A 144,179-nucleotide genomic window follows, 5' to 3' on the forward strand; every position below is an offset into this window, starting at 1 on the left:
CTGGAGTAGTTTAATAAAGTAAAAACAAAATCCAAAACCAAAGTACATAATAAAATAAACATGGGTACAATAACCCATCGTGCACCAATCCAACAACACATAACAAACCTTCTCTGACAAGGACATGAGGGGAAACAGAGGGTTAAATACACAACATGTAACGAATGGGATTGGAACCAGGTGTGTAGGAAGACAAGACCAATGGAAAATGAAAAATGGATCAATGACGGCTAGAAGACCGGTGACATCGACCGCCGAGCACCGCCCGAACAAGGAGGGGCATCAAAGTCGTGACAGTACCCCACCCCCTGACGCGCGGCTCCAGCAGCGCGTCGTCACCGGCCTCTGGGACGACCCGGAGGACGAGGTACAGGGCGATCCGGATGGAGATGGTGGAACTCTCGCAGCAGGGAAGGATCTAACACGTCCTCCACCGGAACCCAGCATCTCTCCTCCGGACCGTTCCCCTCCCAGTCCACAAGGTACTGTAGGCCCCTCGCCCGACGTCTCGGACAGATCCACCAGCTGATCGAAGGTGAGGGTGGTGTCTCTGCAGGCCAGCTCCCGACGGACATCCTCGCGCAGAGTGCAGCGGTAATGGTCGATCAGCGCCATGTGGTTCAATCGTGCGCCGGCTGCCAGGGCCCTAAAGTCCAGGACAAACTCCTGGACGCTCCTCGTCTCCTGCTTCAGATGGTAGAGGCGCTCACCCACCGCTCTGCTCTCGGGTGGGTGGTCGAAGACTGCCCGAAAACAGCGGGTGAACTCCTCAAAATGGTCCAACTCCGCATCTCCCTCTCCACACACAGCGCTGGCCCGCTCTAGGGCTCTCCCGGTGAGGCATGAGACAAGGGCGAAACCCTTTTCACGGTCCAATGGAGCTGGGTGGACCGTGGCCAGATAAAGGTTTAATTGGAGGAGGAAACCCAGGCAGTTGGCAGCACTTCCGTCGTACCCCTGTGGCATGGAGAGACGGATCCCACTGGGTTCAGGCGGAAAAGGGGCGCTCAGGATAGACCCCGGTTGGGCTGGTGGAGGCACTGGAAGAACTCCCTGTCTCTCCCAGCGGTCCATATTCTGGACAACGCGATCCCTGGCGGCGCACAGATGGTGAAGCTTCTCCGCATGCTCCTGGACGCGCTCCTCCACCTCCATGTCCGGGGTACCTTCTCCTGACTTCAGGTTTTGGTCAGCAACAACAAACAATCTCTGACAAGGACATGAGGGGAAACAGAGGGTTAAATACACAACATGTAATGAATGGGATTGGAACCAGGTGTGTAGGAAAACAAGACAAAACCAATGGAAAATGAAAAATGGATCAATGATGGCTAGAAGACTGGTGACGTTGACCGCTGAGCACCGCCCGAACAAGGAGGGGCATCAACTTCAGGAGAAGTCGTGACACTATGCAAGGGCATAGTACAACATGATGTGACTAGTAGCACCGGTGGCTAATAGCCTGGTGCATTTAATTATTTTATTAATATTTTATGAATATATATATATATATATATATATATATATATATATATAAACTGGGTGGTTCGAGGCCTGAACACTGATTGGCTGACAGCCGTTGTATATCAGACCGTATACCATGTGTATGACAAAACATTTATTTTTACTGCTCTAATTACGTTGGTAACCAGTTTATAATAGCAATAAGGCACCTCGGGGGTTTGTGACATATGGCCAATATACCACGGCTAAGGCCTGTGTCCAGGCATTCCGCGATGCGTCGTGCCTAAGAACAGCCCTTAGCCGTGGTATATTGGCCATATACCACACCTCTTCGGGCCTTATTGCTTAAATATATACACTGCTCAAAAAAATAAAGGGAACACTAAAATAACACATCCTAGATCTGAATGAATGAAATAATCTTATTAAATACTTTTTTCTTTACATAGTTGAATGTGCTGACAATTAAATCACACAAAAATAATCAATGGAAATCCAATTTATCAACCCATGGAGGTCTGGATTTGGAGTCACACTCAAAATTAAAGTGGAAAACCACACTACAGGCTGATCCAACTTTGATGTAATGTCCTTAAAACAAGTCAAAATGAGGCTCAGTAGTGTGTGTGGCCTCCACGTGCCTGTATGACCTCCCTACAACGCCTGGGCATGCTCCTGATGAGGTGGCGGATGGTCTCCTGAGGGATCTCCTCCCAGACCTGGACTAAAGCATCCGCCAACTCCTGGACAGTCTGTGGTGCAACGTGGTGTTGGTGGATAGAGCGAGACATGATGTCCCAGATGTGCTCAATTGGATTCAGGTCTGGGGAACGGGCGGGCCAGTCCATAGCATCAATGCCTTCCTCTTGCAGGAACTGCTGACACACTCCAGCCACATGAGGTCTAGCATTGTCTTGCATTAGGAGGAACCCAGGGCCAACCGCACCAGCATATGGTCTCACAAGGGGTCTGAGGATCTCATCTCGGTACCTAATGGCAGTCAGGCTACCTCTGGCGAGCACATGGAGAAAATGCCCCCAAAGAAATGCCACCCCACACCATGACTGACCCACTGCCAAACCGGTCATGCTGGAGGATGTTGCAGGCAGTAGAACGTTCTCCACGGCGTCTCCAGACTCTGTCACGTCTGTCACATGTGCTCAGTGTGAACCTGCTTTCATCTGTGAAGAGCACAGGGCGCCAGTGGCGAATTTGCCAATCTTGGTGTTCTCTGGCAAATGCCAAACGTCCTGCACGGTGTTGGGCTGTAAGCACAACCCCCACCTGTGGATGTCGGGCCCTCATACCACCCTCATGGAGTCTATTTCTGACCATTTGAGCAGACACATGCACATTTGTGGCCTGCTGGAGGTCATTTTGCAGGGCTCTGGCAGTGCTCCTCCTGCTCCTCCTTGCACAAAGGCGGAGGTAGCGGTCCTGCTGCTGGGTTGTTGCCCTCCTACGGCCTCCTCCACGTCTCCTGATGTACTGGCCTGTCTCCTGGTAGCACATCCATGCTCTGGACACTACACTGACAGACACAGCAAACCTTCTTGCCACAGCTCGCATTGATGTGCCATCCTGGATGAGCTGCACTACCTGAGCCACTTGTGTGGGTTGTAGACTCCGTCTCATGCTACCACTAGAGTGAAAGCACCGCCAGCATTCAAAAGTGACCAAAACATCAGCCAGGAAGCATAGGAACTGAGAAGTGGTCTGTGGTCCCCACCTGCAGAACTACTCCTTTATTGGGGGTGTCTTGCTAATTGCCTATAATTTCCACCTGTTGTCTATTCCATTTGCACAACAGCATGTGACATTTATTGTCAATCAGTGTTGCTTCCTAAGTGGACAGTTTGATTTCACAGAAGTGTGATTGACTTGGAGTTACATTGTGTTGTTTAAGTGTTCCCTTTATTTTTTTGAGCAGTGTATATACATACACTACCGTTCAAAAGTCACTTAGAAATGTCCTTGTTTTCCATGAAAACATACATGAAATGAGTTGCAAAATGAATAGGAAATATAGTCAAGACATTGACAAGGTTATAAATAATGATTTTAAATTGAAATAATAATTGTGTCCTTCAAACTTTGCTTTCGTCAAAGAATCCTCCATTTGCAGCAATTACAACCTTGAAGACCTTTGGCATTCTAGTTGGCTTGATGAGCACTTCTTACGTACCATACTGTCAAGCTGCTCACACAACAGCTCAATAGGGTTGAGATCCGGTGACTGTGCTGGCCACTCCATTATAGACAGAATACCAGCTGACTGCTTCTTCCCAAAATAGTTATTGCATAGTTAGGAGCTGTGCTTTGGGTCATTGTCCTGTTGTAGGAGGAAACTGGCTCCAATTAAGTGCCGTCCACAGGGTATGGCACAGCGTTCCAAAATTGAGTCTTAGCCTTCCTTCTTCAAGATCCCTTTTACCTTGTACAAATCTCCCACTTTACCACCACCAAAGCACCCCCAGACCATCACATTGCCGCCACCTTGCTTGACATATCGAGTCAAGCACTCCTCCAGCATTTTTGAAATTTTTCTGCATCTCACGATTGTTCTTCTTTGTGATCCGAACACCTCAAACTTAGATTAGTCTGTCCATAAGACTTTTTTTCAATCTTCCTCTGTCTAGTGTCTGTGCTTTTGCCCATCTTAATCTTTTATTTTTATTGGCCAGTCTGAGGTATGGCTTTTTCTTTGCAACTCTGCCTAGAAGGCCAGCATCCCGGAGTCGCCTCTTCACTGTTGACATTGAGGCTGGTGTTTTGCGGGTACTATCTAATGAAGCTGCCAGTTGAGGACTTGTGAGGCATCTGTTTCTCAAACTAGACACTCTAATGTACTTGTCCTCTTGCTCAGTTGTGCACCGGGGCCTCCCACTCCGCTTTCTATTCTGGTTAGAGACAGTTTGCGCTGCTTTGTGAAAGGAGTAGTACACAGCGTTGTACGAGATCTTCAGTTTCTTGGCAATTTCTCGCATGGAATAGCCTTAATTTCTCAGAATAAGAATAGACTGACGAGTTTCAGAAGAAAGTCTAAAGAAGGCCAGTTTTATTGCTTCTTTAATCAGAACAAGAGTTTTCAGCTGTGCTAACATACTTTCAAAAGGGTTTTCTAATTATCAATTAGGCTTTTAAAATTATAAACTTGGATAAGCTAACACAATGTGCCATTGGAACACAGGAGTTATGGTTGCTGATAATGGGCATCTGTACACCTATGTAGATATTCCATAAAAAATCTGCAATTTCTAGCTACAATAGTCATTTACAACATTAACAGTGTCTACACTGTATTTCTGGTCAATTTGATGTCATTTTAATGGACAACAAATGTGCTTTTCTTTCAAAAACAAGGACATTTCTAAGTGACCCCAAACTTTTGAACGGTAATGTATATATATATATTTACATGTAATTATTTTAAGAATGTTACCAATAACAACAGATTAAACACATTTTGGCCAAGGGATCTGTGGATTTAGTTCAGAGGGTACAATACATGTAGACCTAATATTATTAAACTACAATTCAGGTTGGTAGCCCTGTCCTGCAGTCAAATGACTAGTGGCCTCATGCGTGGAATGTTATTCATATTTTTCATAAATAAACCTCCTTTTTTTAAACAACTGGTTTTGTTATATTTCAGGCTTCTGTGATGTATATAAAGTGTAATATTGGGTTGCAAACTCAATAGATTTCAACTCTATATCTGACATGGTACAGGTGTCTCCTTTTAAAGCCCATAACCATGTGTGTGAGGTGTATACTTTGGTTTCAAAGTAGATTTGTTTAAGACTACCAAGAAACACTCTGTGACCCTGATTTAGCCCACTGCAGTAAAAGGTTAACCCTGGGCAACATGGGCATGGGAGGCTCACAGGGATATTGGTATCCACAGTACTCCACCAATTATCAATTATTTATTTTTTACATAAATGCACTGCAATATTTTAATACTTTTTTTATTTAACCTTTATTTAAGTTGGCAAGTCAGATAAGAACAAATTCTTATTTACAATGACGGCCTACACCCGGCCAAACCCAGACGACGCTGGGCTAATTGTGCTCCGCACTATGGGACTCCCAATCACGGCCGGTTGTGATACAACCTGGATTTGATCCAGAGTGTCTGTGGTGATGCCTTAAGCACTGAGATGCAGTGCCTTAGACCTCTGCGCTACTTGGGAAAAACTGCACAATGTAATGTGTGTAGAATTGCAGGATATTAGCTTTAAAGTTGGAACAACAAAAAATCTCTCTGCCCCATGATAAAATGCGTAGAACTGCAGGAAATTAGCTAGAAAACTGCTAAATGTTCTCTCCGATGCCAGTAGGTGGGACTTTAAAATGTTCCATCACAAGACCTGAGACTTGGTTCGTCTGGCCATGTACAACACTGGAGTTGTGTTCTGATTATCAGGGGGGTCCCTTACATATTTGCTATCACAAAAGGCTTCCCTGGCCCAAAAAAGTTTGAGAACCCCTGTTATGCCTAGATGCAGGCTGAACAAATATAAACATTATTTTGTCCCCATGTCAATAGATTTTGTAAACAGCAGGGGAAACACAGAGGTTGATTAGTGAGATAGCAATAATTGCCTGTAGGACTTACATCATGTGGAACCTGATTCACAGCCTTGCTGGCACGAACAACATTTTTTTGAGTGGGTGTGGAGGGGGTGTGTGATGGGGTGTTATTCTATGTATGTTGTGTCAATTGATTGCATGTATTTATGTGGAATCAGCAGCACTCTTTAATTGTCCAAGTCAAATTTCCCCTCTGGGACAATGAAGTATATCAAATCAAATGATATGCAAGATGAGAGAGCAACTTAAATCTTAGATGCAAGGGCATAGTACAAAATGATGTGGCTAGTAGCACCAGTGGCTAATAGCATGGCATAAAAGCATCGCATTTCAGTCAACAGTAGCATTGTATAATAGCCCCAGTGGCTAAAAAGACCAACCTAAAGACTATAGTCATTCTGAATGATGTAAAGGCCTACATCATTACAGAAGTTGGTCGATATGAAACTGATACATAAACTTTCAGTTGAACATTGAGAATAGTTAGACATCTACTTTGTCATGCTTTCTCATCATAGTATTTTCAGTTCATTTATTTTATTCTGTTTCCTGTTTGATGGAAAACACCTGTAGCCTATACTATACCCTATTTTATGCTGTGTTATCAATGAAGCAGGTTACTCATGTTACTGTATATTTGAAAGCAAAGTTATGTAAGGATATGGCATCAGGCTTGGTGTCTCCTGCATCCTAATTCATTCATGCAAAAAAAGGGAGTGGTCAAAAGACAAGCAATAGTGTATATTCATTTTATTGACAAAAGCCTATAAAAGTGTTTATTCTTTACAACTTTTTTATGACACAATATTACAGTGCATGATGAACAGTCAATTAGTGCATAATGTAGCCCCTTTTCTTTTACCCTTTATGTGATCTTCAATATACAACAAATAGCCTACATGATATAGGCAATACCATGTATACAGATTAGTACGTTTTTGTAATTTAGCTGATGCACCTATCCAGAGCGATTTAGCGTTTGCTAAATTAGGTAACTTGCTCAAGGGCACAGACAGTTTCCCCCTAGTCAGCTCGGGGATTCAAACCAGCAATCTTTCAGTTACTGCCCCAACGCTCTACCATTTACTGTCCCAACGATCTACCTACTGTCCTACTAAGTATTAGTATAGTATAGTGGATAGAACTACATAGTAATAGCTGTCAATATGACCTAGTACTTTAGTAATAGCCTACTATAAACATCAACTAGGGTGTTCTTCAAATGTGCAAAACAAGTTAAACAACTCATCAAACCCGTAGTGACCTGTATAAATCAAACCCCACTGCGCACAGACGTCAGTTCGACGTCTAGTTCTGAATTGCACAATTCAACCAAAAATGTCACCATGTCATTGGATTCAGGTTAAAAAAGTGACAGTTTCCATACGTTGATGACTTTTTGCAAATCCAATCACTCTTCCACGCTCATTCAACGTCATCACATAGATTTTTCGGGGATTGAAATGACGTGGAAACAGCGCTGATTCAACCAGGTTTTGCCCAGTGGGAGTGGGACACCAACTTGTGAAACTGAAAGCGAACCATGGTGAAAGGCTCAATAATGTTATTGTAAAAATCAGTGTACACATTGTACAGTGCAAGCAGTAATTGACAAACGAAAACATAACATAAGCCTGTCCGTGTTAATTCTACTCCACATGACGTCCTCATCAGGAGCCAATGCGTTTGGTACTCTCTGAACCTCTCGAATGGGTTGAAGATATCCGTATGTCAGTACTGCTGTCCAACTGTAAATATTCTGCCGCATCCGCGCCTTGGACATACATGAGACCACCAAATGAATCCACCATTCCCATCAGCGCGGCGAGGACAGTGAACGCTGTCCCGATAAAAAACATCTTCAAGACGTCTGTCATCATAGCTTCTCCAGTGAAATGGACGTGGTCTTCGGTTGAACAACCGCAGCGTCACCTTCACAAATAGAAATAATATTAATTACATGTGTTTTGTTGTTTGTACTCTTTTCCATGTATTTTCCAAAACGTATAATAAATTACTATTACATAACCGGAAACGCAACCACACATTAACCGCGTGGTGGTAAAGGAACGCTGCCAGAAACGGTTGAGTACTTACAATATGCCTGCCGATTTTCAACTTTAACTTGTGTAGAGTAGTTTAACTCCCGATCCAAGGTTGGCGTGGAAGACAGACTTTCCTTGCTAATGACGACACAGTCACGAGATATTCATCAAGTCTTCTTTAAAACAGTCGAGGTAAATACGTTACTCTCCTCTTGATATCAGACAGCAATGTGATGATGCATCGCAGCGCTCTCTTGCCTCAAAGCTAGTGTGTAATGACATCATCAAATAGATGGGAATTTCCAATTCTTGATACATAGGCGTGCTAATGATTTAATTTTAGTCTCTTTCACAGATAACTCACGCAATATGGCAGAAATGGCTACTGAAGTCTGATAGGACTTGGATGGACTAGTTGCCTGTGTGATAAGGCAAGTGTTCTACATATTTTATATTTAGCCTATTCCCATCCCACCAAGAAATAACATGACAGCAGTTAAGAATGTAACCACTCTAGACTCTTTAGTTGTTTGACAATCCACTCAATAAGTAGCTCTGGGAAGTTAGGAGTTGTTGCACAATGCATTCATTCCCACAGTTCTGAGACCCATTTTGCTTTAGGCTACTTTCTGTGTGCGTCAAAGAGAGTGATTAGACATGAATAGGTTCAGCTTCATACTCTGTGGTTTGCTTTTGCAGTAATATTAACATACACCCACACCCTCCTCTACCCCTTGAGTAACCTTTCGGATTTCATATATATCAGACAGATGTACACTGACATGGGGACTTCCACATTAGGCTGGTGATTTGGGTACTAGTTTCGCCCAGCAAATTTCACAATTTATGCTTCAGCTTTCTGTAGAATCAGTGAATCAAACAACCAATGAGTATTGTTGTAGGCCTATTGTGGCCTGTCTCTTGCTATGTGCGGTCAGTCAGTCATACACTATCATGCTTCTCTAAGGACTTGACATTGACCACAGGGAACAAATGGACAGACATTCACTGAGCTGCTAAAGGCACTCTGGGTAAAAGTTAACCAAGGATGGAACTTACTGGTTAAATAAACAAATAATATTCTGAATAATAGCATATAAATTATATGACTTGCCTTTTTTAAGGTCCCCCTTCAAGTCCATTTTTAAATGGGTCATATTGTTTTGTTTCTGGTCACGCCCACGGGGCAAAAACTGGCTTAATCAATGTTGTTTCCATGTAATTTAAACAACAAAACATTTAAATTGCTGATGTTGAATCAATGTGGAAAACTGATTGGATTTGCAAAAAGTAATCAAAATAATAGACAACCTGTCCAATGACATGGTGACATGTTTTGTTGATTTCACGTTGAATTCACGTTAGTTGACAACTCAACCAAATGTAAATAAAAACTAGACGTTGAAAGGACGTTCCCCTGTCTATCCCTAAAAAAATGAATACAAATTGTGCTGTCTGGTTTGCTTAATATAAGGAATTAGACTTTAGACTTTTAAGAAGTATTTTACTGGGTTACTTTCATTTTTACTTGAGTCATTTCCTATTAAGGTATCTTTACTTTGATCTTTTATTCAAGTATGACAATTGGGTACTTTTTCCACCACTGGGCAAACCCCACCAGACATAATATAGAACCCTACAAACCTCAGTAAACTAGAACTAGTAACTGTATTAGTAGGCCTAACGGTATTTTCTATAGGATAGCTCTCCAAAGATCATTCACACCATATTTAATATTCTTGAAGCTAACAAGGACCTGCCTAAATGACTATTGACCCGTAGCACTCATGTCTGTAGCCATGAAGTGCTTTGAAAGGCCGGTCATGGCTCACATCAACACCATTATCCCAGAAACCCTAGACCCACTCCAATTTGCATACCGCCCTAACAAATCCACTAATTATGCGATCTCTATTGCACTCCACACTGCCCTTTCCCACCTGGACAAAAGGAACACCTATGTGAGATTGCGATTCATTGACTACAGCGCAACGTTCAACACCATAGTGCCCTCAAAGCTCATCAATAAGCTAAGGATCCTGGGACTAAACACCTCCCTCTGCAACTGGATCCTGGACTTCCTGACGGGCCGCCCCCAGGTGGTAAGGGTAGGCAACAACGCATCCGCGACACTGATCCTCAACACAGGGGCCCCTGAGGGGTGTGTGCTCAGTCCCCTCCTGTACTCCCTGTTCACTTATGACTGCCCGGCCAGGCACGACTCCAACACCATAATTTAGTTTGCAGATGACACAACAGTGGTAGGCCTGATCACCGACAACGATGAAACAGCCTATAGAGAGGAGGTCAGAGACATGGCCGTGTGGTGCCATGACAACAACCTCTCCCTCAACATGATCAAGACAAAGGAGATGATTGTGGACTACAGGAAAAGGAGCACCGAGCACGTCCCCATTCTCAACGACGGGGCTGTAGTAGAGCAGGTTGAGAGCTTCAAGTTCCTTGTCGTCCACATCACCAACAAACTAACATGGTCCAAGCACACCAAGACAGTCATGAAGAGGGCACGACAAAACCTATTCCCCCTCAGGAGACTGAAAAGATTTGGCATGGGTCCTCATATCCTCAAAAGGTTCTACAGCTACACCATCGAGAGCATCCTGACTGGTTGCATCACTGCCTGCTATGGCAACTGCTCGGCCTCCGACCGCAAGGCAATACAGAGGGTAGCGCGTATGTAACCGATGTGAAATGGCTAGTTAGTTAGCGGTGGTGCGCGCTAATAGCATTTCAATCAGTGACGTCACTCGCTCTGAGACTTGAAGTAGGGTTTCCCCTTGCGTTGCAAGGGCCGTGGCTCTTGTGGCGCGATGGGTATTGTTGCTTCGGTGGGTGTCAGTTGTTGATGTGTGCAAGGGTCCCTGGTTTGAGCCCGGGTTGGGGCGAAGAGAGGGACGGAACCTACACTGTTACATTGATGCTGTTGACCCGGATCATTGGTTGCTGCGGAAAAGGAGGAGGTCAAAGGGGGGGTGAGTGTAACCGATGTGAAATGGCTAGTTAGTTAGTGGTGGTGCGCGCTAATAGTGTTTCAATCGGTGACGTCACTCGCTCTAAGACTTGAAGTAGGGTTGCAAGGGCCGTGGCTCTTGTGGCGCGATGGGTAACGTTGCTTCGGTGGGTGTCAGTTGTTGATGTGTGCAAGGGTCCCTGGTTCGAGCCCGGGTTGGGGCGAAGAGAGGGACGGAACCTAAACTGTTACATTGATGCTGTTGACCCGGATCATTGGTTGCTGCGGAAAAGGAGGAGGTCAAAGGGGGGGTGAGTGTAACTGATGTGAAATGGCTAGTTAGTTAGCGGTGGTGCGCGCTAATAGCATTTCAATCAGTGACGTCACTCGCTCTGAGACTTGAAGTAGGGTTTCCCCTTGCGTTGCAAGGGCCGTGGCTTTTGTGGCGCGATGGGTAACGTTGCTTCGTGGGGTGTCAGTTGTTGATGTGTGCAAGGGTCCCTGGTTCGAGCCCGGGTTGGGGCGAAGAGAGGGACGGAACCTACACTGTTACACGTACGGCCCAGTACATCACTGAGGCAAAGCTTCCTGCCATCCAGGACCTCTATACCAGGCGATGTCAGAGGAAGGCCCTAAAAATTGTCAAAGATTCCAGCCACCCTAGTCATAGACTGTTCTCTCTGCTACCGCACAGCAAGCGGTAGCGGAGCGCCAAGTCTAGGTCCAAGAGGCTTCTAAGCAGCTTCTACCCCCAAGCCATAAGACTCCTGAACCTCTAATCAAATGGCTACTCGGACTATTTGCATTGCCCCCCCTCTTTACACTGCTGCTACTCTCTGTTGTTATCAGCTATCCATAGTCACTTTAATAACTACCTACATGTACATATTACCTCAACTAACCGGTGCCCCCGCACATTGACTCTGTACCGGTACCCCCCTGTATATAGTCTCGCTATTGTTATTTTACTGCTGCTCTTTCATTGCTTGTTACTTGGTTAGGGGCTCGTAAGTAAGCATTTCACTGTAAGGTCTACCCCGTTGTATTCTGAGCTTGTCCTCAGAAGGAATGAATGGGGGAAATCACGGGGGATATTGCATTAAAAGTCCATGACCACTAGATGGCGATGATTAACAGTAGAACACCAGGGCAGCAACCTGGGCCCGTTTTATAAGCGTCTCAATGTATTAGGGAAAGGGGAATACCTAGTCAGCTGTACAACTGAACACATTCAACCGAAGTGTGTCTTCTGCATTTAACCCAAACCTTCTGAATGAGAGAGGTGCAGGGGCTTCCTTAATTGACATCCATAGGAGTGCTGGTGTAGGATCGGGTTCCCCTATCCATGTAATCTTATTCATTTTGATCTAAAAGTTTAAACTGATCCTAAATCAGAACTCCTCTTCTGAGACGCTTGATACAGGGGGCCCTTATACACCTACCTGTGTCATCTGGTAGAGAGTGTCAAGATGTGAAATGCAGTGTAACATCAGACCAGGGTATATATGCCTCAGAGTAGGAATGATGATCAAGTATCACTTTTGTCTTTCGATCACAATGAATCAGATTATTATGGACAGGGGTATGGGGTACCTGCTCCTAGATCCACACTCCAACTCTGAGGCTCTTGATAAATACTGGCACAGGGGTGTCAAAGTCATTTTACTCAGATGACTATATTTCTGTTCCAGCTAATGCCAGCAGGGAAATAAAGATGCGCATTGAGGGTAACACGATGACAACCTAATGGCTGTGCGGTACAAAATAACCCAATGTAACACAATATACATTAAAGCAGTAACTCAACGAAAAATAAAATCCCCAACAACACATTTTCAATACTGTATTCAACGAGGCCATATTGCCGGGGAGGTTGGTGGGAGGAACGGGCTGGAATGGAATAAATGGAATGAAGTCAAATGTGTGGTTTCCATATATTTGATGTTTTTGACACTGTTCCATTTATTCTATTCCAGCCATTACAATGAGCCCATTCTCCTATATCTCCTCCCACCAGCCTCCTCTGGTTGAGAGCTGATGGCCACAAGATGCCCTACATTAGACAAATCATGGTCAAAGCCGGCAAACATGAGGATCAAGCAGTGAATGTTTGCGTCTAATGGCGATCCAGCGTAGCAGTACTTGCATTTAGTTTAAAATTGCAGGGCTGCACATCTGCGTACTTTTGCAATGCAACGTCATTTTGCTTGTCTACTTGTAGTTCTTGCATTGCATGCATATGTGAATAAGGCTTTGAAAGATTTGAAGGCCAACAGATAGGATTATGTCTAGAATAAAAGAGAAAAAAGTGAATTTGGCAAAGTAGCCTAGTGTAAAGTAGCCTAGTGTAGGCCTAGGGAGTATTCTGTGAAAAGAGAGCACTGTTCTATCAAAGTGGCTAAATGTGACATGAGTTAGGCAGGGGGACTCTATATTCAGGTCACCTGATGGAGGATGTCCTCAGTCTACACACACACACACACACACACACACACAGGGCTCGTTTGTTGGGCTCGGTCATCGCTGGGTTGAGGAGTCTCATGCCTGATGTTTGTCTTAGTTCTGCTCAATGAGTGTCCACACAAAGACTGGTCTCATACATTGAGTATACAAAACATTAAGAACACTCGCTCTTTCCATGACATAGACTACTGACCAGGTGAATCCAAGTGAAAGCTATGATCCCTTATTGATGTCACTATACTACTTCAATCAGTGTAGATGAATGGGAGAAGACAGGTCAAATAAAAAAATGTAAGCCTTGAGACAATTGAGACATGTATTGTGTATGTGTGCCATTCAGAGGGTGAATGGGCAAGACAAAAGATTTCAGTGCCTTTAAACGGGGTATGGTCAGTCTGTTATATGTGGAGTATTTCTCCTGTCTTATCCGGGGGTCCTGTGTGAATTGAAGTATGCTCTCTCTCTAATTCTCTCTTTCGGAGGACCTGAGGCCTAGGACCATGCCTCAGGACTACCTGGCATGATGACTCCTTGCTGTCCCCAGTCCACCTGGCCGTGCTGCTGCTCCAGTTTCAACTGTTCTGCCTGCGGCTATGAAACTCTGACCTGTTCACCGGACATGCTACCTGTCCCAGACCTGCTGTTTTCAACTCTCTAGAGACAGCAGGAGTGGTAGAGATACTCTCAATGATCGGCTATGAAAAGCCAACTGACATTTACTCTTGAGGTGCTGACTTGTTGCACCCTCGACAACTACTGTGATTATTATTATTTTGACCATGCTGGTCATTTATGAACATTTGAACATCTTGGCCATGTTCTGTTATAATCTCCACCTGGCACAGCCAGAAGAGGACTGGCCACCCCTCATAGCCTGGTTCCTCTCTAGGTTTCTTCCTAGATTTTGGCCTTTCTAGGGAGTTTTTCCTAGCCACCGTGCTTCTACACCTGTATTGCTTGCTGTTTGGGGTTTTAGGCTGGGTTTCTGTACAGCACTTTGAGATATCAGCTGATGTAAGAAGGGCTATATAAATACATTTGATTTGATATGGTAGTAGGTGCCAGGTGCACCAGTTTGTATCAAGAACTGCAATGCTGCTGGGTCCATGCGTAGATGAATTGAGGCTGTTCTGAGGGAAAAAGAGGATGGTACAACTCAATATTAGGAAGGTGTTCTTAATGTTTTGTATACTCAGTGTAGAGTGGACGTAAGAGTAAATGTAAATCCGGGGCACTCAAATGAGTATGATATGTTACATTTGGTATGGTTACATCATAACCTTTTACTGCAGTGGGCTAAATCAGGGTCACACACAGTGACACACACTTTGAAACAAAAGTATACACCTCACACACATGGTTATGGGCTTAAGAAAAAGAAGACAACTGTACCATGTCCGATATAGAGTTGACATTTTGAGTTTGCATCCCAATATTACACTTTATATACATCATCGTCCCGTGTATTCCCGCTAATCCCCTCTGGCGTTCGACGTCGCCGGTTTACTAACTACCGGTCCTGGCAACCATCATTACGCGCACCTGCGCTTCATCATGAGGCACACCTGGACTCCATTACCTCATTTATTACCCCCCCTTTATCTGGCACTCCCTTAGGTTCTTTCCCCAGGCAGTATTGCTTCTGTGTTTCATGTCAAGACGCTACTCCTATGTGGTATTGTTCTTTGTTATATTAAACCTACCACCTGCACCTGCTTCTCGACTCCCAGCGTCTGTTTCTACAGCATTAGTGGTTTCCGGTGCCGCGGGAAACTTTACTGACCAGACTGTTGCCTCCTCTCTTAACATCACCTCATACCTGCTCTCCTCTCCTTTCCATGTTCAAGCCCTTGATAATCGGCCATTAGGTCCCGGGACCATCACACACATCACCAAACCACTCACCCTCACTGTGGAGTCCACTCATCAGGAGAACATTCCCTTCATCACCTGTGCACCAGCTCACAAGATCATCCTCGGCCTCCCTTGGCTTCAAAGCCATAACCCCACCATCTCATGGTCGAGGATGAAAATCATGGACTGGGCACCCGAATGCCGAAGGGCCTGCTTTCCCATCCCCTTCGGTTCCACGCCGGTTGAGAGTCCTGTGGTTGCCCTTCAGCCCAACATCCCGAAGGTATACCAGGACCTGGGGAAGGTATTTTCCAAAACCTGCACCACCTGTCTCCCTCCTCATCGCCCCTGGGACTTTGCCATCGACCTGCTTGCAGGCTCTGTGCCCCCACCCAGACACATCTACCCTCTGTCGGTGGCTGAAACCAAGGCCATGGAGGAGAACATCCATGAGGCGCTCCAACAAGGTTTCATCCACACGTCCACTTCTGCAGGCTTCTTCTTCATGGCCAAGAAGGATGGAGGGTTACGCCCGTGTATTGATTACAAGAGGACTCAATGACATCACCAAGTACCGTTACCCTCTCCTTTTGGTGCCATCGAACAGCTCTGCGTGGCCCGGTTCTTTACCAAATTGGACCTGCGGAGTGCATACAATCTCATCCGCATCCGGGAGGGGGATGAATGGAAGACAACTTTTAGCACGATGTCTGGTCACTACGAGTACTTGGTGATGCCATTTGGCTTAGCCAATGCTCCGTCAGTGTTCCAGGCGTTCGTCAATGAGGTGTTCCGGGATATGCTCGGAAGCCAGGTGGTTGTGTATATCGACGACATCCTGGCTACCTTGGAGGATCACATCGCTCACGTCCGAGTAGTCCTGGAACACCTCCTGGCTAACCAACTGTTTGTCAAGGCTGAGAAGTACCAGTTTCATCAGGAGGCTGTCTCCTTCCTATACTACCAAATCAGCCCGCAAGGAGTGAAGATGGACGTCAAGAAGGTAGATGCAGTCAGGTTATGGCCAGTCCCAACCACCATAAACGGGTTACAACGTTTTTTGTGGTTTGCGAAGTTCTAACGCCGTTTCCTCAGGAGCTTTAGCTCCATCGCCGCTCCTCTCTCCTCAAGGGTGGTCCCCAAAGGTTGGTGTGGAGTCCCGGTTTACTAACCACGGGTCCTGGCAACCATCATTACGCTTCATCATGAGGCACACCTGGACTCCATTACCTCATTTATTACCCCCCCTTTATCTGGCACTCCCTTAGGTTCTTTCCCCAGGCAGTATTGCTTGTGTTTCATGTCAAGATGCTACTCCTGTTTAGTATTGTTCCATGTTTGTTATATTAAACTTACCACCTGCACCTGCTTCTCATTAGTACATGAGTGGAAGGGTCACAAAGACAGAGTAGAAATAATGGACTAAAGTGACCCAACTCCCTATGCCATTGTGTGTGTGTTTTTGTGTGCATGCATTTGTATATATGCTTTCGAGGTAAACAACACAGTGGAGCACATCTGAACTTGAATTGACACGCATATCACATAGATAGCAGTGTGTGATTTCCACGAAAGTTTAAAGTAACAAGCGTGCTGATCTCACGTTAGGCTTCGGCTCCAGTGTTAACCTAGCTGTGAAAAGAGGGTTCCATGGAGAGGTTGACTGGGGGCTTGACTGCACAGACAAGGATGGGGCGTTGCTATGCTCTCCACGGGCAGCATAAGAGGATTTTCCGTCCTCGAGTCTGAGCAACTGTCACAAACACTCAGTCACCTGTTCCTGATCCCTTTCAGACACCAGGTCTCGAGTGGGAGAAAGGGGTGATGGGGAGATACCTCTTTCTCAGTGGTACGTATTTCTTTCCCGTTCTCTTTCTCAGCCTCTTTCTCTGACATTGTTTTTAAAAAATGAAGAGAAGAGCCCATTTAAGAGATGTTTTCCCCATTGCAACTTTCTGTCGACATATACAGTGCATTCAGAAAGTATTAAGACCCCTAGAATTTTTCCACATTTTGCTACGTTACAGCCTTATTCTAAATGGATTACATCATTTTTTCCCTCATCAATCTACACACAATACCCATAATGACAAAGCGAAAACAGGTTTTAGACATGTTTGTAAATTTATAAAGAATAAAAAACAGATACCTTATTTACATAAGTATTCAGACCCTTTGAAATAAGACTCGATATTGAGCTCAGGTGCATCCTTTTTCCATTGATAATCCTTGGGATGTTTCTACAACTTGATTGGAGTCCACCTGTGGTAAATGAAATTGATTGGACATGATTTGGAAAGGCACACACCTGTCTATATAAGGTCTCACAGTTGACAGTGCATGTCAGAGCAAATACCAAGCCATGAAATCCAAGGAATTGTCCGCAGAGTTCCGAGACAGGATTGTGTCAAGGCACAGATCTGGGGAAGGATACCAAAAAATGTCTGCAGCGTTGAAGGTCCCCAAGAACATAGTGGCCTCCGTCATTCTTAAATGGAAGAAGTTTGGAAACACCAAGACCCTTCCTAGAGCTGGCCAAACTGACCAATTGGGGAGAAGGGCCTTTGTCAGGGAGGTGACCAAGAACCCGATGGTCACTCTGACAGAGCTCCAGAGTTCCTCTGTGGAGATAGGAGAACCTTCCAGAAAGACAACCATCTCTGCAGCACTCCAACAATCAGGCCTTTATGGTAGAGTGGCCAGACGAAAGCCACTCCTCAGTAAAAAGCACATGGAGTTTGCCAAAAGGCACCTAAAGACTCTCAGACCATGAGAAACAAGATTCTCTGGTCTGATGAAATCAAGATTGAACTCTGTCCTGAAAGCCAAGCTTCACGTCTGGAGGAAACCTGGCACCATCCCTACGGTGAAGGATGGTGGTGGCAGCATCATGCTGTGCAGATGTTTTTTAGCGGGAGGGACTGGGTGACTGGGATTGAGGGAAAGATGAACGGAGCAAAGTACAGAGAGATCCTTGATGAAAACCTGCTCCAGACCGCTCAGGACCTCAGACTGGGGCGAAGGTTCACCTTCCACAGGACAATGACCCTAAGCACATAGTCAAGACAATGCAGAAGTGGCTTCGGGACAAGTCTCTGAATGTCCTTGAGTGGCCCAGCCAGAGCCCGGACTTGAACCCGATGTAACATCTCTGGAGAGACCTGAAAAAAGCGACACTCTCCATCCAACCTGACAGATCTTGACAGGATCTGCAGAGAAGAATGGGAGAAACTCCCTAAATACAGGTGTGCCAAGCTTGTAGCGTCATATCCAAGAAGACTCGAGGGAGTTTGCTTCAACAAAGTACTGAGTAAAGGGTCTGAATACTTATGTAAATGTGATAATTCCATTTTTATTAGCAAACATTTCTAAAATGCTGTTTTTGCTTTGCAATTATGGGGTATTGTGTGTAGATTAATGAGGGGGAAAAAATGTGAATCCATTTCAGAATAAGGCTGTAACGTAACAAAATGTGGAAAAAGTTAAGGGGTCTGAATACTTTCTGAATGCATTGTATAGGCCTACTATACAGTATTCACTGTGTGGGGCCCATGCCGGAATTGAACCCACTACTTTGTTGCTATAGCTAGATCCATGCTCCAGTCAAATGAGCCTTTAACATTCTATTTTGTAAGCTTGTAAAACACTCCCAGGAAGATGTTAAGAGTACAGGCCTCAAACTGTCCTATATAAAGGTACATCCACACACAGTTTTTGGGAGCAGAATGGTTTGTACTGTGGATTTACTGTAGATTGTACTGAACATTTGAGGCGTATTTCAGGGGCTATGTAAGAAGCTGTCACCCGTGTGTTAGCTATACTCTCCCCTGTGGTGCAGTGTGAGCACTGTTTGTACGTCCCTGAACCTGTCTGTGTCCAAGGCAAGCCAGGCATCCTCCTCAAGGCCATACTTTGGTACTATCTCAAGCAGTTTGTGGAATGATTTTATATTACTGTGGGTTTGTCCCACGGCCACACACACACAGAGACACACACGCACATTGGCGACAGTGCTAGTCTGTTTGGAGTGTGTTTAAGTGCCCTCTCTGCCTCCTGCATGTATCTCCTGCCCACTGTATTCTAATTCCCCAATCCTCTTTGTGAAAGCGACGTGTGCCACTGACAGAAAATAGGGTTAAGCTGTACGCAGAGAGAGATTCATAGAGCAGCACTCGACTGGACAAAAACACACTGAGTATCCCATTCTGCTTCTCCTCTATCCCTGCAGGCTTTCTCTTTCTTTCTTTCTTTCTTTCTTTCTTTCTTTCTTTCTTTCTTTCTTTCTTTCTTTCTTTCTTTCTTTCTTTCTTTCTTTCTTTCTTTCTTTCTTTCTTTCTTTCTTTCTTTTTCTTTCTTTCTCTCCCTCTATTAGTCTGGGCCCTTTCTCTCTGCCATCTCACTCCTCCCATTGCCACCACAATCTCCCTTCAGTCAGGTCAGTGGGTGTTAGTTCACTCACAGGGGAAAGGGGAAAGTTGGGACGGCAACGACTCCACGACGACAAGCCTCTCCGGCATCATTTCCACGACGACGCCATCTCGGCAGGAGCATTACCACGGTGACACCCTCTCCTGACACGCCTAGAGGACACTGGGTTGGTTAGCAGGTGCACCCTGCGCAGAGACGGGGGAGGGAGGGGCATAACTATCTTCTTTCTGTCTCTCTCTCTCTCTCTCTCTCTCTCTCTGAGTATTTTTGTATCTGACCTGGGATTCGACAACAAAGTTGACAGTATAGACAACACTGGAGCTATGAGACCAAGATAAGAATGTGTTGAACCAGAGAACGTGTTGTGTCTCTCACAAGTAGCTCTGTTTTTCAAACTCAGGTCCTCAGCTCCTTTGACTCGTCTGGTTGGTTGGCTGAGATCGTTGTAATTCTTTCTGTTCTGTGGGAATTGTTTTGAGCTGGTAGGCCGGTTCAGGGACACCCAGTCCCTACGTGACTTGAGTCCACTTGAGGGACGTCACCGACAGAAGGGTCAGAGGGCGACGGTGAGGTCACCGACCAGAGTGAGAGACTGGAGCAAGAGAGCTTGGCAATTGGACCCAACATGGAGGGGTACGGCTACGAACACTTTGGGGTGGATGGAGAGCGGGACAGCCACCAGATGGACTACCGGAGGATCGTAGGGGACACTGAGCTACCCCAGCCCAGCTCCAACCCCTCACCCCAAGACGCGGAGCACCTCTTCCACCTCAGCCCCCATGGGCATGGGCACGGGCATGAGACGGCCGCCCAGCGATACAGCGCCACCCGCATCCAGGCTGGCTTTGGCCCCGAGAGGTGAGTCAGGCAAAGCAAGATTATGGTTAAAGCTGTACTAGAGTATTACTTAGTGAAATAAACTGGCATCCATTTGAAAAGAACAACATATTAGTGAAGGGCCAGGCAAAGAAGATTTTTAGATACTTGCAGAAATGTAGAATAGTTTACTTGCGTAGCAACTCTGGAGCTGACTCATGTTGAAATCCAACCTGAGTTGGAGTTGCACCACAGGGGGTTGGTGGCACCTAATTGGGGAGGACGGGCTCATGGTATTGGCTTGAGCTAATGGTATCAAATATATCAAACACATGGTTTTAATGTGTTCAATGCCATTCCATTTACTCCCCTCCAGCCATTATTATGAGCTGTCCTGCCCTCAGCAGCCTCCTGTGAGTTGCACCCCGTTTTGCCCTCAGAACAGCCTGAATTCGTCGGGGCATGGACAAGGTGTCGAAAGCGTTCCAAAGGGACGCTGGCCCATGTAGACTCCAATACTTCCCACAGTCAAGTTGGTTGGATGTCCTTTGTGTGGTGGACCATTCTTGATACACACGGGAAACTGTTGAGCATGAAAAACCCAGCAGCCGTTGCACTTCTTGAGACACTCAAACCGGTGGCCTCGCACCTACTAGCATACCCTGTTCAAAGGTACTTAAATATTTTGTCTTGCCCATTCACCCTCTGAATGGCACACACACACAATCAATGTCTCAATGCTTAGAAATCCTTCTTTAACCCGTCTCCTCCCATTCAACTACACTGATTAAAGTGGATGTAATAAGTGACATCAATAAGGGATCATAGCTTTCACCTGGATCCACCTGGTCAGTCTATGTCATGGAAAGAGCAGGTGTTTCTAATTTGTTGTACACTCAGTGTATATTTGACTAGTGAGCATTCAAGCTGTAGCATTAGTTCATCCCACTTCTTTTGACTACTTTTCATTACTCTGCTTTCACCATGGTTACAATATGTAAATACAGCCCATTGAGTAGTATCAGTTTACACCGCCACATAGCCCTGTGTTTAGCCTGGCTTGTAAATAACCTGGAAGTTAAATCTCCTTGTTAGCCCGTAATAAAGCTCTAGGACGCCTGTGTCTTATATGGCAATATGATTTATGGCGAGTCATTCTGAGGGCGGCCCCTAAACACATTGAAAAACTATGATTCAGTGGCGTACTCTGATGCCAAAACAACAGAAACTGCCTCAAGGCTATTTTCGGAGTGGCAGGTCCCCCTTATGCCTTGCAGCTAGGGAGGCAGGTGGAGAGCTTAATGGGATCGGGTTTGAATCAATGCTTGAAATAGCAACCGGGTGTGCATAGAGGAATCTCTGACCCATATTGTGGGTGACCCACATTTAAAGCAATGAACTCAAGCACAGACACAGTACCCGCCAGATCACCTTGGTACTTGTCAAGGCTGGGAAGGCCCTCTGTGCTTTGCTTAGTATTGGAGGAGGGGCTCCTGGAATAGTGCCACACAGGGAGTAGGCCAAGGGACAATATACATCCCCATGATAAGTGTACTAGGGGCGAATTCTGTTTTAATGCAGGATGGATCACTAGTCACCATTAGAAATGCATTTGGTTTTATTTGCTCTGAATATCTGTGTGTTGGTTGAGTGCACACAGTTACAGCAGTCCCACTCCATTTCATGCACAGGATCAAGAGTGCATGGGTTAGAATTCCCCACTCTCCAGGAAACGATGGTGAGAAGGAAGAACAAAGCTCGCTTTATTGTGACATTGCTGGCGTGATGGTAGGTTGCAATTGTCTGTCAGTGACTACCGTCAGCCACTGATGGTTTTGACAGCAGTGTGCTGTCCGTCCTCCTTTTACAAAAGTGTGTGCTTGTGAGGGAGGTCTACTTCATCTGTCTGTGTATGTCTGTGTACGTGTGTGTGTGTGTGCTCCTCTTCCCAACCCTGAACCATCACAGACATGGGAGAGTGTGGAACTGTTCGGTACGCAATGCTTGTGGATTCACAGGTCAACATACAGTACAATAGGCCACGCCTAAATAATTCAGTCTGATTCTCCCAAATCCGTCAGCTTGAATGCCAATGGTCTATTGGCTTTTGTGCTTTTATTATCTGAATGGTCTCGACAGACAATAAAGGATGGGGCCATTCTCTCTTTCTGTTTTAAACAGTCTGTCCTGTATTTGAAAGTGAAAGTCTGAGGCCATGATAAATAAGATAAGAAGGAGAAAATGAGGGTCAATTCCGTCAATGTGTAGCCTCACCTACTGTAAATGTGTAAAATGTGATCTGGGCTATTTAAGGAGGTATGTAGCCTGCCTGGTGTAACCGATGTGAAATGGCTAGCTAGTCAGCGGTGGTGCGCTCTAACAGCGTTTCAATCGGTGACGTCACTCGCTCTGAGACCTTAAAGTAGTTGTTCCCCTTGCTCTGCAAGGGCCGCGGCTTTTGTGGCGCGATGGGTAACGATGCTTTGAGGGTGGCTGTTGTCGATGTGTGCAGAGGGTCCCTGGTTCGAGCCCAGGTAGGGGCGAGGAGAGGGACGGGAGCTAGACTGTTACATTGGTGCCGTGACTCGGATCACTGGTTGCTGCGGAAAAGGAGGAGGTCAAAAGGGGGGTGAGTGTAACCGATGTGAAATGGCTAGCTAGTTAGCGGTGGTGCGCGCTAATAGCGTTTCAATTGGTGACGTCACTCGCTCTGAGACCTTGAAGTAGTTGTTCCCCTTGCTCTGCAAGGGCTGCGGCTTTTGTGGCGCGATGGGTAACGATGCTTCGAGGGTGGCTTTTGTTGATGTGTGCAGAGGGTCCCAGGTTCGAGCCCAGGTAGGGACGGAAGCTAGACTGTTACACTGGCTCTACTGGTTAGTTGAGATCAATCTAGACTAGAAAATGCAACTGTCATACGTATAATTGGTTACTAGTAACTGGTTGCATGTGACTTGTAAATCTGACAGTGGTGCTGTTCAGTTAATACCCCCAAACGTTGCACCTCACTGAACCATCTGTGAATAGTTGATTTGTGGGTTTTGTCAAAATACAAGTCACTTTAGATTGATAAGTAGATAAGCATTATAAAAATTGATTTCTACACATTTGAATGATTTAAGATTCTTGATTGATCCTGATAATAGAAGCCTAAGTCCTAATATTCCAAAAACGGATGGTTGGAGGCCTGCTGTTTATGTGGTTATATGTGGGTTATCAATGATAATATATGGACATTGGCACTGCCAGACTATAGTGCCAATTTCCCTGTAGCCTAAATGCATGATTTTCTCCTCCAAAAGATGTATGGTCTGCACTCTGCAGTGCAGATATTAGGTATATTACATACATTACAAGGACATAATCTCACTAATTTGCAACGTCTGTGATTGAGTTGAGATTTTTACCCTCATGTTTATGAATTCAATGAGAGCCCCACGTGGGAGGAGAGGGGATGTGACGCATCCATTTTCTACGCTTCTGCGAAAATATTCTTCTTCATAACGCCGTTACACTGTAGCAGCGACAGGCAATCAAATTTGGACCAGCCTCGCATCATCACTTGAGTTTGTAGTAGGGGAATTAATTGTGGGTTGGTTCCCTCCACAATAAAGAAAGCACACTTTGCTTCCGCTCATTTTGAACTTGCTAGCTAGCTACAGCTGGAAAGTTCGCATTTCCGAACACCTTCAACGTGGTCAGCTTCAAGAGGTAGAAAACGGTCTGGAATAGATTTTTTGTTTCACATTTTATTAACGTAACAAACATTAGGTAACTGTAAGTAAGACTAAGAACGTGGTGAGGTGGCTAATTGCATAGAATACAGACCATCTTCAGTAATGAGTTGAAACATGTTAGCTAGCTTGCTACCGCTAGCTGACACATGCTCCTGCTGAATAACGCACTCGCTCTGATCATTTTGACCTGCGTGGCAAGAAATTAGATGGCTAATTTATAGTGCCGTTTTGGTGATAAAATACATTGCAAACGATATGTTAAAGACTTGATGGATGAAAATCTATAAATGCTTAGGCTGCGGACAGTTGGCTAGATTCGTCATTAATCGTTAATATAGCTATGTTTTCTCCCCAGATGTATTTTGTGCTCAAGGCATTGTAACCATTGTTAGGTACTCAGCTGTACAGTAGCCAGTTAACGTTAGGAAGTGCTAGCTAACTACTGTAGCTAGCTACGGTATTGACAGACATTGCTCAAGGCATCCTTTCAGCAGCTATGCAGGAGACTGTGTAGGTAGTCTGGATAAATATGTGCCTGAATGAAACGTTTTAGCTAAACAGATCATTGTTTAACATGACTTGTTAGCTCATAGTGTCGCTTGGTGGCTGTTTTGTTTGCATGGACAGCCACCAGAAGCAATAAAGATAACATGTGTGCTCTCTTTTCCTGGTGTTTATCCAGTAAATTGTAAAAAAATATATATATCAAACATGAAAAAATGTAAAGCAACGTGTTTTATTTAAACATATAGCTAACATTAGTGCTGCTGCTATTTTTGGCATGGATATTTACACAACAGTGAAAGGGTTAATTTCGTGAGGCCATATTTTGCCAGCATGCCTCTAATAGAAAGGTTTCTTATAGATGTTAGTGGGTCATCCACGTGTTGAAAACGCATAGTCGTTAGTGCGCAGCGATATGTGCTTGTGAGGTCGGTTAGGTATCAGTTTGACTATAACAACAAAAAAATCATGTTTTTGATTTCGGGTTCGGTAATAACACAATGAAACGGTGAATAAAATGTCCATGGTGGTAGTGACTGTGATTACGGTTTATCACTTAACCATTTATTCACATTATTTTACTTCAATACAATATTTCAGTTCTGTATATTACATTTGTTTTATTTGATGACTATTTTATTTCAAGTCATCTCACCTCTATAGAGCTGCTGTCTGACAAAATCACAATTTTAGTATTTCTTCAATGGAATACTTTTTTGACTGCTGAATACCAACAATCAATTTCAGGTAGAGATACTTTTGTGTATGTGGACACACCTTCAAATTAGTGAATTTGGCTATTTTAGCCACACCCATTGTTGAGAGGTGTATAATATTGAGTACACAGTCATGCAATCTCAATAGACAAACATTGGCAGTAGAATGGCCTGACCGAAGAGCTCAGTGACTTTCAACGTGGCACCCTCATAGGATGCCACCTTTCCAATAAGTCAGTTCAATTTCTGCCTTGCTAGAGCTGCCCCGGTCAACTGAAAGTGCTGTTATTGTGAAGTGGAAATGTCTAGGGGCAAAAACGGATCAGCCACGAAGTGGTAGGCCATACAAGAACACAAAGCAGGAGTACTGAAGCGCATAGTGTGTAAAAATTCTGTCCTCGGTTGCAACACTCACTACCAAGTTCCAAACAGTCTCTGGAAGCAACGTCAGCACAATAACGGTTCGTCGGGAACTTCATGAAATGGGTTTCCATGGCCGGGTAGCCTCACACAAGCCTACGATCACAATGCCAAGCGTCGGCTGGAGTGGTGTAAAGCTCGCTGCCATTGGACTCTGGAATGATGAATCATGCTTCACCATTTGGCAGTCCGATGGACGATTCTGGGTTTGCGGATGCCAGGAGAACGCTACCTGCCTGAATGTATAGTACTAACTGTTAAGTTTGGTGGAGGATGAATAATGGTCTGGGGCTGTTTTTCATGAGTGGAGGATGTTGTAGCAGCAATGTGTCCGTATTAATGCCCATGATTATGGAATGAGATGTTCGACGAGAAGGTGTCCACATACTTTTGGTGTAGTGTACCTCGTGAAGCAACTGCTCTCCTTTCAATCGAGCATTCTTGTCTCTTTAATGTAGCAAGCTAAAAGAAACACAGATGGACAAGTAGGCATGCAATGGATTATGGTCATTATAGGTAAATACCATGTGTTCCATGCTAAGCTATGTAGAATATTGGCCTTTTGGAAACTACAACTCCCTACTACATCGAACAGTTCGGGCTTGATATCAGAAAAAACCTGAACGAAATGCCTTGTTTAAAAAATGAAATAAAACAACAACAACAAAACAGCGTTTTGGGTTAATCACTCAGCACTAATAGTCATTCACAGGCGCAAAGCGTTGTCACCTTTTAACCCTTCATCTGTTGATGGCTAATTATATTTGAAAATGCATCGAATGTTACACTTGAAACGATGGCTACAATCTAATGCCTGCTTGTCATCCTTTTCATTTGACAGCATGGCTGATTACCTGATCAGTGGTGGTACGGGCTATGTGCCAGAAGATGGACTCTCTGCACAACAGCTTTTCTCCGTTGGAGACGGCCTCACCTACAAGTAAGTTCAGTTCAACCACAATACAAATGCCAAATAGAACCGTATTGTGCAAGTACGCTCTCGAACTGTCCAAACCTAAGCGCAAGCGATGATGGACGATATGCGGGCGGCGCTTTGTAATGATGGCCAACACGTTTTGAATCGCAGATCTGCTCAACAACAGTCTGTTGTCGCTGATGGTCAAACGGCAGAAGAGCTATGCTCTAAAGGCGACGGGTTGACTTACAAGTGAGTAAAACGGTTGACTTTTCAACCATTATGACACTATATACACTATACTGTAAAAACCTCTTGTCTCCAAACGATGAGTTCATATAGGGGAAGCAAATGATTGTCCCGTTAAAAATAGATTTGAATCAATAAGGTGCCTTGTTGATGAATTTGGCAAAAGTAAACACCACATTCGCCACCAATTGTATTTTAATTTTTAGCTGGCTGAGGAAACCACTGATCTATATGGATGAATGACTAGGGCAGGGGTGGTGGGGTTGATTCATTAACCTGATCTATATGGATGATTGACTAGGGCAGGGGTGGTGGGGTGGGGTTGATTAATTAACCTGATCTATATGGATGAATGACTAGGGCAGGGGTGGTGGGGTTGATTCATTAACCTGATCTATATGGATGAATGACTAGGGCAGGGGTGGTGGGGTGGGGTTGATTAATTAACCTGATCTATATGGATGAATGACTAGGGCAGGGGTGGTGGGGTTCATTCATTAACCTGATCTATATGGATGAATGACTAGGGCAGGGGTGGTGGGGTTTGATTAATTAACCTGATCTATATGGATGAATGACTAGGGCAGGGGTGGTGGGGTTTGATTCATTAACCTGATCTATATGGATGAATGACTAGGGCAGGGGTGGTGGGGTTGATTAATTAACCTGATCTATATGGATGAATGACTAGGGCAGGGGTGGTGGGGTTGATTCATTAACCTGATCTATATGGATGAATGACTAGGGCAGGGGTTGTGGGGTTGATTCATTAACCTGATCTATATGGATGAATGACTAGGGCAGGGGTGGTGGGGTTGATTTAATTAACCTGATCTATATGGATGAATGAATAGGGCAGGGGTGGTGGGGTTGATTAATTAACCTGATCTGCACCATAGGATGATATTTGCTTCCGGTAATGATATGACTGCATCTTTAACTGCTCTGAAGAATCATAGTGCATGAACTGCTATTTGATTCGTTGACATTCAATCACTATCTAGTAATGAAATCTGACTGCACTCATCTCCTAATGCCCTTTATCTGCTCATTTCATATTCACTTGTTTTTACTTTCACTGAATAACCCTCAATTCACTTTCACTCTGTTTAAAACTAACTTGATTTCAACAAGCGAAGCATTGGGCTGCCCCAATATTGCAGACGGTCATTGCATTGGTATGTTGGCACAGCAAGCAACTTCACTAATTTCACCCCTTTGCCCAAGACTGTTGCCCAAAACTCTGCATCGTTTTGCTTCTTGAACATACCTCTGGCTAGAGGACTTGACAAAAATGACTAACTGCTATAAAATGCTTCCAACACCTACTTGTTAAAATAGAGTAAAATTCACGTCCTTGTGTGGATGTTGTAGCCTATGTCTTCTGACTATATGTGGCTCCGTCCCAAATGGTACTCTGTCCCCTACATAGTGCATTACTTTTGACCATAGGGAATAGGGTGCCATTTAGTACGGAACCTATGTTACAGATTAAATGGATACCCTAGGGCCTCCCAAATGGTGCAGCAGTGCTCTGGCGAGCCAGGCGCCTGCAAGCTGACACGGTCGCCAGTTGTACGGTGTTTCCTCCGACTCATTGGTGCGGCTGGCCTCTGGGTTAAGTGAGCAGTGTGTCAAGAAGCAGTGCGGCTTGGCAGGGTCGTGTTTTGGAGGACGCATGGCTCTTGACCTTCGCCTAAACACAGTCCGTAGGGGAGTTGCAGCAATCGTACCAGACTGTAACTACCATTGGAATATCATGAAATTGGGGAGAAAAAAGGGGGTAAACGTAAAAAAAAAAAATTCAATATATTAAATGGATACCCTGTTCATTCTAAACCGATTATGTGGCGATTGTGAGACAAACAATATTTAGACAACAAGCAGGTACAACTCAACCATGTTGTTTCTTCCAGTTTAACCCTAATTGCTCCTGTTTGTTGCGCTGGATAAGAGCGTCTGCTAATGACTACAAGTTATGGTTCAGACTTAACTTCCACACAATAAGGGTATTCACTATTTACACTACACATTTGAATGGAGAGTTAGTCCCAGTTCACAGGGGTTAATTGACTAGGCAATGTATGTGTGTGTGTGTGTGTGTGTGATACCGGCACGTCCCTCCTCCTTAATGAAGCACGTCCTGCTTAAAGGCAAGGCAGAGCACATGACCAGCCCGAGGTACTGTCATGTGAGCGTCTCGGGGGACGGCATCAGAGGAAGTGAGGATGCCCTCCTTTGCACCACATCTGGGCCCATATTACCTGCATCATACTGCTGTGTCTCCACCATGGCAACCACAGACAACTGCCTCACAAACATGGCAACCCAGGACCGTAGCGACAGTGGCTCAATCTCAATTCGTCTTTCCCTATCGCCTCGCCTCCTTTTTAACCGTATTAAAGGAGAAGGTCTAAAGTCACTCCCCTCGGACTTTCTTCTCCAATGTATTTTGAGAAGGAGGCAGGGAGAGAGGATGCAAGGAATCGGAGGCAAGATGAATTGAGAAAGAGCCAGTGAGAATACATCTGGCTAAGGCCTACTGGCTTTGAGGTGTTTGCTCACCTGTTGCTGCTGTAATCTGGCAGGCTTACTGTCCACACTAAAACACCATACAGCTGAAAACACGCTCCCTTAGGAAAGTGTTCGCCAGGGTGAGCTGAGATGTTCTGTCGGGGTCTCAAGGACATTTCACCAAGCTGGATCAATATTCTTTCAGCAACTCAACATTTTCTTGTACAGCAGACGACTCTGCTGCATGATATTATCATATATTACCCCTGTCATAAGGAATTCATCAATGCAGTAATTTTCTGTCAATGTCTTCATGGGATGATTCCATGATGATGTCTTATGATCACAGCCACCTAATTATCCTCGGCTTCTAATTAGCCCCATTCAACCCCCTCATCTCTCCAACGGAATTCTCCCCCGGGACATTGGTGTAGAAGACAATGTATTCTCAAACCACTTACGTGGCAAAGGGACGAGAAATGAAAAGATTACAATCGTGACATAATTATACATGTGTAGTGCACTGCCTTTGCAGAAGTGTAGCGTAGAACAACGTTATGAAGTAGTGCTCTCCAGGCTCGTGTCAAAAATGGTCTTGCATGAAATGAAGCTGAATCAAGTCGCACCCAGCATTACTAGGCCTGAAACTGTTTTAATAACAGACGTCAGGCAATAGATATTTCTACATTAATAGTATGCAAGACTAGACAGGTAAGTGCACTCTAAAGCACATCTACCCACCCACCTTCTCCACTTAGTGGTTGAAGGGTCATAATAATGTCTAACTCGGGCAGTTTGTGGTTGTCTACAGCACTGGTGTGGCCAAAATGGCATCATGCATTTGTCCACATTCAACATTTGATTGCAAACCATGTTAAAAGGTAGCCAAGGTTGTCTTTGGTATTTAAAACTCTGTGTCACGTGTGCCAAGTCTCACACTAGTTAGTTCTTCTCGAATGCCGTATATAGTTATTTACGCCTGTGGACAAAACATACATTTGAACCTGGACAAAAAAAACAATTTCATTGCTTTTAGGTGGAGTGCCATCTCCACAAGGGAAGGCCTAATAAAATGTCTGCTTATCAACAACTGATCCAGTGACACTTTTTACTATTTGGTTCATGCTGGTTAGGGGTAGGTCTGGCTTGAGAGAGCTGATCCAGAATCAGCGGAGGTTTGTGGTTTCCTTAAATGCTGGCAGATGTTTTCCCCTCTGCCTCCCTGTCCCAGACTGTGTTGATGTTTTGTGAGGTGTCTGGCAGTTGCAGGAGGACCCCTCCCTGTTCTGTTTGGTAGACATATTTTAGGCCCCATCTTTTCACCCACACAGGCGGAGGAGAGAGGGGAATGGTCTGACGGATGATAAAGGACAGGGGGCCATTCTCTCTCTTTCAGTTTTTGTTTCTCTCGCTCACTCCCCCCGTTCTATCAGATTTAGAGCCATTCTCTCCTGCTCTCCATCTTATTCTGTTTTTCACTTTTTCTCTCTCTCTCTCGCTCTCTCTCGCTCTCTTGCTCTCTCTCTCTCTGACAAATACTCACTTATTCTTTTCACACCCATCTGCCAAACCACCATATCCACCCATCTGTGAAAAACACATCCTCCTTTCCCTCTTTGTCTCATTTGCTCTCTCTCTGCCTGCCATTGTGTTCATACAGTCTAAGAAATGAAGTTGAACCCCAGATGCTTTTGTCAAGCACTGGACTAACAGGGTGAGAGTGTTTCTCTTTAGACTGGAGTACAAGGGAAGGGGCAGCTTGATCAGCGATCACTAGAGGGTGAATTTATGAACGTACCATTTTTGGGATCAAGACATTTTCTATTAGTTCTTAATGCAAACTCACTTGTAGTTTAGTTTATTCAAATTTATATCACCGGCAAATTTCGGGTCAGACTCCTCAACCATTGTGAGAACTAGTTTTCCCTATATCGTTACCAGGCTCGGTCGAAGTGGCACTTCTAGGGGCTAATTTGCACATATTCCCCTTTTGGCTTTCAACACTTCCTGCTTTGGACCCAACTCCAACATGGTGGAGGTACTTGTAAACTTTGAAATTGGGTGGAAAAAAGGGTGAGGGGTTTTTATAGGCCACTTCTGACCCACTGTCACCAGTTGGCTGGCAGTTGCATTGCACTATGAATCTTGTAGTCCTCTTGTCTTAAGCCATCTTTCTTTAGCCATGACAACCTGTGAAACTTGACCCCTGACCTTTTGCTCTGTCTGTCTTTCTTTCAGCGACTTCCTGATTCTGCCGGGCTTCATTGATTTTACCTCAGATGAAGTGGTGAGTAGTCCTCTCTTCTCTGATTGTCTGTCAAGACCTTCCAGAAAGCTAAGACAACTCAATAGGGGTTTTGAGCTACAGACTACCCTTCGACCTACCTTCAGCCTACTGTTCTGTTCATGGGCTCAATTCCACTTTGTTCTGAGACCCTCTTCCCTAACCCATTCCTCTTAAGTGTTCACCGATAGAGTAATGGGTAGGTGCAAGCCATACGATGAAGGCTGCTCTTAGCATGTTGAACTGGTTAGTGTCTTCCAGTTTTTTTTTTAACTAGGCACGTCAGTTAAGAACAAATTCTTATTTACAATGACGGCCTACCGGGGAACAGTGGGGTAACTCCCTTGTTCAGGGGCAGAACGACTAAATAAAAAAAACGACACTTTTTTACCTTGTCAGCTCGAATTCGATCCAGCAACCTTTTGGTTACTGGCCCAACGCTCTAACCACTAGGCTACCTGCTGGTTACTGGCCCAACGCTCTAACCACTAGGCTACCTGCTGGTTACTGGCCCAACACTCTAACCACTAGGCTACCTGCTGGTTACTGGCCCAACACTCTAACCACTAGGCTACCTGCTGGTTACTGGCCCAACGCTCTAACCACTAGGCTACCTGCTGGTTACTGGCCCAACGCTCTAACCACTAGGCTACCTGCTGGTTACTGGCCCAACACTCTAACCACTAGGCTACCTGCTGGTTACTGGCCCAACACTCTAACCACTAGGCTACCTTTTGGTTACTGGCCCAACACTCTAACCACTAGGCTACCTGCTGGTTACTGGCCCAACACTCTAACCACTAGGCTACCTGCTGGTTACTGGCCCAACACTCTAACCACTAGGCTACCTGCTGGTTACTGGCCCAACGCTCTAACCACTAGACTACCTGCTGGTTACTGGCCCAACGCTCTAACCACTAGGCTACCTGCTGGTTACTGGCCCAACACTCTAACCACTAGGCTACCTGCTGGTTACTGGCCCAACACTCTAACCACTAGGCTACCTGCTGGTTACTGGCCCAACACTCTAACCACTAGGCTACCTGCTGGTTACTGGCCCAACACTCTAACCACTAGGCTACCTGCTGGTTACTGGCCCAACGCTCTAACCACTAGGCTACCTGCTGGTTACTGGCCCAACACTCTAACCACTAGGCTACCTGCTGGTTACTGGCCCAACGCTCTAACCACTAGGCTACCTGCTGGTTACTGGCCCAACACTCTAACCACTAGGCTACCTGCTGGTTACTGGCCCAACACTCTAACCACTAGGCTACCTGCTGGTTACTGGCCCAACACTCTAACCACTAGGCTACCTGCTGGTTACTGGCCCAACACTCTAACCACTAGGCTACCTGCTGGTTACTGGCCCAACGCTCTAACCACTAGGCTACCTGCTGGTTACTGGCCCAACGCTCTAACCACTAGACTACCTGCTGGTTACTGGCCCAACGCTCTAACCACTAGGCTACCTGCTGGTTACTGGCCCAACACTCTAACCACTAGGCTACCTGCTGGTTACTGGCCCAACGCTCTAACCACTAGGCTACCTGCTGGTTACTGGCCCAACGCTCTAACCACTAGACTACCTGCTGGTTACTGGCCCAACGCTCTAACCACTAGACTACCTGCTGGTTACTGGCCCAACGCTCTAACCACTAGACTACCTGCTGGTTACTGGCCCAACGCTCTAACCACTAGGCTACCTGCTGGTTACTGGCCCAACGCTCTAACCACTAGGCTACCTGCTGGTTACTGGCCCAACGCTCTAACCACTAGGCTACCTGCTGGTTACTGGCCCAACGCTCTAACCACTAGGCTACCTGCTGGTTACTGGTCCAACGCTCTAACCACTAGGCTACCTGCTGGTTACTGGCCCAACACTCTAACCACTAGGCTACCTGCTGGTTACTGGCCCAACGCTCTAACCACTAGACTACCTGCTGGTTACTGGCCCAACGCTCTAACCACTAGGCTACCTGCTGGTTACTGGCCCAACGCTCTAACCACTAGGCTACCTGCTGGTTACTGGCCCAACGCTCTAATCACTAGGCTACCTGCTGGTTACTGGCCCAACACTCTAACCACTAGGCTAACTGCCGCCCCAGACTGGTTCTTCCAGACCTCTGAAAACTACAGGGATAATGACTATGGGTGCACCAAGTGGGAGCAGTATTGCTTCCTACACATTCCTTATTATTTCAGCAGACACTCCTTGCCAGAGCCACTTCTGAAACCAAAGTCTTTTTACAGTACGCTGTGTCCACACAGATGCACAAACAACCCTCTACATTCAAAGCCAAAACCTCATTCTTTAATTGCAGCTTTTCCAAAAATAATTTTTGCTCTCCGCTTCCTTCGTCATCCCTAACCTCCTATTTTTACCAAGATGGCCTCCCACGCCTGGTCTCTCTCTCTCTGTTTACGGTTGTGCCTGGTTGGTTGGTTGCTCACTCTTCTATCAGGGATGATGTGAGTGTTAATCTCAGGCTTTATGTGAAATCCCTGCCCTCCTCTCTCGTCCATCAGGAGTTTTTAATCTAATTGATATCTCTAATCTCCTTTTTTATCCAGACTAGAACACAGCTTTTGTTGCTGTGGAAGGTGCCTGTCTGCGTTGTTGCAGTGGCGTTGTGGGTTGTAACCTGGCCTATTTTCTTGACGGTTAGAAAGTGGAGTCGGTCTCTGATAACTTGGACGAGCCTCTGTTTGTCTGTCTCAACTGTGAATACAGTCAAAGTTCATGCAATAATATTTGTTCAGACTGTAGTCTAAAATAGACCCCCCCACCCTCTTCCACACAGGGATGTTTTATAAGTGTGAGGTGAGCTTCTGTCTGGTGTTTCAATGGGGAAATTATTGCTGGTCACACCATGTGACGGTTAGCCCTTTGTAGAATTTGGCAGGGTAGTGCAGTTGAGCTAACAAAATGGCTGCCAGTGTCCAGTCTTTTTCTTCACCCCTCCATTTCAGAAACACAGTAGTTGGTATGGTAGTTTACATTTGCAAAAGATAAGGGAGGAAAGCTTTTGACGTCATAAAATGGACGCTCTGGTTTTCTCATGGGTGAGGAATGCCATGTTTTCCCTCCCAGCTGAGAAGACTGTGGAAGTGGCCTTTTTGTGTTTTGGGATTCGGAAATTCGTGAATCTGATGTAGCTGGGAGTTTCTGGGACAGTGGGATTTTTTATTTGAGAAAAGGGAACTTTCCCAGTGTGTTGGCAGATAGTTTCTAACAAGGTCACGGCCTGATTGTGCAAAAACGTCTCCAGAAAGACTTGGGTCACATGCATCAGTTTAGTCAAAGCAACATCTGTCTTGTCTCTCTGATGACAGATTTTATAGTATTTTTATTTTATTTAACTAGGCAATTCAGTTAAGAACAAATTCTTATTTACAATGATGGCCTACCCCGGCCGAACGACGCTGGGCCAATTGTGCGCCGCCCTATGGGACTCCCAATCACGGCCGTATGTGATGCAGCCTGGATTCGAACCAGGGACTGCAGTAATGCCTCTTGCACTGAGACGCAGTGCCTTAGACCGCTGCGCCACTCGGGAGCCCAGATAAAATGTAGCACCTGATAATTTACGTTTAGGCCAGATGGCGATGTCTGCTTTCCACTTGCATGTTATTTACTTCCTGTTGCCACTCTCGTCTGAAACTTTGAAACTCATCTTTGAAACTCATCGTCCAGTCAGCCATTGAAAGCATGCTTGAGAGCCGTGACCAAAAGCTGTCATTTTCCTTAGGCCAATCGACATAGGACAAACTTGCTTGTTGGAGCATGTCTGCCCCCTAGTGGACAACTGAGAAAGCAACCGTAACCATTACAAGCAATGATGGTCAAGCTTCTCTTTTCTTCATGAAGTAAATGACTTGTATTCAATATTATTCATTTCTAATACAGTGTATTTCCTCAGTGTGGGTATTTACACTTACTGCAACAGATTGTAATATTATCTAGTGTGCTGAATGACTGATTTCCTGAACATGTTGTGGGTTATTGAGCCAAGATTTTCTCCACCAGGACCTGACCTCTGCCCTGACCAGGAAGATCACCCTGAAGACGCCTCTCATCTCCTCCCCCATGGACACAGTCACAGAGTCGTCGATGGCCATCGCCATGGCGGTAAGACCTTGCCGCCTGACATGCGAGCCAGTAGAAAAAAGATGTATGTGTGTCTGCTAGAAATTACTGTGCGCTTTCCACATCAGTCACATTTGAAGTGTGTTTTGTTGCTGGGGGGGGGGAATACCATAAACAGTATTGCGGCTCCCGAAAGTGATTTTTATTTGTCGGGTGTTTTTTAATGCCTTTAGCTCATGGGAGGCATCGGCCTCATCCATCACAACTGCACCCCTGAATTCCAAGCCAATGAGGTCCGCAAGGTTAAGGTAAGACCCCATAAAACACTTACCCTTTGTAGTTAATGACTTGCATCATTTTACGTTGATTGGTATTAAATGGGTTGCAGTGCATCTAAACACATGATGGTTTATTAACAGATATTTGTCGTTTGTCCAGAGGTTTGAGCAGGGCTTCATCACAGACCCTCTTGTAATGAGCCCGCGTCACACGGTGGGGGACGTGTTCGAGGCCAAGACTCGCCACGGCTTCTCTGGCATTCCCGTCACCGAGACTGGCAAGATGGGCAGCAAGCTGGTGGGCATCATCACCTCCAGAGACATCGACTTCCTCTCCGAGAAGGACCACAGCCGACCACTGGAGGAGGCCATGACTAAGAGGGAGGAGCTAGTGGTGGCCCCAGCCGGTGTCACGCTGAAAGAGGCTAACGACATTCTGCAGCGTAGCAAAAAAGGTGAGCCAGTTGCTACAGTCCTTCTAGGAGTCTATTGTCGCCTGTTTTCTGGTACGTTGTTCTATTGTATAATCCTTATTATTGATTAGATGTTCTTTGGTTTGCTCTACAAGGGCATTTATGAACTGTTTGAGGTTATATGGCAGAATGACTTGGTCACCTTGAACAAAGTCTCTTCTCGCTCTCTCTCCCCCCACCAGGCAAGCTGCCCATCGTGAACGACAGTGATGAGCTGGTGGCCATCATCGCCAGGACAGACCTGAAGAAAAACAGGGACTACCCCCTTGCCTCTAAAGACTCTCGTAAACAGCTGCTGTGCGGAGCCGCCATCGGCACCAGGGACGACGACAAGTACAGACTGGACCTACTGATGCAGGCTGGGGTCGACGTGGTCGTACTGGTGGGTTTGAGGTTGGGGTACGGTGGGGGTTATGGTTAGGATCCAGATGGGGTTTAGGTTGGGGTCCGGTTGGGGTAGGTGGGAGGGTTGGGTTAGGGGTTGATCTGTTCATGTAGTTATGGTGGACATGGTGGTTAGGGGTTGATCTGTTCATGTAGTTATGGTGGACATGGTGGTTAGGGGTTGATCTGTTCATGTAGTTTTGGTGGACATGGTGGTTAGGGGTTGATCTGTTCATGTAGTTTTGGTGGACATGGTGGTTAGGGGTTGATCTGTTCATGTAGTTTTGGTGGACGTGGTGGTTAGGGGTTGATCTGTTCATGTAGTTATGGTGGACATGGTGGTTAGGGGTTGATCTGTTCATGTAGTTATGGTGGACATGGTGGTTAGGGGTTGATCTGTTCATGTAGTTATGGTGGACATGGTGGTTAGGGGTTGATCTGTTCATGTAGTTATGGTGGACATGGTGGTTAGGGGTTGATCTGTTCATGCAGTTTTGGTGGACATGGTGGTTAGGGGTTGATCTGTTCATGTAGTTTTGGTGGACATGGTGGTTAGGGGTTGATCTGTTCATGTAGTTATGGTGATCTGTTCATGTAGTTTTGGTGGACATGGTGGTTAGGGGTAGATGTGTTCATGTAGTTTTGGTGGACATGGTGGTTAGGGGTTGATCTGTTCATGTAGTTATGGTGATCTGTTCATGTAGTTTTGGTGACGTGGTGGTTAGGGGTTGCGGTCGAGTTACGGTTGGGTTTCAGTTCTAAATGGCAGTAGACCGTGGCACTGCAGTGCAGACATGACTTGTTTTCTCTCTGTTTCTGCAGGATTCCTCACAAGGCAACTCTGTGTATCAGGTCAACATGATCAACTACATCAAACAGAAGTACAGCGAGCTGCAGGTGGTGGGAGGGAACGGTGAGAGGGGAGCGCTGGAGAGGATTTATCACTGACACTTCCAGCCATCCAGTTTCAGATCTTTGAGGGGCTTTCAAGATCAGTCTTGGGGGAAAATACATTAGACACTTATACACTAAACCTTTATTTTCCTGCCTTCTGACGATGTTCTGTCTCTTGTAGTGGTGACGGCAGCCCAGGCCAAGAACCTGATTGATGCAGGAGTGGATGCTCTGAGAGTGGGCATGGGCTGTGGCTCCATCTGTATCACCCAGGAAGGTAGTGACCCCACCCCCTGATACTATCAACGTTACAGGATCAATTCACATCTGAATGCAGGAGAGGATTGTTGCTGGTTTGAATTTCAATCCACTTGCGGAATTGACTGAGTTGAAATGGAATTGGCCCAACCCAGAATGCTACACCTTGAGTGCGATGTGCTATTTGGAATTGTAGTATTACGACTAAATGTTCTGATATATGAGTGTAGTGATATTAAATAGGAATGTGATAATACGTGTAGGATTCTCTACCCATAGCAGCTGGCTTTGGATCAGTTCTAATGTAAGGTCAACCTGCTGAAGCTACACAGCAAAACTGGAGAAGGATCAGAGCAGCGAGTAACTAACCAAGATGCTACGCTGGTTGCTAGTCTGTGTCGTCATGGTGATTTATGAAGGCTCTGCTCTCGGTTACCATGGCGACGACTTTCTCCACAGCATTACGTTCAGCAAATGATGGCAAACGTTTTTCAAGCGCAAAACAAACATACTTATTGGAAGATCTTAGACATATTCAATCATTGTATTTTTTAACTGAACACCTCGATTCCGATATTACTTCTGTAAAAAAATCCATCCATCCGGTCCAACCTGAACAACGCCTGACTACACCGGTCATAGGATATGTTACCATGGTAAGGTGACGCATTTCCTGTCTCCGTCTCCCGTAGTGATGGCGTGCGGGCGGCCTCAGGGCACCTCGGTGTATAAGGTGGCAGAGTATGCCAGACGTTTTGGTGTGCCAGTCATCGCTGACGGGGGCATTCAGACCGTGGGCCACGTGGTCAAGGCTCTCTCACTCGGGGCATCCACAGGTACCTTTCATTCACTTATTAAATCATGTGTTCACTCTTTTATAGTCATTCTCTTTCATTGTCATGCGTTCATTATCATTCACTCTTCTGTTCTCACTTATTCACCCATTCATTCATTCATTAGCTTAGTCCTTCATTCACCCTTTTATAGCATGCAGTAGGTCAATGTGGTTCATTTCATAGGCTAGAATAGGTGTATATCAGGGCTGTCCAATGTCAGTCCAGGAGGGCCCAAACACTTCTGGTTTTCATCTTCTCCTTTAATCAGGGACTAATTCAGACCTGGGACACCAGGTGAGTGCAATTAACTACCAGGTAGAACCAGAAACCAGAAGTTTTTCAGCCCTTCAGGAACAGAATTGAACAGCCCAGGTCTATAGTGTTACAGTATCTTGATGTCTTTGCACTAGTTTTCTGTTTACCCCTGTTGATCTCATGGCTATCCCTCTAAAACACTGTTGATCTCATGTCTATTCCTCTAAAACACTGTTGATCTCATGTCTATCCCTCTAAAACACTGTTGATCTCATGTCTATTCCTCTAAAACACTGTTGATCTCATGTCTATCCCTCTAAAACACTGTTGATCTCATGTCTATCCCTCTAAAACACTGTTGATCTCATGGCTATCCCTCTAAAACACTGTTGATCTCATGTCTATTCCTCTAAAACACTGTTGATCTCATGTCTATTCCTCTAAAACACTGTTGATCTCATGTCTATCCCTCTAAAACACTGTTGATCTCGTGTCTATCCCTCTAAAACACTATTGATCTCATGTCTATCCCTCTAAAACACTGATCTCATGTCTATTCCTCTAAAACACTGTTGATCTCATGTCTATTCCTCTAAAACACTGTTGATCTCATGTCTATCCCTCTAAAACACTGATCTCATGTCTATTCCTCTAAAACACTGTTGATGTCATGTCTATTCCTCTAATTAATTCAAAGCTGATTGATGGTAATCAAAGCTAATCTAAGCTAATGTGAAGCTAATCGATGTAACAAAACACTAGCTGTACCGACAATTAGTTGGAGAAATGCTTACCAACCAATGACCTTGAGTTATGACCTCTTCCTCCCCAGTGATGATGGGCTCGTTGCTAGCGGCGACCACGGAGGCTCCGGGGGAGTACTTCTTCTCGGACGGCGTGCGGCTGAAGAAGTACCGCGGCATGGGCTCTCTGGACGCCATGGAGAAGAGCACCAGCAGCCAGAAACGCTACTTCAGGTAGGGAGGACATCACACACTAGAGCTGCAGCCCAAATCACATCCTATTCCCTGGCCTGTTTAGTGCACTACTTCTGACCAGGGGCCATAGGGAATAGGGTGCCGTTTGGGACGTAGACTAACTCTTGATCAGACACTAGAATTCATAGGAGGGTTGGAATGAAGACCAGGTAAACCAAGTTATTGCACATCAAAAGTTGCTGTTAATCGCTGATGAATGAAATTAATATTTTATTTCTGATTATATACATGTATTTATTGGTTTGTCCTTAATTCAGACGGTTCACATTGTGATACAATATATGACAAATGTAAGTGATTTTCTCAAAACAAATGATGCTAACTTTCCTGGGTTTTAGCTGCTCTCATTTGAGAATTTCGCTGTCCGTCAGCAGTGTCTAAACCGTCTCTGTGTTCTGACTGGCTGATTCCACAGCAGTGTCTAAACCGTCTCTGTGTTCTGACTGGCTGATTCCACAGCAGTGTCTAAACCGTCTCTGTGTTCTGACTGGCTGATTCCACAGCAGTGTCTAAACCGTCTCTGTGTTCTGACTGGCTGATTCCACAGCAGTGTCTAAACCGTCTCTGTGTTCTGACTGGCTGATTCCACAGCAGTGTCTAAACCGTCTCTGTGTTCTGACTGGCTGATTCCACAGCAGTGTCTAAACCGTCTCTGTGTTCTGACTGGCTGATTCCACAGCAGTGTCTAAACCGTCTCTGTGTTCTGACTGGCTGATTCCACAGCAGTGTTTAAACCGTCTCTGTGTTCTGACTGGCTGATTCCACAGCAGTGTCTAAACCGTCTCTGTGTTCTGACTGGCTGATTCCACCAGCAGTGTCTAAACCGTCTCTGTGTTCTGACTGGCTGATTCCACAGCAGTGTCTAAACCGTCTCTGTGTTCTGACTGGCTGATTCCACAGCAGTGTCTAAACCGTCTCTGTGTTCTGACTGGCTGATTCCACAGCAGTGTCTAAACCGTCTCTGTGTTCTGACTGGCTGATTCCACAGCAGTGTCTAAACCGTCTCTGTGTTCTGACTGGCTGATTCCACAGCAGTGTCTAAACCGTCTCTGTGTTCTGACTGGCTGATTCCACAGCAGTGTCTAAACCGTCTCTGTGTTCTGACTGGCTGATTCCACAGCAGTGTCTAAACCGTCTCTGTGTTCTGACTGGCTGATTCCACAGCAGTGTCTAAACCGTCTCTGTGTTCTGACTGGCTGATTCCACAGCAGTGTCTAAACCGTCTCTGTGTTCTGACTGGCTGATTCCACAGCAGTGTCTAAACCGTCTCTGTGTTCTGACTGGCTGATTCCACAGCAGTGTCTAAACCGTCTCTGTGTTCTGACTGGCTGATTCCACAGCAGTGTCTAAACCGTCTCTGTGTTCTGACTGGCTGATTCCACAGCAGTGTCTAAACCGTCTCTGTGTTCTGACTGGCTGATTCCACAGCAGTGTCTAAACCGTCTGTGTTCTGACTGGCTGATTCCACAGCAGTGTCTAAACCGTCTCTGTGTTCTGACTGGCTGATTCCACAGTGAAGGGGACAAGGTGAAGGTGGCTCAGGGTGTGTCCGGCTCTGTCCAGGACAAGGGCTCCATCCACAAGTTTATCCCCTACCTGATCGCTGGCATCCAACATGGCTGTCAGGACATCGGCGCCAAGAGTCTCTCTGTTCTACGGTGAGTTGTGTGTGATCTCGGATAGTAGTGTGTGTGTGTGTGTGTGTGTGTCTCTGAGTGGTCTCTGATAGTAGTGTTTGTGTGTCTCTGAGTGGTCTCTGATAGTAGTGTGTGTGTGTCTCTGAGTGGTCTCTGATAGTAGTGTGTGTGTGTGACTGAGTGGTCTCTGATAGTGGTGTGTGTGTGACTGAGTGGTCTCTGATAGTGGTGTGTGTGTGTGACTGAGTGGTCTCTGATAGTGGTGTGTGTGTGTGTGACTGAGTGGTCTCTGATAGTGGTGTGTGTGTGTGACTGAGTGGTCTCTGATAGTGGTGTGTGTGTGTGACTGAGTGGTCTCTGATAGTGGTGTGTGTGTGTGACTGAGTGGTCTCTGATAGTAGTGTGTGTGTGTGACTGAGTGATCTCTGATAGTGGTGTGTGTGTGACTGAGTGATCTCTGATAGTGGTGTGTGTGTGACTGAGTGATCTCTGATAGTAGTGTGTGTGTGTGTGTGACTGAGTGGTCTCTGATAGTAGTGTGTGTGTGACTGAGTGGTCTCTGATAGTTGTGTGTCTGTGTGTGTGTGACTGAGTGATCTCTGATAGTAGTTTGTGTGTGTGACTGAGTGGTCTCTGATAGTGGTGTGTGTGTGTGTGTGTGTGTGTGTGTGTGTGTGTGTGACTGAGTGATCTCTGATAGTAGTGTGTGTGTGTGTGTGTGTGTGTGTGTGTGAGACTGAGTGATCTCTGATATTGTGTGTTTTCCACAGCTCCATGATGTACTCTGGAGAGCTGAAGTTTGAGAAGAGGACCACGTCCGCTCAGGTGGAAGGAGGAGTCCATGGGCTTCACTCGTAAGTTGGACTCTCTGTCTCTCACACACACACACACACACACACACACACACACACAGTGGAATTGAAATGTGTGTGTAGCAGTAGATAGACATGACTTTTCTACGACTGATAGTGTTGACTCATTCTCAGACATCAGTCCTCTTTCTCTCTCTGTCTTTCACCATAGATATTCTGTTGTTCCATGTAAGTACATGTACATCGACCTGTGAAGGGTGTGGCCTAGTGGTGGACCCCACATTTTCATGTAGAACAACTCTCCCCTTGTTTCTAAATTGAATGGCTAAGTTTGATCTGCTTGATGAAATGATCCAGGTGGGAAATGTAAATCTTACCTTTAGATAGTGCTTCCCATCTTGGTGTTTGAATCTGGCAGCTAGCCTATAAGGACGGGTAATATAGAGATGTGACGTTCCCCTTCAGATTATTACCTTGTTAGTGGGAGGAGGGGTGACTGCATTACGTATTTATGTTTGAATGGGGATGAATTATGGGAAGCTTTGTTAGTCTCCTCTCTCTGTCTACTAGACTCCTTCCCTCCTCTCCTTCCCCAGTTATCCATAGGGCAGATAACCCTGTAATACATATACTGGCAAGATGATGGGGGATTGAATGGGATTTGTCAACCTTTGTTTTATAATTGAATCAGTATGACATTTCTTAGACAGATTGATAGCTGATGTAGTAGGAAAGGGTAATTGATAAGTTCTATCCAGTGGTTTGAGAGCAGGTAATAGGAATTGTTTTGTGTTTTAGAGCAGGTAATAGGAATTGTTTTGTGTGGTCGTTATATTGTTGATTATCATTAACTGATTGATGGTATCATTATTGTGTTTTCACGATGCCCTCTCTCTCTCTCTGCAGTTACGAGAAACGACTTTACTGATGGAGGGGCCAGAAAGAAGCGGACTAGGGCCGCCCCCGACACCCCCACCCCCGTTGTGACCAAACGTAACCGCCACATCTGACACCCATCTCATCACTCTCCCTGCCGACACCCCACACACCCCACGGGAGAGGTCTGGGGGGAACACCTGCAAAACAAACACCATCACCTGGGAAACATGGGATTTTGCACTTACGAAGCGGAACATCAGGGTTTTCACCATAACCCCCTCCACCCAGAATACCGGCCCCCTTGGTGCGTGTGAGAGCTTGAAGGAAGTATTTGATTGTGTGTATGAGAGAGAGAGAGAGAGAGAGAGAGAGAGAGTGTGTGAGGACAAACTCAGTGAAGAAGGTGCTGTTGTGCGATCTTCCACTTCCTGGTGAAACTGAGAGAGCCATGATGTCACCCCTCTGTATTCTCTGGGATCTGCTCGTACCGGCACCTCCACATCAGAAGCCACAAACATCCCAATCAAACTATATATGTGGAAAAACACTTGTCTTGCTACTCTGTGTGCAAGTGTATTGTGGCAATCCTCCTTTATCTATGTAGTTAGCTCTGTTTATGCAGAAAGATGTTAACTGCTTTGAGAAAAGTATATTGTTCTGTTAAACTTTTGACTGTGATTCAACCGACAGACTCATTGGGACTATAGACTGGGTGACGTTCCCATCGCCGTAGTGGACATGTCATACCCCCTTAGTCGACGTGAACCAATAAACTAGTGGCCTGTCACCATGCTTCTAGTGTGTTGAGAGCAGGGTTAGGGCCAAAAGATAGACATCGGCCATAGATCAAGGAACGTTTTTAAACCCACGGTGTCGGTCAACGATGGGTAATACGGTAATCTTTTAGACTGGAATGAAACGAGTTTAGAGAGAATTGTTTGATTTAAAAGCTGTAAAGCAGGGTTCCCCAACTGGCAGCCCCCGTTCCAAATTTGACCAACATGGTTTCATTTGCCCCCCCCCCCCCCCAGTAAATAAATAAATAATTATTATGCTTGGAACAAAAGAGTGTAAAAACTCCAGTTAATCAGAACCAAGTGATTTTAATTTTGGAAGTCTGTTCCCAAAATGTAAGCAAGGTTTGAAATTATTCTTTTAGTCATATTATATCTGTTTGGGCCTCCTGCGGGCAATTTGCAGTCTACAAATGATTTGTAATTATGTTCCTGCCCATCCGCCCAAGAAATCGTCCCGCGGCTGAATCTAGTTGACGATCTCTGCTGAAGAAAGTCCCAGTGGTTCTAAGGGGCATGAAGGGTTTTGATATGCATGCTTTTTAGTTTTTTAAAGCCTCAACACGGCTCTATTTATATTCCGCTTTTTTCTAATTCCGTACATACTGCCAAATGTATCTGTGACACTTTGATGTTATTAATACTAAAAGCCCAAATTAAAGCTCCGAATCGCCAGCGACGTAGTCCCTCGCTCCACCCCTGTCCCAGATTGTGGCACCGATTGTTAGCTGCTTTGACCTGTTCAGAGTACCAGAGATATGCCTTGAAATGGGGGTAGATGATGACCACACACGACGGAAGGTCTTAAATTCCCGTAAGAACTGTGTTGTATGTGCATGGCGCTATACGTCCTCCTCACCCCCTTTCTCACTGTTTTGAGATACTGTATCTCATTCAGCTTATGTAGGAATAGATTTTTCTAACGTTTTTCGTAAACAGATGTCCTTTTTGCCAGATGTTTTTTTAGGACGTCTCTAAGCTGTAGGAGTGACTTTCCGTTTTGTGCTAATGTACTTCCCCTACCGGGACCTCACTTGACTAGCAGTACTCTTACAGTTGACATGAATATTAAGTAAATATGTACATGAAGATGTATGGAGAATTATATACCTGTATCCTGTTTGAAATGGTTGTTTGCAGTCTCCCACCTTTAGTTATGGAAATCCCCACTGACTATGAAACAGGCCTTGTTTACAATGGGATTACAACAGAAACCTGTTGCTTATGCTGTAAAAAATAAAAGTCCAAATATGTTGATTTGTGGGTTGTTATTAAAGCTGGAATTGCCAGGGACCTCAGGATACAATATATTATCACCACATGTGCTGATATATGTATTGCGATTCAATGTTCCAAACATATTTCTCACCATATGTCTTCTGCAGAGGGACAAGAGTCATGAGTTTTGATCAGTCATGGAAGTAAGTGTTGAATACCAATTGTCTACCTAATTTAAAAAGATGGAGATCAAGCTATGAAGGAAACATTCTGGTGTTTTGGGGCAGGTACAGCCAACTGGTGCAAAAATAATATTGCGTTGTCAAAAAGAATATCCCCAAATGTAACTATAGAAGATAGGTTATACATGACCTGAAACTTTGTGAAAACAAAACATCCACACTTAAATGTTGACATTGCTCTTTATTTAATCATGTTTTGAGTAATTTTTTTTTTTTTTTTTACATTAATAAAATATTAAGCGGCTTATAAAATGTACTGTGTGTCAGTCAGAAGTTAAAGGACAAGAGTATCGGTGTTATCCTACCAGTATAGTAGTACTGCTGCTCCGCTACAAAGTTGCTGTTAGTTCAAATCAAGCTTTCCTTTATTGGATGGATCTTAAAGCACATCTCTGACATGTCTAATTCTTGATGTAGAGGCTCACAAACAATGATATTTTACTGAATTGAAACAACTTGGCATTGAATAACAATCTTACTCTATGAAAATGTAAAGTACATTTGTTTTATAAGTCCTGTGTAGCTCAGCTGGTAGAGCAGGGTGCTTGCAACACCAGGGTTTGATTCCCACAGGGGACCAGTATGAAGAAGGAAAAAAAGTATGAAAATGTATGCACTCACAATCTGGATACGAGTATGCTAAAATAAGATTTCAGTAGTCGTTTATTAAGTGCTTATTTCAATCACAGTATTATTTATTTGAATGCAAAACGTTTTGTACAAATGTATTTTGCTATCCTGTTCCCCTCTTGAAATGCACAGGAAAACGCAACTTTTAACGTATCAAACTTCATCATCCAATAGCAAATGTGAAAAAAATGTTTCAAATTTCTCCTTGGCATGTGGCATTCTGTGGCACTTAAAAGACTCTTGTCAACATTCTCAAACAAACCCTCTCAATTCATTTACTCAAACATTTGCCACTATTTTACTTTTCTTGACAATGAAGGCTAGCCTAATGAATCAAACCACTCGTTGCTCCTTACAGATCGTGACGCCATCTTGAATCGTTCTTCACAACACCTTATTTCAGCCCAGTCCTCAGTCTTTAGCCCTTGACTGTTGAGAGCTCTACCTACAAGTCAATTGTCTCACTGCAGATGCTCATCGCATCAATCTGTCTGCAGACATTGATGAACTCCTCTTGTACGGACCGGTCCGCTTCAGACTCTAGGTCAAGACTCTCCTGTGAGGCTGACCCCAGTGTGCGATAGTGTCTCTGCATGTGTGAGCCCTGGTGGCTGGAGGCTGTAATGCGGCTTGAGCTGCCGCCTAGGGATGGGGGTTGGGCGTGCCCCTCTGGGCTGGAGCAGAGGACCAGAGAGGACCCCCCTAGTGAGGGTCTGTACAGGGAGCAGGAGGAGGAACTTCCCCTCCAGCATTCTGGGGAAGAGCAGCTGGAGTTGGAGGACAGGGAGGGAGATGGTGGAGCACCCAGGATGGTGTCGCCCGCCATAGGTCGGTTTGGTAGAGGGGTTGGGTGCGGAGGGACCATCTCCACGCAGGAGGTTGTCCGGTATAGGCCTGGGTCGGCTGAGAGGGTCTCTCGAAGCGCCTGGCCACCATTGGGCAGGGTGGACGTGGAGTAGGGGATGTTGAGTGACAGGTCACTGCAGCAAAATGGTATGGACGGTCTGAAGAGGCTTATGGGAAAGAGGTCCTCGCTGAAGAGCGCCTCGTCAATACTACGGCGCAGGTTGATGGGCGATGGCGGCCGCAGGTCAGCCGTGGAGTCACTGGTGAAGGAGGAACCCCCGGACGCTGCTCCACCACCCCTGTCCTCGGGCTTGCTGGAGCCAGGCAGATCCAAATTCAGGTCCAGGTCTCTGTAAGCCAAGGCCCGGTTGCTGTGGTACAGGAGGTCCAGGCCGTTCAAGCTGCTGCCTAGCCTTTCATCCACCAGCGTGTAGAGGGGCAGGCACTCTGTCTCCCCGTGCCCAATGTCGCAGATGGCCAGCTTCTCCTGCTGGCTCAGGGTCCACTGGTAGGTTCCCGGCATAATGGGCGACTTGATCGCCAGCAGCTCCGTCCAGCAGCTTCCAGGCTGGGGAAGGTGGTCAGAGCAGTAGATTGGCTGGGCCACCACCAGGGCTAGGGTGAGACAAACTCCGGCCTCACAAACCCTGCAGCTGAGCTGGAAGGTCCACCAAGGCCAGGGGCGGAACACGTCTGCTCCTCCGGCCAGCCCCAGAGAGTGGAGCATGGCGTACAGCTGCAGCCCGGCGCATGCCAGGCAGAACAGAGCCGAAAGGCACACTGTCGCAGCCGCACGATCCCAGTCCCTGCTCTCTGCGAATGGACAGCGGTTGTATCGCTCAGCCGGCGTGGGCGAGGTGTTATTCAGGTGGTAAATGTGCTTTGAGTCCGCCCGTACGTAGCAGAAGAACACAAAATAGGCGACCGATAGAAAAGAAACCAGCGCCACAAACGCTCCCCGGGAGATGAGCGAGATGAAGAGGCAGAAGGGTGCCCTCCTCTGGTAGAGCCTCAGCAGTGCGACGGGACCGAAAGCTGCTGCGAAGTGCAGCAACACCAGACAGGCCAGGAAACAGGGTCTCTGGAAGGCTGAGTAGGATAGCTGCATCCTGGAGCGCATGGAGAGGAGCAGGAAGACCAGGCCGAAGGCTGCAGTCAGGCAGGGGAACGGGGCTTCATAGAGCAGGAGGGAGGCCTCGGTGGAGGACAGCCGGTCCTGGTGGCCGTAGGCATCGTAGAGGAGGGAGAAAGCCCTGGTACACCCTGCAGCCAGGAGGAAGACGCTGACCAGGGCGAAGTAGCCACAGCCGGAAGGGCAGCGCAGGGGCAGGCACAGCAGGTTGAGCGCCGAGGCCAGGGTCACCATGGCGAAGATGGAGCCCAGACCGTACACGTGTGCATCCCAGGCTAACCCCCAGGCAGCCATGGCGCTGTTCCAATCAGAATGCAGGGATACGAACATGGGCCGGGCCGGAATCAGGAAGGGGTTATTTGATTGGTTGGTGGAGGGGGTGTTGGCGGTGGGGAGGACGTCAGAGGTGGTGGGCGGCGCCCAGGTGTCAGAGATGTTGCAGATTCCCGAACGTTCCTGATTGCAGTCTGGGAGGTAGGTGGCTTCACTGCCCGTTGGGTCAGACAGCCAATCTTCAGGATCAGGAAGGTTACCTGAAAAAAACATGGGAAAATATAGAATTTCAATTTCGATTCCATAAAATGTTGATCGGTTCCTAAAAATCTATTTGTCATGAGATTTGACATATGAAATCCACCTGTGGCCATCTGACCGTCCAAAATATAGATCAATGCCATATGCAGCAGCGTCTATACAGCGCAATGCTGCACAGCCACATCTGTCCTCAGGATGCTGTTTTCCGATAACAGCATAGTAATACAATTTACCAGCAGAGGGCAACACCCAAGAGAGTCCATCCTAAACAGGCACAAATGAGAATACACAACGTTTACTCAACATTCGAGCCTAGACACCAATGGGCTGAGGGCCAAGTCTGCGAAAGCATGTATAAAAGTCAGAATCTGTAAGGAGGCCACTTCCAACTGGACTGGGCTTAGAAAGGGGGGAAGAGAAAAGGGCAGATCAGTGGGGCCTGAAGACCACAGAGCTGGTTCCTTCTTTCTATGACATAAGCAGCCAGTGAACATCTGTTGTTTCCATACAAACATGGACGATGATGATTGTATTATACATGTTATATAGTGCACCGTGGGAGGAAATGGCTGTTAGTGGCTTGGTTCGGGACAGACTGGGAGTGTCCCTTTTTAAATTGTACATGTGTGTATGTATGAACTCTGGCTTTGCTGCAAGACTCATCTGCACTGTTAAACGTATATGTTTATAAAGGCTACTGGTAAGGTCAATGCATGGAAGATGACGTGGATGTGTACCTAGTAGTCATTACACACAAACAAATGCATCACGGATGGGCACCAGCGACGGTTTCCCTCGCACGGTTTTAGGCTCTTCCTTTTCAAAGCGAGCTTTACAGACTTCGGCAGCCAACATCTTACATGACGTCCATAATAGCCATTAGCCAAAGCATTATCCTCAATCAATGCCACTTCAGTAAAACAGATCAGCTAGGACATCAAACAGAGCAATGCGTACCCATGTATTTCCATGCTTCTCCTCTCTCCGCCTATAGAAGAGGTGAAAACCGAGAGAAAGAGGCTGAATTACATCTTGTATCCAAACACAGACACAGTCTCATCAGTCATTCAAGCCCAGCCCTATCAGATATCATCTACAGGAGGTTGGTGGCACCTTAATTGGGGAGGACAGGCTCGTGGTAATGGCTGGAGCGGAATCAATGGAATGGTATCATTCCGTTTGCTCCGTTCCAGACATTATTATAATGAGCCGTCCTTCTCCCAGGCTCCTTATTGGGCTACAGAGACGGGTCAAACGAGCAGGATATCCATGTATACAGGGAGGTACTAGCAGTTACAGAGCTGCATGATTTGTAGGCTGCTAGATGTAGAGTACCTTGTGACTGTGAAACGTCTGTGATAGTGGTGTGAAGTGGACTGTGTGGGTTGGATTTGAGTAAAATAAGGATGCTTTTAAATATTGTATAATATAACCCAGGCATTTGTCAAATGGCCCCAAAATGTGGTCTTTATTGTACCAAAATGTGGTCTTTATGGTACTAAAATGTGGTCTTTATGGTACTAAAATGTGGTCTTTATGGTACCAAAATGTGGTCTTTATGGTACTAAAATGCAGTTTGGATGATAAAGACGTGTGGCAAAACGAGAATACCTCATGTCTGGTGGTACATTGATTGCATGTTGGTATGCAACCTCGATTTATGTACAAACTTCTGTACCACAGAACTAGTCATGTATTTATACATTTAAGTTGTCCCTTTTCTCTTGTGATATATGAGGCCCTAGCTCCTCTGATTGTGTTGTGTTGAATGGTAGCTGTCTGTTTCCCCACCCCGTCTCAGTCCCAGACCCGTAATGGACTGTTTTGTTTGTGACGTCTCTTGTCCTGTTTCCTCCCTCGAAGACCACTCTTCTTTTTTTCGCTCTCTCTCTCTGACACACACGCTCTCTCTTCCTCTCAACTTCTACCCCATCTTTTTGTCTCTCTCTCTTCCTCTCATAACCTCTACCCCATCTTTTTGTCTCTCTCTTCCTCTCATAACCTCTACCCCATCTTTTTGTCTCTCTCTCTTCCTCTCATAACCTCTACCCCATCTTTTTGTCTCTCTCTCTTCCTCTCATAACCTCTACCCCATCTTTTTGTCTCTCTCTCTTCCTCTCATAACCTCTACCCCATCTTTTTGTCTCTCTCTCTTCCTCTCATAACCTCTACCCCATCTTTTTGTCTCTCTCTCTTCCTCTCATAACCTCTACCCCATCTTTTTGTGTCTCTCTCTTCCTTCCGCATTGCCTTCTCTCTCCCTGTCTAAATACACTGCCTGGCAAACCCTGGCTCAATTGAGCTCTAATGTGAACAGGTATGGTGTGTGTGCATGTGGCCCTGCAACCATATTGTGGATGCTGAAACACAAAACCCAGTGCCGTTTTCTCTCTGTTTAATGCAAGAGTGCTTCCTGTTAACATGGTGTGTTGTAGAAAGGTTGTCATTAAGACTGTATTCTCCACCTCCCATCAGCCTCGCTGGTCCCTCTCATTAGCCGACCAAAGAAACCTCTCCACTCTAATCAGGAAGCCCAAACCACAACACTGACTCCTGAACGTTTCTATCAATGTCTGACTCGAGTGGCTGATCCTTTTAAAGAGGGGCTTTAACATAAACCTCAGCGCTGTTCTGCAGAGTACTGATTGTCTTCTTTTGGCACCCGTTTATTCTTCATTCCGTGCTCAGCCCCCGACTCCCGAGATTCAGTGTGAGTTGATGACGAAACCGTCAAGCTCTGGGAAATATGAACCTGAGTGAGCGATCTGTCTGACGGCACATCACCATTTTTATTTTACCTCTGACATACGGTTGCGAGACGGGCGACCGTGGCTTTAATCATGGCGCTAATGCGGTGAAATACTGACTGACAATGTTTTAAGAGACTTTGTTTTTCTCCGATGCAGGGTTTTTTAATTAAGCCCGCTGAATCTTTACTGGGCAGAAATGAAAAGTGGTTAAAGCGGTTCCACTGTGCATCGTTCCATGATGTTTCTCTATCTAGTCCCCTGTAGGATATACTGTAGCCTGGCGCAACATGGCTATTGATAAATTCCCTTTAAGTTTTGCACAGTTGCACATTTAATGAGTGTCCGTTCAGCTGAATATATAGCAGACTCTGCAGTTACAACAGTCTTGTACACGTCTAAAATCCACTGAGGTGAATCAGCACACTAACTGCTCTCACATAGTTTATTACTCAACTAATCTGGAGGGTGAAAGGAACATTAAATTGTATTTGTTCTGACAGGGTTAGAATTACACTGGCTGCCAGGGGTTCTGGGCACTCTCATAACAAATCAGTGCCCCTCCCCAAAAGCAATAACATGGCACCCCCATAGAATATTAGTGTTGGTTCAGCCCACTATTTTTCAGCCACCTGTATGAGTCAGAAACTCATTGGGACCATCCCTGATGATGACACCTACACCTAATCATGTTATGATAAGAGGTGGTGCCTGATATGTTGCTTATCTGTCACTAAAAGATTCCTTTTGAAGATGGCTATTACTACAGGAGAGACGAGAAGCGGTGTCGTAACAATACTGATGTAATATTGTCACAACAGACACCCTGCCTGCACAGTGTGGGAGATGTGGGCGGGGTTTAACACAAACAGGAAGTGCCAGGCGAGGCAACTGCCACTGATGAGGGCGGACATGTGGCAGGCCAGTCGCTTGTTCCGACCGTTTGTTTACTTTCCTGGGCGATGCCCTAGCTGACCCGGCGGGCACAGTGGAAACGTGACGGGTTTCTGGACTAGAGCCAAGGGTTCCTGCCTGTCTCGCTCGGGTCAAATAATCGCCCATCGGAGCGTCCAGCAAGTCAGCCGGCCTGGATCCCCGCCCCCGTTGGAATGTGGCGGTGTGACGGGGACAGCGAAGTCCGTTCCGTCGCGTGTTGCTGTCTAGTTCTAGTCTACATTCCACTTGTGACAAACCCTTCAGGTTTACAGTCAGTAACAAATATGAATGTCATGTCACTGCCCGGATTCAATGCCAACAGCCTATGTGTAACAGTGTAGGTTCCGTCCCTCTCTTCGCCCCAACCCGGGCTCGAACCAGGGACCCTTGCACACATCAACAACTGACACCCCACGAAGCATCGTTACCCATCGCGCCACAAAAGGGAAACCCTACTTCAAGTCTCAGAGCGAGTGATGTCACTGATTGAAATGCTATTAGCGCGCACCACCGCTAATTAACTAGCCATTTCACATCGGTTACGTATGTATGTATGTATGTATGTATGTATGTATGTATGTATGTATGTATACACCATAATCAATAACAAGCTACTTTACAATAGCCTGGGCAGAGGTTTTTGTAGATGGTTAGAAAATAGAGAAAAAGAAGGAAATTCCAACTCATCAGGTGCAGGACAGAAGAACGTATTCAATAAAAAGATTACCTGACGATGATCCAACTCGGATCAAAGTGTTGTCTTTTTTGTTCGTCTGATTAAATCGCCATTGAAACATACCAGAGTTGCGGACATACTGTAAGGTTCCCATAGTTCAACTGAAGTTGAGCGATTAGTATCAGACTTACTTCAGACGAACTTTTACTATTTTAATGTTTCCATGGTGATGTATGTCTCCTACCTCAGCAGTTATGCCTTAAATGCCCAATGCATCTGTTTTTATCTCAATATCAAATCATTTCTGGGCAACAATTAAGTACCTTATTGTTATTTTTTTCAATTAAAATTGTACAAAAAAATAAACAAATTGCTTCTTAGCAAAGACACATTTCTCAAGCAAGAATTTTGCTAGGACTATGGTAGTGGTCTGAGTGAGGGGCCTAAGCTTTATGGGAGGGATATGGAACCTCAACACTAGCTGTTATTGGCAGAGAGGTTTAAAACCCTCGTTGTTATTGGTCTATGGGCGGCAGATAGCCTCAAGGTTAGTGTTGGGCCAGTAACCAAAAGGTCGCTTGTTCGCGTACCAGAGCCGACAAGGAGAAAGTCTGTCGCTGTGCCCTTGAGCAAGGTACTTAACTCTAATTGCTTCAGGGGGACTGTACGTGACCCTGGCCATGACCTCACTCTCTGTGGGTGTCTCAGGGAGAGTTGGGATATGCAAGAAACACATTTCCATTATACACTTGTGTGTAACAGGACAAATATAAGCACCCCAAAAATATTATTAACTATTGCCTGTCGCCAGGCAGTCCAAAACTCCATCCCACCTGAGCAGGCAGAAATCACAGCCGGTCTTGTCAAACAGCTCTTACGTTAATACAGCATTATCAGCATTTTCACAATTTCACACTATTATTCCAACCTCATAGTGTGGAAATACAGGTAACCACCAACATAAAGTGTCATAATAGGGCGTTGGGCCACCACGAGGCACCTGAACACCTTCAATGTGCCTTGGCAAGTTGGCATAGATTCTACAAGTGTCTAGAACTCTATTGGAGGGATGCAACACCATTCTTCCACGAGAAATTCCATCATTTGGTGTTTTGTGGATGCTGGTGGAAAACACTGTCTCAGGTGCCGCTCCAGAATCTCCCATAAATGTTCCATTGGGTTGAGCTCTGGTGACTGAGACAGCCATGGCATATGGTTTACATCGTTTTCATGCTCATCAAACCATTCAGTGACCACTCGTGCCCTGTGGATGGGGGCTCCACTCCCATCAGGATAGACATGATTCACCATAGGTTGAAGGTGATCACTCAGAATGGCTGTGTATTAATTGACATTTACCTTGCCCTCTAAGGGATTGAGTGGAGCTAAACCATGCTAGGAAAATGCACCCCACAGAGCCACCAGAACCTTCATTTACTCAAGGGTTTCCATTATCTTGACAGTTACCTGTATATATAAAACACAGGGAAATCACGTTTTTGACAGCACTGGGCCTTTAATACTCTTAATATGCCTTTTATTGATTTTCATCACATCAACTGATGGGTAAAAAAGAGCATCAGTGGTCATGAAGGAAGTAGGAGGAGAGGAACCAGTTGAAGACTATTTGGCCCAGGACCCCAGTGTAAACCTTGACACCTGACTGCAGAACTCAACTCCCACCGACACCCTCCCCTCCGTCTTTCTAATTGGTCTCCTGTTGTCCCCGCGTCAGGAAAATCCAAGGCTTCATTTAGCTTTCATCTGTTTTCCTTCACTTTCAATTTCACTGTCCTCAGAAAGGCAATTCAGCCGGAACGACTGTTGGAGGAGCTGTCATGCACATTGAAGAGGAGAGAATTGTATTTTGTGGCAAAATGGGTTGAGTGGAAAGATCTGATACGATCCCAAAGCCCCTTTACATCAACAGACCCTGGCCTGCTACAGTCCTACATGGGAACATGTTATGGACTCATTTGATCATTGTTAGGATATTTGATTTGCATGATAAGGAGGCAGCAAATTCTCTCTCTCTCACACACACAAGCCTCTGTGGTGACACGTCATCTGCAGTAGCACATTTAACTAGTCTATTTTTACTATTCGGCTGAATAGACCTGCTATTTCTGGGCAGTAATGTGGGTTACATCTGCTGCGGAGAAGTGGGTTTCAAATAAACTTCTTAATTAACACATGATTAATGAATCATTACTGACCACCCACCAGATGTTTCTACTTCCTCTCTACCTGGGATGCTCTTCTGAAAAAAGTTGCTACTAATCAAACGAAGAGAGGGAGAGAGGTCCTTAGCTAGACTCCGGCTGGTAATTGTTCAACAACACGGTTCCAACCAACAGTCACCTCCCTTTGGAGGCAATTAGAGACTGTAGGAAGGGCTGAGGAAAATGTTTCTGCCTGGCTGCTGTGACTCTCAGACAGATTACAGCTAGTTTGACAGATTGTGTTGAGCTAGATTGGGGAAGTAAGTAAGCGAGGAGTGCTTGTGATGTAGTGTGTGTGTGTGTGTGTGTGTCTAAGGGTCTGTGCATGCGTATCTTTGTGTGTCCAGTATCTTATTTGTGTTTGTGTGATGTTAAGTGTGATCCAGTTACCTGTAATCAGTGGCTTTGACGTTGTCGTCGTAATGACTCCTGGTGGTATTTGTATTTATTATGGATCCCCATTAGTTCCTGCCAAGGCAGCAGCTACTCTTCCTGGGGTCCAGCAAAATGAAGGCAGTTATACAATTTTTAAAAACCTTACAATACATTCATAGCAGATTTCACAACACACTAAGTGTGTGCCCTCAGGCCCCTACTCCACTACCACATATCTACAACACAAAATCCATGTGTACGTGTGCGTCTGTTATCATGTGTGTGTATGCATGTGTCTGTGTTTCTTCACAGTCCCCGCTGTTCCATAAGGTGTATTTTTATCTGTTTTTTTATATGATTCTACTGCTTGCATTAGTTACCTGATGTGGAAAAGAGTTCCATGTAGTCATGGCTCCATGTAATACTGTGCGCCTCCCATGGTCTGTTCTGGACTTGGGGACTGTAAAGGGACCTGTCTTGAGGGACCATGTCTTGTGCATGGGTGTCTGAGCTGTGTGCTAGTCGTTTGAACAGACAGCTCTGTGTTTTCAACATGTCAATACCTCTCACGAATATAAGTAGTGATGAAGTCTGTCCTCCACTTTGAGCCAGGAGAGATTTACATGCATATCATTCATGTTAGCTCCCTGTGTACTTTTAAGGTCCAGCCGTGCTGCCTTGTTCTGAGCCAATTGTAAAGTCCCTCTTTGTGTCACCTGACCACACGATTGAACAGTAGTCCAGGTTGACCAAACTAGGGCCTGTAGGACCTGCCTTGTTGATAGTGTTGTTAAGAAGGCAGAGCAGCGCTTTATTATGGACAGACTTCTCCCCATCTTAGCCACTGTTGTATCAATATGTTTTAACCATGACAGTTTACAATCCAGGGTTACTCCAAGCAGTTTAGTCACCTCAACTTGCTAAATTTCCACATGATTTATTACAAGATTTAGTTGAGGTTTAGGGTTTAGTGAATGATTTGTCCCAAACACAATGCTTCCACAATATGAAATATAAAGGACTAACTCATTCCTGTGGTGTCCTCGCTACAGAATCTATCCCATCTTCATCCCCATCCTGCCGCTCCTCATCAGGAACCACTGAGGAGATAGAGTTACGCAATTCAATCTCCGAGACAATAAAAACAACATACTGTAGAGTACAGTACTGCACATGACTTGAATCACGACCGCTCTGAGATCGTCAGAGCAACACAGAGTAGGGGAATACTGACGTGTCTTGGAAGGCAGTTGAGAGATGGGCATGGCAGGAACATTTCATAACCCAGATATGTCAAATGCATCCTTCTCTCGTCCGTTTAGCCGTAGCCAGCCATCCGTGGTCCAGTAGTCGGGCCTGTGTAGTCTAATCACATTGACTTCTTCCTCTGTGTGTGTGTGTGTGTGTGTGTGTGTGTGTGTGTGTGTGTGTGTGTGTGTGCGTGTGGATATGCATCCTGACCTGTTACGGCCTGACATCAATGTCTCTGCCACATCATCCATCTTACAGATGTAACAAGGGAAAAACAACGGCAAACAATTTCCATTTATCTCAAGTCAAAGCACTCATACAGAACAGACTGGACAGAACAGAGACTGCCTTATTCTAAAGCCATCTCTCTCATTCTCTGTCAAGCGCTCCCTCTCTCCTCTCTCTTCTCTTCTCTCTTCTCACCTCTCGATGAATCTTAAACACTGATCTAGTATGAGCGTACCACAACCCAAACTCTTGATTCTTAATCTATCGCCAGTCCTCCATTCTAAACCCCTTGGGCTAAATTCCCTGACAGACTGGGGTCTAAAGCAGAGCCCACCCATTCCCTGACAGACTGGGGTCTAAAGCAGAACCCACCCATTCCCTGACAGACTGGGGTCTAAAGCAGAGCCCACCCAGACAGACTGGGGTCTAAAGCAGAGCCCACCCAGACAGACTGGGGTCTAAAGCAGAGCCCACCCATTCCCTGACAGACAGGGGTCTAAAGCAGAGCCCACCCATTCCCTGACAGACTGGGGTCTAAAGCAGAACCCACCCATTCCCTGACAGACTGGGGTCTAAAGCAGAGCCCACCCAGACAGACTGGGGTCTAAAGCAGAGCCCACCCAGACAGGCTGGGGTCTAAAGCAGAGCCCACCCATTCCCTGACAGACTGGGGTCTAAAGCAGAGCTCACCCATTCCCTGACAGACTGGGGTCTAAAGCAGAGCCCACCCATTCCCTGACAGACAGGGGTCTAAAGCAGAGCCCACCCATTCCCTGACAGACTGGGGTCTAAAGCAGAGCCCACCCATTCCCTGACAGACGGGTCTAAAGCAGAGCCCACCCATTCCCTGACAGACTGGGGTCTAAAGCAGAGACCACCCATTCCCTGACAGACGGGTCTAAAGCAGAGCCCACCCATTCCCTGACAGACTGGGGTCTAAAGCAGAGCCCACCCATTCCCTGACAGACTGGGGTCTAAAGCAGAGCCCACCCATTCCCTGACAGACTGGGGTCTAAAGCAGAGCCCACCCATTCCCTGACAGACAGGGGTCTAAAGCAGAGCCCACCCATTCCCTGACAGACTGGGGTCTAAAGCAGAGCTCACCCATTCCCTGACAGACTGGGGTCTAAAGCAGAGCCCACCCATTCCCCGACAGACTGGGGTCTAAAGCAGAGCCCATCCATTCCCCGACAGACTGGGGTCTAAAGCAGAGCCCACCCATTCCCCGACAGACTGGGGTCTAAAGCAGAGCCCACCCATTCCCCGACAGACTGGGGTCTAAAGCAGAGCCCACCCATTCCCCGACAGACTGGGGTCTAAAGCAGAACCCACCCATTCCCTGACAGACTGGGGTCTAAAGCAGAGCCCACCCATTCCCTGACAGACTGGGGTCTAAAGCAGAGCCCACCCATTCCCTGACAGACTGGGGTCTAAAGCAGAGCCCACCCATTCCCTGACAGACTGGGGTCTAAAGCAGAGCCCACCCATTCCCTGACAGGCTGGGGTCTAAAGCAGAGCCCACCCATTCCCTGACAGACTGGGGTCTAAAGCAGAGCCCACCCATTCCCTGACAGGCTGGGGTCTAAAGCAGAGCCCACCCATTCCCTGACAGACTGGGGTCTAAAGCAGAGCCCACCCATTCCCTGACAGACTGGGGTCTAAAGCAGAGCCCACCCATTCCCTGACAGACTGGGGTCTAAAGCAGAGCCCACCCATTCCCTGACAGACTGGGGTCTAAAGCAGAGCCCACCCATTCCCTGACAGACTGGGGTCTAAAGCAGAGCCCACCCATTCCCTGACAGACTGGGGTCTAAAGCAGAGCCCACCCATTCCCTGACAGACTGGGGTCTAAAGCAGAGCCCACCCATTCCCTGACAGACAGGGGTCTAAAGCAGAGCCCACCCATTCCCTGACAGACGGGTCTAAAGCAGAGCCCACCCATTCCCTGACAGACTGGGGTCTAAAGCAGAGCCCACCCATTCCCTGACAGACTGGGGTCTAAAGCAGAGCCCACCCATTCCCTGACAGACAGGGGTCTAAAGCAGAGCCCACCCATTCCCTGACAGACGGGTCTAAAGCAGAGCCCACCCATTCCCTGACAGACTGGGGTCTAAAGCAGAGCCCACCCATTCCCTGACAGACTGGGGTCTAAAGCAGAGCCCACCCATTCCCTGACAGACGGGTCTAAAGCAGAGCCCACCCATTCCCTGACAGACTGGGGTCTAAAGCAGAGCCCACCCATTCCCTGACAGACAGGGGTCTAAAGCAGAGCCCACCCATTCCCTGACAGACTGGGGTCTAAAGCAGAGCCCACCCATTCCCTGACAGACAGGGGTCTAAAGCAGAGCCCACCCATTCCCTGACAGACGGGTCTAAAGCAGAGCCCACCCATCACTGCATTACTCTGTTGACCTCTGCACAGCTACATCCATACCTTGGCCAAATGAGAGGCTGAATTATGAGCAGTGCAGATGTGGTGACACACACACACTGGTATACACAGAGACACAGATGGCATCAATACACACACACTGGCATACACAGTGACACACATGGCATTAATACACATACTCTGGCGTGCACAGAGATCCACAGGGCATCAATACACACACACACACACCGAGACACACATGACATCAATACACACACTCTGGTGTACACAGAGTCACAGGGCATCAATACACACACACACACACACACACACACTGGCATACACAGAGACACACTGGGCATCAATACACACACACGCACTGGGTAGAGGGCTCTTGGTTCAGAAGCTGACAGCTCTTATCCCTGTCAGGAGAGTGTTATCTGCAACCCTCAGCAGGCTGATATAACCTCAGTTAACTCTATTCAACCCTACACTACTGTCTCACTATAGTTGATATAACCTCAGTTAACTCTATTCAACCCTACACTACTGTCTCACTATAGTTGATATAACCTCAGTTAACTCTATTCAACCCTACACTACTGTCTCACTATAGTTGATACAACCTCAGTTAACTCTATTCAACCCTACACTACTGTCTCACTATAGTTGATTCAACCTCAGTTAACTCTATTCAACCCTACACTACTGTCTCACTATAGTTGATATAACCTCAGTTAACTCTATTCAACCCTACACTACTGTCTCACTATAGTTGATATAACCTCAGTTAACTCTATTCAACCCTACACTACTGTCTCACTATAGTTGATATAACCTCAGTTAACTCTATTCAACCCTACACTACTGTCTCACTATAGTTGATATAACCTCAGTTAACTCTATTCAACCCTACACTGCTGTAACTTATCATCAAGACCGGTATGATTCACATGTTGTTATGGTAAGATAGTATGGAGTGTATTGTTGACATGGTGTCATCACTACATTCACACAGAGTGCTAGATCACTGCAGTGTTTTTGGTGTGCAGGTCTAAGAGTGTTCCTCTTGCGTTAGCGGTAATTAGCATGAGTAACGAGCTCTGCACAAAGCAAGAGGGGGATAGTTAACGAGGGGCTGGTACTCCCACTACACACAAGTGCACATCCTTAGGATTGGCAGAGTTCTGTGCTTACTCCCAAACCCCCAGGGTGCGAAGAAGGGAATGCACACACAATATTTTCTCTCTCTCCCTCTCTCTCTCTCTCCTGCACCAAAACACAGAGAGGAGCAGGGCTATTAGAACTGTACTCACACTGCTGATACCATTTTGTCTGGTCATCACAAAGTTACATAAACCACTATATTAGCACCTCACATGGAAGATACTGGTGATCAGCTAATGTTGGGGATAATGAGAGAAAGATGGGGAGAGAGAGAGACGGGGGTGGTGTTGAGGGCTGTTATCTTCTTATCCTGATGAATATATATCACATATATATCACTGTGCCTACGTTCTTATAAGCATAGCTTGTTGTATCCATATCATTTCCTGCTTAGTTATTACCTTTACCTGAACTGATCTGTTCTTACATTGATTGCCTCTAGGTTCTAATGTCCATCTGTCTGTTAGCAGCGCTAAGGTTTATCCGTCTCTCCACTCTTAGAGGAGATTCCTAATGTGTGTGTATAATGGGTGGCAGGATTATTTATAGATCTTGTTTGTGTACCCTCTTGACTTGGTTTTCTCTCTCGGTGGGTGTGTGTGTCAAAGTGCATATTTTTAGGTGCGATTCGCCACAGCTCCAGTATTAAAAGGATCAGTTCCTCTGCTTTCCATGGTTGGACAGACAGAGACAGAGACAGAGAGACAGAGACAGAGACAGAGAGAGAGACAGAGAGACAGAGAGACAGACAGAGAGACAGAGAGACAGAGAGAGAGAGAGAGAGAGAGAGAGAGAGAGAGAAACCCTAGAGACTTCCACAGAGGAATGTTTCAGCAGATCTCTGACACCATGCCCAGACGCGCGCGCCCGCCCGCCATCGTTCACAAATAGATTTGGTCCCCCTACACCAAACGAGATCCCGACACGCAGGTTGAAATATGAAAATATATTAATTTGGGGACAGGTCGGAAAGCATTAAACATTTATGTCAATTTAGCTAGATTGCTGTTGCTAGCTAATTTGTCCTATTTAGCTAGATTGCTGTTGCTAGCTAATTTGTCCTATTTAGCTAGATTGCTGTTGCTAGCTAATTTGTCCTGGGATATAAACGTTGAGTTGTTATTTTACCTGAAATGCACAAGGTCCTCTACTCCGACAATTAATCCACACATAAACGATCAACCTAATTGTTTCTAGTCATCTCTCCTCCTTCCAGGCTTTTTCTTCTTTGGACTTGTGGTGATTGGCATCTAAACCTACATAGAATTATCACGACTGACTGACCGACCTCAGTTCATCTTTCAATCACCCACGTAGGTATTACCAATGAGGAGATGGCACATGGGTATCTGCTTCTATAAACCAATGAGGAGATGGGAGAAGCAGGACTTGCACCGCATTCAGCGTCACAAATAGAACTGACTTCTATTTTAGAGCTTGGCAATGCAGATGCTCGCGAGTGAGCAGTGTGGGTGCAATGATTGAATAACATGTATGTGTACATTTATTTTGCAACGCTCGCGCACGCGACACAAGCGGTGTGGTCAGCATGTGAGACTTCACCCTCCAAGGTGCATGATGTCTGGCAGTCCAATTGACCCTTTGCTAAGTTCCGCCCCAACATTTTTGGCAACCAATCGCAGCACTCCAATGGATAGCAACTGTCGTTGAGTCCGATGCTTCGGACAAGCGCACGTTCAAATCTCATGAAAGCCAGTGAGGACTATGGCAGAAAGTGACCATTTTCTTCAAAAAAAGGTTAACCCTAAACCTAACTAACTGAACAGTAGACCAGGAGTATCCTACTTGCTACTGTGATTCCTGAAATGCAGAGCCAGTTGATGGAATATTTTTCAATTCCGAAATTATGCTTTTGTTATATTGTTTGCTAGCTCAGCTGATTAGTTAGCTCTGTCTGATTGGCCACCAAATTATGATATTGCTAGCTAGCTAGCCAGTTAATATAACTTGTTTTCTCAAAATGTCTGTTAGCTAGCTAAGTTAGCAATGCTATGAATACAACTTTCATCTGCTGCCGACATCAGGATACTAGAGCACTATACTAGAGCACTATACTAGAGCACTATACTAGAGCACTAGTTAGCTCCAAAAGAGGTTATAGCTTTGACTGCATGCTGACAGTGAATTCAGAGCCATTCAGTGACTAGCTACACGACAAACATCATTTTACCAGGTTCCTGTGAAGCACTTGTAATTAAAGTCCAGCACAACATACTGTACCCAAGAGCTTCCTGATGGGGTAGTGTGCGTTTCATTTCATTGTGTATTAGAAACACAGCGTGAGATCATTGTGATGGGATTTCGCCAGTGGTTGATCAGGCAGTATAATTCTGCTCTCACTTCTGCCAGCATACACTATTTCATCTCCATCACTGTCATACACACACACACACACACACACACACACACACACACACACACACACACACACACACACACACACACACACACACACACACACACGCGCGGAGCTTAGAGTGATGAGACATAGAAGCCGGTAGGATAGAAGGGTGAAGAGAGACAGACAGTCATATTAGGTTTCATTAAAATTGGATATAGCTACAATACCTCATCCTCCAATTTCCTGCCCTTCCCACTCTGGCTCAATGCAATCAGAATATTGCATCACTGTGCACAGGCTTATTGGGTTAGTTTTGTAGACTTCATACTAATGGGGTTACGTTGCATTCTCTAAATGTATATTTCAATGATTATTAGTAGTAACCTTGGGTGATGAAATGTGTGTGTGTTTGTCTGATCAACAGTCTACTCCCTCAATTTACATTTTGGACCAAACAAACACATGAGCCTAGCGATGCACAGGATGGCAACGGCTAATCAGGGTTACCGTGGTAACACGGTGGTGGCACGTCAGCCGACAATGTCGGGTCTACCGCTGGGTTCAAGTAATTTCCCCCGAGCTGCCGTGCTTCAAAGTAGAAACACAAACAGACTAAACCACGCAGTTTATTAAAACATGTGGGGTGAATCACTTCGGGGTTGCTTCGTTCGTGGTCTATTTGTGATTGAAGAGATTGGCCATACTGTACTGCATTTCTGACCCCGGCTGACCTCCACGGTCTGATTTGCCATTGGTGCTTTTAAGAGCATCTAAATGAAATCAGCCACGGTTCAAATCACATGGTTGATGTGAAAATAGATCTAGCTATATACAGTGCCTTGCGAAAGTATTCGGCCCCCTTGAACTTTTTGACCTTTTGCCACATTTCAGGCTTCAAACATAAAGATATAAAACTGTAATTGTTTGTGAAGAATCAACAACAAGTGGGACACAATCATGAAGTGGAACGAAATTTATGGGATATTTCAAACTTTTTTAACAAATAAAAAACTGAAAAATTGGGCGTGCAAAATTATTCAGCCCTCTTAAGTTAATACTTTGTAGCGCCACCTTTTGCTGCGATTACAGCTGTAAGTCGCTTGGGGTATGTCTCTATCAGTTTTGCACATCGAGAGACTGAAATTTTTGCCCATTCCTCCTTGCAAAACAGCTCGAGCTCAGTGAGGTTGGATGGAGAGCGTTTGTAAACAGCAGTTTTCAGTTCTTTCCACAGATTCTCGATTGGATTCAGGTCTAGACTTTGACTTGGCCATTCTAACACCTGGATATGTTTATTTGTGAACCATTCCATTGTAGATTTTGCTTTATGTTTTGGATCATTGTCTTGTTGGAAGACAAATCTCCGTCCCAGTCTCAGGGCTTTTGCAGACTCCATCAGGTTTTCTTCCAGAATGGTCCTGTATTTGGCTCCATCCATCTTCCCATCAATTTTAACCATCTTCCCTGCCCCTGCTGAAGAAAAGCAGGCCCAAACCATGATGCTGTCACCACCATGTTTGACAGTGGGGATGGGGTGTGTTCAGGGTGATGAGCTGTGTGGCTTTTACGCCAAACATAACGTTTTGCATTGTTGCCAAAAAAGTTCAATTTTGGTTTCATCTGACCAGAGCACCTTCTTCCACATGTTTGGTGTGTCTCCCAGGTGGCTAGTGGCAAACTTTAAACAACACTTTTTATGGATATCTTTAAGAAATGGCTTTCTTCTTGCCACTCTTCCATAAAGGCCAGATTTGTGCAGTAAACGACTGATTGTTGTCCTATGGACAGAGTCTCCCACCTCAGCTGTAGATCTCTGCAGTTCATCCAGAGTGATCATGGGCCTCTTGGCTGCATCTCTGATCAGTCTTCTCCTTGTATGAGCTGAAAGTTTAGAGGGACGGCCGGGTCTTCGTAGATTTGCAGTGGTTTGATACTCCTTCCATTTCAATATTATCGCTTGCACAGTACTCCTTGGGATGTTTAAAGCTTGGGAAATCTTTTTGTATCCAAATCCGGCTTTAAACTTCTCCACAACAGTATCTCAGGACCTGCCTGGTGTGTTCCTTGTTCTTCATGATGCTCTCTGCGCTTTAAAAGGAGCTCTGAGACTATCACAGAGCAGGTGCATTTATACGGAGACTTGATTACACACAGGTGGATTCTATTTATCATCATTAGTCATTTAGGTCAACATTGGATCATTCAGAGATCCTCACTGAACTTCTGGAGAGAGTTTGCTGCACTGAAAGTAAAGGGGCTGAATAATTTTGCACGGCCAATATTTCAGTTTTTTATTTGTTAAAAAAGTTTGAAATATCCAATAAATTTCGTTCCACTTCATAATTGTGTCCCACTTGTTGTTGATTCTTCACAAAAAATTACAGTTTTATATCTTTATGTTTGAAGCCTGAAATGTGGCAAAAGGTCGAAAAGTTCAAGGGGGCCGAATACTTTCGCAAGGCACTGTATGTGTGTAAAACCACTAATCAATCCAACCATTGAAAATAAATTTGTTCAAGGCCTCCCGAGTGGCGCAGTGGTCTAAGGCTGTGCCACTAGAGATTCTGGGTTCGAGTCCAGGCGCTGTGACAGCCGGCCGCGACCGAGAGATCCATGGAGTGGTGCACAATTGGCCCAGCGTTGTCTCGGTTAGGGGAGGGTTTGGCCGGCAGGGATGTCCTTGTCCCATCACACACCAGTGACTCTTGTGGCGGGCCGGGTGCAGTGCATGCTGACACGGTCGCCAGGTGTACAGTGTTTCCTCCGACACATTGGTGCGGCTGGCTTCCGGGTTAGTGTCAAGAAGCAGTGTGGCTCGGTTAGGTTGTGTTTCGGAGGACGCACGGCTCTCGACCTTCGCCTCTTCCTAGTCGGTACGGGAGTTGCAGCGATGAAACCAGACTGTAACTTGGGATTTCCTGGGATACCAGAAAAAGGGGTAAAATAATAATAATTGGTTCTGCTGTAAGTCCTACGGCTGTGTTGTATGGTATCTACAGTGCCACTGTATCATATGCAGGTAATTATGGAGTGTGTATTGTTTAGTCTTGCCACCCCCCATTAGTGTTGATGATAATGGTGATGTAGGGACAGAGGTAATCTGTAAAGGGGTAATCTGATTGGGGGAAAAATGAGTGGAGATGGGGATCTGAAGCATTGCCACGGTGGGTTTAAAGAGACCATCCCCCAAACCTCCTCAGCCACAACCCCCCCTTCTCCTCCTTTACTCAAGCCTTTCTTTACCCCCTCCTCCACTTCCCTCCTCTTATCTCAGAAGTGACCTTGCTTTGCTCTCTGCAGCTGGAGTGTGTCTTTGAAAGGGATGAGATAGGCAGAGTGTTACTGTACACACACATACACACACCCTTCAAGGACGAAGGTGACACAACAAGCATATTCTGAATCAATGGAAGCTCATTGGTTTTGGTTGTGATTTGCACGTCTCCAACAGTGAAAAGCTGTGCCTTACTTACACCTCTCTGAAACAGAAGGCTTTGATGGGTGGACATTCTCCTTCATACCTGAGGGATAGGGGATGATGTATTATAGTACCGGGTGTCCTGCACTCTTTTCACATTTGAATCTCCGATGGGGGTGTTTGGCGACGTAGGAGGTTCACTTGTTTTGTCGCTGCAGGATTCTGCACAAGACAAATGCATAGAGTGTATCTGCACTGGAACAGAACCAAATAGCAGAGTTCTCTCCTTCCCCAGTTTCCATCCCTGCTTTGATAATCACCAGCATCATCCCTACAGAGACATTATAGCCCTCCGTTGTGGAGGAGGGAGGGAGGGAGGGAGGGAAGACAGGGAGAGTGGGAGCCTAAATGACGAGGAGCATGTTCAGCATCCATGAACAGGGGATGTGGAGGAGAAAGGAGCGGATGGCCCCATAGGATTGGGGGTGGTTTCTCTGAGTTTGCTGTTGGAATACTGATACAGGCCACCGAGTAAAAAAAGGTGCTATTTAAAACCTTATTCGGCTGTCCCAATAGGATAATCCTTTGGGGAACCCTTTTTGGATCCAGGTAGAACCTTTTTGGGTTCTATTTAGAACCCTTTCCACAGAGGGTTCTACCTGAAACCAAAAATGGTTTCTTCTATGGGGACAGCCGAAGAACCCTTTTGTACTTTCCATCCAACCGGTTGACTTTATCTGCACCTGTCTGTCACACCGTACAGAAACCGCGCCAGAGCACAACACAGTCATAATAGTAACTAAACAGCAGCCCTGGACACAACACAGTCATAATAGTAACTAAACAGCAGCCCTGGACACAACACAGTCATAATAGTAACTAAACAGCAGCCCTGGACACAACACAGTCATAATAGTAACTAAACAGCAGCCCTGGACACAACCCAGTCATAATAGTAACTAAACAGCAGCCCTGGACACAACCCAGTCATAATAGTAACTAAACAGCAGCCCTGGACACAACACAGTCATAATAGTAACTAAACAGCAGCCCTGGACACAACACAGTCATAATAGTAACTAAACAGCAGCCCTGGACACAACCCAGTCATAATAGTAACTAAACAGCAGCCCTGGACACAACCCAGTCATAATAGTAACTAAACAGCAGCCCTGGACACAACCCAGTCATAATAGTAACTAAACAGCAGCCCTGGACACAACACAGTCATAATAGTAACTAAACAGCAGCCCTGGACACAACACAGTCATAATAGTAACTAAACAGCAGCCCTGGACACAACACAGTCATAATAGTAACTAAACAGCAGCCCTGGACACAACCCAGTCATAATAGTAACTAAACAGCAGCCCTGGACACAACACAGTCATAATAGTAACTAAACAGCAGCCCTGGACACAACCCAGTCATAATAGTAACTAAACAGCAGCCCTGGACACAACACAGTCATAATAGTAACTAAACAGCAGCCCTGGACACAACACAGTCATAATACAACACAACACACTGCTATATTTCACATAGAGGACATCTAGATATGGCAAAACAATGCATCAGTATACTGATTCAAAATAAGAACACACACAAATATTTACCAGATGCAAATATTACACACCAAAAATATCCTAAAACACTGTGTACTACCACAGCTATCCCTAGACATAATGAACGAAACGAAAGCTGCCAATGGGATTCTCCTCCAAAGTTGTGCTTATGTCCAGACACAACACAGTGTGCTGTGTTGCAGTAAACATACAAAATAAACTATTCTTCTCACTATCGCTCATCCGTACATTCATCAAAGATAATCAGTCTCTCAGGATTGTTGCTGATATTTGCAAGCTAAGGTGCTTGATTTAGCTGCACAATTCTGACATTCTGCACTGATTCTGCCTAGTTTATTGTGAAACAGCGTGTCAGTTGATTGAACCATATTATGCAGTAAATGTGCGGTGATTGGTTGAAATTGCGTGCCTTCTTTTTGTACTGCGGCGATGGGTCAGTGTTATGCGATAATATTGCGATCATTCGACTGTTTTATGCGAAAATAGTGCAGCGATTGGTCAAATTTACAAGCCCTTGCATTATATGCAGGGAATTGTTGATTTTTCCAAAACATTTGCGATCGCGGAATCCTGTAGGGACTGATTGATGGCATGTAAAGTGGCAACATAAAAGGCATTATGGGGGTTATGCACCAACGATATGCTTATGCTCTCTATTATCATATATTGTTTGCTGTTAGTAATGGTGTGCTAAAAGTGACAGAAATGTGTAATAATGATGATAATTTCATACATTCCAGTGCATAGACATTTGCAATAGTAGGCCCCTGTTTCATTCTCCTGTGACACTGCCTTCTGGTTGGCCATAATCGTCTCATCATTGTATCACCTGACCTTTGACCCTCCTATGATTGATGCGCCTGTACGGGGGGAGGGGCTTCCTGAGGTTGATTATGAATACAGACTCCAGACAGAGCCAGCGTCGCTACAGTGGCGGTGGGGGATGGCGCCGGGCTACGGGTACTCCCTCAATGTCATGTGAAAGTGATACTAACCCCCCCTACACTACAGTACCTCTCTCTCTCCCCCACCCCTTCTGGCACAGGGGAGCGTTCCAATATCGTCTGTTTATAAAAATAAAACAACCACTGCATAATCTTTAGGGTCTGTTCTAATGCGGTGGAATTGTGTCTTTCCTTCCTTCCGATCTTCCTTCCTTGGAGTGATCATGTATGATAGGGACATGATAGGGTAGGGGACAGTGTGGTTTCCACTACTTTGCTTTCACCAAGTGATTACCTCAAGGAAGGAGAATAATAAAGATGCAATAGAGATGTAAGTATTTGAACTAGGACTTGGGCTATATTAGCTAAAGATGAGTTTGTGGCGACTTCAAACCCATGACTGCCATTTCAGAGATGCCATCCATCATTCACTTTCTTCAGCCTTTTTCTTGAACAGACTGAAGACCCCCATTTGGTTTGAATGATTGATCACATCCATTGATTGTCATTTAGCCTGCCCATCACTAATACTAAATCAATATGTCTGTTGATGTATTGGAGACTTACCTCCTGGTGTTGGTGAGTTAACCCTTAGTGTTCTATCCTCTGTCCTGGTGGTGGTGTTCGCTCCCAGTCGTTCCTCCACAGGCCCTGCTTTGGCCTCGGAAAAACCCAGGTCTGGTGAACTGTGACTGGGCTGAGTTTCGGTGACCGGGGCCTCTTTAGTTCCAATGTCGGTGCTTGCGGTCGTGGCCAGCCGTCTTGTGGTGACCCTGGTTCGTGGGGACGTGGGTGGGGTGCCAGAGTCAAAGGGTTGTCTGGTCAGTGTGGTCTCTACCTGTGTTGGGTTGACGGTGATCCTCGGTGGAGTTGTGACCAGGGTTGTGGGGACTGTGGTTTGTGGGGACGTTAGGTGTGGGACAGAGGCTGTGAGAGGGTCACTCTGGGGAACTAGTTCATCTTGGATCTTTGTTTCCTTGGGGAAAGGTTTAGTGATGAGACTCCAACTGTGGTTTGGCGTTTGGGCCGTTTCTGGTGACAGGTGTGCGTGTGTTATTGTCTGTGGCAGTATGTTTGTGCTGGTGAGACTATCGGAGGATATATAAACCCCCTGTGACATAGAAATAGAGGATATGGAATCTAAGACAGCGGTTATAGAATCTAAGATATCTTGGGTGTTTGGTTGTGTGATCTTATCAGGAGTGACTGTCTGTGGGTTTGTTCCTGTTCTTATCTCAGTGGAGCTGGGGTGACTTTCAGTCCAAGAGGTTATGGTGGAGGACTGAGGGCTTTTATTAATACTCTCCTCCCCAGACCCTGAATGTCCCGGTGAATTCTCAGGCTCTGTTTGTCTCTCTGTTGGTCCCTCTGTCGGTCTCTCTGTCGGTCTCTCTGTTGGTCCCTCTGTCGGTCTCTCTGTCAGTCTCACTGTCAGTCTCTCTGTTGGTCCCTCTGTCAGTCTCTCTGTCAGTCTCTCTGTCAGTTCCTTTGTTGGTCCCTCTGATGGTGTGGTCCTTTGGGGCCCTGCATTCTTAGTCTGTGACTTCCCTCCAAACGGGTTGAGCGAAGACAACGGAAACGACGGTGCCGCCGGGAGTGATGGGAACATGGACAAGCTGGGCTGCTTTGACAAGAACCAGTCTAGCAAATAGGTGAATCCTTTACTGGCAGGCGGTCCTGTCGGCTTCATACGATCCGCCTCTTCATCCGCAAACACCGTGGCGTGGAGAAGAATGGCGAGGAGAGAGCACCATAAGCACAAAGCCGTCATCCGGCGAAGATGATGCATGTTGCCGACAGTGAAGCGGAGCGGTTAGTTAGGCACCGGTCACATGCTGTCCTCCATCCCCCGAGCCTCCTAGGGCACGTTGGCTTGCTCTCCTGTGAAGTGACCTAAAAGACAGATGCACACAGGACACTGAGTGACATACTTTCACTTTGTCACAGTACAGTTAGTTTGACTTGATACAAGGATATGTGTTGTTGAGCCGAAATGTGTCTGCTGGCTTGTTTTTGCTGTAGAGGTTATTTAAAGGGGAAGTTTCTGCTCTGTTTCTTTTAGTGCTTGACCTGGTTTTTGTCTGTTTTTCCAGAGAATATAATATCACATGTTGATGAAACTGTGAGACCCATAATACAGCAGGGCAGCCATTAAAATGGACTGCTGAAGTTAGCAGGCTGGGAAAATGTTGTCCACCACAAATCGCCACAAGAACGACGGTATTATTGGACACATATACTTAGTGGTTTCAGATTCTGCGGTCAGTATTTGTGTTAGGAAGTTATGTGTCATTCATATGTATACTTGGTAAGAGTCTTGGGACAACCAAACGTGAAATATACTTCTGACCAATCACAAAAGAGACTTTCCAGATGTCATGTATTTTCTCAGCACTTTAGTTAGTGCTAACTTTTACATAATGGGGGTGACTCTGTGTGTGTGTGTGGGGGGGGGGGGGGGGGGGGAGGGTTCCGTCCTCTGTCCTCTGTATAGAAATGGAAGGGGAACTCTTTTCTTGGAGGGGAGGAACGGGTGGTTCAAAGTCTCTGCCCAGTTGCCTCAGTGAAGAGATTGGAGCACCGATGGAATTTTCCATTGAGAACAACCTGTGTGCTTTAGTTGTGTTTGAACCCCACCTCCCTCCAACTCTCCCCTGCTTTCTTTCATTCCCAGTTTGATTTGTTCTTTATAACAGGGAGAAACCCTCTGCTTAAGTGAGAGTGTTTTCCTGTAGTCAGATAATAACATCAGTATTCAGGACAATCAGCCATTTACTCTCTCCTGCTCTTCATCTTTCCTTCTTTCACTTTCCCTGCAAATATATTCCTCTGCTTTTTCATCTCTCACACTCTTTTCAGTACCTCCCCCTCTATCTCCTTCACTCCTTTAGACCTCTCCATCTATTTCCCCAAACCTCTCTCTGTTACTCTGTCCTATGCTACATCTCTCTCTCTCTGTTACTCTGTCCTATGCTACATCTCTCTCTCTCTGTTACTCTGTCCTATGCTACATCTCTCTCTCTCTGTTACTCTGTCCTATGCTACATCTCTCTCTCTGTTACTCTGTCCTATGCTACATCTCTCTCTTTCTCTGTTACTCTGTCCTATGCTACATCTCTCTCTCTCTGTTACTCTGTCCTATGCTACATCTCTATCTATCTGTTACTCTGTCCTATGCTACATCTCTCTCTCTCTGTTACTCTGTCCCATGCTACATCTCTCTCTCTGTTACTCTGTCCCATGCTACATCTCTCTCTCTCTGTTACTCTGTCCTATGCTACATCTCTCTCTCTGTTACTCTGTCCTATGCTACATCTCTCTCTTTCTCTGTTACTCTGTCCTATGCTACATCTCTCTCTCTCTGTTACTCTGTCCTATGCTACATCTCTCTCTCTGTTACTCTGTCCTATGCTACATCTCTCTCTTTCTCTGTTACTCTGTCCTATGCTACATCTCTCTCTCTCTGTTACTCTGCCCTATGCTACATCTCTCTCTCTCTCTGTTACTCTGTCCTATGCTACATCTCTCTCTCTCTGTTACTCTGTCCTATGCTACATCTCTCTCTCTCTCTGTTACTCTGTCCTATGCTACATCTCTCTCTCTCTGTTACTCTGTCCTATGCTACATCTCTCTCTCTCTGTTACTCTGTCCTATGCTACATCTCTCTCTTTCTCTGTTACTCTGTCCTATGCTACATCTCTCTCTCTCTGTTACTCTGTCCTATGCTACATCTCTATCTATCTGTTACTCTGTCCTATGCTACATCTCTCTCTCTGTTACTCTGTCCTATGCTACATCTCTCTCTCTCTGTTACTCTGTCCTATGCTACATCTCTCTCTCTCTCTGTTACTCTGTCCTATGCTACATCTCTCTCTCTCTCTCTGTTACTCTGTCCTATGCTACATCTCTCTCTCTCTGTTACTCTGTCCTATGCTACATCTCTCTCTCTCTGTTACTCTGTCCTATGCTACATCTCTCTCTCTCTCTGTTACTCAGTCCTATGCTACATCTCTCTCTCCCTCTGTTACTCTGTCCTATGCTACATCTCTATCTATCTCTTACTCTGTCCTATGCTACACCTCTCTCTCTGTTACTCTGTCCTATGCTACATCTCTCTCTCTCTCTGTTACTCTGTCCTATGCTACATCTCTCTCTCTCTCTGTTACTCTGTCCTATGCTACATCTCTCTCTCTCTGTTACTCTGTCCTATGCTACACCTCTCTCTCTGTTACTCTGTCCTATGCTACATCTCTCTCTCTGTTACTCTGTCCTATGCTACATCTCTCTCTCTCTCTGTTACTCTGTCCTATGCTACATCTCTCTCTCTCTGTTACTCTGTCCTATGCTACATCTCTCTCTCTGTTACTCTGTCCTATGCTACATCTCTCTCTCTCTGTTACTCTGTCCTATGCTACATCTCTCTCTCTCTCTCTGTTACTCTGTCCTATGCTACATCTCTCTCTCTCTCTGTTACTCAGTCCTATGCTACATCTCTCTCTCTCTCTGTTACTCTGTCCTATGCTACATCTCTATCTATCTGTTACTCTGTCCTATGCTACACCTCTCTCTCTGTTACTCTGTCCTATGCTACATCTCTCTCTCTCTGTTACTCTGTCCTATGCTACATCTCTCTCTCTCTCTGTTACTCTGTCCTATGCTACATCTCTCTCTCTCTGTTACTCTGTCCTATGCTACATCTCTCTCTCTCTCTGTTACTCTGTCCTATGCTACATCTCTCTCTCTCTCTGTTACTCTGTCCTATGCTACATCTCTCTCTCTCTCTGTTACTCTGTCCTATGTTACATCTCTCTCTCTCTGTTACTCTGTCTTATGCTACATCTCTCTCTCTGTTACTCTGTCCTATGCTACATCTCTCTCTCTCTCTGTTACTCTGTCCTATGCTACATCTCTCTCTCTCTGTTACTCTGTCCTATGCTACCTCTCTCTCTCTCTGTTATTCTGTCCTATGCTACATCTCTCTCTCTCTCTGTTACTCTGTCCTATGTTACATCTCTCTCTCTCTCTGTTACTCTGTCCCATGCTATACCTCTCTCTCTGTTACTCTGTCCTATGCTACATCTCTCTCTCTGTTACTCTGCCCTATGCTACATCTCTCTCTTTCTCTCTGTTACTCTGTCCTATGCTACACCTCTCTCTCTGTTACTCTGTCCTATGCTACATCTCTCTCTCTGTTACTCTGTCCTATGCTACATCTCTCTCTCTCTGTTACTCTGTCCTATGCTACACCTCTCTCTCTGTTACTCTGTCCTATGCTACATCTCTCTCTCTCTCTCTCTCTGTGACTCTGTCCTATGCTACATCTCTCTCTCTCTCTCTGTTACTCTGTCCTATGCTACATCTCTCTCTCTCTCTGTTACTCTGTCCTATGCTACATCTCTCTCTCTCTCTGTTACTCTGTCCTATGCTACATCTCTCTCTCTGTTACTCTGCCCTATGCTACATCTCTCTCTTTCTCTGTTACTCTGTCCTATGCTACATCTCTCTCTCTCTGTTACTCTGTCCTATGCTACATCTCTCTCTCTCTCTGTTACTATGTCCTATGCTACATCTCTCTCTCTCTCTGTTACTCTGTCCTATGCTACATCTCTCTCTCTCTGTTACTCTGTCATATGCTACATCTCTCTCTCTCTCTGTTACTCTGTCCTATGCTACATCTCTCTCTCTCTCTGTTACTCTGTCCTATGCTACATCTCTCTCTCTCTGTTACTCTGTCCTATGCTACATCTCTCTCTCTCTCTCTGTTACTCTATCCTATGCTACATCTCTCTCTCTCTCTGTTACTCTGTCCTATGCTACATCTCTCTCTCTCTGTTACTCTGTCCTATGCTACATCTCTCTCTCTCTGTTACTCTGTCCTATGCTACATCTCTCTCTCTCTGTTACTCTGTCCTATGCTACATCTCTCTCTCTCTCTCTCTCTCTCTCTGTTACTCTGTCCTATGCTACATCTCTCTCTCTGTTACTCTGTCCTATGCTACATCTCTCTCTCTCTGTTACTCTGTCCTATACTACATCTCTCTCTCTCTGTTACTCTGTCCTATGCTACATCTCTATCTATCTGTTACTCTGTCCTATGCTACACCTCTCTCTCTGTTACTCTGTCCTATGCTACATCTCTCTCTCTGTTACTCTGTCCTATGCTACATCTCTCTCTCTCTGTTACTCTGTCCTATGCTACATCTCTCTCTCTGTTACTCTGTCCTATGCTACATCTCTCTCTCTCTGTTACTCTGTCCTATACTACATCTCTCTCTCTCTGTTACTCTGTCCTATGCTACATCTCTATCTATCTGTTACTCTGTCCTATGCTACACCTCTCTCTCTGTTACTCTGTCCTATGCTACATCTCTCTCTCTCTGTTACTCTGTCCTATGCTACATCTCTCTCTCTCTCTCTCTCTGTTACTCTGTCCTATGCTACATCTCTCTCTCTGTTACTCTGTCCTATGCTACATCTCTCTCTCTCTCTGTTACTCTGTCCTATACTACATCTCTCTCTCTCTGTTACTCTGTCCTATGCTACATCTCTATCTATCTGTTACTCTGTCCTATGCTACACCTCTCTCTCTGTTACTCTGTCCTATGCTACATCTCTCTCTCTGTTACTCTGTCCTATGCTACATCTCTCTCTCTCTGTTACTCTGTCCTATGCTACATCTCTCTCTCTGTTACTCTGTCCTATGCTACATCTCTCTCTCTCTCTGTTACTCTGTCCTATACTACATCTCTCTCTCTGTTACTCTGTCCTATGTTACATCTCTCTCTCTCTGTTACTCTGTCCTATGCTACATCTCTCTCTCAAGTGTAGCTCTTAACACAAACAGATCAATCACCTTTTAATAGCACTATCCTAGGCCTGATCTCCCTGCAGGACATTCAGGGACTTGATCCTGTCTCTGTGCCCCATGTAGTGTTGACCTTAGTGGGCCTCACTACCTCTCTGAGCCTGCCTGGGGGTAGTTGGCTGGAAACTGAGGCATGAGTAGTGGTGCTGAGGGGCACACTCAGAAACATACAACTGCCCACACATTACTGCCTTCTGAGTGTACATGCTTGAAATACATTTCCATTGAGGAATGGTTGTATTTAGAGACCCACCCACGTCCACCCACATACATAGTCATGAGTGTGTGCAACACACACACACACACACACACACACACACACACACACACACACACACACACACACACACACACACACACACACACACACACACACACACACCAAAGCCCCCAAGACGTTAAAACCTTTTGCCAGAGTTAGTTAATTGTTGGTGTGTTACAGAAAGGCAAATAAACGGTACTTAATGCCGACTTGGTAGAAAATTGAGATATTCGTTGTGACATTCCGTTCTTCAGAAGAAACACATTGCCTTTTTAGTTTCACGCTAAACCCTTCCAATTAGCTATTAAGCTTGAGAAAAAACTATGCCTCTGCCCTGATTGGGTTTTTGTTCAATTTGACACATATTGATCAATTATTTACACAAGGGGGATTATGCATAATTTAGTTTGGCTAACATTCTCAAATTTCACTTCCCTCACTATCAATTACACATGCATGCCAGCTTCCTGTTTCAGTCAGAAGATTACCTGACAAATTACTGTCTATGCTTTTCATAGAGAGCAGAGTTAAATATAACCCCCCCCCCCCTTCACCCACATGGTACATCCCTAATAAGCTTATATAGGAAGATAGACAGCCCATTTTCAGATAACAGGGGGTTGGAGTTCTCAGTTATTCTCACACATAATCATTAGATTATTGTATGATTCTATCTACATGTCTACCATCCTGCTATGTGAAAATTGTGTATGTCTCACAACTGTCAACTGCATAAAACTTAAAACACAGGAAATCAAGATTTGAATTTTTGTTTGACTCCGTTTAGTCCTCTGTGAGCAATCAACTCAGTTTTGGCGCGCTTGTCGTCAGTTTACAAATGAAATATGTACATCTGTTAGGGAGCCCTCTGTCTTTCCTGACATGCAGCAGAACAAGTGGAAAGAGAGAATGAGAGACAGTCATAAAATAAGATAAACGTGTCTGTGGGAAAATTTACAAGCCTTCTCTTTCTTCACTGGTGTTTTGTTCTACTGCGCCTGACAAAGACAGGTCCTGTCCCACTGCACTGTGCTCAATGGAGCAGAGAGAGAGAGGGAGAGAAAGGGTAGGAAGTCACGTCACAACAGGGGGATATAGATGGAGAGAGAGAGTGAGAGGAGAGAGAGGGTAGGAAGTCCCGTCACGACAGGGGGATATAGATGGGGAGAGAGAGAGAGAGTGAGAGGAGAGAGAGGGTAGGAAGTCACATCACAACAGGGGATATAGATGGGGAGAGAGAGTGAGAGGAGAGAGAGGGTAGGAAGTCACGTCACAACAGGGGGATATAGATGGGGAGAGAGAGTGAGAGGAGAGAGAGGGTAGGAAGTCACGTCACGACAGGGGGATATAGATGGAGAGGGTAGGAAGTCACGTCATAACAGGGGGATATAGATGGAGAGGGTAGAAAGTCACGTCATAACAGGGGGATATAGATGGAGAGGGTAGAAAGTCACGTCATAACAGGGGGATATAGATGGAGAGGGTAGAAAGTCACGTCATAACAGGGGGATATAAATGGAGAGGGTAGAAAGTCACGTCATAACAGGGGGATATAGATGGAGAGGGTAGGAAGTCACGTCATAACAGGGGGATATAGATGGAGAGGGTAGAAAGTCACGTCATAACAGGGGGATATAGATGGAGAGGGTAGAAAGTCACGTCACGACAGGGAGATATAGATGGAGAGCGAGAGAGGGTGAAATATAGATAGTGGAAGGAGAGGAGATATATATATATAGAGAGAGAGAGAGAGAGACATGTTGCATTCTGACTTCATGACAGTCCACTGACTCCTTTCTATCCTCTCTAATGCTTCACTCAGTTTATTGCTAAATCTCTCCTTTTGTGTGTGTGTGTGTGTGTGCGTGAGTGAGTGTGTTCGTTCGTGTATGTGTGAGTGTGCGGCGTGCACTTCCATACGTGTACGTGTACCCTCACCCACTCTTTTAACCACCACCCATCACCATGCCAATCACATCACATCCTCAAACACACTATTTCCCCATGAGAATTATCAGCATTATTCTGTCATTATCCTTATCCTTACATTCATCTCCAGGACAACGGCTTTAGTGGTCTGCTGTGTGACCGCTGTGGTACTGAGAGGATAGAGATGGATATCTGATTGGAGACCGGTCCTTCAACAGCCTTTTAACATTTTACACTAATGAAGTGATTTTAAATTAAGAATGTTGGTTAGGTTTATGAGAGAGGGAGAGCGAGAGAGAGAGAGAGAGAGCAAAGGCTATGGAAAGGTAGAGCTAGCAAGAGAGTGCAGAGGATAAAGGGAGAGAGAGAGAGAGAGAGAGAGAGAGAGAAGAAGTCTGAAGGGTGTCCAGTTAATTAGAGGTGTGGACTCTCGTCCTCCCTGAGAGATTTAACTGGATTTCTGCTGGATTTGAGAGGATTCCCAAATGGAGATGACTTGACTCTGGGCGACACCACTTATGTTTAACAGGTTGGCCATAGTCACATGAAGGCACAGGGATTGATGTTTCACACTCCTTGGTAATGGACTGATTTACGTGCACGTCTCAGATTTGCTAAAGTGTGTGTGTTGTACAGTGCCTTCAGAAATAATTCAGCGTGAGCGAGTGAGTTGGAGAGTGAGGAAGGCTATATTAACGAAGCCCTGACACCCCAGTCTCTACGGCTTCATCCTATCTAGCTCACTTCACTGGCCTTGGGCCTGGACAGGAATGTCAATAAAACAGACTGAATCAAACTGGCCACGTCATCTTTAACTAGTATTTATTCAGTCATGTAGGAGGGCAACACTTCATTTGAAGGTAGAAACATTACTATCTGAAAGTATACTTTATGGGCCAGTTTCCCAGACACAGATTAAGACTAGTCTTGGACTAAAAAGTGCTTTCCATGGAGAATCTCCATTGCGAATCCTTTTTGATCCCAGACGAGGCTTGATCTGTGTCTGGGGAAGCGTCCCTATGGGCAATACTCCTGGTTTTCTTCCTGGCAATTGTTGAGAAATAATGAGACATTGTGATCCAGAATGGAATCCTACAGTTGACTCAATATTAAGATCTTTCCTCAGTATTTCACAGTACAGTATCTGTCTAATATTTGCATACTAGTACACTTGATTTATTGTATAAGTATTTCATAATGATGAAATATATTATTCTAAAAGCTAGACTATTTCAAAACAAAACATTTCACGTTTGCCCTGATCAGTTCAATCAATGAGTGTATCCAAGTATGAAATGGCTTCTTCATGACCATGTTTTACAATGTTACTCAGATAATGATCTAGATGTAAAACATGGGGGTCCATACTAAAGTCTGGCAGCCTGGATGTTGTTGATGTAAAACAAGGGGGTCCATACTAAAGTCTGGCAGCCCGGATTTGTTGACGTAAAACAAAGGGGGTCCATACTAAAGTCTGGCAACCCGGATGTTGTTGACTTAAAACAAGGGGGTTCATACTAAAGTCTGGCAGCCTGGATGTTGTTGACGTAAAACAAGGGGGTCCATACTAAAGTCTGGCAGCCTGGATGTTGTTGACGAAAAACAAGGGGGTCCATACTAAAGTCTGGCAGCTCAGATGTTGTTGACGTAAGACAAGGGGTTCCATACTAAAGTCTGGCAGCCCGGATGTTGTTGACGTAAGACAAGGGGGTCCATACTAAAGTCTGGCAGCCCGGATGTTGTTGACGTAAGACAAGGGGGTCCATACTAAAGTCTGGCAGCCTGGATGTTGTTGACGAAAAACAAGCGGATCCATGCTAAAGTCTGGCAGCTCGGATGTTGTTGACGTAAGACAAGGGGTCCATACTAAAGTCTGGCAGCCTGGATGTTGTTGACGTAAGACAAGGGGGTCCATACTAAAGTCTGGCAGCCCGGATGTTGTTGACGAAAAACAAGGGGGTCCATACTAAAGTCTGGCAGCCCGGATGTTGTTGACGAAAAACAAGGGGGTCCATACTAAAGTCTGGCAACCCGGATGTTGTTGACATAAGACAAGGGGGTCCATACTAAAGTCTGGCAGCCCGGATGTTGTTGACGTAAGACAAGGGGGTCCATACTAAAGTCTGGCAGCCTGGATGTTGTTGACGTAAGACAAGGGGGTCCATACTAAAGTCTGGCAGCCCGGATGTTGTTGACGAAAAACAAGGGGGTCCATACTAAAGTCTGGCAGCCCGGATGTTGTTGACAAAAAACAAGGGGGTCCATACTAAAGTCTGGCAGCCCGGATGTTGTTGACGTAAGACAAGGGGGTCCATACTAAAGTCTGGCAGCCTGGATGTTGTTGACGTAAAACAAGGGGGTCCATACTAAAGTCTGGCAGCCCGGATGTTGTTGACGTAAAACAAGGGGGTCCATACTAAAGTCTGGCAGCCCGGATGTTGTTGACGTAAAACAAGGGGGTCCATACTAAAGTCTGGCAGCCCGGATATTGTTGACGAAAAACAAGGGGGTCCATACTAAAGTCTGGCAGCTCGGATGTTGTTGACGTAAGACAAGGGGGTCCATACTAAAGTCTGGCAGCCTGGATGTTGTGGACGAAAAACAAGGGGGTCCATACTAAAGTCTGGCAGCCCGGATGTTGTTGACGTAAAACAAGGGGGTCCATACTAAAGTCTGGCAGCCCGGATGTTGTTGACGACAAACAAGGGGGTCCATACTAAAGTCTGGCAGCCTGGATGTTGTTGACTTAAGACAAGGGGGTCCATACTAAAGTCTGGCAGCCTGGATGTTGTTGACGAAAAACAAGGGGGTCCATACTAAAGTCTGGCAGCCTGGATGTTGTTGACGTAAAACAAGGGGGTCCATACTAAAGTCTGGCAGCCTGGATGTTGTTGACGTAAAACAAGGGGGTCCATACTAAAGTCTGGCAGCCTGGATGTTGTTGACTCAGAGTGAGGATCTACAACCATCTAATTTTCCACATCACTGCTTGTCTTTCTGAAACCAAGCTAGCCAATGTTTGGCTGTCCTTTTAGGAAAATACCTGGTGTTGTATGTCATTGAAGCTTGAATACTTCATAGTCCGAATTGAGGTCATTTCATTCCAACTTCAAATCCAATCCATCAGACGGATAAAATCTTCATTGAAAATAATGGTAAATTCTCCTATTTATACAGGGTCAGTTGAATTGAGTTGAGATGGAGTTGACCCCAGCCTGCAGATCCAGGATGTCAGAGAATGGATTTGGTATTGCCGGACAGTCACGGTCAATAGTCCCCAGTGGTTATTGACTTGACTGTGACCACTCCTGTGTCCTGGTTTACCTTCTGGTCAGAACAGCAGCCAACCAACAGGCTAGGATCCAACAGGTCTGAATCACGACTGACCAGGTCCAGAGGAGTCAGAGTCATGGCATCTAGAGGAGCCAACACCCCCCTATTTCCTATTACATCCAGTGGTACTTCAATCTGATCAGGTGTCGCACTAAAATGACCAACTAAACATCTTGCCATCTGTGGTCTATCAAATCGGATCATGACTGAAATTTGCTTGATTAACATTAGTATCTAAGTAAGAACAGAACCTGTTTATACTCCCCAAAGAGTTCTATTACATCTCAGGTATTCACCTAATCTGAATACCGTTCCCCCATGACGTATTCAACCATTCAACCTGCTTGATCATAGATCCTATGTTCATCCAGCCTTTCTCTGGTCTCCCATTTCCCCCCTGCCCTTACTACTGACAGAGTGAACTCTAGCCTACCTGCCTGTGAATACCTAGTTATTAGAACATCACACCAACGTTAGTTTTAGCCTTTGAGTCAATGAATGTGGCGAACCTGCCTATGACAAGCATCACCCACTCAGACACCAGCGTTCCACTGAGTAGCTTTGCCATGGTGACGACCGTAGCGAAAGATGTCGTGCTAATCCTGTGATGTGAGGGGCTTTAGTGGTCTGCTATGCTGCTTTATCAGAGTGCTGCTACCGCTGATCCTAATGGTACATATGTGCTTTACACTAACACCCCCCCCCCCCCCCCACACTCACACACACTGGCATGCTATAGAGGTGGAGGATGTTTGTATAGACTCCAATACACACGCCTATAGTATCCACTGGCTCACATGATGACACGAACGCCATGGATTTCTACAGTATACATACACACGTTCATAAATTCATCAGAATGTACACACACACACACCTATGTAGACAAGCAATCCCAGGCATAAATTAACACAGGCACACACACACACACACACTGCTGACCATGGCTGTGCTGCAGATTTAGCCCAGAATGATTCCTTCCCTCCGCTCCTCCTGATGCTAGTCAAACAGCCTCAGCTGCTGCCTCCGTGTGTGTGTGTGTGTTAATGTATGCCTGGGATTGCTTGTCTACACAGGTGTGTGTGTGTGTGTCTACCTATAAAGGCTGTTATAGAAGAGTGTGTGTCGTGTCATCTGGAGATTGAGCAGCTGAATCCACACCCCCAAATGTGAGCTTGTAGAAATTGTGTTTTTCTGTAAGAGTGACAGAGTCTACCTATAAAGGCTGTAGAGGAAGAGTGTGTTGTCTCGGTGACGGTGTGTGTGTCATTCTCTTACAGCTCTTTACCCCTTTTCTCCATACATGAAGATCATAAACTACACACACAAGCACGCACACGCACACCATGGAAAGTGTTCAGAATCAAAAAGAGCCACTCACCCAACCACAAGTGAAAGGGAAGAGATTGTGAATCCACTAAATCCAGCAGGGAGCTGCAGCAGAGAACCGTCTCCCTGTGTGTGTGAATGTGTGTGGAATTGTGTTCCAGGCACTCACTCTATCTCACTCTCTCCCTCCCTCCTATTCTCTCTCTCTCTTCTATTCTCTCTCTCTCACTCTCCATCTCGTACTCTTGTTGGCTCCCTCTCTCTCATTCTCTCTCCTTGCTCACTCTCCTCTCCGTCAGCCTCTCTTCTCCCTCCCTCTTTCTCTCCCTCCCGTCTCTCTTTCTGCCCCTAACCCCCTGCATAAGTAGTCCAGTGTGAAGCTCTGTGACAATGCCTGTGGTCACACCTCACTGAGCAAATTGTTCATTAGGAGAGTCTCTCTACGGTGTGGACACTGGCCACTAGATAGTTAGACGGGCAAGAATGTCTAGTACACTCAATCCCACACACTACAAGTACAAAACAGACACAAATGTATTAGCAAGCTAATGTACATGCCCACACACTTTGACAATGTACTCTATTGAACATAATCAAGCATGCATGCACACACATACACACATGTTATGTTCTTGCATCCTCGTGGGGACCTAAAATGTATTTCCATTCAAAATCCTATTTTCCCTAACCCTTACCATAACCCTAACCTTAACCCTAACCTTAACCTGTAACCCAACCCCTAAAACCTAACCTTAAACCTAACCACTAACTTCTAACCCTAATTGTAAACCTAACCCCTAAGCTTAAAATAGTGTTGTCCTCATGGGGACACGGGAAATGTCCCCACGAGGAAGAATTTTTTCTTGTTTTACTATATCCTTGGAGGGACTTTTGGTCTGCTATCCAGTTGCAAACACACACACACACACACACACCCCTAAACCATCACATTATGTCATGCCTCCAGGTCTGTGAAGTTCACCTTTGACATGATTCAGAATGGTCCATTTCTCAAACTCTGTCCGCCTTATCTTTGATGCCAATCTGAGATCTAAGATGTTCAATCAGAAATGTCATTGTGAAGCCCAACATTCCCCAGATGATTGTTCCTGTCCCGTCCGTAGATCCTCAGGAATTTACTAAATATAGAAACAATCAGAGAGGTTCCCAGCCCAAGGAAACATCATTTCCTGAACAGCCAGGTCTCCACCATGCTGAATTCCTTTCCGGTTCGGTCCCTTTGGACATATTATTATCTCAATAACGGATTTGACCTTGAGCCACCTTTCTATTCTTACCACTTGACCTTTGCCCTGGTGTGATATGAGGTGCTAGTTCCATTCCAGTTATGGTGGCAGCATAGAGGTCTCCTAAAAAATGGCTATGCTGATTTCTATTGTTGAATAAAACTCCTTGAAGTTGAATAGTACGACACATTAATTGTGTTCACTAGTTCAGGCTAATCTGTTGTGCCATACAAAACATTACAGGTAATTGTTCAACATGAACTGCTTTTATTAGCTAGTCCTGGTCGCTACTGTTGAACAGTTTGAATGAACAATCCAGAATGTTAACGTTAGCTAACGTTCCACAGACCTATGCCTTTGTCACGACTTCCGCCGAAGTCGGTCCCTCTTCTTGTTCGTTCGGCGGTCGACGTCACCGGCCTTCTAGCCATCGCCGATTCACTTTTCATTTTCCATTTGTTTTGTCTTTGTTTTACACACCTGGTTTCAATTCCACAATTACATGTTCATTATTTAACCCTCTGTTTTCCCCATGGTTTTTGTGATTGATTGTTTTATTGTAAGTTCGGTCCGATGTTTGTGGGCTTGGTATTACTTCATGTATTTGGACATTTTGAGTAAAGTTCATTGTGTTACAAATCTCTGCTGTCCTGCGCCTGACTCCTCTGCACCAGCTACACCCAAAACCTTACAGCCTTGTTGAACGCACTACTGATGAACATCAAATGAATTGAGCATTCCAAATGGTATATCCAACATGGCCGCCAGCCCACCCACCACTGAACGTCTGTGAGGGTGCGGACATCTTTGATGTAGCTGTCTATTGAGGTATGAGCTTTCGTGTCTAGGTATAACTGTGACCTGTATGCTCTAGTCGGCTGGCCCTCGCTACTTATTCGTCGCCAGACCCACTGGCTCCAGGTCATCTATAAGTCTATGCTAGGTAAAGCTCCGCCTTATCTCAGCTCTCTGGTCACGATAACAACACCCACCCGTAGCACGCGCTCCAGCAGGTATATCTCACTGGTCATCCCCAAAGCCAACACCTCCTTTGGCCGCCTTTCCTTCCAGTTCTCCGCTACCAGTGACTGAAACGAATTGCAAAAATCGCTGAAGCTGGAGACTTATATTTCCCTCACTAACTTTAAACATCAGCTATCTGAGCAGCTAACTGATCGCTGCAGCTGTACATAGCCCATCTGTAAATAGCCCACTCAATCTACCTACCTCATCCCTATATTGTTTTTGTTTACTTTTCTGCTCTTTTGCACACCAGTATCTCTACTTGCACATCATCATCTGCTCATTTATCACTCCAGTGTTAATCTGCTAAATTGTAATTACTTCGCTACTATGGCCTATTTATTGCCTACCTCCTCAAGCCATTTGCACACACTGTATATAGACTCTTTTTTTTCTATTGTGTTATTGACTGTACCCTTGTTAATTCCATGTGTAACTCTGTGTTGTTGTTTGTGTCACACTGCTTTGCTTTATCTTGGCCAGGTCGCAGTTGTAAATGAGAACTTGTTCTCAACTAGCCTACCTGGTTAAATAATGGTGGGAGAAAAAATATAAATAAATCCTACCTGGCTACAGCTCCATCTCTTCATTAATTCATATCTAATATTCGTAACAACATAATGCGAGTCTGCCTCCCCCAAACTCGCCTTTCTGATAGTGCCGTAATACCAATCCTAAGTAGTACAAGGGGCTTGATTTTAAACATCACACAGCTGTTATGTAGACCTCCTGTGCAGTGCATGTTAATGGTAACCAGGGGCTCAGCAATGGGCTCCCAGCCCAGCCTGCGGTCCCTGGTGAGGTGAAAATGTTATATTTCCCATGAGGCCATAGTAGTCTGCGTTGGAAGTTTCAGCTTCTGTCTAGAGCGATCTAGTCAAACAAGCATTGATCTGTGTGTGTGTGTGTGTGTGTGTGTGTGTGTGTGTGTGTGTGTGTGTGTGTGTGTGTGTGTGTGTGTGTGTGTGTGTGTGTGTGTGTGTGTGTGTGTGTGTGTGTGTGTGTGTGTGTGTGCGTGTTTAAATGCCAATGTTTAGGCCTACAACATGGCTCTAACAACAATCATAATCCAATCCCAACACACATCTACAGTATGTACAGTACGAAGATGTATTGAACAGTTGGCCAAGGCACTGACCTTCTGAAGACAACAACATAACCCACTGACACACAATAACCTTTGCTGAGATATGGAAGTCCCCCTTTGGTATGTTCATGTGATTGGTATCTGATGGAGTTGTTGTTCGTGTTGGGGTGATTCTACTGCCCGACAATGACTGGCATCTTTAGGACACGAGGAGGTAGACAGGCGTTTTCCCCAGAGAATAGGCAGTGTGTGTGTGTGTGTGTGTGTGTGTTCACTCTCTCTCTGACCCGTCCCTAGGCTCCTTGCATCCGGACAGTGTAAAACAATGGCAGCCTGTAAGGTTCATAAAGTTGCTTTGTTTGAAGGAAACAATGGAGTCGAACGGTCCATAATAGCTGTGCCATCTATAGCTCCACTATACTTCCACTGCCCTGTCCCTCTGTTCCTTTTCTTAGAACACAAGGCAGGATAACATACGGTTTTGTAATGGAACTATTTTAGTAGTGTTTTGATGCTGTTGAAGTAGGCATGAAGTCTGTTTTTATGTTATCATTCTGTTGTTGTTGTCTAAAAGGGTAAGGCGTGTGTGTGTGTGTGTGTGCTTTACGCCTGCATGTCTCAATATTTACGCTGGTATCTGTGGACGTTTTAATGGGATTCTATTCAATATGCAAATATCCTGTGAATATTGATGCAGTTCCTTCAGAATACAAACACAGTCAAATGAAAGGAGAGGGTACTTTAAGCTTCTTAAATACATGTGTGTGTCTTCCCTACAGCAATATGTATGCATACTTTGGAAATAATATAATATTATTTGTACATTGTGTATGTGAGTGTGTACTAGTCAACTAAAAAAGGTCACCAGAGGCATATGAAACCAAGTGACTGAGTTATGGCACCACTACCACGGTCTAATACAACTGTCACAGTGTACATGTAGCCTTTCATAAGGACGATCTAAGGGGGGAAAATCCAATATGTGTGTGTACTGTGTGTGTTTGTGTGTACTGTGTGTGTGTGTGTGGTCTCTTAAAATGCATGACAGTGTTCCAGCATATGGCTTATGTCTCATGCAAGGGCAAAGTGCATATGTATCAGTGAGCGTGACTATGCAAGTAGACGCGCGTGTGTGTGTGTGTGTGTGTGTGTGTGTGTGTGTGTGTGTGTGTGTGTGTGAGATGGGAGAGAGAGATAACATACAGAGGAAGAGAGAGATGGGGAGATAGAGATAACATACAGAGGAAGAGAGAGATGGGAGAGAGATAGAGATAACATACAGAGGAAGAGAGAGATGGGGAGATAGAGATAACATACAGAGGAAGAGAGAGATGGGGAGATAGAGATAACATACAGAGAAGAAGAGAGAGATGGGAGAGAGATAGAGAGATAACATACAGAGGAAGAGAGAGATGGGGAGATAGAGATAACATACAGAGGAAGAGAGAGATGGGAGAGAGATAGAGATAACATACAGAGGAAGAGAGAGATGGGAGAGAGATAGAGATAACATACAGAGGAAGAGAGCGATGGGGAGATAGAGATAACATACAGAGGAAGAGAGAGATGGGGAGATAGAGATAACATACAGAGAAGAAGAGAGAGATGGGAGAGAGATAGAGATAACATACAGAGAAGAAGAGAGAGAGAGATAGGAGAGAGAGATATAACATACAGAGAGGAAGAGAGAGATGGGAGAGAGAGATAGAGATAACATACAGAGAGGAAGAGAGAGATGGGAGAGAGAGATAGAGATAACATACAGAGAGGAAGAGAGAGATGAGGGGTAGAGATAACACAGAGAAGAAGAGAGAGATGGGAGAGAGGGAGAGATAACATACAGAGAGGAAGAGAGAGAGAGAGAGAGAACATACAGAGAGGAAGAGAGAGATGGGGAGAGAGATAGAGATAACATACAGGGAGGAAGAGAGAGATGGGGAGAGAGATAGAGATAACATACAGAGAAGAAGAGACATAGAGATAACATACAGAGAGGAAGAGAGAGAGAGATAACATACAGAGGAAGAGTCGAGATGGGGAGAGAGAGATAACATACAGAGAGGAAGAGAGATGGGGAGAGAGATAGAGATAACATACAGAGAGGAAGAGAGAGATGAGGGGTAGAGATAACACAGAGAAGAAGAGAGAGATGGGAGAGAGAGATAACATACAGAGAGGAAGAGAGAGAGAGAGAGAGAGAGAGAGAGAGATAACATACAGAGAGGAAGAGAGAGATGGGGAGAGAGATAGAGATAACATATAGGGAGGAAGAGAGAGATGGGGAGAGAGAGATAACGTACAGAGAGGAAGAGAGAGATGGGAGAGAGAGAGATAACATACAGAGAGGGAGAGAGAGATGGGGAGAGATAGAGATAACATACAGAGAGGGAGAGAGATGGGGAGAGAGAGATAACAGAGGGAGAGAGAGATGGGGAGAGAGATAGAGATAACATACAGAGAGGGAGAGAGAGATAACATACAGAGATATGGGGGGAGAGAGAGAGAGAGAGATGTTCTTATGTGCATGTATGTTCTAATGTACTGTGTGCAAGTGTATGTGAGAGTGCGTGTACTGGTATACGCTTAATTGTGTGTATATGTATGTGTAATAATCAGGGCTTCAAATCAACTTTTTGGTCCACTAGCCACTGTGGCAAGTACCAGCCAAAATATTTTTTGGCCGCACTAATTACACCAAAACACAACAAAATTGATGATCATGCTTTGTAATGTTTCTAAAACAATAAATGTATTACTAGTAAGAAGTAACTAATGTGGTATATTTAAACAATAAGATCCGAGGGCATGTGGTATATGGCCAATATACCATGGCAAAGAGCTGTTCCTAAGCGCGACACAACACAGAGTGCCTGGACATACTACGGCTTTCAGCCAAGCAGCATTCAGAGCTCGAACCACCCAGTTTAGAATGTTTAATTAAATGTTTTGTGACCTGAGTCTTTTAAACAAAATATCACAGATGAGACAAAACATTTCCCCCTTTAAGGTCGGGCGGTTACCATGGTAGCGCGACTAGAGTCATGTTTGTGGCTGGGAGTTTCAGTCTGACTAGTAGAAGCGTTGTCACCACTTCCTAAGAAGTTGAAACTCAAACATAGGAAACAACCTAACTTGTGAACAAAACAATGTAAATAGCTGAGAAACACAACGACAAAGTCTCACTTCAGTAGACTTTCGTTTCAAGTAAATTAGACCAACTTTTATGCCTGTGCGCAGCGCTTCTAAAAATGAATATTTCACTCAGCTCTTCACGAGCGCACAGCCAGGCAGTGTTGCAGCGCGAGGTGGATAGGCTACATAGGATTCGTAGGTCTTTGACTTTGTGCGATTCATTTACCAGCTATGAAACAAAACGGCGGAAATACTTAAGACAGCAGCATTTGCTTATTTTTTTTGTTTTTTTTGTTTAACTCTTAGGCCTCACTCCCCCCCTATCTGAGATATCTACTGCAGCCCTCATCCTCCACATACAACACCCGTTCCGCCAGTCACATTCTGTTAAAGGTCCCAAAGCACAAACATCCCTGGGTCGCTCCTCTTTTCAGTTCGCTGCAGCTAGCGACTGGAACGAGCTGCAACAAACACTCAAACTGGACAGTTTTATCTCAAGATCTTCATTCAAAGACTCAATCATGGACACTTACTGACAGTTGTGGCTGCTTTGCGTGATGTATTGTTGTCTCTACCTTCTTGACCTTTGTGCTGTTGTCTGTGGCCAATAATGTCTGTACCATGTTTTGTGTTGCTACCATATTGTTGTTATGTTGTGTTGCTACCATGCTGTGTTGTCATGTGTTACTGCCTTGCTATGTTGTTGTCTTAGGTCTCTCTTTATGTAGTGTTGTGTTGTCTCTCTTGTTGTGATGTGTGTTTTGTCCTATATTTATATTTTATTTATTTTGAATCCCTGCCCCGTCCCTGCAGGAGGCCTTTTGCCTTTTGGTAGGCCATCATTGTAAATACGAATTTGTTCTTAACTGACTTGCCAAGTTAAATAAAGGTAAAATAAACATTTATTTTACTATAAATGTGATCATACTTGACTATTTTTATTCACAAATGCGAGTGAAATAGACATTTTACCTGCCAATGCCAAAATCTGGTGGGTGTTAATTTTTTATTTAAGCCCTGGTTATAACGCATTATAGTAGCAGGTTGCAGATAGCTGGTGGATGCTGTTAGATGGCCAATAGTGGTGGCCATGCTGATTTCCATTGGAGTGATAAGATACAGAGGGATACCTCACGGGTATATACTATTCACTCATTGAAGGACACCGAACATTCTATATTGAAAACCTCAAATCAGGTACAGAGGGATACCTCACTTTGGAGGATGAAATGCCATCTACAGTACATGGACTTTGACAGTGCTTGACTTGGACAGGAAGAGGTGCTAATATTCTATAAGAGGAAGAGGAGCTCAAGCAGTAGAATATTTAGGTGCCGCTACTCAGCTCCGGTGAGCTCCTGCCCAAGTCAACCACTGGATTTTGAGGATGGCATTTGCATAGAATTTAATTGATTGATTAATTGATTGCAACACGAGTGACACCCAGTTTTTGGCAGGACAGGAATGCAAGTGGAATGAGTCTATTCCTGTGGGATGTTGCCTGATCAATGAGTGTATGTTTAATACATTAGGTTGTATAGCCCAGGGGGAGTAGACAGACTGCTCCATATGAATGATAGGTGATCGACAGAACAAGAGAGGGGACATGTGTCACAGACTGGAGAAAGAGGGATCTAGTTATTTGACAAATAGAGATTGGAGTCTGTACCCGAGAAGAAGGGAGAGATACAGAGAGAGTGAAAAGCCAAAAGAGAGGAAAGGGGATGAGAGAGACAGGCAGAAAGAGAAAGGAAAATAGGTAGAATGTTGCATAGAGAGAGAGAGATCGGCTCACCAACGAAGAATTCACAAAATGGGACAAACACCAAACTGAGACTCTGCATGCAGAATTCTGTTCAAATATTCTGTGTACAACGTAAAGCACCAAATAATGCATACAGAGCAGAATTAGTGTTGCTGATTATCAAAATCCAGAAAGGAGCCGTTCAATTCTACAACAACCTAAAAGGAAGTGATTCCTAAACCTTCCACAACAAAGCCATCATCTACAGAGAGATGAACCTGGAGAAGAGTCCCCTAAGGAAGCTGGTCCTGCCTGGGGCTCTGTTCACAAACACAAACAGACCCCACAGAGCCCCAGGACAGCAACACAATTAGACTCAACCAAATCATGAGGAAACAAAAAGATAATTACTTGACACATTGGAAAGAATTAACAACAAAAAACAGAGCAAACTAGAAGGCTATTTGACACTAAACAGAGAGTACACAGTGGCAGAATACCTGACCACTGTGACTGACCCAAACTTAAGGAAAGTTTGACTATGTACAGACTCAGTGAGCATAGCCTTGCTATTGAGAGAGGCACACTGCCCACAAAATTAGGTGGAAACTGAGCTGCAGTTCCTAACCTCCTGCCAAATGTATGACCATATTAGAGACACATATTTCCCTCAGATTACACAGACCCACAAAGAATTTGAAAACAAACCCATTTTTTATAAACTCTCATATCTATTGAGTGAAATACCACAGTGTGTCATCACAGCATCAACATTTGTGACCTGCTGACACAAGAAAAGGGCAACCAGTGAAGAACAAACACCATTGTAAATACAACCCATATTTATGTTGATTTATTTTCCCTTTTGTACTTTAACTATTTGCACATAATATGACATTTGAAATGTTTTATTATTTTGGAACTTTTGTGAGTGTAATGTTTACTTATTTCACTTTTGTTTATTATCTATTTCACTTGCTTTGGCAATGTAAACATGTTTCCCATGCCAATAAAGCCCTTAAATTGAAATTGAGAGAGTGAAAGGGAGAATGAAAGAGGGAAAGAAAGGGATAGAAATAGAAAGCAGGAAACCACAGTGGAATCTCCACACCCCTCTGTGGGTGGACCCTGTAACCCCTCTGTGGGTGGACCCTGTAACCCCTCTGTGGGTGGACCCTGTAGCCCCTCTGTGGGTGGACCCTGTAACCCCTCTGTGGGTGGACCCTGTAGCCCCTCTGTGGGTGGACCCTGTAGCCAAAGAATAGAGAAGGCTAATGTTCTACCTCTCCACCCCCATTACTCTAGCCCTCCCTCTCTTTCTCAACAATAGGGGCCATGGAGCAACAATGACTGCTGGAAAAAAGTCTGGTTGAATATGCGACAGCATCAGGGGGAGGGGGGGCTGAAGGGGAGGGGGGGGCTGAGGGGAGTCCGGAGGGAGTGGCGGGGGGGGGTTGGAGGGTGTGTGTGTGAGGTGGGGTGAATGCATGAGAAGGGCACTTCTGGGGCAGGGCCCAGGGGCACTAGGAGGTGTTTTCTGGGACATTTATCTGCCTGACTGCTCCTGAAAGTGATCCTGCTAAGTCCGACACAGGAAATCTCAGGCTTTCCAAACACACGCCAACGCCACAGAATAACAACACACACACAGCCAAACTGACAACACATTTACACACACACAGCTCCACTGGAAACAGACACACAATCAAACTGACAACACACATACACACACAGCTTCACTGGAAACAGACACACAATCAAACTGACAACACACATACACACACACAGCTCCACTGGAAACAGACACACAATCAAACTGACAACACACATACACACACACACACAGCTCCACTGAAAATATACACTGACAACATACACACATGGCCCTGGTGAAAACCCAATGAGTAGAGTGATAAAGTGGGATGGGGGTTTTGAGGTACATGGGACCCTCAGCTAAAGCACAAAATAAACCTTTAATTAATGGTAATATGATTAGCTCATTACATATGTTATAACCAATTTCAATATATTCTTATAGTAGTAAATGATCTCAAAATGAATTATAACAATGTATGTCAATGGTTTTAACATAATGGAGCTAATTACATCATCATTGATTAAAGGTTAAACGAAGAGGGATTCTCTTTCCTTAGCAACAGTAACTAGGGGCTTGGTGTTTTGATATGGAAACGAAGAGGTTGGGCGTGCCCAGGTAGCTATATTTAAAAAAAAACATTATATTAGGAGTTTGAATTAATTCAGTTTCACTTGCTTTCAAAGCAATGGAAAGAGTATTGCATTTGGACATGACTATCTGTGTGCACTTCATTCTGATGTGAGTTCAGAACACACACACACACACACACACACACACACACACACACACACACACACACACACACACACACAGACAGACAGACAGACAGACAGACAGACAGACAGACAGACAGACAGACAGACAGACAGACAGACAGACAGACAGACAGACAGACAGACAGACAGACAGACAGACAGACAGACAGACAGACAGACAGACAGAGACAGTTCAAGCTTTTGATTAAATAGGCCCAGCCAGACCCAGCTGTAGCTCTAAGGCTGCAGCCTATTTTGCTATGGTTCTTAAAACAATCAAAATTCTTTATGGTCCATTTTCACAGAAGTAGATTAAATAAATCCAAGGTAAAATTCGGGTTTAGCCGATGACTAAAAATAGGATTCCATTGAGAACATCAGTTACATCTGGATTATGCCTCTAGCTTCAAACTTCTTCGACAGTGTATATTTAACTTGCATAAAATGAATAGCGATGGATGGTGGTAGACCCGAGAACGCAATGTTAACTTTTATGCCTTTCCTTGACCCTTACCTTAACCTCACTGAAACTATACCTAACCTTAATCTAACCCTCACTCTTAAAACTAAGTTTAACCCTAACCTTAAATCATTTAGATCCCAATGCCTAAGCTTAGTCATTCTGCCGGTTGAATATGAACTTCCTTTAATTCCAACTTCTTAACCATAGTCCAGGAATAGTTTCACCCATATTTTATTATTTTACCTTTATTTAACTAGGCAAGTCAGTTAAGAACAAATTCTTATTTTCAATAACGGCCTAGGAACAGTGGGTTAACTGCCTTGTTCAGGGCATATCCTCTGTGATGCCTCCATTTTTCAATGTTCTTCAGTTCTACATGTGCAGGCTTTTGTTCAAACCCAGCATTAGCACAGCAGACTCAACAAAACAACTAATAATCAATCCCCTGATTGATTGAATGATGTGTGTTAGTACTGGGCTCGGTCAAAAGCCTGCATACCTTGTGGGTCCCTAGGACCAGAACTGAACAACAATTCTACCAATGATGAGACATACGCCTTGTTTAAATCCCCTAAAAATGCAGTAACCCACCCTCCCTTCCTTGAGGTAATGATAGGATAAGTGAATACCAAGTCTCCACTCCTCATTACTTTACGAAAGGAGAAATCCTTTCTATATTTAAACTAGGCCTGAACTTCCACTTTGACAACAATTGACAAAGTAATGTACTTGGTGTCTGGCACCACCATGTGGCAGCACAAGGAATTGCTTTGGTATGCATCTAGAGCAGCACAAGTACTTTTCTCCATGTCTGCTCACAATCCCTCATCATGACCAATAGAATAGCACACAGTAACGGCCTCATGTACTGCGATGTGTGCATACTGTCGTGCTATTATCTACTTTGACGACGGAAGGTCAAATCAGGGGACATGACAGAGGCCTACTTTTCCAGTATGACCCGTCAGCACAGATCTGCCGTCATGGCCTAAATAACATAGGATAGACACCGACATTCGTGGCAGGAAGAGGATGTTCTTTTGAAATATGTGACTCTGTCGAACAGCCAAGCGAACAACTCTTGTCTTTTCCTCTTGTTCAATAGTTCCTTGTCCACAATGTATGAAGTCAGAACGTGCGCGCCCGATGCCATTTGTGAAACTCCGATAAATAGGTTATGCATTTACACTTATTTACAATGTAATGATGACAGTTCAAACAGTCCTAAAATGCAACGGAAAGACAAGTCCGATAACATTATTTCTGTCCGTGGACCGCGACACCGTGACAACCGACACGGGCTCTCTTGACATTTAACGGCAAACGGGAATGCGCATGTGATAAAGCGGTTGAGTTTGTTTTTGCGCGCCCACTACGTGAAACGAAGGGCACGAGCAAAACCAGGACACTGAAAAGGACTGGGGTGGCGCAGAATCGAATAAACTCTGGATTTTGAAAGTTGCGGTTATTTCCAACCCTACCGAGTTCGATTATAACGGACGGTTCGATGACTGTTAAAGCGGTTAATTCACAGAAAGAAGACCGTGGAGGCTGGGCAGATTTTCAACTGCTATAAGGATTCTCAAATTCTTCATGGGGTACATTTGCAGAATGCTATGGGCTTTGTTTGAAGAAGTTGCATGAAACTGGGTATGTTGAAATGACAGATGCTGAGCTATTTAACCATTTGAGTATTTGCCTAATATAAGTTATTTGGCATGAAGTAGTAGAGCATATTAACAAAGGTCTATTTCTGATCTAAATGGACCTGTATTTGTGTTTTTATTTAGCCTTTATTTAAGACTGCTGTAAGACTGACACATGACTACATGGACAGGCTACACCCTTGGTTGTGTTGTTGAACTGTCCTAAGCTTAAAAAGTTTGTGTGAACTGTCCAAAGTTGACAAAATTCATATAATTTCTGAGCTTTTTGGAGGTCTTATACGGTCCAAGGCAGGGCTGTGCACAGACCTTTTGGGAGGCATGTGCTAAAAAAAAGGGTCACCCCCAAAAAAGGTTTCCCACAACAGCAGTCACAGACTGGTTGAGCAATTATTACAAGAAAAGGGGAAAGCAGCTGCATCCAACAGTCTGTATCTGTAGACTACTATCTACATGCTCTAACCCAATGAGTCTGTATCTGTAGACTACTATCTACATCCTCTAACCCAATGAGTCTGTATCTGTAGACTACTATCTACATGCCCTAACCCAATGAGTCTGTATCTGTAGACTACTATCTACATGCTCTAACCCAATGAGTCTGTATCTGTAGACTACTATCTACATCCTCTAACCCAATTAGTCTGTATCTGTAGACTACTATCTACATCCTCTAACCCAATGAGTCTGTATCTGTAGACTACTATCTACATGCTCTAACCCAATGAGTCTGTATCTGTAGACTACTATCTACATGCTCTAACCCAATGAGTCTGTATCTGTAGACTACTATCTACATCCTCTAACCCAATGAGTCTGTATCTGTAGACTACTATCTACATCCTCTAACCCAATGAGTCTGTATCTGTAGACTACTATCTACATCCTCTAACCCAATGAGTCTGTATCTGTAGACTACTATCTACATGCTCTAACCCAATGAGTCTGTATCTGTAGACTACTATCTACATGCTCTAACCCAATGAGTCTGTATCTGTAGACTACTATCTACATCCTCTAAACCAATTAGTCTGTATCTGTAGACTACTATCTGCATCCTCTAACCCAATGAGTCTGTATCTGTAGACTACTATCTACATGCTCTAACCCAATGAGTCTGTATCTGTAGACTACTATCTACATCCTCTAACCCAATGAGTCTGTATCTGTAGACTTCTATCTACATCCTCTAACCCAATGAGTCTGTATCTGTAGACTACTATCTACATCCTCTAACCCAATGAGTCTGTATCTGTAGACTACTATCTACATGCTCTAACCCAATGAGTCTGTATCTGTAGACTACTATCTACATGCTCTAACCCAATGAGTCTGTATCTGTAGACTACTATCTACATGCTCTAACCCAATGAGTCTGTATCTGTAGACTACTATCTACATGCTCTAACCCAATGAGTCTGTATCTGTAGACTACTATCTACATGCTCTAACCCAATGAGTCTGTATCTGTAGACTACTATCTACATGCTCTAACCCAATGAGTCTGTATCTGTAGACTACTATCTACATCCTCTAACCCAATGAGTCTGTATCTGTAGACTACTATCTACATCCTCTAACCCAATGAGTCTGTATCTGTAGACTACTATCTACATGCTCTAACCCAATGAGTCTGTATCTGTAGACTACTATCTACATGCTCTAACCCAATGAGTCTGTATCTGTAGACTACTATCTACATCCTCTAACCCAATGAGTCTGTATCTGTAGACTACTATCTACATCCTCTAACCCAATGAGTCTGTATCTGTAGACTACTATCTACATCCTCTAACCCAATGAGTCTGTATCTGTAGACTACTATCTACATGCTCTAACCCAATGAGTCTGTATCTGTATCTGTAGACTACTATCTACATGCTCTAACCCAATGAGTCTGTATCTGTAGACTACTATCTACATCCTCTAAACCAATTAGTCTGTATCTGTAGACTACTATCTACATCCTCTAACCCAATGAGTCTGTATCTGTAGACTACTATCTACATGCTCTAACCCAATGAGTCTGTATCTGTAGACTACTATCTACATCCTCTAACCCAATGAGTCTGTATCTGTAGACTACTATCTACATGCTCTAACCCAATGAGTCTGTATCTGTAGACTACTATCTACATCCTCTTACCCAATGAGTCTGTATCTGTAGACTACTATCTACATCCTCTAACCCAATGAGTCTGTATCTGTAGACTACTATCTACATCCTCTAACCCAATGAGTCTGTATCTGTAGACTACTATCTACATGCTCTAACCCAATGAGTCTGTATCTGTAGACTACTATCTACATCCTCTAACCCAATGAGTCTGTATCTGTAGACTTCTATCTACATCCTCTAACCCAATGAGTCTGTATCTGTAGACTACTATCTACATCCTCTAACCCAATGAGTCTGTATCTGTAGACTACTATCTACATGCTCTAACCCAATGAGTCTGTATCTGTAGACTACTATCTACATCCTCTAACCCAATGAGTCTGTATCTGTAGACTACTATCTACATGCTCTAACCCAATGAGTCTGTATCTGTAGACTACTATCTACATCCTCTAACCCAATGAGTCTGTATCTGTAGACTACTATCTACATGCTCTAACCCAATGAGTCTGTACCTGTAGACTACTATCTACATCCTCTAACCCAATGAGTCTGTATCTGTAGACTACTATCTACATGCTCTAACCCAATGAGTCTGTATCTGTAGACTACTATCTACATCCTCTAACCCAATGAGTCTGTATCTGTAGACTACTATCTACATCCTCTAACCCAATGAGTCTGTATCTGTAGACTACTATCTACATCCTCTAACCCAATGAGTCTGTATCTGTAGACTACTATCTACATGCTCTAACCCAATGAGTCTGTACCTGTAGACTACTATCTACATCCTCTAACCCAATGAGTCTGTATCTGTAGACTACTATCTACATGCTCTAACCCAATGAGTCTGTATCTGTAGACTACTATCTACATCCTCTAACCCAATGAGTCTGTATCTGTAGACTACTATCTACATCCTCTAACCCAATGAGTCTGTATCTGTAGACTACTATCTACATCCTCTAACCCAATGAGTCTGTACCTGTAGACTACTATCTACATCCTCTAACCCAATGAGTCTGTATCTGTAGACTACTATCTACATGCTCTAACCCAATGAGTCTGTATCTGTAGACTACTATCTACATGCTCTAACCCAATGAGTCTGTATCTGTAGACTACTATCTACATCCTCTAACCCAATGAGTCTGTATCTGTAGACTACTATCTACATCCTCTAACCCAATGAGTCTGTATCTGTAGACTACTATCTACATCCTCTAACCCAATGAGTCTGTATCTGTAGACTACTATCTACATGCTCTAACCCAATGAGTCTGTATCTGTAGACTACTATCTACATGCTCTAACCCAATGAGTCTGTATCTGTAGACTACTATCTACATCCTCTAACCCAATGAGTCTGTATCTGTAGACTACTATCTACATGCTCTAACCCAATGAGTCTGTACCTGTAGACTACTATCTACATCCTCTAACCCAATGAGTCTGTATCTGTAGACTACTATCTACATCCTCTAACCCAATGAGTCTGTATCTGTAGACTACTATCTACATGCTCTAACCCAATGAGTCTGTATCTGTAGACTACTATCTACATCCTCTAACCCAATGAGTCTGTATCTGTAGACTACTATCTACATCCTCTAACCCAATGAGTCTGTATCTGTAGACTACTATCTACATCCTCTAACCCAATGAGTCTGTATATGTAGACTACTATCTACATGCTCTAACCCAATGAGTCTGTATCTGTAGACTACTATCTACATCCTCTAACCCAATGAGTCTGTATCTGTAGACTTCTATCTACATCCTCTAACCCAATGAGTCTGTATCTGTAGACTACTATCTACATGCTCTAACCCAATGAGTCTGTATCTGTAGACTACTATCTACATCCTCTAACCCAATGAGTCTGTATCTGTAGACTACTATCTACATGCTCTAACCCAATGAGTCTGTATCTGTAGACTACTATCTACATCCTCTAACCCAATGAGTCTGTATCTGTAGACTACTATCTACATGCTCTAACCCAATGAGTCTGTACCTGTAGACTACTATCTACATCCTCTAACCCAATGAGTCTGTATCTGTAGACTACTATCTACATGCTCTAACCTAATGAGTCTGTACCTGTAGACTACTATCTACATCCTCTAACCCAATGAGTCTGTATCTGTAGACTACTATCTACATGCTCTAACCCAATGAGTCTGTATCTGTAGACTACTATCTACATCCTCTAACCCAATGAGTCTGTATCTGTAGACTACTATCTACATGCTCTAACCCAATGAGTCTGTATCTGTAGACTACTATCTACATGCTCTAACCCAATGAGTCTGTATCTGTAGACTACTATCTACATGCTCTAACCCAATGAGTCTGTATCTGTAGACTACTATCTACATCCTCTAACCCAATGAGTCTGTATCTGTAGACTACTATCTACATGCTCTAACCCAATGAGTCTGTATCTGTAGACTACTATCTACATGCTCTAACCCAATGAGTCTGTATCTGTAGACTACTATCTACATCCTCTAACCCAATGAGTCTGTATCTGTAGACTACTATCTACATGCTCTAACCCAATGAGTCTGTACCTGTAGACTACTATCTACATCCTCTAACCCAATGAGTCTGTATCTGTAGACTACTATCTACATCCTCTAACCCAATGAGTCTGTATCTGTAGACTACTATCTACATGCTCTAACCCAATGAGTCTGTATCTGTAGACTACTATCTACATCCTCTAACCCAATGAGTCTGTATCTGTAGACTACTATCTACATCCTCTAACCCAATGAGTCTGTATCTGTAGACTACTATCTACATCCTCTAACCCAATGAGTCTGTATATGTAGACTACTATCTACATGCTCTAACCCAATGAGTCTGTATCTGTAGACTACTATCTACATCCTCTAACCCAATGAGTCTGTATCTGTAGACTTCTATCTACATCCTCTAACCCAATGAGTCTGTATCTGTAGACTACTATCTACATGCTCTAACCCAATGAGTCTGTATCTGTAGACTACTATCTACATCCTCTAACCCAATGAGTCTGTATCTGTAGACTACTATCTACATGCTCTAACCCAATGAGTCTGTATCTGTAGACTACTATCTACATCCTCTAACCCAATGAGTCTGTATCTGTAGACTACTATCTACATGCTCTAACCCAATGAGTCTGTACCTGTAGACTACTATCTACATCCTCTAACCCAATGAGTCTGTATCTGTAGACTACTATCTACATGCTCTAACCTAATGAGTCTGTACCTGTAGACTACTATCTACATCCTCTAACCCAATGAGTCTGTATCTGTAGACTACTATCTACATGCTCTAACCCAATGAGTCTGTATCTGTAGACTACTATCTACATCCTCTAACCCAATGAGTCTGTATCTGTAGACTACTATCTACATGCTCTAACCCAATGAGTCTGTATCTGTAGACTACTATCTACATGCTCTAACCCAATGAGTCTGTATCTGTAGACTACTATCTACATGCTCTAACCCAATGAGTCTGTATCTGTAGACTACTATCTACATCCTCTAACCCAATGAGTCTGTATCTGTAGACTACTATCTACATGCTCTAACCCAATGAGTCTGTATCTGTAGACTACTATCTACATCCTCTAACCCAATGAGTCTGTATCTGTAGACTACTATCTACATGCTCTAACCCAATGAGTCTGTATCTGTAGACTACTATCTACATCCTCTAACCCAATTAGTCTGTATCTGTAGACTACTATCTACATCCTCTAACCCAATGAGTCTGTATCTGTAGACTACTATCTACATGCTCTAACCCAATGAGTCTGTATCTGTAGACTACTATCTACATGCTCTAACCCAATGAGTCTGTATCTGTAGACTACTATCTACATCCTCTAACCCAATGAGTCTGTATCTGTAGACTACTATCTACATCCTCTAACCCAATGAGTCTGTATCTGTAGACTACTATCTACATCCTCTAACCCAATGAGTCTGTATCTGTAGACTACTATCTACATGCTCTAACCCAATGAGTCTGTATCTGTAGACTACTATCTACATCCTCTAACCCAATTAGTCTGTATCTGTAGACTACTATCTACATCCTCTAACCCAATGAGTCTGTATCTGTAGACTACTATCTACATGCTCTAACCCAATGAGTCTGTATCTGTAGACTACTATCTACATGCTCTAACCCAATGAGTCTGTATCTGTAGACTACTATCTACATGCTCTAACCCAATGAGTCTGTATCTGTAGACTACTATCTACATCCTCTAACCCAATGAGTCTGTATCTGTAGACTACTATCTACATCCTCTAACCCAATGAGAGTCAAGCCTGATCCCCATAAGCTGGATCCCACAACATTGCATGTGTCTGTGTGCACATGACTGTGCATGCAGGGTATACATTCATTTCATTTGAGGTATATTGGTTATTCCTCAAGTGAATTTCAGATGTTTTTGTTTTGCTCATATTTCCTGGCCTGGTCCCAGATCTGTTTGTGGTCTTGCCAACACCTGTCATCGTCAAGCCAAACATGACAATGAGTGACAAAGAGTTGGCATGATGACACAGACTGGCACTCAGGCAGTTTTCTCACTCTGTAACTAAACTTCCAATCCTGCTCTAATTCTTTCCCCTTTTCCTTCCCCCAGTAACTCCCACTCTGGGTCAGACATGTCTGTGACAGTGGGAGAGGGGCGGGTCATAGCCTGGAGGGTCACCAGAAGCATCACCTACTACTGCACCAGCCCGACACCAGGGGGCGATACCCCTGCCCCCTCTCCTCCCACCATCTCCCCCACCTCCTCCCATCTAGATGCTCCTTTTCCCTCACCCTCGTACTCCCTCTCCACCCCCTTGCCCTCTCACCACGACGTTTCCTCAGTTCTCACCCCTTCCGCTTTGGATGTACCAACCCTCTCTCCATCCTCAACCTCCTCCCCCCGTCCCCTCCTCCTGCTTTTCCCGTGGCTGGGCGCCCGACCGGGGGCCATGGCGAAGTACCGGAACCTCTACCTGGAACGCGGCCTGGACATCCTATCTGTGGAGAGCACCGTGTGGCACTTCCTGTGGCCCCGCTGGGGGCTGGAGTATGGGGCCGAGGTCCTGGAGGTCCTTGACGACCCGCGTTTCAAAGGTCGCCCCCTTCTGGTCCACGCCTTCTCCATCGGCGGGTACACCTTCACCCAGCTGCTCAGCCAGATGGTCAGGGAGCCACACAAGTACCCGGGCCTGGCCCAACGGGTTGTAGGACATGTCTATGACAGCCTGGTGATCGGGTCGCTGGAGCATATGGCTACAGGTGAGAGGGGAAGGAAAGGAGGTAGGATTGTCGGTTTGGATTATTACTCTGAGAAAGGAGAGGGATCTGTTACTGAGACCGTGTGTGTGTGTAGGTGTGTGTATGAGTACTTTTTTTGTGGATGTGTGACAGAGAAAATCATTTTAAATGTAATTAACCTTGACCGGTAAATAAACTAATCTGTGTGTCTATGTGTGTGCCTCAGGCCTGGGCAAGACCCTGTTCCCTCGTATGGAGCCCCTGGTGCGATACACCGTTCTGCTCTACTTCTGGCTCTTCAAGTCCCAGACGGTGCACTACTACGACAACTCAGTCCAGGTCTTCTACAACAGCCCCGTCACCGCCCCGGCGCTCTTCTTCTTCTGCGAGAACGACGCGCTGTGCGACCCCGTCGCCATGGAGGCGGTCCTCGACTTCTGGAGGAAGCGGGGCGTTGCTGTGGAAACCAGGAAGTGGAAGGAGTCTGTGCACGCTGCTCATCTACGCTGTCACCCGGAGGAGTACCTGTCCACATTGGAGACATTTTTTAACTTGCTCAACGTCGCCCCCTTCAGGGCTAAGATGGCTCATGTGCTAATCACAGTGAGGGGTTTGATAATTCAATAAATCCTGCATACTCATGCTCCAAAACAAATGTTATAACAGATGTTATAACAATATTATAACATAGTATAACAGTGTAGTCATGTAGCATGTAAACCTTTATCCATAGAAACTTGGTTGACACATACCCAGCATATGGGTCACGAGGGAATCAAACCCACAACACACTAGTTTTACTTCCCTGTTGCTATAATAACAACATATCCAAGCCTAACTCCTAGCATGTGTTTTGACTGTGCTACGCATTATTATCTATTTGTACAGATATAGGATCTTAATTTGACCAGCATTGTCGTAGCAAAATAATGAACGTTTAGTCCATAATGTTTCTTGATCAGTGGTCAGGCTATTAAAAGTTGGCAACATGAAAAGTGCAGTACAGTTAATATAAGTGTGTGTTTTCAGTGAATTTTCTGTGAATGTATGTAAATCACGAAGCTCATCTTCATTTCCTGAAAAATTCTCAGCAACAAGAGTGATCAAATTAAGTTACTATATCTGTATGTGAGCTTACACAATATTGTCCATGACACAGTCCATACGCACCAGATAACAGCAAGGTCACTATCTTTAAGGTGAAACACGACAGACACAACTCACTATACATTGATTCGCAAGAGATTTATTTAGTATTTATTGTAATTGTTTTTACATGAGTATATATATTCATTCTCAATAGCTGGTGACAAGGAGTACAGTGGGAGAGAGAGGAAGAGAGAGGGAGAGGAAACATTTTGAAGATGAGAAAGAACTGAAGAGGAGGAATACAGAAAGGAGTGTGAGGGTAACAAGAAAGGAAAGAAAGAGAGAGAAAAGAAACACAGGAGATAGGGAAGAGATAATATGAGAGAGGTGGAAGAAAGAGAGATAGTTCATGCCTGTCAATTCAATGAGTGGTGAGTGCCAAACAATCTGTGTGTAACGATCGTCGTCGGGTGATGAGGAAGCGGACCAAAGCGCAGCTGGGAGCGAACACATGTTTGTTCTTCACACTGAAATAAACACGTACACAAAACCAAGAAAAATGCCGATACGTTAACTGCTCAAACACAAAGAGGGCAACACCCCACAAACAGCGTGGGGGAAAAAGGAACTTAAATGTGATCCCAATCAGAGACAACTAGCGACAGCTGTCTCTCTGATTGGGAATCGACAGAACCCAACATAGAAATAAACCACATAGAGCTAACACAAGGCTATAACGCAAACATAGAAAACAAACCAAGGAAAAATACCCAACATGACACACCCTGACCAAAATACCCGAGTTCACCTGGTCAGGGCGTGACAGTACCCCCCCCCCCCCCCCCCCCCCCCCAACGGTGCGTACTCCCGGCGCACCAAACTTAAGTCTATTAGGGGGGGGACCCGGGGGGCGCCTCACCCTCGGTGGAGGCTCTGGCCCCGGGTGTGTTCTTTCCCCTGCCTCCACCTTAGCCCTACCCCTCTGGCCCGGACTGGACCACTGTGGAGCGTTAGGCTCCGGAGCGGAGCCGTCGACCGGAACAGGATTGGGCACCGGTGGACCGGACACGGGCCGTGCCGGACTGGGAACGCGCACCACTGGCTTGGTGGGGGCAGCAGGAACGGGCCGGGCCGGACTGGGAACACGCACCACTGACTTGGTGCGGGGAGCAGGGACGGGCCGGACAGGACTGTGGACACGCACCGTGGGCTTGGTGCGGGGAGCAGGGACGGGCCGGACAGGACTGTGGACACGCACCGTGGGCTTGGTGCGGGGAACAGGAACGGGCCGGACCGGACTGGGGACACGCACCACTGACTTCGTGCGGGGAGCAGGGACGGGCCGGACAGGACTGTGGACACGCACCGTGGGCTTGGTGCGGGGAACAGGAACGGGCCGGACCGGACTGGGGACACACACCACTGACTTGGTGCGGGGAGCAGGGACGGGCCGGACAGGACTGTGGACACGCACCGTGGGCTTGGTGCGGGGAGCAGGGACGGGCCGGACAGGACTGTGGACATGCACCGTGGGCTTGGTGCGGGGAACAGGAACGGGCCGGACAGAACTGGGGACACCCACCACTGACCTGGTGCGGGGAGCAGGGACGGGCCGGGCCGGACTGGGAACACGCACCACTGGCTTGGTGCGGGGAGCAGGAACGGGCCGGGCTGGACTGGGGACACGCACCACTGACTTGGTGCGGGGAGCAGGGATGGGCCGGGCAGGACTGTGGACACGCACTGGTGAACTGAAGCGTTGGCCGGTTTAGCCACTCGTCCTGGCTGGATGCCCATCCTAGCACGGCATGTGCTGGGCATGTCCACCGGTCGCACCGGGCTGTGCGGGCGCACTGGCGACACAGCGCGCATCTCCGCATCCCATGGCTCCTCCTCCAGATCTTCCCTCAGCAGGTCCTCAATCAACCGTCTCATCTTCGTCTCCTCCTCCGCCGTCATCCCCCACGAGAGCAGTGGTCTGGGCTCTTCCTCTGCCCTTCCGGACCACCCCATTAGCCCCCCCAAAAAAAATTTCTTGGGGGTGTCTTCCGGGCCTCCTCGACCGCCGCCTGCGACTCCGTCCACCGGCTGGCATTACCTCCTCGACCTGGGAATCCTTCCGCCAGGGTCCTTTCCCCGACAATATCTCCTCCCAGGTCCAGAAATCCTTCCCCTCACGAGCCCATCTCTCGCTCTCCTTATCCTCCCGCTGCTTGGTCCTGGTTTGGTGGGGTGTTCTGTAACGATCGTCGTCGGGTGATGAGGAAGCGGACCAAAGCGCAGCTGGGAGCGAACACATGTTTATTCTTCACACTGAAATAAACACGTACACAAAACCAAGAAAAATGCCGATACGTTAACTGCTCAAACACAAAGAGGCAACACCCCACAAACAGCGTGGGGGAAAAAGGAACTTAAATGTGATCCCAATCAGAGACAACTAGCGACAGCTGTCTCTCTGATTGGGAATCGACAGAACCCAACATAGAAATAAACCACATAGAGCTAACACAAGGCTATAACGCAAACATAGAAAACAAACCAAGGAAAAATACCCAACATGACACACCCTGACCAAAATACCCGAGTTCACCTGGTCAGGGCGTGACACTGTGGGGGGTTTTCTTATCAGGCATTTCTGGCATCGGTTGCATATTTAATCTAGTTTGTATTAAACTTTTTAAGTCTGTTTTGTTCTCACAAAACTGAGCGTTCTTTATGAGGAAGCAAAGTTAAGTATGTGATTATATACAGTATCATGGCCAAGGGTAAATGCTGTGAACTCCCATGTGATATTTACTGCACACACCCCAGTTGGCATGGGTTTGGCACTTGAGGAACAACCTCTGCCTAACCTCTGGCACCGGCACAGAGACTTTGAACCGTACATAAATATTGGCACATGCACGTGTAACAGGGTAGAACCGTTGATAGTGTGAACGTAGCCTTGTTGGGCTGTCAGTCCCAGGTGTGGCCCACAGTATTTAAGTCAGCTCTGTTCAGTCAGGTGTTCCCCTTTACTATGTTAAGGTTGGTGTGCTTTGGGTGTTTGGGAAATCCTGGCCTAGAATTCAGGCTACAGGAATAGTATTTTGTATATTTTTCCCACGTTACACACAGTAAGTGTGCAGAAAGAAGACTGAATAAGGATAGAAAATAAACTCATGGGTCAAATAGTATCAGAATAGAATAGGTAGACTTTTAGATGCATGAACACTGTTGTTACAACTGGTCTTAGAGCATTTTGATTATTCTGTACGGAAATCCAAGACACTCCATTTAGTATGACATGTTTAGTATGGTTGCATAAGACAGATGGTTACTTACAGCAAACATGAAAGTAGGGTAGCTGGATGGGTGGGCGTAGAACATAAACGTCTAGCAAACCAAATGTTGAGAGTTCGAATCTCATTCCAGACAACAAACATTTTAGCTAATGATCAACTTATTCCTCCCTATATATATGACCTATATATTCCTCCCTATATATATGACCTATATATTTTGTATGTATTGATATGTAGGCTATGTGTGCTCTTTTTAAATGTATGTAGTTCTGTCCTTGAACTGTTCTTGTCTATGTTGTGTATTATGTCATGTTTCATGTTCTGTGTGGACCCCAGGAAGGGGGATGAGACCTCTTCAGAGGACCACCACTACGATGGAGGGTATGAGACCTCTTCAGAGGACTACCACCAGCCCCTACGATGGAGGGTATGAGACCTCTTCAGAGGACCACCACTACGATGGAGGGTATGAGACCTCTTCAGAGGACCACCACTACGATGGAGGGTATGAGACCTCTTCAGAGGACTACCACCAGCCCCTACGATGGAGGGTATGAGACCTCTTCAGAGGACTACCACCAGCCCCTACGATGGAGGGTATGAGACATCTTCAGAGGACTACAACCAGCCCCTACGATGGAGGGTATGAGACCTCTTCAGAGGACTACCACCAGCCCCTACGATGGAGGGTATGAGACCTCTTCAGAGGACTACCACCAGCCCCTACGATGGAGGGTATGAGACCTCTTCAGAGGACTACCACCAGCCCCTACGATGGAGGGTATGAGACCTCTTCAGAGGACTACCACCAGCCCCTACGATGGAGGGTATGAGACCTCTTCAGAGGACTACCACCAGTCCTACGATGGAGGGTATGAGACATCTTCAGAGGACTACCACCAGCCCTATGATGGAGGGTATGAGACCTCTTCAGAGGACTACCACCAGCCCTATGATGGAGGGTATGAGACATCTTCAGAGGACTACCACCAGCCCTATGATGGAGGGTATGAGACATCTTCAGAGGACTACCACCAGCCCCTACGATGGAGGGTATGAGACATCTTCAGAGGACCACCACCAGCCCCTACGATGAAGGGTATGAGACCTCTGGACATCTTCATGCTTATCAACTCTATGAGCATCAGGCCAAAAGGATTCTGCACGGATGTTTTCTTATGCGTTTCTAGAATCTGTTGTAATTATTTGTTATAACTGGACACCAATGTTTTGTAGCAGGCATATGGGAACAAGGAGCGTGCTAGCCAGGTACTGGTAGAAGAGAAGATCCGGAGAAGTGGTGGTGGATAGGCCACACCCTCCGAACGCCCCCTTTCCAACATCACCAGGCAAGTTGTATCCTGGAACCCTCAAAGGAAAAGTGCAGACTGAATTAACACCTGGAGGTGGGAGATGAAGGAAGATACAAGGAAAACCAGCATGAGGTGGAACCACAGTAGGTTGGTGGCACCTTAATTGGGAAGGATGGGCTCGTGGTAATGCCTGGAGCGGAATGAGTGGAATGGTATCAAATACATCAAACACATGGTTTGATGTCATTCCATGCAGCCATTATTATAGGTCGTTCTCCCCTCAGCAGCCTCCACTGTACTGTGGATTGAGAAGAATACTGCCCAGGACAGTGTGATGGAGAGCAGCCTCCACTGTACTGTGGAATGAGAAGAAGAATACTGCCCAGGACAGAGTGAGGTGGAGAGCAGCCTCCACTGTACTGTGGAATGAGAAGAAGAATACTGCCCAGAACAGTGAGATGGAGAGCAGCCTCCACTGTACTGTGGAATGAGAAGAATACTGCCCAGGACAGTGTGATGGAGAGCAGCCTCCACTGTACTGTGGAATGAGAAGAAGAATACTGCCCAGGACAGTGTGATGGAGAGCAGCCTCCACTGTACTGTGGAATGAGAAGAAGAATACTGCCCAGGACAGAGTGAGGTGGAGAGCAGCCTCCACTGTATTGTGGAATGAGAAGAAGAATACTGCCCAGGACAGTGTGATGGAGAGCAGCCTCCACTGTACTGTGGAATGAGAAGAAGAATACTGCCCAGGACAGAGTGAGGTGGAGAGCAGCCTCCACTGTACTGTGGAATGAGAAGAAGAATACTGCCCAGGACAGTGTGATGGAGAGCAGCCTCCACTGTACTGTGGAATGAGAAGAAGAATACTGCCCAGGACAGAGTGAGGTGGAGAGCAGCCTCCACTGTACTGTGGAATGAGAAGAAGAATACTGCCCAGAACAGTGTGATGGAGAGCAGCCTCCACTGTATTGTGGAATGAGAAGAAGAATACTGCCCAGGACAGAGTGAGGTGGAGAGCAGCCTCCACTGTACTGTGGAATGAGAAGAAGAATACTGCCCAGGACAGAGTGAGGTGGAGAGCAGCCTCCACTGTACTGTGGAATGAGAAGAAGAATACTGCCCAGGACAGAGTGAGGTGGAGAGCAGCCTCCACTGTACTGTGGAATGAGAAGAAGAATACTGCCCAGGACAGAGTGAGGTGGAGAGCAGCCTCCACTGTACTGTGGAATGAGAAGAAGAATACTGCCCAGGACAGAGTGAGGTGGAGAGCAGCCTCCACTGTACTGTGGAATGAGAAGAAGAATACCGCCCAGGACAGAGTGAGGTGGAGAGCAGCCTCCACTGTACTGTGGAATGAGAAGAAGAATACTGCCCAGGACAGAGTGAGGTGGAGAGCAGCCTCCACTGTACTGTGGAATGAGAAGAAGAATACTGCCCAGAACAGTGTGATGGAGAGCAGCCTCCACTGTACTGTGGAATGAGAAGAAGAATACTGCCCAGGACAGTGTGATGGAGAGCAGCCTCCACTGTACTGTGGAATGAGAAGAAGAATACTGCCCAGGACAGAGTGAGGTGGAGAGCAGCCTCCACTGTACTGTGGAATGAGAAGAAGAATACTGCCCAGGACAGAGTGAGGTGGAGAGCAGCCTCCACTGTACTGTGGAATGAGAAGAAGAATACTGCCCAGAACAGTGTGATGGAGAGCAGTTGTCAGTGGCCTGTGCTCCCAAATGTTGAGAGTTAGGCCTAAGCAATAAAATTGCCAAATGTTGAGCGATAGGCCTAAGCAATTAAATTAATGTTATGAGGAGTTTTGTCTCTGCTACTCATTTCAGTTTCCCTTTAACTTTTACTGTCTATACCAGATCTTCCCAACTCTCTCCTCGAGACCCCCCCCCCCCCACAGGAGTTTAGGGTTAAAACAAAACACTTGATTCAATTAGTCAAAGGCTTGATGATTAGTTAACTAATTGTAGTTGACTTCATCACACGTCATCATGGGTGCAAGTAATTATCAGGTAGAAGAGGAAGCCAGCAGTAGTCCAGACCTCATACAGTAAGATTTAAATAGCCCTGGTCCATACAGTACATGTTAGTTTAAATCCACTAAATACTTCCCAAAGGTTAAGTATCTTGGCCAAGGGTACACTCTGAACTACCATCCCCATGTGGTCATGTGTCTATCTCTTGGCTGCAGACACCACAGTTGGCATGTGTTTACAGTTGAGGAATGACCTGTGCCTAACCTCTGGCACAAAGAATCACACACTCATGCGTGCACACACTCTCTCTCGCTCACATAGCAAATAAGAGAAGGATAGGCTGAAAGGACTGTGCAGACAGGAGAGGTGAATAAAGATCAAACAGAAGCCAATGGGGTAAATAGTTAGACTGTTCGATGCATGAACACTAGATGGGGCGTGCTCTCTCTGCTGTCTCCTGAAGTCCACGATCAGCCCCTTCAGTTTGTTGACTTTAAGGGAGAGGTTATTTTCCTGGCACCACTCCGCCAGGGCCCTCACCTCCCTGTAGGCCGTCTCGTTGGTAATCAGTCCTACCACCGTTGTGTCGTGTTGATGATTGAGTTGGAGACGTGCGAGGCCACACAGTCATGGGTGAACAGGGAGTACAGGAGGGGGCTGTGGTTTATGCTGATATACCCAGTCCCTCTGCCAAAATGAAAGCAAATAGACAGGTTAAGAAATTAGAGAAGTATTAGGAAATTAAATTAAAACTTTACAGTTCCTACAGTATCAAATACAATCTAGTGTCTAATCCAGAGGTCAGTTAAGAATAATGTGTGTGTGTGTAACCTACATTTCAATGACTTTCCAGCATGTGCCTCACACTGCTCGCTACACCACCAGAAAATACTCAAAGCTGCGTGTTTGTATTGTTTGCATTGTGGCAGAAAGGATTGGAGCATAGATTTGTTCCCTTGTTGTTTGTCAGAGATAAATTAGACATTTAAATAAATGTGAAATTCAACCTTAAGGTTTTTCTGTGTAGCTAAGTTCAACAACTGGGGTTGATATGTGGTTCGTGGGCATCTTGTGTATTTACATCTGTAATCAAAGTTCCTTGATCTCACACAGGTGTGTGCTGCCTTCGACGAATTACCGTAGTCATATAAAAGATGGAGGATAAATTAAGAGTTTACTCAGGCCGTTTACCATTGGGGGCAAAAAAGTCAGCAACGGTCTACTTAACCGGGTGTGTCTTGCATAGACATCAATGTAATAGGAGCTGGGTCTGGTCTACTTAGTTAAATGACTTTCATAGACGGATGGGTTGTTTAGCAACAAAACTGATGGAGCAAAACAGGCTGTGTTGGCTTACAATCATATGATTGTTGATATAATTTAAACGATATTTCCCCTCCAAATTCTTATTGAAATTAATAAATAAATGTGCACAATGAGCACTTGTTGTCTCTCAAATACATCGTTACAGTTTTGGTTAGCTAGCTAGTGAATTTTAGCCATTATTCGCATAGACGTGACAAGAGTCAAAACACCTCAAAACAAGACATGGGTATCAGTAAGAAGATGTACAATGAGCTGAAACAAGCCACCTACGATTCCCCACATGGCAGCTTCTCGTTATTGTTGCTAGCTATATGACCTTCCAGAATCATAACAACACCCGGACATCTGCCCCATTGATGAGCACGCATCGTTTCTGTGATGTTTATGAACCAGGAAAAAACAGCAAGTGGGGTGTCTCGCTTCTTCTTCCATGTCTGGTCCTGTTTCGGTTGTCAAAAGTTACCACAGCCACAAAGTCAAAATGGGCTATATCATAAAAATTCATGAAAACCCAAAATGTATTTTTGGTCTTATTTTGAAGTTAGGCATAAGGTTAGGTTTAGAAGGAGTTTTTAAGAAGATACATTGTTGAAATAGGTGGGTTTTAGCCATAACTATGACTTTGTGGCAACTAGATGCTTTTATGCAGAGTGACTTACAGGAGCAATTAGGGTTAAGTGCCTTGCTCAAGTGCACATACAGATTTTTCATCTAGTCGTCTGGGGGATTCAATCAGCGCGATTAGGTTACTGGTCCAAAGGGCACAAAAGGAGGCTATAGCCAGGGACCTCACAATACATGGCCGGACTACCTCTTGAGGGCCCCGGGCATCTATATTTATTTTCTTTGGCGGGGACATCAGCTAACTTCCTGCATTTCAACACATTTGCAATGGTGCATAGAGAAAAAGGTGCCGTTTATAATGCTATTCTACACATTTTGTTATGAGGCTAAGAGAAAATGTTGCAGTTCTAAAACAAATGTCCTGTCATTCTACACTTTTTGCCATGAGGCAGGAAAGAAAATGTGTTTTTTTATTGCTCATCTCATGCTTTTGTTCCCATTTTGTCATCAGGCTGAGAGAAGTCTTAGCAGTTTTAACGCTAATTTCCTGCTATTCTACACATGTTGCTATCATATGCTATCTGGGGGCTCCCCGGCCCAGGGCCAAATGCTCTGTGTGCCTGCTCAGCAATCCGTCCCGGGCACAATATGTATTTAAGCACTGATAGGATATGTATTGCAATTCTCACAATTCTATATGTAATGTGATTTGATACTCACGACACTAGCTCCCTCAACTCTTTTAATGGTCTCCACATAGGACGATCCATTGGATCTCCTAACTTTTGACACTTCAACCTCATGGAGTGCCTACTCTTGACATCCACATCCGCCATGATCCACGTCAGCCATCAACCAACACTTCTGTTTCCTCTAACTATTTAGCTTCATGTAAAGTCGAGACTTCAAGCTTTGACCTGGACCAGGCAGTTCTATGGTCCGGGGCTTTAATAGTGAAAAACGTGACATGCAATTTGGTACAAAAATTCCTCAGGTGATATGAAAACATCCCAGAAGGGGTGCACATTATTTCAAACTTAATCAGGAAGCGAGTTATTGTGGAATTCAAAATGGCTGCCATAATAGCTGCTATTTGACCATAAAAACAGTTGTACTGCAGATAAAAGCATGCAATTTGGTACAAACATTCCTCAGATGACATTAAAACATCATAGAAGCGTTGCTCATTGCAAACTTAACCAGGAATGACTGCCAATGTACTGTAGATGCTAATTAATCCATAGTCATGTTTAAAATGACTTTTAAATGAAATTCTCAAAAAATAACATGAAATTGAGTCATAATACATCAAATATATTCTGTAAATTCTGATTAGTGGTGAAAATAAAAGACTTAGGAACCTGGCCAACATGTACCAGTATAATGGCCTAATGCAGTGCATGATAATCCATCATCCTGGCATTGACACTTCTGAGAACAGAAGGGCTCACTTTTGCAGCCACACCTCAGGAGTTCTCTGTAAGCTTTGACAGCCTCTGGTAAGTGTCCACAAAGGTGTCCAGGACTCAACTTTTTAGCCCAGCCAAAGATCCAAATCAAACTTTCTGGTGAAGGTGCCAATTGGATGGTTTTCAGACTTGTTGACCAAATGCTTATTTGGTACACTGCTCTGTTTGAATGTTGCAGCAGTGCAGCCTGTGCTAATGTTAATGTTCTTCATTAAGAATGACTTCTTAGAAAAGAGATCCTGGTTGCTGGTTGTCTTGTCAGAGAACAGAGGTGTATCTCTCAATCGATGTGAAAGTGACCGATTCCAGATCAAGGGGTTGAAATGGTTCAGCTGACATGGAATTGAAGGCTTCAGTCACCTCTGTCACCCTGTCATGAACCTGTTTGTGTCACAACCTGTGAATGCATTGAAAGCCGACAAAGCCAAACTTGTGCATTCCAAGCTTCTCGCAAATGGTGTTAACAGAAATCTCCTAGTAGTTTTTACCCATATCAAAAGTAACCCACAGCTTTATGGCTCGCTAATCCTTGATAAGATGGAAGAAAAGCAAGGAGGACAATGGTGTCTGTATCCACCGTTCCAATGGTAATGGTCTGTGCACCCTTTTAAAGGTAATCTATGAAGGCATATTCTTGGCACACACCTTCTGTGTCAACATGCTGAAAATCTCCTGTTTGTTAGTAGGATTTCTGAGAAAGTCAGAGAATTCTCTCATTGGGTCTGTTAGACTATCTGTGTCTCATTTAATATCGATTCTACTGCTATTTTTCAACTGGTGCTCTATCAAAAGCAGGAACACATTTGATTGCAGAATTGGAAACTTGGTGGGTAGGCAAGGAATGGACAATAACAGCTCCATCAATGATTTTGGCAGCAAAAGAAGAGGGCACAGTTGTGTAGGAATCTACAGTGATCAGGTCTAGCAGATCAGATTTTGGGGTTGGCAGGTTAGGCATTCTGCTATTTGAAAGGGTTGGAGGAAATCGGTTATTCTCATGAGAGAGAAACTCATCCAGGTTTCCATCACATAACTTGCTTGCAATGTAGTTGGCTGAAAAGTGTACAATCACTTTTTAAGTCTGATACTGTAATTGCTTTGCCTGTTTTGTGACTGACTTTGCCTTATACTTTTGAAGCTGTGGTATACTATTCCTCTTAATGGATGTGTTCTGATCCACAATTACTTCCTTGAGATATTTCTGATATTGAGGAATGCCTAGTTTTTCCAATGTTGTGGACAATGCTAATGACATCTTTGCTTGCACAATTGTGTGTATCCAAAACCAGAAGCTCTGAACATTATCTAAGTCTAGACTACACATGCTTGAGATAGTTGCACAAACTGGCCACTTGTTTTTTAATGTTTGCTGGTGTGATGAACTTTGTGTTGAAGATTTCATGTTGAAGGGGACACTACATTAAAAACCTGGGCTTGAAAATCAACCAGTAGTCTGGCCTGCTCAGGTCCTGTACCTTTTAATAGCTCTTTGTTTTGCTCATGAGCTTAATTGGTCAAGCGACATGCATGAGAAATTGTTTTGTGTTTTTGCTAGCACCCAGAGGTCTGATAATTATTCTCTGATGTTAGCTGCAAGAGCTTTCAAGTCTCAAATGTAGATAGGAATCCACTTTGCATAATTTGTTCTGTCTAGTGCAAAGACCCATGCTGCCAAGGCCTCTAACGTTAACTTCACTAGGCTAGGGGGCACTATTTTCACCTCCGGATGAAAAACGTGCCCAAAGTAAACTGCCTGCTACTCAGGCCCAGAAGCTAGGATTTGCATATAATTAGTAGATTTGGATGGAAAACACTCCAAAGTTTATAAAACTGTTAAAATAATGTCTGTGAGTATAACAGAACTGAAATGGAAGGCAAAAACCTGAGGAAAATCCATCCAGGAAGTGCCATTACCTTGAAATGGCTGTTTTCCCAATGAAAGCCTATCCACCATTTAAAGGGATAGGTTTTTGGATATAAAGAGGGACTTTATCGAACAAAACAAACATTTATTGTGTAACATGGAGTCTTGGGAGGGCAACCATACTGTAACGACTGTCAAATGGAGTAGACCAAGGCGCAGCGTGGTTAGTGCTCATCATGTAATTTATTTGATCTGAACACTGAAACAAAGAAACAGAAAACAACAGCCAAACAGTTCTGTCAGGTAAGTAATACAAAACAGAAATTAACCACCCACAAAACCCAAAGGAAAACAGGCTACCTAAGTATGGCTCCCAATCAGCGACAATGATGTACAGCTGTCCCTGATTGAGAGACATACCAGGCCAAAACAAAGAAATACAAAACATAGAAAAAGGACATAGAATGCCCACCCTAGTCACACCCTGGCCTAACCAAAATAGAGAATAAAACCGTCTCTATGGCCAGGGCGTGACACATACGAAGATCAAAGGTAAGTGATTAATTTTATTGCTATTTCTGACTTTCGTGACTAATCTACTTGGCTGGTAACTGTACGTAATGTTTTGTGTGCTGAGCGCTGTCCTCAGATAATCGCATGGTTTGCTTTCGCCTAAAAGCCTTTTTGAAATCTGACACGGCGGCTGGATTAACAAGAAGTTAAACTTTATTTTGATGTAGAACACATATATTTTCAAGAATGTTAAATATTTGAATTGAGTATTTTGGAATTTCGCGCTCTGCAATTTCACTGGATGTTGGCCAGGTGGGATGGTAGCGTCCCACACCCCCTAGAGATTAACATAAGGACCCAAATCTCTAGTTCTGTGTGCCCGGACAGTAATCTCTCAAATTTAATAACAATACCACTGGGCACAGATGTCAATTCAACGTATATTACACATAGGTTCAACGTAATTTTGAGATGACGTGGAAACAACGTTGATTCAACCAGTGTGTGCTGTGGTGGAAAATTACTAACTAGGCTTTGTCTATTCTGTATTAAATAGTACCCACAAAACACCAGTCTCAACATCAACAGTGAAGAGGCGACTCTGGGATGCTGGCCTTCTAGGCAGAGTTCGTCTGTCCAGTGTCTGTGTTCTTTGGCCATCTTAATCTTTTCTTTTTACTGGCCAGTCTAAGATATTGCTTTTTTTTGCAACTCTGCATAGAAGGCCAGCATCCCGGAGTCGCCTCTTCACTGCTGATGTTGAGACTGGTGTTTTGTCTCAACATGTTTTTTTGCAGGTACTACTTAATGAAGCTGCCAATTGAGGACTTCTGAGGCATCTGTTTCTCAAACTAGACACTAATGTACTTGTCCTCTTGCTCAGTTGTGCACCGGGGCCTCCCACTCTTCTTTCTATTCTGGTTAGAGCCAGTTTGCACTGTTCTGTGAAGGGAGTAGTACACAGCGTTGTACCAGATCTTCAGTTTCTTGGCAATTTCTTGCATGGAATAGCCTTCATTTCTCAGAACAAGAATAGACTGACGAGTTTCAGAAGAAAGGTCTTTGTTTCTGGCCATTTTGAGCCTGTAATCGATCCCACAAATGCTGATGCTCCAGATACTCAACTAGTCTAAAGAAGACCAGTTTTATTGCTTCTTTAATCAACACAACAGTTTTCAGCTGTGCTAACATAATTCCAAAAGGGTTTTCTAATGATCAATTAGCCTTTTAAAATTATAAACTTGGATTAGCTAACACAACGTGCCATTGGAACACAGGAGTTATGGTTGCTGATAAAGGGCCTCTGTACGCCTATGTAGATATTCCATTAAAAAAACAGCCGTTTACAGCTACAATAGTCATTTACAACATTAATAATGTCTACAGAAGTATTTCTGATCAATTTGATGTTATTTTAATGGACCAAAAACAATTGCTTTTCTTTCAAAAACAAGGACATTTCTAAGTGACCCCAAACTTTTGAACAGTAGTGTAAGTAACACAGAAATTGAATTCGAAATACTGTTGGGAAAGGGATGCATTGTCTTTAAGACAATAGGTGAGATTTCAGGATTAACTCACGTATATGAAATCGTCTCACTGCAACAAAGCTATGGCAGACACAATAGAGGTGAGTGTCATGAAAGCCACACCTTCATTTACAGTTGAAATCAGAAGTTTACATACAACTTAGCCAAATATATTTATACTCAGTTTCACAATTCCTGACATTTAATCCTAGTAAAAAGTCCCTGTTTTAGGTCAGTTAGGATCACCACTTTATTTTAAGAATGTGAAATGTCAGAATGATAGTTGAGAGAATGATTTATTTAAGCTCTTATTTCTTTCATCACATTCCCAGTGTGTCAGAAGTTTACATACACTCAATTAGTATTTGGTAGCATTGCCTTTAAATTGGTTAACTTGGGTCAAATGTTTTGGGTAGCCTTCCACAAGCTTCCCACAATAAGTTGGGTGAATTTTGGTCCATTCCTCCTGACAGAGCTGGTGTAACTGAGTCAGGTTTGTAGGCGTCCTTGCTCGCACTCGCTTTTTCAGTTCTGCCCACACATTTTCTATAGGATTGAGGTCAGGGCTTTGTGATGGCCACTCCAATACCTTGACTTTGTTGTCCTTAAGCCATTTTGCCACAACTTTGGAAGTATGCTTGGGGTCATTGTCCATTTGGTAGACCCATCTGCGACCAAGCTTTAACTTCCTGACTGATGTTTTGAGATGTTGCTTCAATATATCCACATAATTTTCCATCCTCATGATGCCATCTATTTTGTAAAGTGCACCAGTCCCTCCTGCAGCAAAGCACCCCCACAACATGATGCTGCCTCCCCCGTGCTTCACGGTTGGGATGGTGTTCTCCGGCTTGCAAGCCTCCCCCTTTTTCCTCCAAACATAATGATGGTCATTATGGCCAAACAGTTCTATTTCTGTTTCATCAGACCAGAGGACATTTCTCCAAAAAGTACAATCTTTGTCCCCATGTGCAGTTGCAAACTGTAGTCTGGCTTTTTTATGGCGGTTTTGGAGCAGTGGCTTCTTCCGTGCTGAGCGGCCTTTCAGGTTATGTCGATATAGGACTTGTTTTACTGTGGATATAGATACTTGTTACCTGTTTCCTCCAGCATCTTCACAATGTCCTTTGTTGTTGTTCTGGGATTGATTTGAACTTTTCGCACAAAGTACATTCATCTCTAGGAGACAGAACGCGTCTTCTTCCTGAGTGCTATGACGGCTTTGTAGTCCCATGGTGTTCATACTTGTGTACTATTGTTTGTACAGATGAACGTGGTACCTTCAGGCGTATGGAAATGACTCCCAAGGATGAACCAGACTTGTGGAGGTCTACAATTTTTTTTCTGAAGTCTTGACTGATTTCTTTTGATTTTGCCATGATGTCAACCAAAGAGGCACAGAGTTTGAAGGTAGGCCTTGAAATACATCCTATTAATCTTGATGGTTGTACAGTCGTCTCAAATAAAACTGTGAAGGACCTCGGCGTTACTCTAAAGCCATGACATCATTTTCTGGAATTTTCCAAGCTGTTTAAAGGCACAGTCAACTTAGTGTATGTAAACTTCTGACCCACTGGAATTGTGATACAGTGAATTATAAGTGAAATAATCTGTCTGTAAACAATTGTTGGAAAAATTACTTGTGTCATGCACAAAGTAGATGTCCTAACCAACTTGCCAAAACTATAGTTTGCTAACAAGAACTTTGTGGAGTGGTTGAAAAACGAGTTTTAATAATGACTCCAACCTAAGTGTATGTAAACTTCCGACTTCAACTGTACCTTGGCCATTGAGCAAGTACACTAATGTTGATGGCAAATTGGTGAGCCTCATTTAATTATTCCAAGGCCTATTTAGAAAATCTATATCATTATTGGATTGAAGGGTAACTTGGGGATAACACTCAGTCAGGGGTGTTACATGAAGAGATTGAAAATAATGACTGTGTCAATGCATTTGGCATAAAAACAAATCCAAGCATCAACCACTATTATGGATGGCTATTTTCAAGACAAGACATGTTACATTATATAAACAAGACATGTTAGATTATATAAACAAGACATGTTACATTATGTAAACTAAGGTACCTTGTGGTCTCTCATGTAGGTATTGGGGCCCAGTTGTAAACCACACTGCTCTCGTCCCTCTGAAATGAAACACACAACTGTTTAATAGGCCTGGATAACATGCTTCCATAGTTAATGAATGAATGAATCCACTAGTCAGTGAGTGTGAATAGCAGTGTTGCCAGTGCACACCTTCAGCAGGGTGAGACATGAGGATGTGGTCGCACCAGGAGGGGCAGCGATTGTTCATTTACTGGTTTAGTGTAGTCCTCACTGTAGGGGTAACAGACAGACAGACACACATATGGCCACAGGTAACACTACTCCACCAGTTGTAATATGGACAGGGCTGCTACGGATGGAGGATGCCTACCTGGGTGGAAACATGATTTCATGATCAGGCATGAGAGATCTTTCCCTGATGAGAGAGACCATTCCTCTTTACTGCCAGAGTGATCCTCATTTAATGCGATGGAGCTGTCCCTATGACCAGCCCAGTTACCAGCGATTAGGGACGGACTTTGTTATAGGTGTAAGATGGCACAGTGATGCCATCTGTTGGTAAATGTTAATTACTGCAACTCCAGTGATTTTACCAGTGTGCTTGAGATAACTGAATGTACTGCAATGTACTGAACAAGACTGGTTGCTCGCATCAATGCCTCTGTCTCGTCATTTAATATTCAAACATGGTGTCTGAGTCGGATAACTAACCATGATTTCCCCAGATTAGAGTCACCTGTTCTGGTTTTCAAAAAAATGTTTGAGTAGAATTTCGCCAGAATTAACCTTAGCTCGAGTGAGTTTGCTAGTTAGCAGTTAGCTTCGTGTTGTTAGCACCGGTTAGACATGGCAGCAAACATTCCCCCTCGGCTGTGGTACAGCTAATCACTTTGCAAGGGTCTGCATGAAAAGCAAGAGAAAGGAGGGTAAAGTGCACTCCATGGAAACAAATACAGATGAAGGGAACAACAGCACAGAGGATATATATGCTAGCGAGTGCATAGGGGCAGTGAGGGCAAAAGGAAAAAAGTGGTTTGTCACTCTACTACTTAATAATAAACCACAGCAATGCCAGCTAGATTCAGGGGCCACATGTAACGTTATGAGCCTTGAAGACAAAAGGAGGCTTGCGCCCAGATACAAACTCACACAGAGTAGCACCAAGCTGAAACTGTATTCAGGCCAGTTCATGACCTCTTTAGGCCTGTTTGTGACAGTGTGTTTTACGTGGCCAGAAACACACCCTTGAGTTTGAAATAGTTGAGGCTAGTCAACAGCCATTACTGTCAGGGTCCACGTGCGAGCACCTCGGGCTTATTAACTTCACCATTCCAGCAGATCTTAACATTATAGACAATGTCCAGGCTGGGCCCCTGAGCAAGGAGACACTTCTTAGCAAATACCATGATATCTTCAACGTACCGGTTGAGTCAGTTCCCGGCGAAGTCCACTTTGAGTTGGACACAGCAATCCAGCCTGTCCAGTGTGCACCCCGCAATGTACCAGTGTCCATGTAAGCAGCTACAAAGGCTCAGCTTGACAAATACGAAGCAGATGGCCACATCATATCCTTCGCCGAGTCAAAAGACTGGATAAGTAATATGGTTCGTCAAGAAACCAGACAAGCTACGGATATGCATTGATCCTAAACACCCCAACCGGGCTCTGCGACGTTCACATTACATTATGCCCACGTTGGAGGATGTTCTTTACAAGCTCCCAAAGGCCAGAGTCTTCACGCTCGTAGACGTCAGAGATGCCTTCTTGCAGTGCAAGCTCGACCAGCCCAGTAGCTACATGACCAACTTTAGGACACTCTGGGGCAGGAAGAGGTGGTTGAAGCTCCCGTTTGGTGTCTCCGTGGCTCCAGAGGTGTATCAGCGGAAACAGCACGAGCTGTTGGTGGGACTCAGTGGCGTGGAACCCATAGCAGATGACATCCTTGTAGTGGGCTGTGGGGAAAGTGAGGCAGAATGTGACGATGAGGCCAAGCTGCTGGCCCTGAGGGACAGATGCAGACAGGTCAAGCTAAGGCTAAGCATAAAAAAGCTTCAGTTTAAAGTGCCAGAGGTCCGCTTTCATAGGCCCATCTTGTCCTCCACCGGATTGAAGGCGGATCCTGAGAAAATGAAGGCTGTCTTGGAAATGCCCCCCCCCCCCCGACTGATGTGAAGGCAGTGCAGCGCTTCGTCAGATTCGCCACCTACCTGGCCAAGTTCCTACCGCGGCTATCTGAGGTGTGTGAGCCACTAAGGAGGCTCAAGGACAAGGATACCATCTGGCAATGGCTCCCAAAACACGACGTAGCAGTGAGGGAAATAAAACAACTGGTCACCCAGACACCTGTACTGCGATACTATGATGTGTCAAAACTTGTCGCGATTCAGAGTGACTCAAGCCAGTATGGACTTGGCTTTTGCCTCATGTAGGAGGGCCAGCCTGTGGCATTCACCTCTAGGGCACTCACTCCAACAGAGCAGAACTATGCCCAGATAGAGAAGGAGTTCCTCAGCATTGTGTTTGCATGCCAACTCTTCCAACACTACCTGTACAGGCGCAACAACATTACCGCAGAGACAGATCACAAGCCCCTTATTGCTATATTAAGCAAGCCTATCCTGAAACGACTGCAGAGCATGCTACTGGCCCTACAAAACTACAACCTCAAGGTGGTGTATAAGCCAGGGCCAGAGATGTATGTGAGTGACACGCTCAGCAGGGCTACTGCATCAGGCACGCACACACTGTCACGGCTGTCGAAAGGAGCAGACCAAAGTGCAGCGTGGTTGTAGTTCCACATTTTATTTAATCTGTGAAACTTTACAAGACATAAATAACTGAATTGACAAAACAACAAACCGTGACACAGAGAGAAACAAACACTACTTAAAATATAATAACCCACAAAACCCAGGAAGAAAACCCCTTACTTAAATATGATCTCCAATTAGAGACAATGAGGACCAGCTGCCTCCAATTGGAGATCAACCCAAAAAACAACATAGAAATAGAAAACTAGAACTAAACATAGATATAGAAAACATAGAAAAACCCACAAAACACCCCCTGTCACGCCCTGACCTACTCTACCATAGAAAATAACATCTTACTATGGTCAGGATGTGACAGTACCCCCCCCCCAAAGGTGCAGACTCCGAATGCCACTAAACAAATAAAAACAAAAGGGAGGGTTGGGTGGGTAACTCCTATCTATGGCGGCTCTAGTGCAGTCCACATAACCTCATCCTCAAGCAGAGGAGGCGGCTTCAGTTCGGGGCGTAACCCCCGCTCCACCCGCTGATCCCTCTGCTTTAGTACCACCGGACCGTGGATCGTCGGAGGAGGAACCGGGCTGCAGGCCGCCGCTGAAGACTCCGGGCTGCGGGGAGCGCCGCTGAAGACTCCGGGCTGCGGGGAGCGCCGCTGGAGGTTCCGGACTGGGGAGCGTCGCTGGAGGCTCCGGACTGGGGATGTGCACTGGAGGTCTGATGCGTGGGACTGCCATAGGTGGCGCCAGACTGGTAACATGCACCTCAGGTCGAGTGCGGGGAAGAGGTACAGGACGTACTGGGCTGTGGAGGCGCACTGGAGGCCTGATGCGTGGGACCGGTACAGGTGGCACCGGGCTGATGACACGCACCTCAGGGCGAGTGCGGAGAGGAGGTACAGGACGTACTGGGCTGTGGAGGCGCACTGGAGGTCTGATGCGTGGGACTGGTACAGGTGGCACCGGGCTGATGACACGCATCTCAGGACGAGTGTGGAGAGGAGGCACAGGACGTACTGGGCTGTTGAGGCGCACAGGAGGGAGAGTGCGAGGAGCAGGTACAGGAGGTACTGGGCTGTGGAGGCACACCGGAGGTCTAGAGCGTATGGCTGGCACAACCCATCTTTGCTGGATGCTCAACCCAGCTCGACAACTGCAGGGTGTGGGCACAGATCGCACCAGCCTATGAGTGCGCACTGGCGACACAGTGCGCATCACCGCATAACACGGTGCCTGCCTCGTCACTCGCTCCCCATGGTAAGCACGGGAAGTTGGCTCAGGTCTCCACCCTGACTCTGCCAATCTCCCCGTGTACCCCCCCCAAAAAAATGTTTTGGGGCTGCCTCTCGCACTTGCCTCGTGGTCAGTATAGTTAGTGTCTCATAATATCGCCGCTCCGCCTTCGCTGCCTCAATTTCCTCCTTCGGCCGGCGATTCTCCCCAGCCTGACTCCAGGGTCCTTCCCCGTCCAGAATTTCCTCCCAGGTCCATTTCTGTTGCTCCTGGGCATGCTGCTTGGTCCTTTGATGGTGGGTTATTCTGTCTATGCTGTCGAAAGGAGCAGACCAAAGTGCAGCTTGGTTGTAGTTCCACATTTTATTTAATCTGTGAAACTTTGCAATACATAAATAACCTAATTGACAAAACAACAAACCGTGACGCAGAGAGCAACAAACACTATTCAAAATATACTGCTCAAAAAAATAAAGGGAACACTTAAACAACACATCCTAGATCTGAATGAAAGAAATAATCTTATTAAATACTTTTTTCTTTACATAGTTGAATGTGCTGACAACAAAATCACACAAAAATAATCAATGGAAATCCAATTTATCAACCCATGGAGGTCTGAATTTGGAGTCACACTCAAAATTAAAGTGGAAAACCACATTACAGGCTGATCCAACTTTGATGTAATGTCCTTAAAACAAGTCAAAATGAGGCTCAGTAGTGTGTGTGGCCTCCACGTGCCTGTATGACATCCCTACAACGCCTGGGCATGCTCCTGATGAGCATGCCTCCTGGAGGGTCTGTGGTGCAACGTGGCATTGGTGGATGGAGCAAGACATGATGTCCCAGATGTGCTCAATTGGATTCAGGTCTGGGGAACGGGCGGGCCAGTCCATAGCATCAATGCCTTCCTCTTGCAGGAACTGCTGACACACTCCAGCCACATGAGGTCTAGCATTGTCTTGCATTAGGAGGAACCCAGGGCCAACCGCACCAGCATATGGTCTCACAAGGGGTCTGAGGATCTCATCTCGGTACCTAATGGCAGTCAGGCTACCTCTGGCGAGCACATGGAGGGCTGTGCGGCCCCCCAAAGAAATGCCAACCCACACCATGACTGACCCACCGCCAAACCGGTCATGCTGGAGGATGTTGCAAGCAGCAGAACGTTCTCCACGGCGTCTCCAGACTCTGTCACGTCTGTCACGTGCTCAGTGTGAACCTGCTTTCATCTGTGAAGAGCACAGGGCGCCAGTGGCGAATTTGCCAATCTTGGTGTTCTCTGGCAAATGCCAAACATCCTGCACGGTGTTGGGCTGTAAGCACAACCCCCACCTGTGGACGTCGGGTCCTCATACCACCCTCATGGAGTCTGTTTCTGACCGTTTGAGCAGACACATGCACATTTGTGGCCTGCTGGAGGTCATTTTGCAGGGCTCTGGCAGTGCTCCCCCTGCTCCTCCTTGCACAAAGTCGGAGGTAGCGGTCCTGCTGCTGGGTTGTTGCCCTCCTACGGCCTCCTCCACGTCTCCTGATGTACTGGCCTGTCTCCTGGTAGCACCTCCATGCTCTGGACACTACACTGACAGACACAGCAAACCTTCTTGCCACAGCTCGCATTGATGTGCCATCCTGGATGAGCTGCACTACCTGAGCCACTTGTGTGGGTTGTAGACTCCGTCTCATGCTACCACTAGAGTGAAAGCACCGCCAGCATTCAAAAGTGACCAAAACATCAGCCAGGAAGCATAGGAACTGAGAAGTGGTCTGTGGTCCACCTGCAGAACCACTCCTTTATTGGGGGTGTCTTGCTAATTGCCTATAATTTCCACCTGTTGTCTATTCCATTTGCACAACAGCATGTGAAATGTATTGTCAATCAGTGTTGCTTCCTAAGTGGACAGTTTGATTTCACAGAAGTGTGATTGACTTGGAGTTACATTGTGTTGTTTAAGTGTTCCCTTTATTTTTTTGAGCAGTGTATAATAACCCACAAAACCCAGGAAGAAAACCCCTTACTTAAATACACTGCTCAAAAAAATAAAGGGAACACTTAAAAAACACAATGTAACTCCAAGTGAATCACACTTCTGTGAAATCAAACTGTCCACTTAGGAAGCAACATTGATTGACAATAAATTTCACATGCTGTTGTGCAAATGGAATAGACAACAGGTGGAAATTATAGGCAATAAGCCCAACACCGTTGTTTTTTCCTCAAAAATAAAATAAATCAGCCTAGGCAACAGTACCACCAAGTGGCTGTCGCCTACCATTGAACGTCTGACTGACATGACTTGATACCAACACCTTACATGATGTCTAGAGTCATCGTGCGCATGTTAATTTTGTACGTCCACACCAGACACGATCAGGACACGTAGTTTGAAATATCCAAATGAATTCAGGTTGAAACACATGAAGCATTCATGGACATTTAGCTAGTTAGCTTGCTGTTGCTAGCTAATTTGTCCTGTGATATAAACATTGGGTTGTTTTTACCTGTAATCCACAAGATCCTTTTTTTCTGGATCTTTGTAGAATTTTGAGTCACACAAAATCGTGTGTTCTCTTCTCTGAAAATTAATCCACAGATAAAGGAGGAAGACTCCTTCAGTAGTCTTCTTCTTCTGTGGACTTTATATGTCTGTTGGCAACCAACTTTAAAGTGCATTGCCACCACCAACTGGGCTGGAGTGTGAACCTCACTTCATCTATCAATCTTTTAACTTTTCAGTATTTTGTTTAATTATGTGTTATTTATTTCATTATTAGCCCAGGACATTTTTTGTTATTACATACAGCCGGGAAGAACTTTTGGGTATCAGAGCGGCGGTAAGCAAATTTGAGGAAAACGTTACCGAAGTTCTATCAACACATTGACTGTAGTACTCGCACTGCTAAAACACTCAACCGCTGCATACTCCAACTTCTGGGATGCCTACAAGGCCCTCCCCCGCCCTTCCTTCGGCAAATCTGACCACGACTCCACTTTGCTTCTCCCTTCCTATAGGCAGAAACTCAAACAGGAAGTACCCGTGCTAAGGACTATTCAACACTGGTCTGACCAATCGGAATCCACGCTTCAAGATTGTTTTGATCACGCGGACTGGGATATGTTCCGGGTAGTGTCCGAGAACAACATAGACGAATACACTGATACGGTTACTGAGTTTATCAGGAAGTGTATAGGAGATGTTGTACCCACTGTGACTATTAAAACCTACCCTAACCAGAAACCGTGGATAGATGGCAGTATTCGCACAAAACTGAAAGCGCAAACCATCGCATTTAACCATGGCAAGGTGACTGAGAATATGGCTGAATACAAATAGTGTAAATATTCACTCCGTAAGGCAATCAAACAGTCAAAACGTCCATTATAGAGACAAAGTGGAGTAGCAAATCAATGGCTCAGACGCGAGACTACAAAGGGAAAACCAGCCACTTCGCGGACACCGACGTCTTGCTTCCGGACAAGCTAAACACCTTCTTCACCCGCTTTGAGGATAATACAGTGCCACCGACGCAGCCTGCTACCAAGGACTGTGGGCTCTCCTTCTCCGTGGCCAATGTGAGTAAGACATTTAAGCGTATTAACCCTTGCAAGGCTGCCAGCCCAGACAGCATCCCAAGCCGCATCCTCAGAGCATGCGCAGGCCAGCTGGCTGGAGTGTTTAAGGACATATTCAATCTCTCCCTATCCCCGTCTGTTGTCCCCACATGCTTCAAGATGTCCACCATTGTTCCTGTTCCCAAGAAAGCTAAGGTAACTGAACTAAATGACTATCGCCCCATAGCACTCACTTCTGTCATTATGAAGTGCTTTGAGAGACTAGTCAAGGATCATATCACATCTACCTTATCTGACACCCTAGATCCACTTCAATTTGCTTACCTCTCAACAGATCCACAAACGATGCAATTGCCATCGCACTGCACACTATCCCATCTGGACAAGAGGAATACCTATGTAAGAATACTGTTCATTAACTACAGCTCAGCATTAAACACCATAGTACCGTCCAAGCTCATCATTAAGCTCGAGGCCCTGGGTCTGAACCCCGCCCTTTGCAACTGGGTCCTGAACTTCCTGATGGGCTGCCCCCAGGAGGTGAAGGTAGGAAACAACACCTCCACGTCGCTGATCCTCAACACTGGGGCCCCACAAGGATGCGTGCTCAGCCCCCTCCTGTACTCCCCATTCATCCATGACTGCTTGGCCACGCACGCCTCCAACTCAATCTTCAAGTTTGCAGACGACACAACAGTAGTAGGCCTGATTACCAACAATGACGAGACAGCCTACAGGGAGGAAGTGAGAGCCCTGGGAGAGTGGTGCTAGGCAAATAACCTCTCACCCAACATCAACAAAACTAAGGAGCTGATCGTGGACTTCAGGAAACAGCAGAGGGAGCACCCCCCTATCCACATCGATGGGACCGCAGTGGAGAAGGTGGAAAGCTTCAAGTTCCTCGGTGTACACATCACTGACAAACTGAAATGGTCCACCCAAACAGACAGTGTGGTGAAGAAGGCGCAAAAGTGCCTCTTCAACCTCAGGAGGCTGAAGAAATTTGGCTTGACACCTAAAACCCTCACAAACTTTTACAGATGCACAATTGAGAGCATCCTGTTGGGCTGTATCACCACCTGGTATGGTAACTGCACCACCCACAACCGCAGGGCTCTCCAGATGGTGGTGCGGTCTGCCGAACACAGCATAGGGGGCAAGCTACTTGCCCTCCAGGACACATACAGCACCCAATATCACAGGAAGGCCAAAAAGATAATTAAGGACAACAACCACCCGAGCCACTGCCTGTTCACCCCTCTATCATCCAGAAGGTGAGGTCAGTACAGGTGCATCAAAGCTGGGACCGGGATACTGAAAACAGCTTCTATCTCAAGGCCATCAGACTGGTAAATAGCCACCACTAGCACATTAGAGGCTGCTGCCTATATACATACATAGACTTTAAATCACTGGCCACTTTAATAATGGAAGATGTTGCATTACTCATCTCATATGTATATACTGTATTATATTCTATTCTACTGTATCTTAGTCTATGCCGCTCTGACATTGCTCATCCAAATATTTACATATTCTTAATTCCATTCCTTTGCTTTAGATTGTGTGTATTGTTATATATTACTTAGATATTACTGCACTGTTGGAGCTAGAAACACAAGCATTTCATTACACCCGCAATAACATATGTTAAACACGTGTATGTGACAAGTAAAATTTGATTTCATTTAATTTGTAAATAAGGTATTTCTGTTTTTTATTTTTAATACATTTCAAACATTTCTAAAAACTTATTTTCACTTTGTCATTATGGGCTATTGTGTGTTGATTGATGAGAAAAGTAATACTATCAAATACATTCAATTTCAGAATAAGTAACGTAACAATATGTGGGAAAAGGGAAGGAGTCTGAATACTTTCCGAATGCACTGTAAGGTTATGCGTAAGAACGCAACTGCACTGAAATGAATAGCCTGCTTCAATGCGATTCTCCTGAATAAAAAATATAAAAGTTGATCTGTTAAGCTGTTAGGTCTGAATAGACCCATACAGCTTCCATACCGATTCTATCTTTTAGTCTTTTGCTATAGGCATAGGCATTCTAAATTGCGGAGCATTTAACAGACACAATCACTGTCACCATGCAATCCTTAGGCTATCAATTTCTGTGGAGATGTCTTATGGCTAAAAGCAGGGCTTGAATTGAGGGGGTATGTGAGAATATAGGTCTAACCCTTGTTTGATCAGCCTAAGAAAAATCAAGGATCCAGACTATATATAGTGATCTAGGCTATAACAATGATTAACTCCACAATTATTTCTACATAGTCTACTAGCCCATCGAGGGTTTTGTTCAGCCTCAACAGCTCAACAGCTCTTGGTAGGCCTAAAGGCTTATGAAAACATTCACTTTTAAATGAAAAGCAAGTGTTATTATCACACAGAAAATATGGTTGTTTTATTAAACCGGTAAAATTGCGGTGAACTGGGACCTGGGGGGAAAAAACAAGGTCAATCATGCCATCAGTTATTTTCAGGTCAGAAAGTCAGAGAAATATGCCCGAGTTTCTGAATTGACCATTCAAACTATTTTTCCCAGTCAGAGCTCATTTCTGAGTTCCTAGTTGTTTTCAACGTGCTGAAGTCGGAAGTCAGAGATTGCCGAGTTCCCAGTTGTTTGAATGCGCCACTAGATACCTAGGCTACGTCTTATTTCTGAATAGGGCTCCCTCCAAAAAAGAAGCCCTTGTGTCCATATTGATTTGAGACATAAGCATATCTAGACAGTAATGGTGGCTGGCTGCAAATAAACTAGCCTAATAATTATTTAATTGAGGTGATATGCCTATTTTAGCTATATCAACAAATTCAGTTGATTAAATTACTCTGGCAATGGAGACGTCATGCAGACGTTTGTAAGGCGTTCATGGTGAGATCTTTTATAATAAACTTAACAGACACTTTTAAACTAACACGTGACATATATATACATATATATATGTAACACACACACACACACACACACATACATATATATATATATATACAGTGCCTGGAGGGAGAGTGCGAGGAGCAGGCACAGGACGTACTGGGCTGTGGAGGCGCACCGGAGGTCTGATGCGTGGGACCTGTATATATATATAATTTAATGAAGTTAGATCTATAAACGTGTTTTATTCCAGTAGGGGAGCCTAAAGATAAATAATCCACTTGGGTAGAGAAATTGTAATCATTTTTTGGTTGTTGTAGTGAGTATGTTTGGGGCAAAATGTTTTTCCTCAAGTTACCCTACTTGGCAGGAAGAGGGTGTTCTTTTGAAATATGCGCATGTCCAGCAGCCAACTGAGTCAAGCGAACGTAGACATTTTAAAGTGTTGTATTTAATCTTCAAGGGTGCATTTTACCCCATAGAGGGAGACGTTTTCCCCAATAGTGGGACCAAACGGCCCCTTAATAAAGTTTCTGTTTTAATTTAATAACAATGTTTTTAAAATTCTGCCCACTTATGTGTTTGTCTAAGGATATCCATTATGTACATACCTAAATCTTACCAAACGTTGCTTTTTCAGTCAGAAAATAGACATTTCTATTGCGCAAAACCGTGACACGCTAGGGGGGAGGAGGGGATGTAGATCTTGACAGCTGCGGTTATTTCCGAACCTATTTGTATACGGAGATCGGTTATAACGGACGGGTCAGATGAGTCCTGGAGTCTACTAAGCCGGTTAATTCACTCACAGAAAGAAGACTGTGGACAGATTTTCAACTGCTATGGGAATATTCCAATTTTTCATGGGGTACAGATGCATAATCAGGGCCTAAAATGAACACCCGCCACCTGCCAAATAACGGTAGATTTTGGCATTGAAGGGTAAAATGTCTATTTACACCAGCCACGTTTGCGGGTGATCAGGGCTCCACAGTGCGAGCATTTCACTCGCATTCATTTGGTGAATAAAAATAGTCAAGTATGATCACATGTATAGTAAAACAAATGCCGCAATAGCTGCTTTCAAAGCATTTCCGCCGTTTTGTTTCATAGCTGGTAAATGAATCGCACAAAGTCAAAGACCTACGAATCCTATGTAGCCTATCCACCTCGCGCTGCAACACTGCCTGGCTGTGCGCTCGTGAAGAGCTGAGTGAAATATTCATTTTTAGAAGCGCTGCGCACAGGCATAAAAGTTGGTCTAATTTACTTGAAACGAAAGTCTACTGAAGTGAGACTTTGTCGTTGTGTTTCTCAGCTATTTACATTGTTTTGTTCACAAGTTAGGTTGTTTCCTATGTTTGAGTTTCAACTTCTTAGGAAGTGGTGACAACGCTTCTACTAGTCAGACTGAAACTCCCAGCCACAAACATGACTCTAGTCGCGCTACCATGGTAACCGCCCGACCTTAAAGGGGGAAATGTTTTGTCTCATCTGTGATATTTTGTTTAAAAGACCACATTAGTTACTTCTTACTAGTAATACATTTATTGTTTTAGAAACATTACAAAGCATGTTCATCAATTTTGTTGTGTTTTGTTAGTGTAATTTTATGGGCAAAAAAAAATAAACGAGTGGCTGGTTGAGATTTTTTAATCTACCTGCCACAGTGGCTGGTAGACCAAAAATGTATTTTTATACCCTGTACATAATGCTGTGAACTCTGCCTGCTGTGTGGGGTGTTGGCTTGGTTTGAAGAAGTTGCATGAGCTATTTAGCCATGTGAGCATTTGCCTAACATAAATTATTGGGCATAAAAAAGTAGAGCATATTTACAAAGGAATGTTTCTGATCCAAATTGACCTGTAACACAGTTGTTTACATCAGCAGTTTGTGTTGAGTCCAAAGCTTACTTTGCTTTTTTGGTCCAATATGGACCAAAACAACTTGGCTGTACTGTCTAATGCTTCGTTGTAACACTAATAGCCTACTGTGAGTCTTATCTGTATACCTATATATATATATATATATATACCAACCGGATCCAACCTTGAGTGGATCCCACAACCTTGCATGTGTCTGTGTGCATGTGTCTCTGTATGTAGGTTATACATTCATTTAACCTGAGGCATAACGGTTTCTGTTTAAGCCATATTTTCTCCCTCTGTCATTAAACTTCTAATCCTGCTCTAATTCTTTCCCCTGTTCCTTCCCCCAGTAACTCCCACTCTGGGTCAGACATGTCTGTGACCGTGGGAGAGGGGCGGGTCATAGCCTGGAGGGTCACCAGAAGCATCACCTACTACTGCACCAGCCCGACACCAGGGGGCGATACCCCTGCCCCCTCTCCTCCCACCTCCTCCTTATCCTCCCATCTAGACAGTCCTCTTCCCTCCCTCTCCACCCCCTTTATCTCAGACATGCCCTCTCACCCCACTGTTTCCTCAACTCTCGCCCCTTCATTTTCGGATGTACCAACCCTCTCTCCATCCTCGCCCTCCTCCTCCCCCCGTCCCCTCCTCCTGCTTTTCCCGTGGCTTGGCGCCCGACCAGGGGCCATGGCGAAGTACCGGAACCTCTACCTGGAACGCGGCCTGGACATCCTATCAGTGGAGAGCACCGTGTGGCACTTCCTGTGGCCCCGCTGGGGGCTGGAGTATGGGGCCGAGGTCCTGGAGGTCCTTGACGACCCGCGTTTCAAAGGTCGCCCCCTTCTGGTCCACGCCTTCTCCATCGGCGGGTACACCTTCACCCAGCTGCTCAGCCAGATGGTCAGGGAGCCACACAAGTACCCGGGCCTGGCCCAACGGGTTGTAGGACATGTCTATGACAGCCTGGTGATCGGGTCGCTGGAGCATATGGCTACAGGTGAGAGAGAGGGGAAGGAAAGGAGGTAGGATTGTCGGTCTTCATTATTTGGAAAGGAGAGGGATCTGTTACTGAGACGGTGTGGATGTGCTTACGCTTTGCATCCTTGTTTGTCACAATGTTGCTATGTGTGATGAAGACCTAGTAATCAACCTTACCTGCTCTACAATATTGTATTGTATTCAAATATATTTGCTGACTTAGAGGAGGCTTTTTCCACATGATAGTATGTTATTGTGTTTACTGTATGGGGAAAGGACATAGGCCTATCCCATTGAATTAACAAGAATTGAAATGTAATTAATAAAATCATTTGTGTGTGTATGTGTGTGCCTCAGGCCTGGGCAAGACCCTGTTCCCTCATATGGAGCCCCTGGTGCGATACACCGCTCTGCTCTACTTCTGGCTCTTCAAGTCCCAGACGGTGCACTACTACGACAACTCAGTCCAGGTCTTCTACAACAGCCCCGTCACCGCCCCGGCGCTCTTCTTCTTCTGCGAGAACGACGCGCTGTGCGACCCCGTCGCCATGGAGGCGGTCCTCGACTTCTGGAGGAAGCGGGGCGTTGCTGTGGAAACCAGGAAGTGGAAGGAGTCTGTGCACGCTGCTCATCTACGCTGTCACCCGGAGGAGTACCTCTCCATGTTGGAAAAATGTATGATCTCGCTCAACATCACCCCCCTCAGGGAGAAGATGTGAATGGCTCATGTGCTAATCACAGTGTGTGGGGGGGTATTTGATGATAATTCAATAAAGCCTGCATACTCATGTTCAAAGGAAGTCTGCATTATTTCCTTCCCAGTTGCAATAATAACAACATATCTCCTAGCATTTGTTTACCTATTATTATTATTATCATTGCCAAGGCCATGTGGGAACATGTACAGATATAGCATCTTCATTTTACCAGCATTGTTGTAGCAAAATAATCCTGCAGCAAGTGTGACCAGTGTGTTAGTGTGGGTTTTCAGTGAATTTATGTAAATCACCAAGCCTCATCTGTATTTACGGTGGTCCAGGATCCGAGTTTGGGGAACCCTGGTCTGTGACACAGTCCATACGCACCTGATAACAGCAAGGTCACTATGTTAACGGTGAAACACATGACAGACACAGCTCACAATACGTTGATTCGCAATAGATATTTATTTAGTATTTATTATAAATATTGATTGTAATTGCTTTTACACAAGTATAAATTCCTTCTCAATATCTGGTGACAGGGAGTACAGTGGGAGAGGGAGGAAGAGAGAGGGAGAGGAAACATTTTGAAGATGAGAAAGAACTAAAGAGGAGGAATACAGAAAGAAGGAGTGTGAGGGTAACAAGAAAGGAAAGAAAGAGAGAGAAAAGAAACACAGGAGATAGGGAAGAGATAATATGAGAGAGGTGGAAGAAAGAGAGGATAGTTTACTGAGAAGTCTGGACAAGAATTCCCAAGATGAGCTGAATGTAAACCAAGTCTCCTGTCATCACAGTCCAAATACAGTATCATGCAATATGCTTTCTCCTGCTGTTGGTAACTTCTCTGATCCAACCCAAGAGGGTGGAGTTATAACAGGGATATGCAATTTCCAAGCGTTGCTGACATGATAACATAAAAGGTGACGTCTATGTTTTGATGTAAAACCTAAAATAATGGCCCCTGGTGGCTGGGCAGGCCATTTTGCTATTCTGCCACAGCTGGACAATGTATTTTCCTTCATATTTGTGGCAGGGTAGCCTAGTGGTTAGAGCATTGGGCTAATAACCAAAAAGTTGCAAGTTCAAATCCCCGAGCTGACAAGGTACAAATCTGTCGTTCTGCCCCTGAACAAGGCAGTTAACCCACTGTTCCCCGGTAGGCCGTCATTGAAAATAAGAATTTGTTCTTAACTGACTTGCCTAGTTAAATAAAGGTACAAATAAAAAACTTACCTAGAGAATTCTCAGCTATACTTTTCATGGCTGTTTATTTACCACCACAAACAGATGCTGGCACTAAGACCGCACTCAGTCAGCTGTATAAGGAAATAAGCAAACAGGAAACCACTCACCCAGAGGCGGCGCTCCTAGTGGTCAGAGACTTTAATGCAGGGAAACTTAAATCAGTTCTACCAAATCTCTGCCAACATGTTAAATGTGCAACCAGAGGGAAAGAAATTCTAGATCACCTGTACTCCACACACAGAGACGCGTACAAAGTTCTCCCTCGCCCTCCATTTGGTAAATCCGACCACAACTCTATCCTCCTGATTCCTGCTTACAAGCAAAAATTCAAAATTCAGAGGACCATCACCAGCCCCTACGATGGAGGGTGTAACACTTCTGGACGTCTTCATGCTTATCAACTCTATGAGCATCAGGCCAAAATGCAGGGATGTTTTCTTATCATGCGTTTCTAGAATCTGTTGCATTTATTTGATAGAACTGTGGACACTAATGTTTTATAGCAGGCTTATGGGAAGATGGAACGCTCCAGCTATGTTCTGGTGGAAGTGAAGATCTGGAGGATGGGGGTGGATCGGCCACACCATCCAAACGCTCCCCTCCAACATCACCAGGCAAGCTGTATCCTGGAACCCACAAAGGAAAAGAGTACCCAAGAAACACCTGGAGGTGGGAGCTGAAGGAAGATACAAGGAAAACCAGCATGAGGTGGAACCAGCTGGAGAATACTGCCCAGAACAGAGTGCAATGGAGAGCAGTCGTCAATGGTTTATGCTCCCGAAGGAGCGATGGGCCTAACCAATGAAATGGAAGTTTTGCCTCTGCTGTTCATCTCAGTTTGTCTTTAATTTTACTGTCTATACCAGGGTTTCCCAACTCTTTCCTCGAAGCCCCAGATGTTTCACATTTTTGTTTTAACCCTAAACTGGCACACTTGATTCAATTAAAAGCTTGGTTAGTTGACTAATTGAATCGGGTGTGCCAGTTTAGGGTTATACTTTTTTTATATGTCTTGGGGAGGCCGAGGAGAGGGTTGGGGAAACTCTGCTCTATACCCCTCAAATCTGGATCTCGAAGCCAGGTGGGTGCAATTCATTCAGGTAAAACAGAACCAGCAGTAGTCTGGACCTCCATAGGATAAGATTTAAACAGCCCTGGTCTATACAGTACGTGTTAGTTTCATCCACAAAATACTAAGTGCATTACCAGCCACCACAGCTGGATGAGGAAGTAAAGGGTTAACTTATGGTTAAGTTTCTTGGCCAAGGGTACACTCTGAACTACCATCCCCATGTGGTCATGCGTCGAGCTCTTGGCTGCAGACACCCCAGTTGGCATGGGTTTACAGTTGAGAAATGACCTATGCCTAACTTCTCTAACAAAGAATCACACAATCATGCACGCACACACACATTCTCTCTCTTTCACAGGCGTGCACGAGAGCAAGGGAGGGGCTGAAAGGAGTGTGAAGACAGGAGAGAAGGAGAATAAAGATGAAAAAAGAAGCCAATGGGGTAGGTAGTTAGACTGTTAGATGCATGAACTCTCTCTCTACTGTCTCCTGAAGTCCACGATCAGCTTCTTCATTTTGTTGAGAGGTTATTTTCCTGGCACCACTCCGCCAGGGTCCTCACCTCCCTGTAAGCTGTCTCGTTATTGTTAGTAATCAGGCCTACCACTGTGTCGTCTGCAAACTTGATGATTGAGTTGGAGACGTGCGAGGCCACGCAGTCATGGGTGAACAGGGAGTACAGGAGGGGGCTGAGCTTTATCAGACAGTGAGCGACTATTTTAAGAATGCATCTATAATAGGATATACCCGCTGCCAAAATGAAGCAAAAAGACCGAGGTTAAGAAATGACATTAGTATTAGGAAATAAAATGGCACCACTTTACATGGTGTTTCTACAGAATCAGATACATCTAATCCAATCTAGTATCTAATCCAAAGGTCACATACGAATAATGTGTGTGTGTGTGTGTGTAACCGGCGGTCTGTGCCTTTTAAGATGAGGGAGGATGACTGATAGCCTTATTTCTACTACAGCATAATGGATGACTGTCATTCATATTCCATTCACCAAGCTCAACGTAACATCGATAGGTTGAGGCTACTACATGATGCTCAAATTTCCCCAGTACCCATCATGAGGTTACTATAACCTAGCCTATGAATAAAAGTTTACAGCGTAGATGCACAGGTCGAGAGAATTTTGAAAAATCAAGGTGACAGACAGTGACACATTCAACACTGCCTAACACACTCTGCTAATAGTTTCTTTGCCTCTTTTGTGATTGGCTTTGCATTATCAGTTGTATGCAGTGGTACATTATTCCTCTTAATGGATGTGTTCTGTCCACAATGACTGATATTGAGGTGTGATTAGCGTCATGACGTGGCCCTTTCTGGGTGTAGATTGTGCACCCCCCTCACTTTCACTCTCTCTCCTACAACCAGGTTCTGTTATCTCAGGTCATAAATTCCTGACGGAGACTCTCTCCCCCTGGTCATGCAGAAAGAGAGGGAGAGAGCACAGAAAGAGGACAAAGGACTTCACTTGGCCGAACTCCTAAATCCCCAAAATGGGAGAATAAAAAAATATTGCTACGTTTGAGAATGTGGGAATAGTCCGTGGACACTTAAGGGACAGTTGTGACGAGTGTGCTTCATTTCGTGATCTCATGAGGTACAGGAAACACACCCTGGGTCTGAACCCCGCCATTTGCAACTGGGTCCTGGACTTCCTGATGGGCCGCCCCCAGGTGGTGAAGGTAGGAAACAACATCTCCACTTCGCTGATCCTCAACATTGGGGCCCCACAAAGATGCGTGCTCAGCCCCCTCCTGTACTCCCTGTTCATCCATGACTGCGTGGCGACGCACGCCTCCAACTCAATCTTCAAGTTTGCAGATGACACAACAGTAGTAGGCCTGATTACCAACAATGATGAGACTGCCTACAGGGAGGAGGTGAGAGCCCTGGGAGAGTGGTGCCAGGAAAATAACCTCTCACCCAACATCAACAAAACTAAGGAGCTGATCATGGACTTCAGGAAACAGCAGAGGGAGCACCCCCCTATCCACATCGATGGGGCCGCAGTGGAGAAGGTGGAAAGCTTCAAGTTCCTCGGTGTACACATCACTGACAAACTGAAATGGTCCACCCACACAGACAGTGTGGTGAAGAAGGCGCAACAGCACCTCTTAAACCTCAGGACGCTGAAGAAATTTGGCTTGGCACCTAAAACCCTCACAAACCTTTACAGATGCACAATTGAGAGCATCCTGTTGGGCTGTATCACCGCCTGGTATGGCAGGGCTCTCCAGAGGGTGGTGCGGTCTGCCCAACACAGCACCGGGGGCAAGCTACCTGCCCTCCAGGACACCTAGAGCACCTGATGTCACAGTGAGGCCAAAAAGATCATCAAGGACAACAACCACCCGAGCCACTGCCTTTTCACCCCTCTATCATCCAGAAGGCGAGGTCAGTACAGGTGCATCAAAGCTGGGACCGAGAGACTGAAAAGCAGCTTCTATCTCAAGGCCATTAAATAGCCACCAGTAGCACATTAGAGGCTGCTGCCCTATATACATAGACTTGAAATCACTGGCCAATTTATAATCGAACTGTAACGATCTGTCACGGTTGTTGTCGGTGAAAGAGGACCAAAACGCAGCAGGTACGTGTATGCTCATCTTGATGTTTTTAATTACTCTTAAAAATGAACATACAAAAATAACAAAGAAACGAACGAACGAACAACTACTAACAGTCTGGCTAGCATAGGCTCAACACAGAACAATCACCCACAAATCACAAACACAAACACACCCTCATATATGGGACTCTCAATCAAAGGCAGATAGACAACACCTGCCTTCAACTGAGAGTCCCAACCCCAATTAACCAGACATAGAAACAGACATACTAGACTAGACATTGAATAACTGAAAACCAAACAGTGCCCAAAAACCCCGGAATACTTAAACCAAATGACCCTTCACCAAAACACACCACCCCGAACCACATATAACGAATACCCTCTGCCACGCCCTGACCAAACTACAAAAACAATTAACCTTATACTGGCCAGGACGTGACACGATCGTCTGAAAGAGGGGACCAAGATGCAGCGTGGTTCGTGCTCATCATGAAATGTATTTACTGAGAACACTTTAGACAAAATAACAAAACGACCAACAGTTCCGTCAGGTGCAAAACACTAAACAGAAATAACTACCCACAAAAACACAAAGGAAAACAGGCTGCCTAAGTATGACTCCCAATCAGCGACAACGATGTATAGCTGTCCCTGATTGAGAGCCATACCAGGCCAAAACAAAGAAATACAAAGCATAGAAAAAAGGACAAGAATGCCCACCCAAATCAGACCCTGACCAAACCTAAATAGAGACATAAAAAAGGCTCTCTCAGGTCAGGGCGGGACAGTACCCCCCCCAAAGGTGCGGACTCCGGCCGCAAAACCTGAACCTATAGGGGAGGGTCTGGGTGAGCATTTCTCCGTGGTGGCGGCTCTGGAGTGGGATGCAGACCCCACTCCACCACTGGCTCACCCCACTTTGGTGGCGCCTCTATAGTGGGGTTCCTTGCCACGTGCCCCGGACTGGAGGGCGACTCTTGCTGCGCCGCAGGACAGGCGGGCGACTCTGGCTGCGCCGGAGGACAGGCGGGCGACTCTGGCTGCGCCGGAGGACAGGCGGGCGACTCTGGCTGCGCCGGAGGACAGGCCCGTGGAGGAGGCACAGGATTCACCAGGCTGGGGAGACCCACTGGAGGCCTGGTCCGTGGAGGAGGCACAGGATAGACCGGGCTGTGGGTGAGCACTGGAGATCTGGTGCATAGGCTTGACACCCCTCCTCCAGGCTGAATGCCCACTCTAGCCTGGCCCCTCCAGAGCGCAGGCACAGGTCGAACCGGGCTGTGGGGGAGCACTGGAGATCTGATGCTTTCTACCCGCACCTCTCCATTTGGCTCAATGCCCACTTTCGCCCGGCACGGGCTGAGCGCAGGCATAGGACGAACTGAGCCTTCCCAGCGCCCCGGAGACACAGTGCGCAGAGCCGGCGCAGGATACCCTGGACCGAAACAGCGCACTGGAGACCAGACACGCTGAGCTGGCACAATCCGCCCTGGCTCGATGCCCACTCTCGCATGGCACTTGCGGGGGGCTGGCATGTAGCACTCCGGGCTATGAGCATGCACTGGAGACACCGTGCGCTTCATTAAATAACACGGTGCCTGACCAGTACTACGCTGCTTCCGGTAAGCACGGGGAGTTGGCTCAGGTCTATCGCCTGACTCCGCCAATCTCCCCGTGTGCCCCCCCCAAAATGTTTGGGGGCTGCTTCTCGTGCCCGCTGCGCTGCCTTGCCTCATATCGCCGCCTCTCCGCTTTCGCTGCCTCTAGTTCCTCCTTCGGGCGGCGGTATTCCCCAGCCTGTCTCCAGGGTCCCTTTCCGTCCAGTATCTCCTCCCAAGTCCAGGAGTCCTGAACCCTCTGCTCCTCCATACCACACTGCTTGGTCTTCTTATGGTGGGGGGTAGTTCTGTAACAGCTGTCTGAAGAAGTAGACCAAGGCGCAGCGTGTTGAGTGCTCATATTTAATTGTAATCGAGACACTTTGAACAAAACAAGAAAATGACAGCCAAACAGTTCTGTCAGGTATAACAAAACACTAAACAGAAATTAACTACCCACAAACCCCAAAGGAAAACAGGCTGCCTAAGTATGACTCCCAATCAGCGACAACGATGTACAGCTGTCCCTGATTGAGAGCCATACCAGGCCAAAACAAAGAAATACAAAGCATAGAAAAAAGGACATAGAATGCCCACCCAAATCACACCCTGACAAAACTTAAATAGAGACATAAAAAAGGCTCTCTCAGGTCAGGGCGTGACATACATTTGCAAACATTTCTAAAAACCTGTTTTCACTTTGTCATTATGGGGTATTGTGTGTTGATTGGTGAGGGAAAAAAACCCATCAGAATAAGGCTGAAACGTAACAAAATGTGGAAAAAGGGAAGGGGTCTGAATACTTTCCGAATGCACTGTAAGGTTATGTATAAGAACGCAACTGCACTGAAATGAATAGCCTGATTCAATGCGATTCTCCTGAATAAAAAATATAAAAGTTGATCTGTTAAGCTGTTAGGTCTGAATAGACCCATACAGCTTCCATACCGATTCTATCTTTTAGTCTTTTGCTATAGGCATAGGCATTCTAAATTGCGGAGCATTTAATAAAACAACCATATTTTCTGTGTGATAATAACACTTGCTTTTCATTTAAAAGTGAATGTTTTCATAAGCCTTTAGGCCTACCAAGAGCCCATGTTGAGGCTGAACAAGACCTTCGATAGGCTAGTAGACTATATAGAAATAATCGTGGAGTTAATCATTGTTATAGCCTAGATCGCTTTTAGCCCATCTCTATAACAAGGGTTAGGCCTATATCCCCCTCAATTCAAGCCCTGCTTTTAACCATAAGACATCTCCACAGAAATTGATAGGCTAAGGATTGCATTTTGACAGGGATAGTGTCTGTTAAACCATTAAACTTGTGGTGAACTGGGAAATAGGGGGGAAAAATCGAGGTCAAATCTTGCCATCAATGATTTTCAGGTCTGAAAGTCAGAGAAAGATGCCAGAGTTTCTGAATTTGAATTCCGAGTTGGATGACCGTTCAAAACTATTTTTCCCAGTCAGAGCAAATTTTATTCTGAGGTCCTAGTTGTCTTCAACGCACTGAAGTCGGAAGTCAGAGATTGCCGAGCTACAAGTTGTTTGAATGCGCCACTAGAGACCTGACCGCAGGAATGTCCAGAGTTATTTCCAGATAATTTAATAATGAATTTCTCTACCATAAGCCACCTCCAACATCGTTTTAGAGAATTTGGCAGTACATCCAACCGGCCTCACAACCACAGGCCACGTGTAACCACACCAAACCAGGAGCTCCACATCCGGCTTCTTCACCTGTGGGATCGTCTGAGACCAGCCACCCAGACAGCTGATGAAAATTGAATTTTATAAATGGAAATGCACGTAGATACCATAACAAGACCCTGAGGCCCATTGTTTTGCAATTCATCTGCCGCCATCCCATCATGTTTCAGCATGATAATGCACGGCCCCATGCCCCAAGGATCTGTACACAATTCCTGAAGCTGAAAATGTACCAATTTTTCCATGGCCTGCATACTCACCAGACACGTCATCCATTGAGCATGTTTGGGATGCTCTGGATGGACTTGTACGACAGCGAATTCCAGTTCCCCGCCAATATCCAGTAACTTTGCACAGCCATTGATGAGGAGTGAGACAACATTCCACAGGCCACAATAAACATCCTTATCAACTCTAAGCGAAGGAGATGTGTCGTGCTGCATGAGGCAAATGGTGGTCACACCAGATATTGACTGGTTTGATGATCCACTTCCCTTATTTTTAAGGTATCTGTGATCAACAAATGCATGTCTATAGTCCCAGTCATGTGAAATCCATAGATTAGGGCCTAATGAAAATATTTCAATTGACTGATTTCCTTATATGAACAGTAACTCAGTAAAATCTTTCACATTGTTTAATTTTGAGGTTTTAAAAAAGTATAAGTGGCACACTCAAAATAGTATGATATGTTATGTATAACGCGAACGGCTAGCAACCCAAAGGTTGCGTGTTTGAATCTTATTGCGGACAACTTTACCATTTTAGCTAATTAGCAACTTGTAATCTACTTACTACGTTTTAGCTACTTTGTAACTACTTAGCATGTTAGCTAACCCTTCCCCTAACTTTAACCCTTTAACCTAACTCCTAAAGTTAACCGTAACCCCTAACCCTAAGCCCTAGCCTAGCCAACGTTACCAAGCTAGCTAACGTTAGCATTAGTAACTTATCTACCTAGCTAACGTTAGCCACAAGAAATTACAATTCATAACATATCATACATTTTGGAAATTCGTAACGTACATTTGACAAATTTGGTACATATTGAATGTTTTGCAAATTCGTAACATATCATCGGAATTGCCATTCGTAACATATCATATGAAATTAATGATGGACATCCACAAATTAATACATACGTAACATATGATACTCATTGGAGTGGTTAGCATTTACGTACAGAATAATACGAAATACTCTGAGACCAGGTTGCCTTTTGAAGTTCCCAGACTATATAAAATGTGGTGGTTGCAGCTCTGTTGAAACGGCTCAGACCTCAGCTTAAAATAGGCCTGTAGCATATGATTAATTTCTGTTGAAAAATGATTAGCCTGGAAATAGGAAAGGTTGCCTAATAGTTTGTCTCGGCTCCACCCACTGTTATTCATTTACTTTCAAGGACGGTTTTCACTTTGATATCTAGGCCTATTTAAACATGACAATGGGAAAAGTGACCAATTTGGGAACAGTTCACTTTACCTACAAAATGGATCCATTATGTTATCTTTTCATTTGTAGTCTGGGCTACTCTTGTAGTGGCTTGTTTTTATACGGAAATACCAACCCAGAATTTATTGAAGATAGCGCAAAGTTTTAGTTCCACTTTTTAATTGAACTTTTGAATGAAAGTGGCTATCATTGC

The 144,179-nt window shown here is 45.2% G+C and overlaps 4 protein-coding genes and 1 long non-coding RNA gene across 13 annotated transcripts; 3 read left to right on the forward strand and 2 right to left on the reverse strand.

Moving 5' to 3' along the window:
- Positions 1–6,795: 6,795 nt before the first annotated feature.
- Positions 6,796–8,472, reverse strand: LOC115199095 (uncharacterized). The gene is made up of 2 exons (XR_003879342.1): positions 8,158–8,472; positions 6,796–7,992 (listed from the first exon to the last, which is right to left on the reverse strand). It is a non-coding gene; the product is annotated as an uncharacterized LOC115199095 (long non-coding RNA).
- An 11,610-nt stretch (positions 8,473–20,082) lies between these two features.
- Positions 20,083–45,819, forward strand: LOC115199097 (inosine-5'-monophosphate dehydrogenase 1b). 6 transcript variants are annotated; one of them, XM_029761656.1, is made up of 15 exons: positions 20,083–20,679; positions 26,853–26,951; positions 27,099–27,179; positions 31,929–31,977; positions 36,005–36,106; positions 36,298–36,372; positions 36,503–36,797; positions 36,998–37,197; positions 38,022–38,112; positions 38,275–38,370; positions 39,044–39,187; positions 40,275–40,419; positions 41,955–42,098; positions 42,848–42,931; positions 43,796–45,819. In XM_029761656.1, the coding sequence occupies exons 1-15, from the start codon at positions 20,447–20,449 to the stop codon at positions 43,815–43,817; spliced, it is 1,860 nt and encodes a 619-aa protein (XP_029617516.1). In that variant the 5' UTR covers positions 20,083–20,446; the 3' UTR covers positions 43,818–45,819. The 6 variants fall into 6 exon arrangements, with proteins under 6 accessions (XP_029617516.1, XP_029617517.1, XP_029617519.1 ...); XM_029761659.1 differs by lacking the exon at positions 20,083–20,679 and adding an exon at positions 24,098–24,355; XM_029761658.1 differs by lacking the exon at positions 20,083–20,679 and adding an exon at positions 24,099–24,345.
- An 869-nt stretch (positions 45,820–46,688) lies between these two features.
- On the reverse strand, positions 46,689–83,349 carry LOC115199096 (proline-rich transmembrane protein 4-like). The gene is made up of 3 exons (XM_029761655.1): positions 83,218–83,349; positions 70,015–71,340; positions 46,689–49,163 (listed from the first exon to the last, which is right to left on the reverse strand). The coding sequence occupies exons 2-3, from the start codon at positions 71,234–71,236 to the stop codon at positions 47,098–47,100; spliced, it is 3,288 nt and encodes a 1,095-aa protein (XP_029617515.1). The 5' UTR covers positions 71,237–71,340; positions 83,218–83,349; the 3' UTR covers positions 46,689–47,097.
- A 12,025-nt stretch (positions 83,350–95,374) lies between these two features.
- LOC115199099 (uncharacterized) lies at positions 95,375–104,609 on the forward strand. 2 transcript variants are annotated; one of them, XM_029761662.1, is made up of 3 exons: positions 95,375–95,811; positions 102,660–103,309; positions 103,515–104,609. In XM_029761662.1, exons 1-3 carry the CDS (start codon positions 95,807–95,809, stop codon positions 103,913–103,915), a joined length of 1,056 nt encoding a protein of 351 aa, XP_029617522.1. In that variant the 5' UTR covers positions 95,375–95,806; the 3' UTR covers positions 103,916–104,609. The 2 variants fall into 2 exon arrangements, with proteins under 2 accessions (XP_029617522.1, XP_029617524.1); XM_029761664.1 differs by having other exon boundaries at positions 95,382–95,863.
- Positions 104,610–130,722: 26,113 nt separating this feature from the next.
- On the forward strand, positions 130,723–134,412 carry LOC115199100 (uncharacterized). 3 transcript variants are annotated; one of them, XM_029761666.1, is made up of 3 exons: positions 130,723–130,763; positions 132,982–133,631; positions 133,970–134,412. In XM_029761666.1, the coding sequence occupies exons 1-3, from the start codon at positions 130,738–130,740 to the stop codon at positions 134,329–134,331; spliced, it is 1,038 nt and encodes a 345-aa protein (XP_029617526.1). In that variant the 5' UTR covers positions 130,723–130,737; the 3' UTR covers positions 134,332–134,412. The 3 variants fall into 3 exon arrangements, with proteins under 3 accessions (XP_029617526.1, XP_029617525.1, XP_029617527.1); XM_029761665.1 differs by lacking the exon at positions 130,723–130,763 and adding an exon at positions 131,469–131,631; XM_029761667.1 differs by lacking the exon at positions 130,723–130,763 and adding an exon at positions 131,471–131,705.
- The last annotated feature ends 9,767 nt before the right edge of the window (positions 134,413–144,179 follow it).

The sequence above is a fragment of the Salmo trutta genome, chromosome 8 (genome assembly GCF_901001165.1).
Source record: "Salmo trutta chromosome 8, fSalTru1.1, whole genome shotgun sequence".
Classification (NCBI taxonomy): Eukaryota; Metazoa; Chordata; class Actinopteri; order Salmoniformes; family Salmonidae; genus Salmo; species Salmo trutta.

Coding starts and splice junctions, on each gene's coding strand:
- LOC115199097 (XM_029761656.1), top strand. CDS start 20,447: ATGGAGGGGTACGGCTACGAACACTTTGGGGTGGATGGAGAGCGGGAC. Junction 36,798..36,997: donor TCTGCAGCGTAGCAAAAAAG/GTGAGCCAGTTG, acceptor TCCCCCCACCAG/GCAAGCTGCCCATCGTGAAC. Junction 37,198..38,021: donor GGGTCGACGTGGTCGTACTG/GTGGGTTTGAGG, acceptor CTGTTTCTGCAG/GATTCCTCACAAGGCAACTC.
- LOC115199096 (XM_029761655.1), bottom strand. CDS start 71,236: ATGCATCATCTTCGCCGGATGACGGCTTTGTGCTTATGGTGCTCTCTC. Junction 49,164..70,014: donor TAACTCACCAACACCAGGAG/GTAAGTCTCCAA, acceptor TGTTTTTTTCAG/GTAACCTTCCTGATCCTGAA.
- LOC115199099 (XM_029761662.1), top strand. Junction 103,310..103,514: donor GCTGGAGCATATGGCTACAG/GTGAGAGGGGAA, acceptor TGTGTGCCTCAG/GCCTGGGCAAGACCCTGTTC.
- LOC115199100 (XM_029761666.1), top strand. CDS start 130,738: ATGCAGACGTTTGTAAGGCGTTCATG. Junction 130,764..132,981: donor ACGTTTGTAAGGCGTTCATG/GTGAGATCTTTT, acceptor TCCTTCCCCCAG/TAACTCCCACTCTGGGTCAG. Junction 133,632..133,969: donor GCTGGAGCATATGGCTACAG/GTGAGAGAGAGG, acceptor TGTGTGCCTCAG/GCCTGGGCAAGACCCTGTTC.